This window comes from Carassius auratus, chromosome 26, assembly GCF_003368295.1.
Source record: "Carassius auratus strain Wakin chromosome 26, ASM336829v1, whole genome shotgun sequence".
Classification (NCBI taxonomy): Eukaryota; Metazoa; Chordata; class Actinopteri; order Cypriniformes; family Cyprinidae; genus Carassius; species Carassius auratus.
The window spans coordinates 14,135,282-14,264,203 of NC_039268.1; the positions used below are offsets into that span (position 1 = coordinate 14,135,282).

The 128,922-nt window shown below is 37.0% G+C and overlaps 6 protein-coding genes across 8 annotated transcripts; 2 read left to right on the forward strand and 4 right to left on the reverse strand.

Annotated features, from left to right (window-relative positions):
• Positions 1-327: 327 nt before the first annotated feature.
• On the reverse strand, positions 328-57,921 carry dachc (dachshund c). Its single transcript, XM_026204356.1, has 11 exons — positions 56,758-57,921; positions 34,028-34,143; positions 29,346-29,471; positions 21,195-21,367; positions 20,075-20,210; positions 18,781-18,915; positions 9,508-9,653; positions 9,286-9,433; positions 4,440-4,583; positions 2,079-2,147; positions 328-1,435 (listed from the first exon to the last, which is right to left on the reverse strand). The coding sequence occupies exons 1-11, from the start codon at positions 57,294-57,296 to the stop codon at positions 1,398-1,400; spliced, it is 1,770 nt and encodes a 589-aa protein (XP_026060141.1). The 5' UTR covers positions 57,297-57,921; the 3' UTR covers positions 328-1,397.
• A 15,829-nt stretch (positions 57,922-73,750) lies between these two features.
• mzt1 (mitotic spindle organizing protein 1) lies at positions 73,751-75,308 on the reverse strand. Its single transcript, XM_026204361.1, has 3 exons — positions 75,044-75,308; positions 74,710-74,855; positions 73,751-74,181 (listed from the first exon to the last, which is right to left on the reverse strand). Exons 1-3 carry the CDS (start codon positions 75,093-75,095, stop codon positions 74,152-74,154), a joined length of 228 nt encoding a protein of 75 aa, XP_026060146.1. The 5' UTR covers positions 75,096-75,308; the 3' UTR covers positions 73,751-74,151.
• Positions 75,309-75,375: 67 nt separating this feature from the next.
• Positions 75,376-80,880, forward strand: bora (bora aurora kinase A activator). 3 transcript variants are annotated; one of them, XM_026204358.1, is made up of 12 exons: positions 75,376-75,468; positions 75,677-75,856; positions 75,937-76,043; positions 76,164-76,209; positions 76,306-76,387; positions 76,485-76,538; positions 76,645-76,701; positions 77,383-77,612; positions 77,751-77,904; positions 79,145-79,713; positions 80,078-80,218; positions 80,398-80,880. In XM_026204358.1, the coding sequence occupies exons 2-12, from the start codon at positions 75,704-75,706 to the stop codon at positions 80,416-80,418; spliced, it is 1,614 nt and encodes a 537-aa protein (XP_026060143.1). In that variant the 5' UTR covers positions 75,376-75,468; positions 75,677-75,703; the 3' UTR covers positions 80,419-80,880. The 3 variants fall into 3 exon arrangements, with proteins under 3 accessions (XP_026060143.1, XP_026060145.1, XP_026060144.1); XM_026204360.1 differs by having other exon boundaries at positions 75,379-75,468; positions 75,689-75,856; XM_026204359.1 differs by lacking the exon at positions 75,376-75,468 and having other exon boundaries at positions 75,527-75,856.
• Positions 80,881-82,931: 2,051 nt separating this feature from the next.
• On the reverse strand, positions 82,932-97,671 carry dis3 (DIS3 exosome endoribonuclease and 3'-5' exoribonuclease). The gene is made up of 21 exons (XM_026204357.1): positions 97,188-97,671; positions 95,932-96,089; positions 95,610-95,803; positions 95,202-95,275; positions 94,938-95,105; positions 90,247-90,408; positions 89,973-90,089; positions 89,148-89,285; positions 88,665-88,811; positions 88,465-88,581; positions 88,284-88,385; positions 87,333-87,397; positions 87,123-87,207; positions 86,902-87,029; positions 86,718-86,804; positions 86,413-86,569; positions 85,050-85,264; positions 84,362-84,530; positions 84,097-84,255; positions 83,857-83,979; positions 82,932-83,324 (listed from the first exon to the last, which is right to left on the reverse strand). Exons 1-21 carry the CDS (start codon positions 97,404-97,406, stop codon positions 83,256-83,258), a joined length of 2,853 nt encoding a protein of 950 aa, XP_026060142.1. The 5' UTR covers positions 97,407-97,671; the 3' UTR covers positions 82,932-83,255.
• A 4,993-nt stretch (positions 97,672-102,664) lies between these two features.
• On the forward strand, positions 102,665-112,616 carry metap1d (methionyl aminopeptidase type 1D (mitochondrial)). Its single transcript, XM_026204366.1, has 10 exons — positions 102,665-102,740; positions 106,786-106,952; positions 107,070-107,219; positions 107,330-107,478; positions 108,518-108,560; positions 109,041-109,204; positions 110,598-110,695; positions 111,253-111,300; positions 111,411-111,489; positions 112,437-112,616. The coding sequence occupies exons 1-10, from the start codon at positions 102,701-102,703 to the stop codon at positions 112,513-112,515; spliced, it is 1,017 nt and encodes a 338-aa protein (XP_026060151.1). The 5' UTR covers positions 102,665-102,700; the 3' UTR covers positions 112,516-112,616.
• A 2,272-nt stretch (positions 112,617-114,888) lies between these two features.
• dlx2b (distal-less homeobox 2b) lies at positions 114,889-117,461 on the reverse strand. Its single transcript, XM_026204367.1, has 3 exons — positions 116,961-117,461; positions 116,680-116,864; positions 114,889-116,557 (listed from the first exon to the last, which is right to left on the reverse strand). Exons 1-3 carry the CDS (start codon positions 117,277-117,279, stop codon positions 116,231-116,233), a joined length of 831 nt encoding a protein of 276 aa, XP_026060152.1. The 5' UTR covers positions 117,280-117,461; the 3' UTR covers positions 114,889-116,230.
• Positions 117,462-128,922: the final 11,461 nt, after the last annotated feature.

The window sequence follows — 128,922 nt, forward strand, 5'->3', positions numbered from 1 at the left end:
GTGTCTTTCTGTCTTGCAAGTAAAATAAGAATAAAACAAAAATAATACAATACAGTAAAATTACAAAACAAAGTGATATGTCTTTATGTCTTGGAAGTAAAAAACATTTATACATTGATAAAAGGGAACAAGAGTGTCTTTCTCTGCATGTTGCAAAATAAACTAATATAAAATAATAATAAAATACAGTAAAATTACGAAATAAAGAAATATGTGGCTGTGTCTTGAAAGTAAAAAAAAAAAAAAAGAAGAGTGGCAGGGTATTTGTGTTTGATGACTTCACAAATAAGTCCCACATAACAAGTATCAGTCAATATCTCCCTTGTAAAGCATGTGGGAAAAACTTTATTGTATTCCAGATGGACAGGACAGAAGTAACGACATGCCAGCATGCTCTCCATGTCGAGCAGGATAATAAACGGCAACTGAACAAAAAATAACTTAGATACAAGAAATCTTATTAAAAATGTTGGTAAAACTTTATTTTACAGTTGTTCCTCGTGTACATACTATGTACTTATTATAGTAGTTACAATAACTATGTAATAACTAGGTACTAACCCTGAACCTACCCCTAAACCTAACCCTACCCCATGTAGTTACCTTGTATTACCAGAACTTTCTTAGATAAACACACTGTAATTACACTATAAGTACATGTTAGTACACGTGCTGTAAAATAAAGTGCAACCAAAATGTTTGTATTGATTTCCTAGGTCTACAGCATACAATGCACAGTAGCATGTCTACACTTTTACGTACATATTTGATGAATTTTGAGACAAATCTGCTATGATCCCAAATACAACAATGACAAAAAAATAAAAAAAATTAAATAAAATCTGGCCAGCTATACCTTCTTTTTCGGAAATAACAGAGAGATACACAATACGTATTTAAATGCAGTGTCTATATTTGATAAATAGCTAAATAAATTCAAACCTCTCTTCAGACACCTCCCTTCATGAAATGATGTTTTGAAATTGACGTAAAATGGGCAATAAAAGGGCATAAAATGGCAAACGTCTATTTGAATATTTAATCTGTCAGTGTAGTCAGGCAGATTGAAATGCTTTATAAAATGCTTTTAATTTCTCAGTGTTGTGAAAAGTCTCCTGGAAACCTGGTTATTCATCCAGGTGTGTGTTGTGATAGCATTTTCTTCTCGGCCATCTCATGAGGATGGGTGACTCACGCTTCATTTTACTGAATGCTGACTTTCAGTGGCCATAATAATCTTGTCAAGTCCTTGTGCTGCAACACACTGACATCAGCCTATAAAATTGCTTCATTGTCTTCCATCAGTCCTCCAGCAGAATTGCAGACGTTATTTACCAGGCAATTGACTACAGTCTCTTCTATACAGTATGAATGCATTTACTCCTCGTCTTCATTCTTCAGTACATCATTGCAGACTTTAGAAAGAGTCTTCCATCTGTGGAGAAAAATAAATGATATGAATGAAGCTTGACTGATGTCACAAGCAGCGTATAATGAAACGGACAAATCCATAATGTACTAACATGTGTGGAGATGGAGAAGATGCAGTATTTTAATAAATGTCAAAGACACAAAAAAGAGCCCTATCCTTTCTTTCCTCTCAACCAAGACGAAAAGAGAAAGCATGCTCTTTGAAAGATTAATTACTACATGTAGATTATTTAAATTATGCCCATGCAAATATTTCATGAGGACAATTAAGGGACCCATTAATTACTGTTCCCCTTTTTTGTCTTTATCCTTTCTTTCTTTCCTTCTTTTTTTATTTTTGCATCAGTGTCATTTAATTTAATTTCACTCTCAATGTTTTTAAATGTTTAATATTCTAACAAAGGCTTGTGGTACATCATAAGGGCTCTGTTTACATTATCATATACATTGTCAAACAACAGAAAATAATTGATACCATAATGGACACCATAGATAGGATAGATGGTATTCATTATGGTATCCATCTGGGATGGTCATTTCTTTCAATACTTTGAAGATTACAGGGGAAAACATATTTAAATATGGATCCGTGAAGAAACAATATGACACAATATGAAAAGATTAAATATCCATTTAGATATCAGTACCTTGTATTGTTCTGTCCGTGTCAGTTTTGCTGCTGTTATGGTTTTTTTCAATTTCCTGTTGAGGAGGGTCTGTTAACATGAAAAGAGTTATCAGCAAGGTTACGTATTATTTGTTGTTTTAACTTTATTCATGTGTCTGTTTTTACCCTTCAAATACCAATAAGACACCTTTTTAAAGTGTATAATACTGGTATCTATTTAACTATCAAAATGATTACCATAGATCACATGGCTTTCCTTGTAACTTGTGCCGTTTATGTAATTTCTAATTATTTTTTTCATATTTATCTACAAATTTAAGTTGTTTTGAAATCTGCAACTTATCCGTGAACTGTGCTCTGTTTTACAAACTTTACAAATATTATTGGGTTGAGTAACACTAATAGAAAATGTTAGAAAATATTTGTTTAAATTTTGTACATCAATTTATTCTGTTCATCAAATTGAACTGAAATCATTTTAATACAATCCTTAAACCAGCCTACATAAGTTTAAAGGGTTAGTTTACCCAAAAATGAAAATTAGCCTGTGTTTTACCCTCAAGCAGAGGTGCGAAGTAACGAGTTACATTAATTTAGTTACATTTACTTAAGTAAATTTTTTGGGTAACTAATACTTTTGGAAAAATTATCCTTGCTTTTTTTAAGCTCTATCACTACAGTAGGCGTATGCTTTTTTTCAACAATCCACAAGACGTCAAATAAAGTGTGCACATCCATATTAAGACGTGCCTCACACAGCTCCGGGGGATGAATAAAGGACTCCTGTAGCAAATTTATGTGTTTTCGTATGAAAAATATCCATATTTCAAATGTAAAAAATACTTTTGTTCTCACTTCCAGTGACTGACATACATGCAAGCAGTTTTGGAAGATAACACAAGACGTATATGTCGCTTGTGCACCCCTTAAATATTCTAGTCTCATGAGTTTGTTTACAACAGCAAAGGAAGCAAAGTTTCCTTACTTTAGCAAAGGAAACCAGTCTCCTTTTGGCTTATATCGAAATCCTCCTACATTTTTCTTTACAAGTCCTCATTTTTTGCTTCTAATTCATGACTGGAGTTTTGTTTTGTTTTCTCTCTGTGTTTGTTACTAATCATGCAACGCCGACATCCTACGTCATCCACCGGAATGGCTTGCACATATGACAATATGGATATTTAAATATGGATGGATATTTATATTTGCGTATAATTTATATTTGTCAAATATGTATATTTTTGTTTAAAAAATGCATGGATTCGCTACAGGAAGCCTGCACCCACTAGAGCGGTGTGAGGCACGTTTTATTACAGATGTGTGCACTTTATTTGACATCCTGTGGACTGTTAAAAAAAATCCCCCACCGACTGCAATGATAGAGCTTAGAAGAGCAAGAATAATTTTTTTAAATAACTTGGATTGGATTTGTCTGAAGAAAGAAAGTCATATACAGTACACCTAAGATGTCTCGAGGGTGAGTAAAACACCCTAGAGACACAGGCTAATTTTTATTTTTGGGTGAATGTGGCGAGTGGGGCGGGGCCGAGAGGTGTGGGAACGAGGAGTGAGGCCAGGTGTAGTGATTGAAGATGAGCTGCACCTGCGCCCCACCGCCAGTATCGAGTCCCACGTAGGAGATGGAAGGATATAAAACTGGAGCGACGACCGTGAAGGACGAGAGAGGACCAGGCCTGGGACATATTTTATGTTTTGGTTTTTATTTGCGTGCACCAGTCGTCCGCGAGGGGCTGGTGCGCCGTTTTGTATTTATTTTGAATATTAAAATTATGTTTTGATTGTGCGCCGGTTCCCGCCTCCTTCTTCCCGGGTTTCGGCACCACTGTAACGATAAAAACTTCCTATTCATCGGGAAGAAGGAGGCGGGAGTCCTACGTGGGACTCGATACTGGCGGTGGGGCGCAGGTGAAGCTCATCTTCAATCACTACACCTGGCCTCACTCCTCGTTCCCACGCCTCTCGGCCCCGCCCCACTCGCCACAGTGAACTAACCCTTTAAACATTTTATAAAATAAAAAATAAAAAAACGGCTAAAAGAAAACAACAAACAAATTGGAAAAATTATTAAACAAATATTTATAACATTTGACTGATCACTGTTGTAGTCCGGTAGAAACAAAAAATAGTGTTAAAAGTTGTGTTCAGCCACAATGTTTCTCACTTTTTTTTAACAAAAAGTTTCGAGTAGATTTAATATATCAGTTTAATCAAACTAAATCTACTGATTCATTACCAGTTGCATTGAACAACCACTAATCTGGTTACATATCCAATTATAACCCAGATGCTTTTAAATCCTTTATATTTCTAGACACACACTTACAGTTGAGTGTGGTGATCATGTGATGTGCTTTCTAACCGTTTTGAGTGGGTGATCTCTCACTGCAGGCCGTCCGCTGCAGGTTTTGCTCGGCCTTGTCTCTTCTCTTGGACTCGACCTCCAGAGCCTCCTGCAGTTTCCTCTTGGTCTTCTTCTCTTTCTTCAGCCGCTTCTGGATGAGTGCTGAGAAAAGCAAATATGGAAGAAAATAAATAAGAATATTAACTAATAGGAATGTACACTACTGTTAAAAATTTTGGAAATGGTTTTTAAAAGATTTTTAAAATGTTTTAAAAGAAGTCTCATATTCGGCTCTTATGAAAATGATGCATTTATTTGACCAGAAATACAGTAAAAATTTGTGATGCAAAGCTGCCATCATTCCAGTCATAAATGTAACATGATCCTTCACAAATCAGTCTAATATTGTTGTGATACATGAGAAGGGGTTGGATCCATTTGCAGCTTTATTGAGAGTAGTCAGACAATACATGGTCAAATACCGCCAAGGCAGGAAAATGAAGATCAGGCAGAGACAGAATCATAAACTAGGCAAGAGATCAGGGCAAAGTAGTTTACAAGCAGAGTGCAAGAGAACAATTTAAGTCGGGACAGGCAGAGAACTATCAGAGAATTAGAAAAACTGTCCAGGGTCAGAAACACAAGAAAGAAAACACGGGTATAACACGTGAAAATAATAGCCAGGGCAAATCAAAACTTTTACTACAAGGAGTCCGTGCAGTGGTGTGGCTTATGTGAGTCAGTAAATGAGGTGCAGGTGCAGATGTGTGATCAGGCGGGAGTTCTTATCCGGCGTTATAGTTTAACCAGTCCCAGGTATGAGGGATGAAAGGAAATGGAGTCCGAATGAGAGATTGCTAATATTCAGGGGACAGTTCCCTCTGGTGGTGCGGAGAAGGCGGTAAGGGAACTTCTTCTGTAATAGAGCCCTCCCCCTACAAGGGGCTCCTGATGCGAGGAAGCAGGTGATGCCGGGGTCTTCCACAAGGTTGCGGGGCCGGTTCTCTGGATGCATCAAGGTCAAGGCAGTGTTGGAGTGGCCACAACCTCAGACAGTGAAGGAGTTATAACATTTTCTGTGGTTTCTACCGGCGGTTTATCAGGAACTTCAGTTCGATCGCCGCCACCATGACTAAACGCCATACAACCAGTCTAAGTTGGTCCCCGGAGTCTCACCTATCCTTTGATGAACTAAAAACTCGGTTCACCACTGCTCCTATTCTCTGACATCCAGACCCAGTATGCCCATTCATTGTGGAAGTCGATGCTTCTAACACTGGGGTAGGCGCAATATTATCTTGACGTCATGGTTCACCAGCTAAGATGTACCCGTGTGCCTCCTTCTCTCATAAAGTCACCACCACCGAATAGAACTACGACATGGGCAACCATGAACTCTTGGCCATGAAACTAGCGCTGGAGGAATGGTGGCACTGGCTGGAGGGGACAACTTACCCGTTTACCGCCTTAACCGATCATAAGAACCTGGAGTACCTACATTTGTCTATACATCTCAACCCCAGACAGGCTAGGTGGGCATTATTCTTCAGAAGATTTCGATTCACTGTCACATACAGGCCAGCTACTAAGAACACTAAAGCTGACACTCTCTCTTGTCAGACCGACGAAACTGCCCAGTCCACTACCAGTGATACTATCCTTCCTAAGAGTCTTCTCGTGGCACCGGTCCAGTGGGATGTCAGGACAGAGATCGAACACCTGAACCTCCTAGATCCACCGCCTCCCGAATGTCATGTGAATCTCACTTATGTCCCAGAATCTCTACGACAACGATGGCTCTGTCAAGTACAAGTACATTCTGCTGGATCTTTCCGCTACTTTTGACACTGTCAATCATCAGATCCTTCTGACTGCCCTCTCATCACTTGGGCATCACAGGGATTCCACTTCGCTGGTTTGAATCATATCTTACTGATATGTCTTTCAGGGTGGCTTGGGGAAGGGAGGTATCCAAAGCACATCAACTTGTCACTGGAGTTCCTCAGGGATCAGTTCTTGGACCTCTCCTATTCTCCATATACACAACATCACTGGGTCCCATCATACAGGCACATGGATTCTCATACCATTGCTATGCTGATGACACACAGCTCTATCTTTCATTTCAACTAAAAATATCTTGACCCCAAATGTTTCAACAGTAGTGTGTTTCATAGTATTATATCTATATCATATTGCATTAAACTTTTACTTTATGCTACTAAATTACTTTATGCTACTGTATAACTGAAATATTCTGACATTAAATCCAACATTGCAGCAAACAATAATAATAGTAAACTATGAAATGCTGTTCCACATGCCCTTATTCAGCCTTTCACTAAATACTGTGTCTGATATACCGCTCATGTAATGTGAATCTAGCCTGGAGCCCAGTGGAATATGTTCATTTTCCAGTTTGCAGTAAGAGCTTAATTCAGATGGCACAGTCAGCAAGAAAAAAAAAAAAGCTTTCTGTCTGATAGATGTGAGTCTTTCCTCTGTGAGTGATCTAGGACAAACCACCTTTTTCTTCGTAATCTTTTCTCTAACCACTGGGTATAAAACACAGAAACCGATTCGAATCAGTTGGCTGGAGTATAAAGACATCTCTCACTAATGGAAGAGCCAATTGATTTGATGAATTATGCAGGAGATTCATTATCCTCATCAAATGTGATGCAGTGAATATTAACACGGCAATTCTGTTTATGCTGATAATAAATCATTCACATTAATATCATAATATGTACTTGTAATTACAAAGGGCAGTTCTCAGTGTCTGTGTATGTGTGTGTGTGTGTGGCTTAAGGAAAGTGCTGAATTTGCAGTAACATGACTATCTGGAGCACAATGCGGGCGACAGGAGAATATGAGATGAGGGGGCTCTCTAATTAAACAACATTTATTAATGGTGCATGTTGGCCTGTCACCTTCTTTAATGATTCCGCCGTTTTATGACGGCTGTCTTGGAGGTTTCTGATTTATGTAGACTATGATTGTATATACATTCTGGAGAATGGGAGATTAAATTTATTTGTTTGTAAACGTGATGTGAAAGCTCAGGTGATGGACAGTTAGATGTGAGAACCTGTTTTACTTGTTTTTGTGATGTGGGCCCAAAACATTACATGTAACTGAAGATGAGCTCTTTTTTCAATGCAGATACAGTTTCAAATGTGAAAGCACAGACCTATTTTTCCTGTTAAATCATTAGTTTGAGTGGAATCACTAAATTTGCAACAGCTTATCTTGCAGATATCTGTAAATCATCATTCATGTGTAGTGAACATGAAAACTGGCTGATAGCACATGTATGTTGCCAAGGCATTGTGTTCGGTTTTGCACAAACATCTAGCAAACACTGAAGAAAAAAAAATTATATATATACATTAAACTTATATATATACATAGTCCATGATAGAGAAAAGGTTAGGTTTTTAGAAATGCATTCAAAAGAAATGCAATAAATGCAAATTTTGTTTCAAGTTTCATGTGGATTGGAAAGCATTTATACAATTTTGATGAAAAGTTTATACTGTATTTTTGTGGATATATGGTGTTAAAAAATTACTTGCATTTGCCTTACACCCTGAATAAATGTGAATGCTCACTGAATCTTAATCATTGAATCATTTCCATTTGAAATATATTTTTCAAGGTACAAAAAAAAAAACATACTTTTTTATTAAAACATCATGAATTATTAGTTAATATTTTGGGAAGTTGCACCACATGACATGCTGAACTAATGCATGACAACCTGAACTAACTTTGCATTGTCATAAAAAGGTCAAATGATATGATTTATTATAGAAAAGATATGGACCTTGACAAATTGTCATGTTCTTCTCTATTTCTTGTTTTATTTATTTTTTCAGCATTTTTGTGAAAGACAAATTTTATGCAAACTTTTGCCATGTATGTATGAATTGTATCTTTCATTTAAATGAATTAATACTAATTCATTTTTACTAAATAAATAAAAAACAGGAACATGTCACTGATTTACCTACATCCTAAATGTTAAAGGAACAATAAAACAGTAAAAGCTCAGTTAATTATTTATGTATCCTCATGTTACACATATGCTGTTAAAACACAGAAGTAAAACACAGTAAAAACATTTTAGGTGAACTATTCCTTTAAACATCAAAAATAGTCAAATGTCCAACTGACTTATGAAATGGGATATGTGACAATGTATACACAGAATATACATCTTGGTGACAACTTTATTTTTGTAACACTTTATTTTAGGGACCAGTTCTCACTATCAACTACTGCAGTTGCTTATTAGAATTCATATCACTAGCATAGTGGTTGTTTATTTGTACTTATAAAGCACATATTAACGCCTTTTCTGCATGACCATATTTTACTGTAGATCACATACCTAAACTTAACAACTACCTTAACAATCTATTAATAAGCAGCGAATTAGGAGTTTATTGATGGGAAAAAATTTATTGCCTAATCTAAAGTGTTTCTAGATTTTTTTTATGTTTTTGAAAGATGTCTTTACTCCAGTCCTCAGTGTCACATGAACCATGATAAATTAATTCAGCTTAATTCATATTAATTCAGCATTTTTTTATATGTATATATATATATATATATATATATATATACATATATAAACACAAAATACAAAAGAACAGCATTTTTTAGAGAAATACTTAACTGTCACTTATGATTGAATTAAAGCATATTTGCTGAATTAAAGTCTTAATTGCTTGAAAAGAAAAAAGGCACATGTGCTCACTGGGACACTTAGATCTGACCTGATCAGGGGTCTGCAGAGAAGCCCACTTCTTAAGCAAAGCATTGTGTGCAGACTGATCTCAGATTAGCTAATAATCACCTCTGTTTTTCTGCTCGACGCAGAGCTGTCTCTCCAGCGTCTCTCGCAGCTCTCTCTCTCTGTACAGCTCCATCTTCAGCTCTGTGCGCTCCAGCTGGACCTGCTTCTCTTGTGCCCGTGCATTATCAATAGCCACCTTTAACAGACCCTGGAAAAGAGGAAATGGGCTTCAGATTTGCAGTGTGAATCTTTACGCTAAATATTTTGAAATATTTGATATACCTGTATATTGGTGAGAAGGGTTTCTATGGAGGACAGGCCCTCAGGAAAGAGCAGTGGAGCAGGGAATCCTGGGGGTAATGTTGGCCCAGAATGAGACACTCGCTCATAGCTGTTACGAGATGTTGGTGTGCACAAGACATTTTCTTCTGCCATAATAATAATAAAAAAAAAAAACACACAGAACTTTAATAACATTTAAATAACTTAAAATACCAAAACCAACAACAAAAAAATTCAATAAACAATAAAAGTAAATTGCATTACTTCTCACAATTTTGGGATTAGTAAGATTTTTGCCAATATTTTAGTATAGGGACTAATTCTAAGTACTAACTTATACTAGCTTATTAACATGCCAATTATTAACATATTGTCTGTTTATTAGTACTAAAGAAGCACAATATTCTGCATGACCATATTCTACATCCCTAATCGTACCCAATACCTAAACTTAACCACTACCTTACCAATTATTAATAAACAGCTAATTTAGAAGTGTATTGAGAAAACAGTCATTGTTCATGTTTTTTTTTATATGTATAGCGAGAATTGGACCTTAAAATAAAGTATGACCAGAAATATTTTATCACTTTCCATTTGAGTAATTTTTTATACTTTTATTCAGCAAAACGAAATTAATTGATCGTAACATATACACTGTAAAAAATTTCTTGTTGTTTTTACAAAAACTTTTTGGCAGCTGTGGTTGCCAGAATAATTTTGTAAAAATACAGAAAACTGTAAACACATTTACGTCAAAAACTGTTAATTTTACAATATAAAGCTGTAATTTACAAACAAGAAAATGTGAATATAAACCAGTAAATTCAACAACACACAAAATTAAATCTGTTTTGTACCTTGAAAATACTGACAACCACCATAATAATAAAGATGGTACTGTATAAGAGAAAGCCACATGAAGTATCAAAGCTCATCACAAGTAGCTTCACCACAAGCAGAAGTATATATTAACATATAGAAGGTGCACATTTATGGAAACACAAAACACCATCATGGTAACACACGTGATACTTAAATAATGCAAAAAACTTTCATTAAGCAACAGAAGATGTAACATAAAGCTCAAATGTACATAACTGATAACAAGAACTATTTAAAAACATGATTATTTAAACAAAATACTTTCAAACGTGGAGTGTCACGCAGGGAATTCTGGGAATATCAGTTTACAGTTTTAGACTGTAAATTATACATTGATTTGTTCTTTTTTTACTTCTAAAAGCTGTATAATTAACAGAATTTTACTGTAAATTTACATTAAATGCTTTGTTAGATCTTTTACAGTTTTTCCCTGTATATAGTACGGGAACTTACTGTTAACCTATTATCAGGTTTTTTTCCGTAGCGTTTTTACAAAATTTTACAGTTAAAATTACACTTATTTTTTACAGTGTATTTTATTATACATAAAGGCTGTTTCTTTTAACTTTCTATTTATAGAATCTTGAACATTGATTTTCAAAATTATAATGAATGTTTCTTGAGCAGAAAATCAGCAAATTAGAACTCCGCTTGGCATCACAGGAATTACCTTATATATATATATATATATATATATATATATATATATATATATATATATATATATATATATATATATATATATATATATATATATATATAATGCAGCTTTGAGTGAAAACCCTTATTTTTATTCACAAATATTCACAAATGTGTGAATATTTAGGATACTGTGATTTTTCCAAACATGTTTACAAGTTCTGCATATTCAAGTATGTTTTTAGTTCTTCTCTGAAATCAACATCCTCAGTCTTTTGTCCATGAGTCTTGAGAGCAGAACAAGGTCATTACACATCAATGCTAATTTTGTTTGTAGTGCACTTTTTTAAAATATCAGTCCATTCATCTGTGGAGAATCAGTTAAATCAGTTAACTTTCAATGAGCCATTTCACACTGGTTCTATTTCATTTTTGTGGCCTCAGATTATTTTTTATTTATTAGTTTAAGCCACAGCAGATCCTCCCACTATCTAATGGCTCTAAATCTGTTCTCAGCTTTTAGTCACAGCTGTATTAGGACATTCTATGACTGTAACATATTACTGGTGACTCAAGAGCAGCACTGTGTCTTTTGGTCAATATAGGATTCTCAAACAAACTTTCTTATGTATCCCTTTGTGACAATAACTTCTCCATTACACCAATCCCATGTCATCAGAAGGCTTAAAACGAAGAAAACCCTGAGAGCACTGACCAAAGCACTTGAAGCTCAGGAAGAGGCTGAGATACAGAGCACCAAGAAATGTTGTTTTTGATCAGGCTGAAGCCTTGATCTTGTCATTGTCACTCACTTCAAAGAGTTTGCTAATGTATGGGTCCTACTATCCAGAACTAACAGCAACACTACAGTCTGTCTCGATCGGGCAATTTCATTTTACTCCTCCTCTCATCTCTCATCTCTGCCACTTTACCAATATGATCTTAATCTTTAATTAGCCTGGATCTAATCCTTATGAATCGCACTTCATTTCATATTTTAATTTTTGATTTTTATCTTAATTTGGTGGAAAATTACAGTCTGATATTCAGTACTGAATCAATTATGTGCACTTTGCTGTTTTATTTCCGGCAGTGTATTTAAGAAATCAAACAGGCAACCATTAGCTGTAGCTGTTTTTACTAACTTTGCCTATCAGTGCTAATATCTATATCTATCTATCTATCTATCTATATATATATATATATATATATATATATATATATATATATATATAATATATATATTATATAATATATATATATATATATATATATATATATATATATATAGATATATATATATAATATCTATATATATATATATCTATATATATATATATATATATATAATATATATATATTATATAATATATATATATATATATATATATATATATATATAATATCTATATATCTATATATCTATATATATATATATATATATATATATATATATATATATATATATATATATATATATAATATCTATATATATATATCTATATATATATATATATATATCTATATATATATATATATATAATATATATATATATATATATATATATATACATTTATTTATTTATTTATTTATTATTATTTTTTTTTTTTTACTTCAGTAAAAATAGCATATTCCATTTATATATTACCAGTTAGAAATTTGAGGTCAGTGGGTTTCTCAGTGAGAGTCTGCACATGAAGGTTGCATTCATTTGATTAAAAATAGTAAATACGATTTAATACATTCAAATCAATGCTGTAACTTTTGATCAGTGTATCCTTGATGAATAAAAATTATTAATGTCCTTAAAAAATTGGTATATAAAGTATCCGCACTTTATCTAAACTAGATGCTATTTGTTGCTATACTTTATGTGGACAGTGTTTACACTGTTTACACTATTTACATGTTTTTACAACTAATATAAATAGCTGCTATTTATGAAATTTGAAATCATGAAAAGTTGACAGCAGAATTCTGTTTCATTTCACAAATAATGGACTGAAATTCTTTATCTTAAGGCCAATTCACACCACACACACAACACTTTTGTAGTATTTTTTTTATCTTCAGTGCTGTAAATATACAAGCTGGCCAAGCTTTAGTTTTTTTTTATACCTACACCTAGGGTTTCTCCATCAAAAGAAATAAAAATATTAGACTTTTTCTTTAGCCTAGGGCTCCACTATTGCACGTATCAAAGCTGTTTTAATACATTTGCACAGTGAGACCAGATGGGCTCTGTTCGTTTTGTAAGGCTGTATTAAAGCATGGGGTTTACGCAGGTATCCATAGTTCTGTAGTGGAATAACCAGCCCTGTGTATGCTAATAAAAATGTCAGCAGGGAAGCAAGAGAAAGGTGACTTTCTGTTCTAACACAGCTGATCTATTAGCATAATACAGTACAGCCATATGGTGTTGGCATTACAATTAGATACTGTAGGGTAGGGGGGCATGCAAGTTCAAAATTATTGAACTGCTATAACAAGTCTGCACCAAAAGAAAAACTTCAAAATCCTTAGGGTTGTTAAACTCCATCCAGAGATTGACTACATTTAGACAACTAGACATTTTCCACTGCAGTGATAAAAGTTTCTGTTTATATATTTGTTATATAAGGTTGTAAATAGTGTTAAAACAGGAAGCTAGGCATGTTCTCGCCATTGTTCACTTTAGCAAAGCATTTAACTGCAGGCTTCTTCAGGGGGATTGTCCCTTTAATTATTTCACTGCACCATTTATAACATTATAAAGTAAACTGACTGTGTGGGCCTGATTGTGTTACAGTAAATAGCAATTCCAGTATTTTTTCTCCGAAACAGCATTCACAAGCATAACATGACACCTCTTTTTAAAAGCCTATTTTTAAAGGATTTAATTTGCCGTTTAATTCATTGGTTTTCATGAATAAAAAAATTCATTTTGTTCAGCATGCTTTCATTTGCATTCATTCAAAACACAATATCAGAAAGTATCCCTTTCACAACACAAAATGAATTTAATCTATGTAAACATTTAATTCACAAAAAGTATAATGAATTATTGTTGCAGTATAAGCAATGTAAATAGAAAGAAAGAGATAGAAAGAGAACATAAAGCATAGAGTAAGATAGAATACAAGAGAGATGAAACTATCAATAAATATGCATCCGTCAGAGAGATCAGAGACGCATCCAAAGGAGGAAGACAGATGGCATCAAATACAGAATTTTACATTACAGTATGCCATGTGGGACTGTAAACAGAGGCCATGGTAGAGACTGGCAAACTACTGTTAGTCACCCTGAAAGGGTGTATAGATTCATATGATACAGTGACAACATTTACTCTATTGGCAGTAAATTCTGTTTTAGCATGTAACCTCATGGTAGTGTCATATCATATCTTTTGATGACACACTATGGATTTTATGTCAGTTACATAAGTTAGGTTTGTAAAAGATTGACTAGCTGTAGATTTACAAGTGTGATCAGTTTGGATTCTTGCAGGAGTTTTGAAAATTCATGTGAAGACTGCACCAAAACATAGTGGTTCTCAAACTGGGGTACACAAATAAAATTCTGAGTTTTAGCATTCATTTAATTCTACCCAAACCTAAAGTAACATAAAACATGTATTTTTGACAAACCAAATGTCATTTCTAATGTATAAATAGGAAAATGGGAATGCCATAAACTGTAAAATACATGATATCCAATCAGCTCACCTCATCTTATGCGGTCAAAACTGACTGGATCCACACAAGCAGCGAGCATGTGCTAGGATGCCTGCTAAATATGCTGTTTTAGCAAATCGCGCTGCCGTTCAATGTATCTTTAAAGTAGATCATCACCTACTGTAAATATTGTCGCGGACTAACTCTCTTTGATACAGACAGATGTGCGTGTTATTGTTTTCATGTTTAAGATACGAGCAAGAATGCAAATTTCCCTGAATATCCTAACGATGGCAAATGTGCCATTACTTTTTACAACAGTTCAACCAAAAAGGTAATAACAAGTGATCATTTTAAATAATATATAAAATAATAATAGTTCCAATAAAATCTATATCATCTGGTGTACGTCTCCAAGCAACATACAGCAGAGTTTCATTAGTGAACAAATCTACGGCTTTGAATGATTTAGAGAGTCAGTGATTGATAACCCATTCATAACTACAGCACTTTGCTTCGTTACTAAATGAATGAATGAATTAATTAATTAATTAATAAAATAATAAATGAATAAATGACTGGCTTATTAAGATAGTTACTTGCCAGTTACTTGATGGTTTTATTTTAAAATCCACAAGTATTAGATTTGCCATAATTTATTGCTTTATTTATTATATTAATAATATACTTAAAGGAATATTAAGAATATGACTTAAAACATGACATATAAATAATAAGGGTAAATCTGCCTCTATAAAAGGTAAAAAATGCACCTGTAAATCAATTTAAAGAGCAAACATTGTTCTTTAATAGAAAAGGTGTGACTGCAGTCTAAGTGGAAGAGCCCTCTCCTGCAGAAGAATGCAAAATGCCCCAAGGGTTTGCTGCTGTAAAAAGTTTGAGAACCACAATGATATGTTCACATTTTAGTTCAATTGTGGCCATGATTTAAATAAATTAAATTGATTGGAACAAATGAGTACAATGTGGCCACAATTTAACTAAATTAATAAATAGCCATAAGAACAAATTATTCATTTATGGCCATTATATTTTCCATTCGTGTCTTGTGTTTTGAAGTGCAGAACAATTAAAAATTTGGTCTGTTCACTACTCAGAGTTAGTGTTTGGATTCCATGCTTTAAAAATGCTTCCATTCTTCTCACCCAAGCTGCATTAAATAAAAAATACAGTAATATTGTGAAGCTCAGTCCACATTCTTTTGAAAAAGTTCTTCATATGTGTTCCACTGAAGACATTAGGTCACAGGTTTGGACTAACATGGGGCAGGGTATCATTAAAAGATGATACAATTTTCATTTTGGGGTGCTGAGATCATACACAGTCAGTCTGTAGATGATGTCACACACAGGTAAACTAAGGAGCCTTACAGAAGTTTATAAATCTTTCCCAGTCTTTCAGTCAGTCGATTGTTCTGTCTGTACCTATTTCTTTCTGTACATCCCATTTCCTTATATACATCCTCACCATTTAACCCCAAGCATCTCATGTCTTGTATTTTTGTTCTTGAATGTCCTTCGCTTTAAAAATGCATTAGCCCAGCTCTTTGCCCATACTGTATTTAAAGTATATATATATATATATATATATATATATATATATATATATATATATATATATTTACCTCAGGATCCATTTAAACAAGTAGGTGCTCAAAATCTCACCTTCCCTTGTGCCTGATAAACTCTGATTAGATTTACTCACCCCTCCCTTATCTCTGCAGATTCACTTAGCTGACCAAAGCATCTTAATCTCACACTATCTGATCTTCACATCTTGGCAGACGGGAGATGCCTCTGTCACATTCAAGTTGTTTCAAAGAGGAAAGCAATCGGTCTCCCACTTCGGCCGGCTCTCGCTCTTGCTCACCGTCGACTCCCCTCACTGCCGATCTCGCTCTTTCTCACCTCCCTCCCTCTCCTCTTGTTCCTAAAAGCATGGTGTCTGCTGGAATGTGATTAGTGTTGGCCGCCGGAGCACTCAGTGGGAGGAAGCTTGCGCCGTGCCGCTGAACTACGGTGCCCCGGAGGGACAATCAGTGCTGAGTTAGCACTACTCTCTTTTCTCTTCTCCATCTCTCCCTGTGCCTTCAAATCTGATTGATCCTCCATTGAATTATTAGGGTGTGTGCACTTGCTTTCCAGCAAAAAATGCTGGCAGACTGTTAGATCATAGTGTATCTCCTCAACCAAGGTCAATTTTCCCCTCTTGTTTTGGATTCCCCGGGCTAATGAACTTCTGCGTCCAACACTAAAGCCCTCCACAGTCAGCATAACAGAGCAAGCGGAGAATGAATGAAAGTTGAAAAGCTCCGAGGCAGATAAAGGACTCGTCTTTGAACTTCTCAGTTTTTGACAAGCCATAAAGAAGAGATACAACTTCTGATCTTCACACTTTCAGCGCTGCCCCTAAAGATTAATTTCAGGAACATGAAGGTGGAAGTTATCCTTCAGTCTAGCGACTGGTAAAGGTGTCCTAGCAGTGACTGAGAGTCTAGAATGATGTTCTACAAAGGGAGAGCCATTGATTTTTGAAGTTTCATCAAATCAGCATGCATAAAATTTGAGACGAAACTTCACAAGAGCTCAGCAGGCCTGGAATTGTGCCAAGGGGCCAACTTCGAAATCAAAACTAGTTAAAGGACAGGACATAGTTTTTATGACAGTAAGCTTAACTGTTCAAATTTATGCAGCCTTTTGTGAAATGTATTTTTAATCAAAAATAAAGAATATTGGTTTCAAGAAAGCATTTGGCTTGACGGACTGCATGATTTCCACATTCGAATTTAACATCATGACAGCATTTCTATGTAGTCCATTCCTCTAATAGTAAGAGCAAACCATCATTATGCTTTCTGACTGAACCTAATGTGTTAATGTTAAAAAAGAGTAAACCCTGCTGGTTGATGCATTGACAGACTTTGTGAAGTAGCTATGAATTCAGACTAAACAAAAGTCCTGCATCATTCAATCGACTGCCACTGAATTCTTTAATGAACAGAACGTTTCAAAGAACAGTATCTATTTGAAATAGAAATCTTCTGTAACATTATCAAATGACCCCACTCTTTGAACAGCAGTGTATATAATCCTCCCCGCTCATAATACAACTCATCATCCACATCACCACATCTGATGTAGTCGCATCAGTGGTAAAAAAAATATCCTTTGAAATGTGAAAAATCTGATGCAGTGTTTTAGCACCTGTGTGAGCTCCACGATTTCGCCAAATCCCGAAAGGCTGTGCTCAGTCACACAAAAGCCCCGCTTTCACGGTCTGCTCTCTACAGCACAAAGAGGAAATTGTGCTGACTGCTCGTCCTTGCAAAGTCCTCATTAGCCTAATGAACGCCTTCAAACGCAAAAACCAAACAAGGGTTCTGGGAGGTTATTAGGAAAATTACACCTCCAGGAGGCCCAGGGTAAAGAAGTTGGTGGGTTGAAGGGGGGGGGGGTGTTCTTGTTCATTACTTCTCGCTCTGCAAATCGCTAACTAATTTAGCCCCACTGCCATGCTATTTCTACTTCTATGGATCATTTTCAAAGAACTGTGAGTGAGAGTACTCACTGATTTCTCAGAATACGCATGACGTATGAATAGAAATGAAATATACTGAGTATTAGGTGACACATCAGCGAAATCAGCAATCCTTTTCTGCAGTCAATCTAAACCACTGCTGATAAATGATCTGCTAAGCTAAAGGAAAAATATCAGACACAATTTTAAATCTGTTTGGGAAAAATGCTTGCGTTTTCCATGACGCTTTTTTTTTTCCTGTTGTGTAATTCTAAACGTGTTTTTATATCATAGAAGAACACTAAAAGTGCAGTCACTGCTAAATGTTTTGACCTTGGTGAACTGTAATGTAATAAGCACCTCTGTACTGTTTAAACTGTCATAATATGGGTTGTTCACCAGTAATATTGTTTGTAAACTGTGACATCTCATAATGCTATTTAATAAAAGTTATAAAATATTATTTAATAGGATGTATTTTGTAATGATATAATTGGATTTATTTATATTTGCAAATTCTATTCAACACAGAATGCAATATTACAGGCATCATACCTTTTTCTGTAGAAGCCCTCTTTGTTTCATGGCCTGTGTCATGGGTTGCCAGATCCCCCTCTTTTGGGCCTGGTGGTGCACTTGGAGACAGGCCTAACAAGGCATGGCCAAGAGAAAGACCATTCTGATGTAAATCTAAAGGGAGAGGAGGGGCATATAAACAGATTTTACCAACAAAAGACACAGATACAAAAGCCTGACCCGTGAAGCCCAATCCTCCATTCTAGTAGGTGTAAAAAAAATTATATACAGCTTTGTTATATTACATATTTACTGTATATATTTTTGTGTAAGTGTTCATTAACATTTAAGTTTTTTTTCAATAATATTTAATTCATTAAGGATGCATTACATTTAACAACAGTGAAAGAAAACTTTTATAACGTTATAAAAGATTTCCACAAAAATATTCATTTGTTTTTAACTTAAGGAACGTTTCTTGAGCAGCAAATCAGCATATTACAAAGATTTCCGAAGGATCATGAGACAGTGAAGACTGAAAATTCAGCTTTGCATCATGAACTACAATATATTCAAATACAGTAGAAAACAGTTCAAATTATAATAATATTTCACAGTAGTATTGTTGTCAATACTAATGACGATCAAATAAATAGAGACTTGGCATGCATGTAACTTCTTTCAAAAACTTTTAAAAACTCATACCGATCCCAAACTATTGAATGGTAGTGTGTGATATTTTAATTCAATAATGAAAGCCTCACTCTGATCTCGTCCTGAGCAAGCTTTAAACAAAATACAAGTAGACAATATTATCTCAAAGCGCCTAAAAAAGATTACAAGATTTAAACTTAAGTTTTGTCAAAAATAGGATTTAAAACACATACTGCTTCCAAATGATATCATACCACCGCCATCCGATATCATGGGGGAGATTTATAATGTGTCTGATAATAGACTGAAAAATGTAGAGGGCATTATCTGTAATTGCATAGTTTTAGTTCCGGTTAAAGCAATGCACATGAACTGCTCTGATGGCTTTGCTTTTAGTAGATTCTGTGATATCACCTTATTCTTAATTCTAAAAGCACATTTGTAAGGTTATATGTGTAGTTTCACATTATCGTGAGAGCGTAGTGCTAAGTGCTCAGGGACCAAACTCTGCTGAAACAGTAAGTTTGGTTTTAGTCGTATAAGAGGATACAGACAGAAATGAAAATGTAGAAGTATACATATTATTACAGCTAACATGACTCCAATGACAACTAAAATCTTGACGTTATATGCAGCGTAGTCTTTGTAATCTTTGTAAGTCTTTGTCATGTAGACGTACGTGGCCGGTCAGAAGAGCTCTCTGTGTGGGCAGGAGAGCTGGACACGGAGCTGCTCTGTCTGGAGGATAAGTGGCTCCCGGACCTGCGGCCATCATCCAGAGACGGGACAGGTGACGGGCTGTCTGGGACTCGCTCCTGATAGTGAACACAAACATCAGTCATCATAGTCAGTCATATATTTTAGATAAAACTCTAATAAACTCTAAATAATTGCAGAAGAACTTTCTCTGCTGTGGACTTTAAATACTGTTCTAAACAGTACACTGTGTGAAGAATAATTATATTAAGAAAAACTTCACTCAAAGCATGAACAGATCTGGATAACATATTACATGTTAAAACAATTACATTAATTAACAAACTAACAATGAAAAATCTTAATCTTGACTGAGCTCAACATTTACTATAACATTATTCAAATCAAAAGTTGGATCTAATAAAGTTATTTAATGGACCTGAGCTAACATGGACTAACTACAATTAACAAAGATGACTAAATATACTTTAACAAATGTATTGCTAATTCTTTGTGAATGTTAATAAATGTATTAAATATAGTAAACAAAATTGAACTTTATTTTTTAAGTGTTAACAAAATCATTCATCATTCAGTGTGAAGCATGAAGTAGAAACATATATGGAACCCATTAGAAACCGAAACAATTCCATATATATATATATATATATATATATATATATATATATATACTCTATAGAGCCAGTAAATATGCATGTTTATGTTATGTTTAATGCATTATAGGACATATTTGTCATGTACATGTATACACATACAGTATATAACTAAAGACAAACCTATATAATCCTATATATTCACCCAAAGAACATACGCATGTGAAAATATATATGGTCTTATATGTAACATATATCAAGCTTGATATAGAGCAATACACTATATATCGCATTTCCATATAAGTGAAGGAACAGAAATCTCTGTTTCATGAAAATACCTTCATTTCTCTATCAAAGATGAACAAAAGTTTGATGAGTTTGGAACAATATGAAACTAAATAGCGTAACTGATGACAGAATGTTCATTTTTGGGCTAAAATTTCCCTTTGCATTTCTTAAGAACTGTAGGTACAGTTTGCGTCCTTGTACCTTTATAACTGACGTCACCATTCTGGACGGGACACTCTGGACCTGAGCAGCGGCTGCCATATTGGCGAAAGTGCTGAGATGGTTCATCTGGTTCATCGCCATGGCGACCGAGGCAGGAGGCAGACTGACTGGAATCAAGGGATGTGACATCATCATGAACGGAAGTTCCAGACCTGTGCAGAAACACAAATAATGATAAATTAATTAATCATCCATAACTATAACCTAATATGTATTTCTGCATAAACACTTTATTGCACAGCAGGAAACCCTGAAAAAAAATGTAGCATTCCAAACGCAAACTCATTAAAATAACACATGCTGCACCATCGGTTTGAGGATATTAACAAACACTCATCACACTGTACGGAAAAAAAGCTTGTAAATAGTTCCAAATTATGATGCTTCACTTTATGAAATTTCATCACTTTCTGCTTTGTTAGAGCTCTCTTTAAAGATGTGCCATTATGGCACAGCATGTCTACAAGTATAACAAGAGCTGCTGGAGTCTGTACCTCAAACCAATTAGCTGCTTCTCAGACTGCTGCAAACGTCTTCATACATAACAAGCCCGTGATAAATTAGACCACACACTCTATTTGTAGCACAACAAGCTACGTGACAGCGAGACTGCAGTACATACGCCTGCTGTGTGACCGGTGTTTTGCTTGTTTTAGTGTGCTGATCCAATCTCACGCAGCACTCTAACAGTGTTATGCTTTATAGGAATGTGAGACGATACTCTCCAGAGAGGAATAACGGCAGGAAAAGGAAATAGATCCTCTCACAACCGAACAGGTCAGGGCGTAAGGTTACAGTCAGCCACTCCGCGGCCGCCCGTACACCGCCGCCACTTTGAAAGCGAAGGATGAAAGAGAGACACACAGAGAGAGGACATTTCGGCAGTTTCTCTCTCACAGACTTTTTCATTTCCCATCAGTCGTTTTAAGAGAAGCTCCTGAACTGTGTCGGCCTCGAGCTAATGGATTCACTAGGGTTGATACTCGCGGCGGATGATGAGAAGGAAGGCCAGGAGATGATGAGCCCTTCGGAGGTGATAGTTTTCAAGACCTTCCATCTCCCTCTGCGTTTCAACCAAATACCAGGCAGCTCGGGGGGTCAGAGGTCTTCTCTCTGCCACGGAGACTTGAAGGGCCACTTACAAATGAAAGTTCTCCTTCCTTTCGTCATGACATTTCAAGTCAGAGACGGAGAGAGAAAGAAAGCCCCTGATTTTCATGAAATGGATGACGCGCAGATTAGTCACGGTGATCGGGCGACAGAAAGGAAGTGAAAGCAAGATCAAAGAAAGCCATTGAGTGCTGAGGAGATTGATGTATGGATGGAAAAGGGATCTGAGCCAAGCACAAGTACATGCCAAGAACATGCTCCGTCTTCTTCGCTAAGCGTCACTAATATTCTTAAAGTCAAAATTCGCCTTTTCAAGTGGAATTGAAACTGCCATATTACGCTAGAAAATGCTGATAGGAGCATTATCTGGCCTTCTAAGCGTATTCGGGAAAGGGCCAGAGTGGCAAGGAAACACTAAACCCCCTCCCCATCCAAAAAGACACTTTTGAATGAGACTGGAACTCAGCCAAATGCATCAACATTCGTCACCCTTCATCCGTATCTCAAGGGGCCTATGTCTCAGCTTCTGCTGCAAAAAGAATAACAATGCGATCCGCGAGCGTCTGTTAACGCCGCAGTACCACTGATGCCTGTTTCTCAAACACATGGTGGCCGATATCACTCACGGCGAGCTTTCAATCTATATTTACCTAAAACAAAAGAGCCCAGGGCTAAAAGAAATTGGAGGCACGCCATTTTAAAATATCCCCCCGCAGCAGTTGCCATTGTGCGCTCGAGCCCGAGCTATTGTGGAAGTGTAAATGATTTTGACAGGAAGTTGCAAATTGTATAAATATTTAGCGTTTAATAAAAAAGGAGAAACAAAACAAGCGAACGCTGAGGAAAGGAAACAAAAGAAGACTAATGACAGGGCTGGGAAGGAGCCAAGTACTCGGCTGGATAAATCCAAACACAACAGGGATCTTGGTACAAAACTGGGCACAAACTGTTGCGTAAAATGACGTGGAGAACAGCAGAACAACACAACACCTGGAAAGGATTCAAACGAGAAACAGCAACAAAAAATGTACAATGTAGCCACAAATCTGACACTGCATTGTAATAAAATGATTTTTAAATATTAAAATAAATAAACAAATAAATAAATGACACATTTTTCATGCAACCCAGTAACCCCGCAGGGTATGATTTCCCCTAATACAAAAAAGTAACATTCCTTAAACTCTGACATCAACCTGTAGAAAATCACTAATTTTCTTAATTTCTTTATAATTATAGTGTAGACTGAATTCCTTATTTTCAAAAATTTAGCTCAGCGACACATGCTTTTTAAAATTTTTAAAAAAAGTCTTCCTTGGTGTTCCTCTGGCTCAGTGATAGACCATTGCGTCAGCAGCACCAAAGGTTGTGGGTTCGATTCCCAGGGAAAACATGTTAGGTAAAAAATGTTAGCCTGAATGCACTGTAAGTTGCTTTGGCTAAAAGCGTCTGCTAAATGCGTACAATTTATTTCATTTTCACTTTTAAATGTTCAAATAACTCTCAAGCTTATCAATTACTATAAACTAACATTTGGTACTAGATATCCCCTTTTGAGTTTATTTGAAATTTGCTATCTAGTTATACTTGCAACCTTGCTACTCATTTTGCCTTATTTTATACCCTATTCTTGGAAGGTGACAAATTATGCCAAATTAAGGCATTTTGATATTTCAGTAGAATTACTGTTTGCTATAAATCCTCTCCTTTTATTTAAACATCTACATTTTTTGTGGGTTTGCCTATGCAATGGATTAAATAATAAAAACAAAAAACTTCAAAAGTTAGATTAATTATACACAGATATGAGGCTTCCAATTTTCCTAGTGCTACTGGAAACCCTTTGCTCTTTTATTGCTACTTTAATCACAGTCATAAAAGTTCCTGCTCATGTGCTATATAACCCCTGCAGGTACCGCAGCAGCTCTCTTTTCCCCAGGCCAACCTCCCCTGAGACAGAGACCACCGGCAGGTGTGTGAGAAAGGAAGAGACTGCCACATCTGAGAAGTTGCTGGCCTGACACCACTGATCCCACCTCTATTTCTCACACACTACAATATCTTCGATTAATTATTAACCTACGATAAGATTACGATTGTTTTCTCAATTTCCCCAGTAAAGGCATATAACGTGTTCCAGCCTGACAGCCGTATATAAAACAGTAGCGATAGACAAGCTTTATTTCCCAGACAAAGGTGTGGTTGCCAGTAAGCAGCTGTGGTCTAGGTGTTCAGTCTGCGTTTAGGTCTGGTCTTTGTAGTGGTTAGACACCATGGAGTAATTTCCACATTCCCGTCAGCAGGGAGTGGGGGAGGGGGTCATGGAAAACCGGAAGTCTCGTTTCTCCTTTAGATGAAATTAATGATGCCTTCATGTGCTTTCTGTCGAGTTACTTCCCTTATGGAAATAATCACAAAACAAGCAACAACAACCGCAGTGGGGACGAGAGAGGAATAAAAAAGAGAGATGGAAAAATGGCTTATGTGGTGAGGCCCTTGAAGGGTTTTGGGGCCTCGTTCGTGGAAAGTTAATGACTGCGCAGATATTTTGATACATAGATGAAAAGAACTTTTCATTCTTTGGCTGTGAGAGAAGATATGAGATGATCTATGGCTGAGAAAATAAATAAATTAAGCTCAAATTTCATTCTTAATAGAGAAGATAAGATTTGCTCAGGGCAGAATTGGAGAAGGAAGTCTTAACAGGCAGTGTGCTGAGCTACAGTGCTCTCCCACACTCCCACTGTTTGTCTGGTCAGAGGAACACACAGCAGAATGATCGAGCGCTCAAGACAGAGAACATCACACATACACACACTTTTGCCACACAGAGACTCAGAGAGGCAGTCGTCCCGACCAGCTGCTTGTGATTACTTGTGTTTACAATGAGCATCAGGCATCTGCTGCATGTAATCCAAAACACACACAACAGAGAGAGAGAGTCTGTGGAAAAAACATGAGCACAAAAACACATTACTAAAGCACAAAAATACAAATAAAATCTGTGTATGGTCATTTTGCTGAAAATACACTCATATTAGGGAGACATGTTAATGTGAGTCAATATTATTATTTGAAACAACTAATTAACTAAGACAAATATTTCATTTGTGTGTTTTTATTTACACCTGTTAATGTCTTTAAATCTTTAAATATTAAGAGCTAGAAATTGCTCAAGCATGGAGGATGACTTCTATTCAAGTAACAACACACATATCACAGGCGTTTTCATTTGTAATAATAAAAAAAGTCACTTGAGTACCAAATCAGCCTATTAGAATGGGTTCTGAGGGATCATGTGACACTGAAGACTGGAGTAATGATGCTGAAAATTCAACTTCACGATCACATGAACAATTTACAATATTTTCTTCTTAATTTAAATACTTAAAAAAAAGAGTAAAGTATAGATACCAATCATTTGATTGCCATTGTATTTGTGGGTGTGAAGGAATATGGTCACATAAACACACAAAAAATCTTACAGGGATTTGCTAACCAGCCAAAATGTGATCTCTTGGTCTTGAACCTAACAACTTAGGGTCAAGTAGAATCACTTGTACCTCTCGTAGTGCAGAAATGACACTTTCCTTTTTGTTCCAGTTGGCTGCAACCAAACATATTGCTTCTTATCAAATCTCTCATCTTTCTTCACAACCACATTTCAGCTCAATTCAACTCAACAAATTCTCCCTCTGCTTTCACACCAATCTCTATGACTCTAATTATAAAAAGCGCACACTCAGTATAGCAGAGTCTTCTCACATTTTTTCTGTCTCATGTTTCAGTCCTTTTTCCTAAAGGTCACTGTATTCCATACGACACTAACGGAAAGAAAACCTAAGTGCTCAAAATAAAGGGAAAAAAGTTGTATTTATGATAACACTGCATCCCCATTCACCTATGAGTCAAGACTACAACTAATTATGCATTTTGCTGTAATGGATGAAACGTTTGTGAAACAAATGCAGTAAAATGCACCATTCTTTTATCTCTACAGCTCAGTCTTTGTCTAAACCGGGGTTTTTGTCTTATAAGAACGTACTAGAGAGTTAATAGAGAATCAAGGGGAAAATCTGTCATCATTTGGTCACTCTCTCCAACCAACCCTTGATTGCTTTATATTTACAGATTTAATTTCTGTTTTATTCTGAGAGTGTATAGAAAATATAAACGAAGATCACATGGGCATATCTGATGCTAAAACGTGAGAAACAGAGTTTTTGAGGAAAGTCAGTGATGTCATCTTTTGTCCGGTGACTCCTCTGAAAACTTTTTTGTTCATGTTTCATTTCTATGCTGATTCTAAAATGATGTTATAGGAATTAAAAGGAAAAAGGGGGGAAATGCTCCACTTCATTAACTGTTCTTCTTTTATCATCCAATTATTCCTGATTATGTTCTGCAGGAATCCCATTTCTTTTCTATTACATTTTTGGCGAAGTTTGGCTTATCTGTCAGCTCAATCCCATGAGAGTGAGAGACAGGCTCTAATGGAGGAACTGCAGCCCTGGAGACCACAACATTCTCTTCTCTTCTCTTCTCTTCTCTTCTCTTCTCTTCTCTTCTCTTCTCTTCTCTTCTCTTCTCTTCTCTTCTCTTCTCATTATATTATATTATATTATACATGGCACAAAACTGTAGGATGGGCTAGGATACACAAGTGGTTTAAAAAATGGATGGATATTATAGATCTAACTTAAATGTGGGCGAAGACACTTTTGTGTTAATGTCAAAAGACATGTGTCCTATCACACTCAATGGCATTTTGGAATTACTTTGGAATTTTAGCTTGTTCTTTAAAATAAATAAATAAATAAATAAATAAATGACATGACTGCATTCAATTATTAGCTAATGAAAAAAAAAAATACTCTCAAGAGGCCAAATACTCATTTATGAAGACAAGCTTCTTGAGTTTTCATGGTGATGTTAATAAATTACCCTTAATAAAAGAACATGAATAAATATTGGTATTTTAAATATATTAATAAATTTCAATGTTGATTTTGAGAACATTTTTGCTTTCTCGTGTTGGCTAACCACTCAATTTCCAATGTAAAATAAATTTTATGGAGCAAAACCTATTGAGAATTTCATATCTAAAAAAGCTGTTGTGTACAATACACATAGCTTGATGCTGTCTTTTACCAACTCAACTTCAGCAAGACACATCCTCTCTAAATTCCTCTTTGACAGGACGGTGTGACTATATCCAGAGCCCTCCACTTCCTGCTCAGGGGCACAGCTGTTATAAGAACCTCTATTTAACCAGAGATGAGCTCATATCCTGGTAATCATGGCAGAGGGGGAGCTGCTAAAAACAGTGTCCCAATCACCAACTGGATCAGAGCCACTGGAGTTCCACTCTAACACTGCCGTCCGTATCTGTCTAGCCAGCCTCATACATGCCACACATCCTTTCAGATCTGTTCACTCTTCAGGGTTCAGATGCATCACATTTCATAGAGTACTATTCTGGGAACAGTTGTGTTTGTCAAATGTAAATGCTTATATGACCAGTGGATGAGGGTTCATGTTCAAAACACAGGCATGAAAGACTGACATTTTCAGATCTGTTCACCAGACAAAGCTGTCATTGTGTCAGAATTAAAATTACACACCACCGAACCTGAGAGATGGAAAGAGACAGACATTTTGAGGATGGATGTAACGATGAAGGAAAGAAAGTTGAAAAGCGCTGTTCTGCACCACTCAGCTCTCTTCAGCTGTATTAATATTCCACACCAAGAGTCCACACTCAAGGTTATTCTCACTCTAAATTGCTGAAGATAAAAAAACTCCTTCTTATTAGCATTTGTGGGTAAAACCTGGCTAATCTTATTCACACTTATCCCTCTCGCTGTGACATCCTGGCCTCTGTTTTCACTTTTTCCTCCATCGAAAGGTCACAACCTCATTTTCATGGTATTTTCTTGCTTAAATCTGCTTACAATGCACAGTTTCTGAAAAATAAGCACCGCATCAATGGACAGTTTCTGGAAAATAAGCACTGCGTCATAGAATAGGGACAATTTCTCTCTTTTATCAAAGCTGCAGTATGTAATTTTTTACCTTAAAATTATTTTTTATTTTATTTTAAATGATTCGTACTTGGTTTTAAAAAAGTAGATACAGTATAGCAAACTTTTTTTATTTATATATAAATAATACAGGACACTTATATATTTTTAAGTGTCCTGATGGGACACCCCTGGCAGAACCGATGACATTGAGTTTGGTGCATGACTTCTTGTAGTACTAACCCGTGACAGACAGGGGAGTGTTTGCTGTTATTGTAAAGGCGGGAATTCATGATTTTTGCGCCAAACTACAGACTACAGTCCAGAGACGTCGCCGATAGTTGCCAAAAGTCAAAGCCAGTTTCATAGAAAATCGTGTAGTGTAAACAGAATCAGACTTTTTAGCTTCAAACTGGATTCCATCCAGTCGGAGAATATCAAACATGTTTGATATTTTGGGCCAATTTTAGAACACATTGTTTTCATTTGTCATATGTCTCCTAGCTACAATGTGCACATTTCTGAGTTTGTTGTGATTGGAATAACTTTAAAGTCTGGTAGTGTGTGATCCTCAGTTTTTTATGTCCAGTATGATGGTCAGTTTTTCCTCTGTGACTATTACAAAGTTGGTAAGTGACTGATGTCTAGTATTTTTCAAATCTGTTCAGATTTTAAAAGTCGTAGTGTATTCCAGCCTTAAGGATAGTGTGCATCATGTTTAAAGTCTAATCCAAACACTGCTTGCAGAAGTGAAAACAATTTTCTTTTTTCTGGTGAAGGGCGGTGATTTAGGACGGGGTGCTGATGATAATCAGGGAGGAGGCAGCTGACTCATCACAATAAATACACACACATGGATGTACTGAATATATTTAAGAAAAATATTTTATGTAAATATAAAATATACTATATATATATGGACCAGGTTACATAGGGTCTGAGCATTTACGTTAGTTTGACATCTGAGCTTCAGTTTAAGAGATGAACTGACACTTACCCATGCTGGAGGTGATGTCACCATTCTCAGAATCTGTGCCGTGGTTATTATTGCCATGGTAACTATTCATCACCTCCAATTTGATCTTCTTCTTCATGGCTTCAGCAAGTGTGGCAGCTGTTAGGCCTATCAGAGTATTAAAGAGAGAGGGAGAGAGAGAAAGAAAAGGTGTTAATTCATAATCATTACGTTTTCTTAGCCTTTTCCAAAACAATTCTATCACTTCAGCTGCCTAAATCTCATGAGAATATGTGAATATGAATAACTGTTAACAGATTCACCTCACTGCTTTTCCAAAATGTGCCTCATTCAAATGCTTTTGTGAAAGCAATTATGAATATTTCACATCCCATAATTGAATTTGACAGAAGAGCACACTGACACTGTAACATTAGATGATAACAACAGGTCTATTATTACTCACAGCGTCATCTCAAAGCTACAGTCTGGCTTACATCACTGTTCTGCAGTCAGTCCATTGACTAATACCTGCGTCTATCTACCACGAGACACCAGCTCTGAAGAGCAGGCCTTGGATCAGCTGAACGAGGTGACTCTGTAAGATGAGACCTGCTCCCCCTGTCTTACGCTGATAACTCAGGCTGCCTAGCACCTGCCCATTGTCGCAAGTCTCCAATAACCCTTGTTAACTGTGTGCATGTGTGTGTACCCCCAGTGCACACATGTTATAATTCAATTAAAATTAAATTAGCTTCCCTTCATTGCACAGAGAGCTGCTTCTAGCCACGGAACTCTATGGCATGCTACTCTCTTTCCTCTTCCACTAGCTTAATAAAAAGACATCAGTAAGGCAAAATGAAGGTTGTTTTGTTAAAGTTGTTTTTAGGCTGAGATCATTCTAACATGGCCCCTGGGGAACAGTGAAAATGTTTTTGGGATGTACCTTTTTTTAATTTTATTTTTTTATTTACTAGTTGGAGCAAGAGAAACAAAAAAAGTAACTGAAAAAGAAATCTATATATTTATTAAATAATTATTTAGTAATTTACACAACTTGAAATGTTAAAATTATTTATTTATTTATTATAAATAAACTATTATTATCTTATGTTGAAATTCACTAAGCTTAATAAATGTTGTAAAAGAATAAGAATGTTCAAATAAATTTACAGAACTCCATAATACATTTTTAACAACAATATATAATTGAATGTTTACAAACATGTTTTTTTGTTGTTGTTTTTTGTATCCACAAAAGTGCACACATCAATTACCAGAGCCTGCACTGAATAAGCAGTTCATCTAAATTTGTGTTTTTAGCACATTGTTTATGAATTCCACTCATCATACATGCGCACAACCCAAGATATAAAGTTTTCAACATAACTCTTACTTATAGATTTTTTTTTACAAAATTTGTTAAAACAGGAGTAGTGTTCCTAATCTTATATATTTTGGATATACAGATTTAGGCCAGTTTGCAATACAACAAATATTGTAATAACAAGTGTATTAGCTGTAATTTATTAAATTAAGCATGTGCAATCCTAACTTCCCATTCAGTTGTGTGACAACAACCAAAATGCTGCTCTTTTAAACAAATAACATTGCATCAACTTTGGCTTGACTTATTTTTTTCATACAGACAAAAAACAAAATTATTCAGAATATGACTGTTCATCCCGAACACTGACTTTCTGAAAGTATCCATCCAGTTCCGATGTGTTTAAGATCTATCCTTTTAAAGTCTGCTCTCTAGTCTGGGCAAACTGCTCTCAAATGTAGTTCTAGAACTTTTGTACGCTGGCATTTGCCTGCAATTCACAACAGTTATGTGCAAATATGAGGCAAGCTCTGGCAGTGAGCTTTAGGAGCGGGGTGTTTTTTTTCTCACTCTCTCAGTTGCTCTCCAAATGCTTTCACTAAATGTCAAGATCAGAGCATGAAAGCCAAGGTCCCTATTCAGCCTGTGAAGAGGACAATATCAAAGCATTCCCCACTCTCAGTCTGCAATCCACTCAAAGAGGGAAAAAACTGTCCTCTCTCTCTTTCTCTCTATCTCCCTAGTGGCCTTTGAGTTCCCATCTCTGTGGCTGACACTGATAGTGTGACCTCTGCTGAAGATAAAAGAGGCCTGTGCTATTGAGCATTTTCTTTCTCCCTCTCACTCTTTCTCTCTCCATCACCTGCTCTTTCTAAACGAGTACAAATGTAGCCCTTTTCGGGCTCTCTTTGAGAAGTCGTAACGAGCAGACCATGCACGCACATACACAAAGAGAAGGGCAGCTTAGAAGTTGGTGCATTTAGCTTCAGGATGCAGGATGGACAGAAGCTGTGATGCTTTAAACAAGAGGAGAGCTGACACCACAGAGGCTGAGGTGAACATATCTCCAGGCAAAATCTAATAGGTTTTAATCATAATATCACAACACAATAAAGGGCAAATTAGAGTTGGCAAGACGGGGCAAACCTGCATTGTGAATGTGGAAACATAGCTGTGTTTTGATGGCTTTGGACTTTTCCACAGCACAGCATGAGTCAGATTGTTTATTTGCGTCACTTCAGATAAGTGCTGTTTAAAGTGACTGACACAGAAACAGGCTTTAACTGGTCTGTAAAAATAAGCACCGAATCTCAAGCAACTGAATTAAAAAGATAAAGAAAACTGAACTGAAGTTAGTTTCTTATCCCTGCTTAACACGCAGAGAAAACTGTGAGGAAGCGATTCGTAGGCTGAACACACTACCAACCCACCAACCCACCAAAGTTTAAACATTTTGGCTCTGTAAAGCTCAAAGATTTTTTCATTTGAGCTTCCTGTAGGGTCCAGCATAGCAACAATGGCTCAGCCAATAGCGTGTGTGGGTGGAGCTATCAGTTTAACCAACCAATTGCAGTAATTGGGAAACCTATTTGAAAACAGTCATTTTTTTCTCATTATTATTATTTCAGTTGCATTTTAGAATACATTTCTGCTATGAATTTTACATAAATCACCATATTTCCTGTTTCAGCCTAAAGATGCTTGTAACTCCATGGCCTAAACAAAACCACTCAATGTCATAATAAGCAAGACAGCCACAATGGTGATGAAGATTTACTTTTATTTTAAATATTCCTTTTTTTTTACGGAAAGTAAGCCATAATAAAAGCGACAACGAATAATTTAACCTCAGATATAAAAAAATTCTTAAAGGAAACAATTAAGTTCAAACAATATGATAACAAATGAGTGTTTTCCATGACAAATATTGTGTGATGCTGCATCACAGTTCGCATACTATCCGTCCTAAATATTATAAAAAATTATATAACCGGATGGTTTACGACTTATCACAGAAATTCAAAATCCAGACTAATGCAAACTCTAACGGCTAATATTGACCACAACAAATTGCACAGGAGATGAGGATTCGATTTGAGCTACAAACATGCATAAAAAGTGTTAAAAAAAACTACAAACATGGCAGATATGCAACACTAAGGGACTGGAAGAGCAAGGGGTTGGAGTGATAAATAAAAAAATATATATATGTATTTAATCCAATATGGTAGGAAATTAAATCAAACAAAATATATATAATGTTAACTTTGACAATTTGATTGACAGGGCAGTTTAAATGGTGACAGGATGCACATAACTAAGCAACAGTGTGTCTATTAAAGACGCAGTTATGACGAAGCTTGGTTAAAGGGTTAGTTCACCCAAAAACTAAAATTCTGTCATTAATTACTCACACTCATGTTGTTTCAAACCCATAAGACCTTCGTTCATCTTCGCAACACAAATTAAGATATTTCTGATGGAATCCGAGAGCTCTCTGTCCCTCCATAGACTGCAAAGCAACTGAAATGTTCCCAAGTCCATAAACGTAGCAAGGAGATCTATAAAATAATCCATGTGACATCAGTGGCTTATCCGCAATTATACAAAGCTACAATAATAAATTTGAGCTAAAGAAAAAGAAAAAAATAACGACTTTATTCAACAATTCATCCCCTCCACATCACCCTGGTGCCATGTGTAGAGAATATCCTCTGGACGTATGCTGTTCTGTGTCAGCTGCGTCACGCCAGGTCCGTTTCCTACGTTGTTGTGATCTAAACAGAAACAGCGTGAGGCAGCTGACACATAACATCATATATTTACGGATATTCTCCAGATATTCTGTTAGTCTGAGGAGACTAATTGTTGAATAACGTATTCATAAAAAGTATTCTTGTAGCTTTGTATAATTGCGGATGAGCTACTCATGTCACATGGATTATTTTACAGATCTCCTTGCTACGTTTCTGGACTAGGGAACATTTCAGTTGAGTTGCTGTCTATTCAGGTCAGACAGCTCTCAGATTCCATCAAAAATATCTTAATTTGTGTTGCAAAGATGAACTAAGGTCGTACAGGTTTGAAACGACATGAAGGTGAGTAATTAATTACAGGATTTTCATTTTTGGGTGAACTAACCCTTTAATACTAACTATTTTGTTACATGTACAAAGTATGTACTTTTTCTTCACAAAAAGATAAACTATATTGTATCATGTCTGGTTAGGACACAGTGTAATTCTTAATTTAAAACATTATCTGACTACTAACTTTTCCTATTCTCCTTTTATTTTAAATTATAAATCCTAAGTTCTGCTTTTCTCATTTGAGAAGGAATGATATTTGTTTGTTCTGGCAGTAACAGTGAGGTAGGAGCATTTCCTAATTTTCTTACCAGTGTGAGACATCATTCCTGAGGACATGAGTCCGGAGACGGAGTGGGGCAGGACGTGAGGGCTCTCGGGTGATGTCATGCTCTGGGTTCGTTTAGGAGGTCTGCCAGGTCTGGAGCTGAAAGATGGACACCAAATGTCAGACAGCTTTTTCTATTTGGTTACATGTAACAACCCATCTAGAAGCCAGTGCACTTCTTGCACATTAGAAGTTGCAGTGTAGACATCTTTGTTAATTATAATGGGAATGTTGTATTTTTGCTGCATCATGTCATTCACCTGAACTGTAGACAAGGTACAGAATGATTAGAAACTACCAAGTAGGCCTGAGGTTAGTTGTCAAATGTTCACTGCAGTAAAATGTGTGACAACTAATCCCAGTCTCCCCTAATTTTTAAAATCAAGGCATGTCTAGCACACACTCAAACACACACATTTCTGTTCAGAGTTGGACTAATCTACTATGCATACTAGCATGCGTCAGTAAATGCTCTCAAGGACAGTCTTTTCTGCCATCTCCAATACACCCTCTCTTATCCTTTTCTTTCTCTCTAATTAGATCACACAGTAGACTCATCTCCCTTTTCCATAATCAGCCGATTTTTTGCTCATGTATAATGCATGCTGCACACCTTGTTACCTGCTCCTGCGCATTCATGTGCAATTTAAATTTGTTGAGTTTACATGTGCTAAAATCAGCAATGGCTCTCAGAAAAACACACAAATAACATCTGCATTAACTCAAGTCTTTGTCAACCAAGTTCACCTAATTGAATCTGAATAGGAGTGAGAAAAGGTTATGGTCCATTTTCACCTGTTTGACTCAACATGATCCACCTATGATTGTTTTGATTCTTGTGTATCTTTCTGTGCAACTGAATAGGTGTCAGGTATTAAGAAAACATTAATGGAAAGCTTTTACTTTTAAAAAAATGTCTTCATCATTTTGCTGAGCATTCCAGAAATAAAGTTCTCTATTTCATGCAGATCCTCCGCTCACACCTCCCCCGTTGCTTGTGAGCGCCAATCATCCTTCATAAAATATTAAACTCCCCGCCGTTTGCCCTTTTAAAATCTCCCTCTCTCAATTCCCTAATTGTAGTGTTTCTTTATCTGTCCACTGCAGAGAGTAAATAAATGAACAAAATAGCTATTTTATCACAGCGCCTGACCTTTGAAACGGGAGAGGATTATCACAGGTTTATTTCTCTCCCCCACCCACATACTCACAAAATAGGAGTAGGAGTGTGTGTGTTTCTGTTTCTCTTTGACAATGATGACTGCTGTTGTACATGGATGCAATTTTTTTACTGGATCTATTTATTTATTTAAAAAATAGGATAAAATTAAATCCATACATACATTGACTTTATTGTACCTCAACTAATAACATTTGATGTTATATATATATATATATATTAAATTATATATATATATATATATATATATATATATATATATATATATATATATATATATATATATATATGTGCATCTCACTAATTTAAAATGTCTTAGAAAAGTTCATATATTTCAGTAATTCAACTCAAATTGTGAAATTTGCATATTAAATAAATTCAGTGCACACAAACTGAAGTAGTTTAAGTCTTTGGTTCTTTTAATTGTGATGATTTTGACTCACATTTAACAAAAACCCACCAATTCACTATCTCAACAAATTAGAATATGGTGACATGACAATCAGCTAATCAACTCAAAACACCTGCAAAGGTTTCCTGAGTAGTGATCGACCGATATTGGTTTTTTTATAACCGATACCGATACCGATTATTTGTATGTTTATGTACCCGATAACCGATATGCAGAACCGATATTTATTTACTGTTATACTTCTGTTTCTGACAATTATTACAACACAAATGAGCTGAAAAAAACATTTTATTTATAACAATCACTCCCCCCTTGCATACAAAAAAAACAAACATTATATTTATACACAAATAAATAGAAGGGTCTGAGTCCAAAAAATTTAAGCGCACTGTTACTAAGTGTCTTTGTTTTAAAATAAAAGCTTTGATGAGGTAAAAAAATAAAAACAGGTAAAAAAATAAAGCACAAAAATTATTCTAACATATTGGTGGGGGCGGGAGGGCTATTTAGGAGTGCATAGCTATTTACTCCCAGTTAAGCAGAACTAGGTTTTAGTGTAGAAAACAGAGTCTTTCAGCATTCTGCCCTGTAAGCCTGCTTCCTTCAAAAATGTCATGCAGTGGCCGTGCTTGAGGCTTCCTGATCATCAACCCAGTCAGGTGCTGAGCAATATGAACGAACTTTTTTTCCCGAGACTATATAAAGTTAAACAGCACTTGTCAGTTGGCATTTTATGATCTAGATTCAATCTAACTTTAGATCATGAAATGCCAACTGACAAAGTGCTGTTTGACTATAATTTAATCAACCGCGATCGCGCATGGAGATAATAAATAATTAATTTCCACAAAGCGGTAGGCTATATTTATATGTGTTATTAGCGAAATAATTGTTATGTAGTAAATGATAATATAATCTAGGGTGTTTAAACAAGATAATCTTGTCAAAAGTTTCATTCAGTCGCCGTGCTTAAGCCTCCAGATCATCTGTCAGTTGCTAAGCAATATGAACAAACTTTCTCTTCTAGACTAATGGTGAGCAAATACAACAGATAGAGAATTAAATTCAACGCTTTTATTTTCAACATGCACTCATTCATGTCTGTTTTATTTATGTCATGTAAAGATACGTCTTTATTGGGGCAGGACATGATGAATTACACTACGTGACTCAATGAGTTCATCTCAATTGTTTAGAAACAAGCTGCATAAATTAACTATATCAGGAATTTATGTCACAGATCTCATTTGTGCATGTCTGTTACGTTAAATAAAGTTGATTAATTAAAGCAAACCAAGTAGAACATATATTTACCTGTGCACTGAGTTGTTGTTGACTGATCTCCTCAGACACCCGGGCTGCAATGGCGGAAATCTCAAAACGGCCACAAGATGGCGCCGTAAATCGGCGAATCCGATATTACAAAACCGATACCCGATTATGGAGAAATGCTTAAATATCGGGAAAAATATCGGTAAACAGATACATCGGTCGATCACTATTCCTGAGCCTACAAAACGTTCTCTCACTTCGGTTCACTAGGCTACACAATCTTGGGGAAGACTGCTGGATCTGACAGTTGTCCAGAAGAAAATCATTGACACACTTCACAAGGAGGGTTAGCCACAAACATTCATTGCCAAAGAAGCTGGCTGTTTACAGAGTGCTGTATCGAAGCATGTTAACAGAAAGTTGAGTGGAAGGAAAAAGTGTGGAAAAAAAGATGCACAACCAACCAAGAGAACCGCAGCCTTATGATGATTGTCAAGTAAAATGGATTCAAGAATTTGAGTGAAATTCACAAGGAATGGACTGAGGCTGAGGTCAAGGCACCAAGAGCCTCCACACATAGATATGTCAAGGAATTTGCTGAACCACAGACAACATCAGAGGCGTCTTACCTGGGCTAAGGAGAAGAAGAACTGGACTGGTGCCCAGTGGTCCAAAGTCAATGTCATCTGCTGGTGTTGGTCCACTGTGTTTTTTGAAAACCAAAGTCACTGCACCCGTTTACTAAGAAACTTTGGAGCACTTCATCCTTCCATCTGCTGACCAGCTTTTTGAAGAAGCTGATTTCATTTTCATTTCGCACCTGCCCAAACTGCCAAAAGCACCAAAAGTTGGTTAAATGACCATGGTGTTGGTGTGCTTGACTGGCCAGCAAACTCAACAGACCTGAAGGCCATTGAGAATCAATGGGGTATTGTCAAAAGGAAGATGAGAAACAAGAGACCAAACAATGTAGATGAGCTGAAGGCCACTGTCAAAGAAACTTCGGCTTTCATATCACCTCAGCAGTGCCACAAACTGATCGCCTCCATGCCCCGCCAAAGTGAGGCAGTAATTAAATCAAAAGGATCCTCTACCAAATACTGAGTACATGTACAGTAAATTAGCATACTTTCCAGTTGAGATGAATTGGTGGGTTTTTATTAAATGTGAGCCAAAATCATCACAATTAAAAGAACCAAAGACTTAAACTACTTCAGCCTGTGTGCATAGAATTTATTTAATACACGAGTTTCACAATTTGAGTTGAATTACTGAAATAAATTAACTTTTCCACAACATTTGTTTATTAAGGTAAACTATATATATATATATATATATATATATATATATATATATATATATATATATATATATATATATATATATATATGATTTAAAAATAAAAATCACAACCGTATAAAATTAACATGAATAGAAAGAGTGCTTTTCTAAGAATCTTGCACATTTCTAAACCTGGATTCTTTAATGACTTATGAACAGAATTTTATTTCAACTCATCCTAATACATGTCTTCTCATGAACTCTCTCTCTCTCTCTCTCTCTCTCTCTCTCTCACACACACACACACACACACACACACACACATCTGTGTTTCCAGATATGAGATCCAGGTGGATTTCATTCTGTGATCTTTCCATCTCAACTTTACCAACAACCAGTTAAAACCCATGAGGTTTTGTGTTTTATATCCACACAAACATGATCATCTTCTGTCCGGCATTGCTGCCTTGATTCAGTTCACAATAACAGCAAACTCTGAGAGACGTGCTCCAACTCTAGTGCTAATGATGCAGCTCTGATGAAGGACTGTCTTCTCTCTTCCTACAGCCACGCTGAACGCCTAACAGGCTGACATTTTTAATAATTCCTAATGGGGTGATATTTTAATTAAACTGATACTGATGGAATCAGATTAAATGTGGTTAAGCCGTGCAGTGGAAATGACTCAAGAAATTCAAAGAGAGATCAGCAGATAAGACACCATTTTAACTCTCTCTCTCTCCCTGTATGATTCATTAACTATGACCCCCTTCTGTTCACAAAATGAAGAGTTTTTTTATCACTGCAATTTTTCTAGATACTTCATTTGAGAGGACAGATGTGCACAGGAAACAAGACTTAAGATTAACATGGTAGTCTATGAAAATGTGAGTCGGAGGGGGAGAGAGAGAGAACAAAAATGCACAACTCAGAGTGCCTTTGAGGACATTTAATTAAAATCTAATCCTGCATTCATTAAGGCTCACATAAATTAAGCTGTCATTCATAAGATTTATGGATTCTCATTTGCATACCACATACAATTCATCAATTACTGGGGTATGAAAGGGGCACAACCCCCTCTGGGCTGCCCACTGCCACAAACAAAAGAGGGGGGGGGGGGGGGGGGCAGAAAGAATTAGAGGATGAAGGGAGGGGGGGGGTCTAATTCTCCTCTATTCCACTGACAAACATTCAGATGTACTTTTCAATTATTATGTCCGATGCAAGCAGTAAACAGGGACTCTGGGTCCACACACAGCACAAAGAGATAAGAGAGGGCAGTCAGAGCAGGACGTACTGTATTTCACAGAGGAAACTGATTACTTTAGATTACACAAACAGAAAAAGGAACTAAGAGAGATAGATACCTCAGTCCCCTTATCTTTATAATAACTACCTGTTTCACTGTAAAGCTGTCGTTCTGGATAAGCTGGAGAAACCAAACAAATAAAAAAAAAAAACGAGAAGCCGAGATGACCATATTAATATTCAGGGTTAATGAAGCGAAGAATAAGAGAGTGTAGTGTGTGTGTGTGTGTGTGTGTTTGTCTACCCATTAGCAGAGACTCTTTCTGACAGGTGAATTTCATCATAAATAGTGAATTTGTCCACTCCTTTTGCAGTATGGAGGGTGTTTTGCTAGTTTTTGTAAGTGTCATCTTGGACTTGCTCAATTGGGGTTTAAAAGACAATAAATATTCAGTAATATTATCGATTTTATGGCACTGATGCTATCTGATGAGAACGAGACACGAACTGAATTGAGCTGAATAATGACACTACTGTCTTTTGTAGAGCTGACTTTAAAGATGTTTCATAACTGGTGACCTTTGCAGCGTTGACACTATTAGTGAACTGAATTATAACTGAATTGAGCTGAATAATAATACTATTGTGTTCTAGAGTTTGTACACTGAAAAATTTCAGAAATTGCTCAGAAATTTCACAAACAAAGAAACTACAAGCAACAAACTGAATTAAACATGAAATTATGAATTAATATTTTCTTGTGAAATGACTGCAGTCATCTTTTGCTTTATTTACAGCTTCAACAAATCATGTTTTCAATCATGTGGGCTGAATCGAAGTTGTTTCTATTGCACAGTAAAAGTTACTTTAAAGAGAAATTTCAACCCGATTTTATTCAGTTGGTGTAAAATAAAATATTTAGGTTGATACGGCATTACTGAATTGTATCTTTGACTTAAAACTAGTTAAGTTAGATATTACCATCATGTCTTCTGTAAAGCTGTTTTACAGTTGAAATTGTACTGGTTTCATAATGAATCAGTTTTGCTAAACAAATACTGTTTATTACTGTAATCTGTATTGTATAAAGTGCTATAGAAATAAATGTGACTTGAATCTTACTTTTGAAAACTTTTTACATTACCTTACATTTAATATGAATTGAAGACAGCTTGAAACAAATGGAAAAAAAAAATTAGACTGAACTGCTCTTTGATGAAAAAAGCCCAGCTGAAAGGATAAGAGCAAACATCCTTTATTCTGGGCTCAAACAGGAAGTTCCTTCATGATGGGGCGTAATCAGAGCCCTTATCGCAGTGAAAGACTAAACCCAAACAGTCCACTGTTTGTGTTTCAATCTGCGACTCTATGTGATGAATGAAATGTAAATAAGTGTTGTGGCCCCCACAGGGGAACGAAGAAAGAAGGGGAGAGAAAAAGACAGACAGAGACTTAACATCTGTCCCAAACACACACACACACTTTAACATTCTTGTTCCCAAAGCATACAAGCAAACACACAAATATCCACATGCACAGGAAATAACAGCAATGGAAAAAAGCCGTACTGTAAACATTTCACAAACAGACTGCTTCCTCAAACAGACGTACACATTCACACACAAACAGCCACACCAATAAACTTCAACAAGATCAGGATTCTGTGTCTTACTGTAATATTTTCTTTTCATACGTACTTCAGCCAGCCAGCTGGCCTTAACAAGACTGTTGACATCATAAACAAAAACTCATATTATACTAATAACAGATTATACGCAATTACAAATTAAAACAACTGATGAAATTACATTTCATTTACCTGTACATAGCTCCAGAGCTTCAGGAACTACGAAATAAATATTAATCAGAGAACCATGAAAATACTCTCAAATGTGTTGATGGGAAAGAAAAAAAAAAGACAGTCTGAAGAATCGAATAAATGTTTTAAGCTGAACTGCAGCGTGTAAACAGGCGGAAATGAACGATGAGCAAAGGATGAGTGTAACAGAGTCATTTAGTAGTTGTTGACTTGTCTTGTATGTTAGTAAATATGTACCATATGAAGTGAACCATTACACCATCTTGTCTTGCTTTTGTTTAAGATATTATACGGTCGTTTAAAAACATGTCAGGGTAAGCTGAAGTTCAACTAGTTTTGAGAGACTTCCAAATGATTGCCATCTTTTGGCTAAATAGGGTTATCGGGTTCGACATGCACATTTACAAACTGTTTGAACTGAAATGTGTGTTGGCAGTGTGTGTACACAACCACACTATGATTCTAAAAATCAACCCAGATTTTTTTTTTTTGTTGTTTGTTAAATAATTTCCCCTTTCTCAAATCGAGCCGTTCTCAGATGTCTGTGTGACGTCACAAAAACAGGCCCCTCTTACGATAGTTTGATTGACAGTAGCGTTTCGGAGCACATCAAGAAACACATCAGGAGTTCAGACTAAATATTATGAGCTTTGTTTTCTCTACTTTATATCAGGTTTTGATTTTATGAATATGGCCACCTTGTTACCAAAATGTCGAACATGTCTAAACACTTATTTGTCTGATGTAATTTATCAAAGAAGATGAAGAAGAACACATCAAAATTAAACAGAAATGCCAAAATCAGCAACAGGCTTCCATATTTAGCTCAAATTCGGTGTCGGTCAGTAAAATTTGGTACCAAATTTTGGTTTGTGTTTACTGATGAAGAATTCCTATTAAGGACAGAAAATTAAACACATTTATTTATTAGATCATTTTTCAATAATTTAGGTAATGGGGAAAATGGAAACATTATGTTTACTTAGAAAGAATCCAAATGAAGACCTACTATGTGCGTATCACAAGTTTAGAGAACACTTAATTGGTTTAGTAAATGGAAAATTTAAATATTATGCTTTAGGTAGTTAGAAGAACATATCACTCCCATCCTTGTTTCATTGAATTGGCTACCTGTAAAATACAGAATTGAGTTCAAAATGCTGGTCATGGTATTTAAGGTCCAAAATCTGTGGAATAAGCTGCCACTAGCTATCAGAACGGCACCGACTCACAATATCTTTAGATCAAAATTAAAAATTAATTTACCCTCTATGGCATTTTAAAATCAGCGTTGCTTTAGGACCTATATTATTCTGTAACATTATTCCAGTACTAATCTTTTAATTTTGATGTGCTATTTTCTATGTGTACCTTGTCAAGCACTTTGGGCAACTTTTGTTGTATTTAGATATATAAATAAAATAAAATAAATTGCTATGTAAATACAAAAAAAGAACAAAAAAAAAGAAGCAACAGTGAACTGAATGTCAGTTAAACAATATGGGCCAGTTCTACTAACAACTTAACGTCATCGCAAAAAAGTGAAAGTGAAAGTGACATTCAGCCAAGTATGGTGACCCATACTCAGAATTCGTGCTCTACATTTAACCCATCCAAAGTGCACACACACACCGCAGTGAACACACACCCAGAGCAGTGGGCAGCCATTTATGCTGCCGCAAACGGGGAGCAGTTGGGGGTTCAGTGCCTTCCTTAAGGGCAGCTAAGTCGTGGTATTGCAGCCCAAGATTCAAACCCACAACCCTAAGGTTAGGAGTCAAACTCTCCAACCACTAGGCCACTTCCCCCAACCAAACCATCTTTTGGCATTAAAATTGTACTGCAGAGATTAAATAGCACTGAAAAGGCATGGACACAGTTATTTTTGCACTTGACCTTATTGAATATGAACATTTGCGCTCGTAAAATTACTGGCATTTGCGCTATTATTTAACAGCCAAAAAAGCATGTGTATTCACACCACACCAGGAAAGTCTTTACTTACTTTGGTCCAGACCAAATACAATGTTGCTTTTTTTTTTGTTTGGTGCAGTTTGCTTTCAAACTTCCCTTTTTGTAAGTGAACCAGAAATTTCAAACAAAACAACATGTGTGCTAAGGACATCCATTCATTGGACAGAAATTCTTAAGCAGGGAAAAGCAGGAGGAAATGTCAAATGAGACAATGTCATCCGATGTTGTAACAAGGATTTTGCGAAGATTAGAAGTGCTGCAAGACAGTTCTGGCGGGGAGAGAGCCTGCTCTTATGTGCGTCTACCATGGCATACTAATAATGGCACTGTGCAGAAGATGGATTAGGTATATAGAAAGCGAAAGTGAAACTAAAAACAAACACTGCACATAGGAAAGCAATTTCGGGCTTTCGCAAGTGTCCACTTACTACACGACCACCCATAAACACATTATACAAACATACTGTTTACCAAGCCATGTTATTTTTTATTTGCTTCCGGGAATAGAAAATGACTTGGAACCCTCTAGGAGTCACGCAATACCAAGTCTATCAAAGCTTATAGCAAACCTTAATTTTTTGGCCTAAGGTTTTTTTCAAGGTACTGTGGCTTCTTCATTTCTTTATTCTATTTGCGACTATGCTAATTTTGCATTGGTCATATGTAAATGAGATGTTGCGTCTGGGTTTTTTTTATTTGCTCATTGTTAGTAAATCACCCACAGACATTTCCCTGGATCAGATACAATTTTCTGTGTTTTCGCATCCGTAGCATGCATTTTGATAGGAAAGGATGACGAATATGCATATGATAAGAAATGCATATGTTAAAAAATTTGTTGCCGTTCATATGATACGTAGGCTTCGTGTACATATGATACTCATCTACCCCACAACATATGCACACCAAAGTCCATTTTTGTGTATAAGTACCACGAGTTTTCATTTTTATTTGGCGTACTATTTATATGCTTTCATAAGATCGGGTTAGACCCTAATGATATAAAAGTGCATTTTATTTGTGGTAAGAGGCAAGTAACAAAACAAAACTTGGGAAAAGAGAGAAGGCAAGTATTTTATTAACAAAACAATAAAGCGTACATCTTATGAACCAACTGAATAATTAAACTACTTTTTTCTCTATTTGAAAAACTGCTATGCATTGCATCAGTTCACAGGTCAGTTTGATCATACTGTAACCAGGGAACAATTCAATCTCATCTCTGGCAGATGTTAAAAGGTTAATTGTAAAAGTCTATTTCTCCCGTTCAGGTTCTTGCAGCTCTTTAATTTGCTGTTATTATTGTCTCTCATTACAGAAGAAGCCAACAGGGACCTGACAGGTGACATCCTATCATCCGAGGGAGGGTTATAAAGCTGCTCCTCTGGATTACTAGAGGAATTTTAAGACCTATATAAGCCAGTATTTCCTTCATGTTAATGCTTAAAGAACTTTAGGATTTATCAAGCAGAGATAAAAGAGCATATTTCCAAAAAAATTAAAAAAGATAGCAGAGAAGCCAAATATTCATTTGAATGAACACGCTAAGTTCCTTCTCTCTCAAAAGTTACACGGGACAATTAGTAGAAAGCTATTTTTTTAAAAAGCAAATATGAAAAAATTTTAATTTCAGTGATGCATAACACTGAAAAGCAAGAACCATAGCACTAGATTAGCATAATCAATTTATTGGTGTTCTGAATGAGTGTTTTTCCATCACAGAACAACACTGTGGTCTGGAACAAGAGTAATAAAAGCCAGTAACACCTGCCATTTATAGGGACAATAGCTCGGCTGTGTACTCACCTCTATATAGGACATAATCTAAGTCGTGTCTTGTGCATATGTAGGTCATTTAACATCCCACTGCCTCTCCTCTCCTCCTTTTGTCCTTCATACAATAAAAGTCCACAACAAAAATAGTCATTTTCACATGCTGGCATATAAATCACTCGCTTTTCTCTCTCTCTGTAGCTTTTGGCAGATATGGGCCGCGTGTGTGAGTGTGTGTGTGTTAACTTTACCTTCTCACGGGGACTGTTTAAAAGCACTGCCACTTTCTTTTGACCCTCAGTAAGAAGAGTTGTGTAAAAAGATGAGGTGAAATCGACACAACCATTACACAGGTTAATCTTTTCCTCGTTCCTTAGTATCCATTCTGTCTCTTTTTTTTAGCAATGTGCTGCACTGTGATCTCTCTATCTCTATTTTCGTCTGTTCTCCACATTTTCGGGAGATGCTAAATTTCCTCCTCTGTCCTTTCTACACTAATCAGGTCACAGGCGTGAAGGAAGCTTTAGGCAAAACCTTTATGTGTTACTGCTGCATTATCCTGTTCTACTTAAAGAAGCGCTACCTCTAAGAAGACAGAAAAAGTGAGCGAGAAGAGAGCGAATAAAAGTTTATGGCATCATAGTGGTGTTCACTTTCTTTTTGCATTCCCATGCACTTTGTTTACACATGGCTTGTTAAAGGGAGTTTTCCCACAAATGGATACTTCCGTTTTGCCAGCACAGAATATTCTGAGTTCAGTACAAGTGAAGCTCATTCAACAGCATTTGTGGCATAAAGCTGATTCCCACGAAAAATATTAAGACTTTTCTTTGGTTACAAATATGCATGCACTTCAGTGTAAGTAAACACAGCAAATAATTATCTTTTAAAATGTTGATCTTATAATTTTATTATTTTGCATTGTCATGGCAAAGACAATTCAGTGTTTGTTTGGTATCACTGAGATATTAATATTTTAAACAGTTTTTTTATTTTAATATGTTCCATTTTCATTTCAATTTAAGTAAAAATTTTAGTAATTTAGATGTTTTTATTATTTTAATTCTTACAATTTGTCTGTTTTGTTTTTATTCATTATATTTCAGTTCCAGTTCATGCATTTTCCACCTTATTTCCTTCTCTCTGACTTGTCCCCTCTCTCTCCTGGACACCTAACCCACAGAGTTTAATACAGAGATTTAGTCTACTTCCCACCAATGCACTTCACAAACAGCTGCATCCTACACGCCACGTTTCCTAGATACATCACAAACAAAATGTGTTGCTTCTTGATTTTTGATTGGTTCTAAACATAGCAGTGATTGTCAAACCTAGATACAGCAATATAGCCGTGTCATGTTCTCCCCATGGTCTGGACATCTCAATTAGTTTTTGACATTTTTGACTGAAGAATCTCATTAGTTTCAAAGCCAGAGGGGTGAAACTGCTTAATCGTGAAGCTTTGTAACACTTTTCAGACCCTCACTTCTTACAGTAGATCACAAAGAATGACAATTTCTCTGATAACATTGAGATTAACCATGGAAATGTCATCTAATGTTGTTGTTTTTCTATATATAAATAAATAAATATATATATATATATGTCATTCTACACTCATAAGACTTCTGTTCATTTTTGGAACACAAATAAGATATTTTTAATAGTCTCTTTTTATTTTTGTCCATCGATTAAAAATCCACTAAACCAAAGCTATCACACATCACAAAGCAAACTGAATTATTTATAATCATATACAGTATAATATAATAGTCATACATAATATAATCCAGTTGGTGTTCTGATGTGTCAAACACTGTGTTTACCATATTTAATGCTCTCGACACATGTGGCTGGATGAATGCTTTTCAATCTTTTTTGACTTGACTCATTTAGTTTTTTAGTCATTTTTAATGCATGAACATTTTAGTTGCATGGGTTCTCAAATGATAGACAAAAATAACAAGAACATAAAAATATCTTAATGTGTGCTCCCAAAGATAAATGTAAGACTTGTGGATTTAAGCTCTGGCATATTTCATGTCATGTTGTATTTATAAACAAAGGTGAATCAGAATTTTGACCGACTCTATAATCATGATCATCACTTTAATGTCACTTTAAAAATCAATGTGAGAATCTCATGTGGGATTAAAAGTTTGGCAAGTGTTTCCAGAGGCTGAACTAATACGACATGTGTGGGCTTTTCATACTAATTGTTAACACACTGTTAATACTTTAACCTGGGTTAGTAATTAATCCTTGGGGTAACCATGAGATTTCACACTGTAGATTCGAAATCAGTGGAGAAATACAGCATGCCTGAAGCATGCAACTAATAATACTTCATACTTTAATACTTGCTTGTCCAGCAGTGGAAAGGTCCCTACTGTGAATCTGCTCTAATTTGATCTTTTCTGAAACATACTAGAATAATAATAATGTTTCTTCATTATTAAAGAGATCAATCACCCAAAAACAAAAAAGAAAAACGAAAAAAAAAAAAAAAAAAAACGGTCACCATTAACATGTCATTCCAAACCTGTAGGACTTTGCTTAAATTTCAAAACACAAATTAAGGTATTTTTCATAAAAACCTAAGTGGTATCTCTCCCTTTTGTTTCTGTCACATGTGCGTCACATGCTAGGATAAACCTTGCTTGTTCTTGTGCCTTTTCTTATCTCCTCACAAGACTTGGATCAATCCACTTGATTCATTTTTTTTTTTAGTTACCTGGACTTGGAGTGACAGAAACCTGCTGAGTTTCCATTATACTTATGTCACATGTTGAGTATTGAACAACTGAATACCAGAGATTACCTCATTAAAACGCATGTATATTTAATGAGCTAAATGCAGGGACAGTTTATAGTTGGCCGTCTGTTGTGGAAGAACTTCCTGTAACATTTTGGCTTCTCCTTTTTCTTACTCACTGTCAAGAGACTGTGTTCTTTGGACCATGTTATCATTCCAGTTAGTATGTTTGTTTTTTATTCAAAAATGTCTAAGCGTAATATATTTCTATAAGGTTTTGTTCTCAAACTGTTTGAAAAATCGACACTAAACCCTACTTTAAATCCAACCGATAGTGTTTCCAAAAGCAAACGTGAGATGAAAAAGAATATGTCGAATCAACTGTGCCATTTTAGTTTACTTCTACTAGTCTGAGCTCTTTTATTGTGACTCGTGTTACACGGGACTCGCTTTACACATCACTATTGCAATGCTGTACCAGGTGAGCTACCGAGCAAGTTTACTACATCAGAAAAGCCAAATATATGGAGATAGTGGTAAAAGTGTTTTTAGATCATAACAATTGTGAAGAGATACCCCCTGACAATGTAGAGTGCTTTGAGTGCTTAGAAGCACTACATAAATGTAAGGAATTATTATAATTTGCATAGTGTTGTGCAAGAAAATAAGCCTTTATTAAATTATAATCTACCCCTGTAATATTAAATTGTGTAAAAAGGAAATACAAAAAAAGTTGTGGTTTTACTGCCACGAGTGTTTATTTTTAAGTTGGGGAAATTGCAATGAAATGCATATACACAGAGGTATGTTTTTGTTTTGTTACATTGGTTTTAAAAGAATGCAGGCAGAGGCACATTCTTAACAATGAGCCTATCCTGATTAAATATAAAGAAAAAGTAGAGCAGCATTCTAAAGAATAAACTGAAGCTCACAGTGTTTCTATCACTTCCTGTTATTCCGTATCCAGGTGTTTTTCAGCATTAAATCATCCTAAACCTCCTGTAACTCAGTGTTGAAAATGTCCCATTATGAAGCAATCACTGGAAACTAACGAACCATTTCTGTCCTGTCCATCATCCTCTCTCATCAACGAGATCATCCGCCATGTGTGTCTGTGTGTGAGACTTCATGATCAAACAGCCAGAACAGTGTGTTAATAATCAGACCGAGTCAAAACATCACGGTGGCCACGTACAAACAGAAACACACACACACACACACTTTAGATTTCCATGTGCTTCAGAGGGAGCCGGAAGAGAGAGACTCCCTGAGGTGGAATTAATGAAAAACCCTTTCATGGAAAACTCATCAAGCTGAGAGAGAGAGAGAGGAGACTGCTAGCGTCTGTATAAGAGAGAGAAAAACGGAGAAAGTAAGAAAGAGATAGCATGTCCTTGTGTGTGTAGTGAGTGGAGGGGGGGTCAGAGCGCGTGACCTCTCATTTCATACTTTAATTAAAATCTCCCCCTGACGTCCTCCTCTCTTCCATGCTGGCTCGCCTTCCCACAGAGGCCGTCAGTGCCAGCGCGCGCACACACACACACACACACACACACACACACATTCTTTCCTCTGCCCTCCACACACCCGTACACGAACCCACACTCCATTTGAAAAGACATGTTTACTCTATCTCTAATGTCCCCCTGTGTTTCATTAGCTCTGTAACATTCTGTAAACACCAGGGGAACTTTCAGAGCATTGCTTACACCACCATTACACTGAATACACCAGAGAACTATCAGATGCTAAACGCCATCATATGCAAACAGCTAATGGATCCAAAAAACTGTCTTTTTGAGCACCGAATGAGAATTTTGTCAATTAAGGATAAAGCCCTTGGTACAATTTGTGTACAAACGGCTTTACTTACGATTTACACAGAGATCTGTTCTGTTCTGCTTGTGTTTTATGATTAAGGCCCCTTGCGTCCACAGACATCATATTTAACTTGTGCGCAACATTGTGAGAACAGCTGTTATCAGAGTAATCCATTCGTTTTACAGTGTGTTTCACCTGCTCAGCAAAAAGAGAGAGAGAAAAAAAAAGAACTAAGCAACATTATGTCCTAAAGACCAACATGAATGGGTGCACACCTACTGTATGTGGGTGGGTGTGTGTGTGTGTCTGTGTGTATGTGTGTGTGTGTGTGTGTGTGTGTGTGTGTGTGTGTGTGTGTGTGTGTGTGTGTGTGTGTGTGTGTGTGTGTGTGTGTGTGTGTGTGTGATAAACAGCAGCTGGAGTTTCCCACAGATCAAACAGATCAAGAACAATAATGAACAAAGTGGTGAAACCCCGTGATGAACTTTATGCCCAATAAAGAGGTGCTTTATGCTGATATGCATGTAACTCATCCATTCAATACCAGACCACAACCACTTCAAGATAAACTCTAAACCTCAGTTCAACATAAAAGAGATATGCAGATATCCAGACTGTTAGATTTAATCATCTCCTCTTTAGATCTCAAATATGTATCGCATATGAGATTGTCCGTGGATGAAATAAAGTGAAAAGTTATTTTTCAAAAATTCTAAATATTTACAAATTACACTTTTATAGGCATATAGTGACTTATACCTAATTTTACATATCTTCTGTGATGAACATATTTTTGACTTAATTTTTTTTTTTATTAATATTAAATTAATATTGAAAAAAAAACATGTTTAATTAGGCTGGCATGTTATTATAATTAATTATTATTATTATTATTATATTATTTGTTAATAAATAAATATAAGTAAATGTTTGATTACTAAATAATAATAAATTATATAGAGGGAGAGAGATAATTTTTTTCTTTTCTTTTTTTTTCGCTTCACTGCTTGTTTATCTCTGAAAAACGTTTATGTCAAATCAAATTCATGTGAAATGAACAACAAATATCATGTATGTATATATATAATGTCCATGGAAAATATGTTAATTTATTACTATTCACTTTATTAATTTTTAATTTTAATAAATTAATTATAATTTTTTAATTGGTATAATAAGAACACATTTGTTGACACTTGTAAACAAAATCTTTAGATTTAAAGGTTTACATTTTTATTTTTATTTATCCTGAATTATATTATCTTTATAGCTATACATATATATATATATATATATATATATATATATATATATATATATATATATATATATATATATATATATATATATATATATATATATAATATTTTTTTTTTTTTTTTTTTTTTTTTATGTCCTTGGCAAATGTAATCTAAGTGATTTACTTTGTGTCCAATTCTTAGAAGTACACAATGGGCATTTCAATAAACATTTAATTAGCCATGTTCTGTTTGACTGCATCTCTAAACAAACACCACACACACAAAGGAACCCACACACTGCATGTAAGGTGATATTTTCCAAACTCTCATCAGTCCACCTCATCTAAGAGTACACACAGTTACACTTGCACCCACAACAGCAGATGGACACTTGCAAACACAATAGCCCCATAAAGACATCAACAGTATTTTAAGCCCTAGTTCGCTAACACATTTCTTTTATGATACGCAGCATGCCACTACAAAGCTATCAGCTGTCTGAGCAGCTGCATCGGCGGTTTCCAATAGAGTCACTAAAGCTTTGAGAGATCTGAACACACACACACACAAAGGGGATCTATTTCAACCACACATGTACAGCAGCCGACCATAAACCCCACAGATGTATGTAATGATTGATATTAGAGGATTAAAAATATACTGCAGCCTTGAAAGCGTGACAATTGAAACCTTTCGTGATAATACGAGAGCAAAAAAAAATAGTGTGGATGGATTACAGATCTGGTTCTGTGTCACACATTCACACACTCTTCTATTTTCCTTCCACTAATCCCTCACTCCTCCTTAACACACTGTGGAAGGGCCGAATCAAACCTTGCTGACTGACAGAGGCTCGTGTTACTGCTGCAAAGGACCTGAAGGTCAAGGGAAGACAGAGACGTCTGTTTGAGGTTAGTGCATTTGTGTACGTGTGCAGGAGACAGAGGGAAAAACAGCGGGCGAGTACAAGATAAGGGGAATTTTTAAATGAAAGCAATCACACTGACATCAATTAATTGTCTGTGTATAATTTGCTGTCTAGGGTGCCGGCGCTTCTGCTATGGGTATTTGTTTCGAGCTGTAATCCGTGGCCTTTAAAATGTCTCCCATTTGGAGATCAGAGAAAGAGAACGCACATTGACACAATCCTCTCACACCGAGCATTCACACAACTTGAACTCTGTGGCAGGAAAATCTTCAAAGACACAAATACCCATTTTTGCAGAGTTTTCGCAAAAGGTTTGCACTAAGCTACGACTGTCATCTCACTTTCCCACAAACGCACACACTGATGAACACACAGGCCTCAATAAGCTCCAGCTTCACAGACGGAGAGTTTCTAAGAGAAAGGTTACAACACAAAGCCAACGAGTCGTGATACATCACGTCCATTTAAGACTTTCTGGAAGTGAATGTAATTCTATGAAAATAAATAATTCAGTAAATAAAGGCTGACTAAGTGCAGGCTGACTGTAAGAGAAGACATAGGCATTTTTTTTTTTTTACTCTTACGAGCAAAAACAAAAACACGCCGAGCAGGATGCCTTTTATGGACATTCAAAACTTCCATGCTAGTGAATCAGCCTTTAAATAATGGAAAACATTGTGTGCAACAGAAACCGATTACAGAGTCTGTTGAGCATTGTGAAGTGCTGCAGTAAATCAACAATTAGTTTTTATGCTGATCCAAGACGCGTTTTGTTGCTTCAAAACATTTACCGTTAGAATTTAGTCATAAAAGGAGTGATGAATGACTCTGTAAAGCAGACAGACCAAGTCAGCACCTATAGGGCATTTTTTTTTCTGTCTGCCAGAAAAAGCTCACGGATTAGATGACGGTCAGAGAAGACATATCTTTTCAGCAAAGACGAGCGCTGAGGAAGTAGACAGATTTGATGAATAACAGCAACGGAGCTCAAGAAAGGACACAGAAAGTTATTTGTGTCTCACGGCATGGGGTGGATGGGTGGTTTTGCTGTTTATTTTCTTCTCCTGTTAACTTGTGTTGTTTTATAAAACCTATTTAAAGAAACAATAACGTGCCAGTTGAGCAGAATCTCTTTATCCGGTCATGATGAGTCAAAGTGCCAAACTTTGACTCAGTATGAATCATTTCTGAGCCACCCTTTGCACTCAGGCCAAGGAAATCTATGACAAAACTATTTCACGAGGTGGCAGTTTCATATGATTAAAAAAAAATAATGATGAATTAAACAGTAAAAAAAAAATAATGTATGAATGAAATTAGCCACCAATTCGGCGAATGTATTGCATTGGCCTCAGTCGCTCAGTTTAACCTTCTCAGTTAGGTCTTTAGAGAACTCAAGGGACAGAGGTCCGAGAGTTTAGCCCACGCTGTCTGCCCTTGCTATCTGATCTCCATTCAGCTCTGCCAAATTAAAAACATTAGGACGCCAGACATCAATTAAATAGTCATTATACAGAAATAGAAACATTTAAGTTTGGTGGTTTTGAGCTAGAGGTGGTCAGAGTTTGGATTCTGAGATGCATTTTCACGACCAGTGAGAAAAAAATAGCAAATTTGAGGCCAGGAGTGATACAAATTTCAAAACACATTTGTAAATTTGCGATTAATCCTGAGGCGTAAAAAGTATTAATACGATTAGGATATAATTCAAAGTGGAGGCAAAAAGGGCGGGAGGACTGTTAGAGAGCACCCTTTTAAATCTGCCGCTCTGGGCAATATGAAAAATTAATTAATTTCTGCAGAGAATCAATTTCTATATTAGACACCGCCGGGGAGCGAGCGCTCAGGCAGGAATCAGATTCTAATCTCGTTCCAGTAACTTGTGTCACAAGCGCTTAACATCTCCTCGCCAGTGCCAATGGCTGCCGAAATGTGCTCTTTAATAAGCAAGCAGCTATGAGCTGGGGTCATAAATTTGCTAACAGACACCAAGGTTTAGATAAGCGAAGCTGTACTGTTCTTTCAAACAAGGCTCACTTAGTTCTCTTTAACTGATAAACAAGTGTAGCCTACGAAAAAACAGTCGTGAAATAACTCAATCTAATGGATCCATATTCGTATTATTTATTTATTTATTTATTGTTCTCAAATAAACATTGCTCTGGTCTGCATTTCCAAAAAGCATCATAAACTTAAGCTGATCACAATGGCAATTATGGTATGATACTTTGCAGAATTAGCTTGTATTTGGATGAGCAGGAAAATAGTAATATTCCAGTTATCCCCTAACATTGTCTATTTGTCCAATTCAATACATATTATAGGCCTACGCATTACATTTCTAGCTAAACGGTAAACAAAATCAGTGAAAAAAGGCTGAGTAACTGTATTTTTTATTTGAGTATCGATACTTTCGATACCTCAATTTATCGATACTTCTATCCCTACTCTTTAAGTGCACTCACGCACAGATGCATCAGTATGTTTCCCATCACTCTAAATGTCAGATAAATTTGCTATATTTAATAGGCTAATAAAGGTTGTTGTTTTCTAAGCGCGCAAACTTTGATGGCAACAATGTCAGCAGCAAACTATAGGCAACAGTGACAGCTCAACAGAATGTAGAGCTTTTATAACCAGTTATCTGAACTGATAATAACATTCAGTAACTACATGGGCTTATATACACACGTGATCAGAATTGTTGGTTCCCTTGATAAACATGATCAAAGAAGGATATGGAATTAAAACTGCATTGTTGTGCTCAGTGACCCATTTTTGTGTTGTTTTTAAGGTTTGATTTTAGATTATTGTCCGGTTGGAAGAACTAAACATGGCCCATTATAAGATTTCTAACAGAGTCAGTTACTTTTAGATTTTTTTTAATCTGTTAATCTGTATTTGATAGAATCAATGATGCCATGTATCTAAACAAGATGTCCAGGACCTCCAGCAGAAAAATAGGGCGACAACATTAAAAATATAGCAGTATATTTTATTGTACACATGGGGTACTTTTTATCCCTGTGTTCACCAAACCCGTCTTGAGTGTTTGCTGCTAAAAAAGCAAAAGTTCCAGTCGTGTCTGACTACTGAATGTGCTGGAGATTTTTGGTTAAAGCATTTTCTTTTCTTCCCTCCCAAATAACATGTGGTGATGTAGGTGCTGTTTGAGTAATTTTTAAAATGGTTTTCTGAAACTCAACAATTTTCTGCAGTTCTCCAGCTGTGATCCTTCTCTCTCTCAAACTCTCCTCCTCACCGTGCATTAGGACGATATAGACACACGTCCTCTTCCAGGCAGATTTATAACGTTTTCTGGTGATTGAAAATTTTTAATTATTGCCCTGGTGGTGAAAATGGGAATTTTCACTGCTCTAGCTCTTTTCTTAAAGCCACTTTGTCATTTGTGAAGCTCAATTTTCTTTTGCTGCACATCAGAAATATATTTTAGTTTTTTCACATTGTGATAGGTGATTAATTTGGAATTTGGCCTTTGTTGTCCCTCCTATTTATACTTCCTGTGAAACAGAAGGCCATGGCTGGATAAATTCATGTTCATAATCACCCTGGTCTGCTCAAATTTGTGAATATGAATGGTAGCCGCATGCAACAAATTCAAGGTACTGATGCTTGCCTACAAGATGACTACTGGCGCTGCACCAATATACCTAAACTAACTAGTTCAAACTTATGAGCCCTCCAGAAACTTGCATTCTGCAAGTGAATGGTGCCTTGTGGTGCCATCCCAAAGAGGTTCAAAATCACTCTCATGGACCTTTTCCTGGACTGTGCCCATCTGATGGAGTGACCATCCAATCTCAATTGGAACAGCTGAGTCTTTACTCATTTTCAAAAAAAACATCTAAAGACACATTTTTTCACCAGCACTTGACCAACTAATACTAGCACTTACCTTTTCCTTTCTATTCTATTCTATTCTTTAAAAAAATTATTTGTACTGCGCTTGAGTGACTTGTCATGGCACTTGTATACTGTTGTTGTTCTCTCGTTGGTCCGATTGCTTCTATTGTTTTCATTTGTAAGTCGCTTTAGATAAAAGTGTCTGCTATATGATTAAATGTAAATGTAAATGGGAATATATTTCACATATATTTTAGGCTACTCATAAGAATTTCTATTGGTTTCCAGTAATTGTGTCCAACGTGTATTCGAGAAAACAACATTTAATTCATAATGATATTTCCCCCCATTTTAAATTCTTATTCTCCAATGAAAGGTTAGATTTTATTTTGTGATTTTTTTTTACAATAAAAGATCAAAAGGATTAACAGTTTTGACCACGTGTATAATTATGCCCCGTTGTGAGTCACTGTAAATTCATTCTAGTTTTCAAATGGAAACTGCATGCGCCATAAAAAACGAAAGACATTATGAGTCCTAGAAGTGATACTTGAGATGCATCTGATATGAGACAACTGCCGATTAACCTGTGAGCTGACATTCGCTTTAACTTGTAACAAAAGAGGACTAGTCCCATTAAATATTTATATTATAAACTGATACGATCTCTCTCCCTCTCACTTTTCCATACCTATCTCCAAAAGTTTTTGTTCTCACCTGATACATTTAAAAAGAAACAAACAGCTACCTTCAGTCCAATTCTGACTGCCTGACTGATGGTGAAAGACACCTGTTCTGCCCAAAAGGTGAGTGTGGTGTAGCCTACTGCATATTCAACACATTTCAGCATAAAAGTAACCTGATATGAGCACAATTATCAATGGCTAAACTGTTCAGATATGTGCACCATTATCAAAGGTCAAACTGTTCAAACTGGATCATAAGCAGATAAATGTGCAGTGCTCAGCAAAGAACAAACAGTTTGTCTGCGCAAAATAACAGTGCTGACTGGAGCTCAATAAAGCCGCATAGTGCAAGTGCCAAGCACTTAAATTATATTTACTTTAATGCAACTTTTAAAAACTTTTCAGAGTAAGTTTAAAGTATTGAAAAGATGCCTACTCATCCCGCGTAGCTCTTACCTTGCATTGGTACAGTCGATATACAGAGCCTCGAAGTCTTTTCTCGATATAAGTTTGCAGCGATTGACTCCGGGCTGAATCGCGCCGAGTCCACGGAGGACGCGAACCTGCTCCACGTTGCACACCACAGGCGTTATCTCCAGGCGTTTGAGTTTAGTGTACACGGTGTGCAGTCCACCGACCAGGTGCTTGAGAAACAGGTCAAACGCCTGCGGGAGGCAGATGAGCTCGTTGCCGTTGACAGTGAAAGACGCGAGCTTTGCGCCTCGGACCTCGACCATCTTACACTCGTTGTTTTGAGGGGTGTTTTCCACCGGAGAAGGAGTGGAATACACGGGTTTGTGCGGGAGACTTCCGATGGAGATGCCCGGGCTCGCGGAGGAGAGCATGTCCGATCTGAAGAGGCTCGGTCCGGATGGGGTGACGGACGGTGAGGGCGAGAGGGTCGCCGGGGTCGAGGAGTTGACTGCCGCGGGGACCGACATCGGAGGCGCGTGGGCCATTGGTGTCGCGGGCAGCAGAGCAGCCGGTGTGGCCATGTTCAGCACTAAATAAATGTCTTGAAAGTGTTCGGACAAAAGTAATGGATCACGGGAGAATTAAGAAAACAACAACAACTCGCTAAGTAAAATCAGCCTGGCACGGGGGGGATCGAGATGCTGTCTGTGCGTCACGACATCGATCAAAGCGTGATAGTGACAGTGGGAATAAGTGAGGAGCTGCGCTCGGGCTCGGACAAGTTGAATCTGTCACATTGCGGTCCGGAGGAGGAGCCAAGAAACAAAGAGTTTGGAAGAGACAGAGCGCGCACGTGCGTTCCTTTCTTTCAGAGCAGGTAGATCTGAAACAATCAACTTCACAAGAACTCCTGCTATTGCTTATGCTGAGCAAGGTTTACAGTAAAGATAAACAAACAGAACAACCGACTACACGGTGATTGTGTTTTTTTTAAGCCGTTGTCTGTTATGCTGGTTATGTTATGCAACTTGGAAAGGTTAGAAAGTTTATGGAAGGACAGCTATATATTGTATGAATCCATGCTTGAAATGAAATGAACAAAAACAGCACTTCAATAGTTAATAGCGCTTTGTACATGCACATGGGCAAGTGATTAATTCGCCGCGTGAGAAATTCTGATGAAACAATATTGAAGGCAATTTAAATAAAGCTCATTTAAATGTCAATTCTCATGGTTGGGGCTTTAATATAATTGGCTATTTAATTAAAACAATTTTCACGGTCATTAATACAGCCAGAGCGTTGTAGTGCACTGACATATTTTAATTACATGGTATTAACAAAATTGATATGCCTTAGAAAGCACGGTGAAAATTTGAATAAGAAATGATTAAAGCGATTATACATTATCCCCTTATGGACATTACGAGTATATGACTGGTCAACACTGAGAAAAAGAATAAACCAATTTACTGTGCGTTTGCAACACTTTTTAAGTAATGGGGTGAAGAAGAAAAACAGGTTACTTGCTGCTTAATGAAGAAGAATTTTCCTTTTTTTTTTTGTTAAATTATGAGGTAGAGCATTCAAAGAGACAGGATATAAAGCTTATACTGCCATCTATTGTGAAGGATTTAGGAAGTGAAAATAATTAAAATGAAATGTCAATGACTATTTGTTATTTGCAAATACCCAAAAGTGCTCATGACTTCAGGTCCTATGGTTGGTAAGGGTTCTCAACATTTACAACAGCTAATCTCAGAATAAACACTTATGGTGTCTCTTGAGGCACAGAGACATTCATCTCAATTATCAAAATACACTTCTCAGAGGCATCACGATATCCCTGCCACAGCAGGAGTCACTTACATAACCGATTTCATTGACACTTACAGCCTGCCAATTGGGCTTAGTGACATTTCACAACACATTTCACAAGAAGTATAATTCTCCGGTCAGTTAGACAATCCTATAGTATACACACAGTGTTATCTGACAATATTTTAACAATTATTTTACAATAACATTTTTAAATGGCCACTCAAAATGATTTCATATGCATGGTTTAAGAGTTCACTTCTGCTTTTAATGCTGATTATGATTTCTCACATTTGCTGAAATCTGTCAGACAATCATCGGCTGTTCTCTTTTCTCATGTTACAACTTTGCATTTACCAACATATCGCCACAATAAAACTGTTGCTGTTGAATAAATGGCAACAGCTCCGTTAAAAGTAATTTCATGCATGAATTTAACACTGATGTTTTCTAGTTACTTTTAAGTAATTGGCAGTAATTTCCTGCATCCCTCAGTTCCACATTCCTTTATTGAATTCACTACAGTGATTACAGCAGTTCCTCATTGACTTCTCTATTATAGCTGCGGCCAGAGTCCATTCCCTGACCTTCTCTTCATCGATCGGGCACATTTGTCGCTCCTCTATTATAATGCAAAGAGAACATTTGTTATAATGTACATCCGATGCCTTTGCACAACTGCAATCAATATGTTCAACTAAAGACTGTACTGTATAGAGAGAGACAACTATATGTATGTAATTTAAAATCATATATCATCATATGCTTATAAAAGCCCTCATGGACATGATCCTACCTATCTACATACCCATCCACTCAAATTCATGTTTTACTTTCTCTTATCACCTGTGTCACCCTTAACACCAATGTACAGGACGTAGATTGGGAGGGAGTCAATGCCTCAGTTCACACACCAGCAGCCTATTAAGACCACGGACATCCATCAGCTAAAGCTGCCATGCTTTTAAATGTACTGTGCTGGGATGGTCCCTGCAACAGCTCTGTAATTTAATTCCCCCTGCCATGCATACACCTTGCATAGCCACGTCCCCTGATGGATTAATCATGCCATTTCCACGAAGGTCCTTCAGAAGAGAATGAAATTTGATGCAGCCACTGACGCTTGGTGTCATAACTCAAGCTACGCAAAAACACCAGTGTCCTGTTTTCCTGAAGATGGATGTGGGTTTCGGGGAATTGCTTTGAATGTGTTCTTCGTTAGATTAGAATGTATGGATTTATTCCCAGCTTCAAGGATAAAGGGAAAAATCTGACTGTATAAATTTGCCACACTGCAAAAATCCTATTCTTCACCTTCAAATTAAACATTTAAAGCAAAATACAACAAAGATTGGGTTTTAATAATGATAAATGGCCAATATTAAAATTATATTCTGTTTTGTCAAAAGAACATTAAAATACGTTTTTTCCCACCCGGATTTCCAGTTAAAGAATACATTTAAAGGTCTCATTTAATCATTAGTGTTGTTAAATATGTGAACAAAGTGATAAGTGAGTTATTTGATATTACAAGTAATCTAATTCATAGTTCTCATCCAGAGGGCCTCAGTAAATTTCCAAGAAAGCCAAAGGATGAGTTTAAAATTAAATACATTTTTATTAATATATAACCTTAGTTACATTATTATTAACATATTAATTGATCTCTAACTTCAAATGCGATATATAGTTTATTTGCATTTTCCAGATTTTTTTTTTTACTTTGTTGAATGAATGAATGAATGAATATATCAATAAAAAAGCTTGAAACCAAACAGATTTGTCATTTACAGCAGAAATATTGTAGTGTAAATGGGGGGGGGGGTGTATTTGAATATTCTGTTGGACAATGTGGGGCCTAGATTGATAACAACCAATCTAAATTATATCTAAAAATATGGGATATGAGCATGCACTGCCCAAAGCTGTGTGTGTCATATGTCAATCGATACCAAAACAATACAATTTATTGTTAAATTAAAATAAATGAATAAAAAAAAAAATACAAATATTGGTATAAAGCTGATATGGTGCATATATAATACTTGTTGCATAAAATAATACTTTTTTTTTTTTGTTCCTTTAGGAGACCTGAAAATTATTCTACAATTAATGTTATACTTTTTTTCCAACAACAGTTTTCTTGTTCCTCTTCAGGAACTCGAGCTGCATCGAAACGCTTTGGGGAACGCGTTTAGCATGAGCGACTCTGAATATGGTATCTAATCTGTTTTATAGAAGAGTGTGACGTCACAGGCGGGGTGACGTAAGCGACCAGAAAGATATAAAGGCATGAGTATTTCAGCAAGCGCTCTGTGTGTGCATGTCATTCTGTCTTGTCAGTCTTATTTATTGTTGTTTGTCACTATTAGCTCATCAAAAAGTAAGCAATAGTCATAGAGCAAAGCTAAGACGAGACATCTGAAAGGCGAATCCAGATCGCGTTTCAGATTGTGTGTTCATCACGAGTGAGAATACACGGTCTGTGCGCGGTCTGCCTGGGATTGAGGCACGCTGTTTCGGCTCTTGAGGGAGCCGACTGCCTGCACTGGTACAAGCCAGTGTGGACGATTCGATCCCGGAGGACTCTCTCGAGGGGGAGTCTTCGCCAGCATTCTTCGCAGTGTCAGTCCCGCTTTCGCCGAGGCCGAAGTGTTGCGGTCCTTCCCCCCGAGTGATGATTGAAACGGAGGGCGTCGATGAGCTCGCAGTTGCACAAACATAGGCTGCATAAACATCAGTTGCACAGACAAACAGTTACACAAGCATCAGTTTCACAAACATATTATGCCTAACTGTATAACGAGCAGCATTAATGATGCTTAATGGCAGCTCACGCAATCAGCTCTCGAAAAAAATAAAATAAGGGGGCTGACTGTGCTTCTCGCATATCTAAGGACGGGGCGAAGACGGCTCTGCCTATCTCCACCCGTATTCCCTAGATTTAGAGTTCATTCTCGAGGTTCCGAAACACGCGAAGCGGTTCCTTCCCCCTCTGTGAACTCGCAGCTGCAGCTACTTATCTCCGAGGAGATTAACATTGTTTGTGTGACTTAGCGGCTCGCGTGTTGCCAAGGCAACGTGTGTACTACATTATTTTCAGTTTGATGTAAATCTTACCAAAACCAGACCGTCTTTACTCGTCTGATTGGTTAACTGCATTAATTCTGAGGAATTAAATTCAGTATCTATCTGACTATGAGAAGTTAGATATGAATTATACCAACAAGGCAGACCATGTTTACTCGTCTGATTGTTTGTTTGCATTAAATTCTGATGAATATAATGACATTTATCTCACTCTGATCTGAGGGCCGTACTTCGGGCTGTGAGACCCTCTGTTAAGAATCCTGAATGGGTCCTGAACACAGTAGAAAAAGCTACCGTATTCAGTTCAGCTCTGCACCGCCGATATTCGCGATAGTCGGCCCCGGGCAGGGTCTGGTTATGGAACAGGAAATGAAAACCCTATTAGAGAAGCAGGCCATCGAGGTGGTCCCTCCTCAAGACAGGGAGTCCAGGTTCTACAGCCGGTATTTCACAGTTCCAAAGAAGGATGGGGGGTTACGTCCGATTATAGACTTGAGGGTCTTAAATCATTCAGTTATGAGCCCTGCTCGTATCGAGTCGATCCTCATCTCAGTCGAGAGAGTCAAAGAAGGCCAGTTACTTACTGTCAAACAATTTCAGAGATTGTTGGGTCTGATGGCAGCTGCGTCCAACGTGATATCTCTTGGCCTGCTGTACATGAAACCCCTACAGTGGTGGCTCAAGACTAATGGATTTTCCCTGAGGGGCAATCTACTTCGCACTATCAAGGTCATGCGGCGCTGCCTCCGTGCCTTAGACGTGTGGAAGAAACCTTGGTTCTTGAATCAGGGCCCGGTGCTGGGAGCTCCTTGTCACCGTGTAATACTAGCGACGGACGCGTCTCTCACCGGCTGGGGTGCGGTCATGAGTGGCCACCCTGCCCGTGGTCTGTGGAGCAGTCGCCATCTAACATGGCATATCAACTGTCTAGAAATGCTAGCAGTTTATCGTGCACTGAAGCACTTCTTCCCAGACCTAAGGGGTCACCATGTGTTGGTGCGCACCGACAACACATCGGTGGTCTCTTACATCAACCACCAGGGAGGTCTGCGTTCGCGCCCTTTGTACAAGCTGGTGCACCAGATCCTGGTGTGGTCCCAGAGCAAACTCCTCTCATTAAGAGCAGTATATATTCCTGGGAAACTAAATATGGGAGCAGACATACTGTTGAGGCAGGGGCCTAGGCCCGGGGAATGGAGACTTCACCCAGAAGTAGTGAAGCAGATATGGAGAGTATTTGGCAGTGCTCAAGTAGACTTATTTGCGACTCAAGAGACATCACAATGTCCCCTTTGGTTCTCTCTAGTTCATCCAGCTCCTCTGGGACTGGACACTATGGTACAGACCTGGCCGAGGCTTCGTCTGTACGCCTTTCCCCTTATCGCTCTGCTCCCGGGAGTTCTGGCGAGAGTACGCCAGGACAGGATCCGTCTGTTATTAGTAGCCCCATTCTGGCCGGGCCGAGTATGGTTTGCAGATCTGGTTTCGCTCCTCGACGTCTCTCCATGGGAGATACCGATCAGGACAGACCTACTCTCACAGGCGCAGGGTACGATAATTCACCCTCGCCCAAAGTTGTGGAAGCTGTGGGTGTGGCCCCTGAGGGTGCAGAGACCGCCAGTTAGACCCAGCAAACTGCCCAGTTGGTACAGTTCTGGAGTTTCTACAGGCCAGGCTCTCTGCAGGGTTGACCCACTCCAAGCTGAAGGTTTACATGGCGGCCATTGCGGCCTACCACGCCCTTCTCGATGGCCAGTCTTTGGTAAGACACCCCTTAGTTATATGTTTCCTCCGCGTGCGCTGAGGCTGAGACCTCCAGTATGGTCCCGTGTTCCCCCTGGGACTTGGGTGTGGTGTTAGAGGCTCTTTGCAAATCTCCATTCAAACCGATTCAAGATATCTCAGACAGATATCTGACTCTTAAAACCGCCTTTCTGTTGGTTATTACCTCTCTGAGGAGAGTAGGAGATTTGCAGGCCCCTACATATCTTGATTTTGCACCTGGGATGATCAAAGTGTTCATATACCCTCGAGTGGAATATGTTCCTAAGGTGCCCTCTATCACACCACAACCTGTAGTGCTGCAGGCCTTCTGTCCTCCTCACTTTCGGGAGCCCGACCAAGAGAAGCTAAATTGCGTGTGTCCAGCTCGAGCGCTGGATGCATACGTCCACAGAGCTGCCCTGTGGAGAAAAATGGACCAGTTGCTTGTATGCTGTGGTCCCCCCAAGAGGGGTTTTCCTGCTTCTAAGCAGGCTATTAGTCATTGGTTAGTTGAGACTATCAACGCCACTTTGAGTCCTCTGGTCGTCCCCCACTGTTGGGAACCAAGGCTCACTCTACATGGGGTATGGCGGCCTCCAAGGCCTTTCTAGCAGGTGCGTCCATGCTGGACATCTGCAATGCTGCGGGGTGGTCCACGCCTTCTACTTTTGCAAGATTCTATGGCTTAGACATGCCAGTCACTCCAGGCACTTCAGTCCTCTCGTCCTAAGCTGTGCTCTTCGGATACACACTAGGCAAGGGTTTGGTAGTCTGGCAGCGTTGGTACTCATTTCCCAAAGCGTTTCGACGCAACTAGAGTTCCTGAAGAGGAACGTCTCTAGGTTACGTATATAACCCTAGTTCCTTGAGGGAACGAGACGCTGTGTCTCGAGGCCATAGCCCCGGCACCCCTGAACTAGGAACTAGGGTTACATACGTAACCTAGAGACGTTTTACAGCAACCTTTGAAATGTTGAAAGATGTGAATAAAATCTAAGCAATCTGAATCATGCTAAACAATTATTGTAGGTACTAAACTTGTCCATCAATAAACTCAATTTCTTTTCACTTTATAAAAGATACTATTTGATTAAATTATATGCTTGTGTTTTGAATGACTTCACATACATGTAGCTTCAAATCTACTGCAATAGGCATCTATTCAATCAATCAAAGACTATGACCTGGCCTTCCTTCCTCACTGTGGGTGTGACTTAACATTCAAGACATCTATTCTTCTGTGAGACCTTGTTGTGGACAGTGACATGTTTTAAGATAAAATATATTTATGTGAAGGCCTGCACATGAAATTAAAGCTAAAACTTACAGCCAAGTTTCATTTGGGGGTGGGGGTTGGTGGGTTTGCACCCAGTTTTATTTAGGTATGCTAAAAAGATGCCCACCTCACATTGGAATTCACTCCAGCTTCTTCTAAAACATCACTTCCATGATCAAAGTCAGGGAGGGGAAAATATCTCTAGAGTGCCAGTCATGGAGATGAGATAGAGCAGAAAAATGCCTGACAGCACTCCTCTGTCAGCGCTTTAACACTTTTTTTCTGTTTTCTAACAAGTTTTTTTTTTTTTTTACAGACAAAATTAATTGTGGGGATGTGAGATGCCTGATTTACATTCATTAAAAGTCATCTCCAGAAGTCAAGTTCAGTTCCAATCAAATTTGGGTAATTATGCAGAACAAGATATTCCCTGAAGAGTTGAAAACTCAACTTTTTTGAACATGTCACTCTCAATGAACAAGTTTAATTTTAAATATACTGTACGTGAGGAAAGGGTGAATAGGTTATACTAAAAAACAAACTCAAAACAACAGTTTTGGACATACTTCTCATTTCACTGTTTTTCACATAAAATGTTAGGGCATATTCAGACAAAAGTGCTACTTTCCCTGCTTAAGAAGTAAATAAATAAATAACAGACTTAACAGAGCCTAAGCTGTTTGCTTGGCTTAACTGATTTAAAATAGTTTTAGCTGGATTAAGTCTTGAAGATTACCCAGCTTTAGGCTGGTTAAAGATGTTTTATCACGATTTTTACAATGACTCAATAAACAATAAGTTATGTGTTACATAAACTGCATTATAGATACAACGCTGCCATAAACTTTCTCTATTTTCACAATAGAAACATTTTTTATGAATGAATAACTTGACTGAATGATTCATTTGCCCACTCATAACAACAGTCATCACCTATACTGGCTTTATGAGAGAAAAATAGCACTTTATTTAATGAATAGATTTTTAATTTTAATTTTAGCTTTTACTGTATATAAGTATTGATCAACACATATGTTGCATAGAGCATGTCAAATATACCATAGCCTTCTAAACCTCATCGGTTTTTGCAAGCAAGCACATTTTAGATTCTATTTACCAGATATTCTCAGTATTTCCAGTATTTGTTGATTAATGTTTATATGCATGTGAATAAACACCAAAATCAAATCTGTTAATCAAGCAATTATGGCTCTTCAGAAGACTTTACGACCTCTTTATCAATTTTTTTAACCATCAGTTTGGGTAAAATGACTTTCAGTAGAAGGACAGAAATCTCTCAGGTTTCTTACTATGTTTCAAATTAAAAATGAACTAAAGTCTTATGGTTTTGGAATGACAAGAGGGTGAGTAAATTATTTTTTATTTTTTGGTAAACTTAAAAAAAAAATCAGCTTCATAAAATAAGTCAAACAGTTATTTAATTTATATAATGCCATTTACAAAACATTGCTTTAAAGCTCTTGGACAGTAAAGGTGGACACATATGACATCAAATCTTCGCTGTAGATTTCGGAATGCTCAGATTTGTCCTGTGATTTTTCATTCTTCTATTTCCTGAGGTTTATCTCCTCTTTACCATCCATTCCAGAGGTCTGTAACCTGTTGTGAGGAAGAACACTTCCTTTAAAAAGCATGGAACTGAACTTTTCCACCAACAACTTCTGTGACCTCAAAGGCAGTGTGATTTTTTATCCTTTCCTCTTGAGGCAGAGAGAGGGCGAGGGTTATTCATTTGTGCATAGCTGTGTGTTGAGTTTGATGGATAAGCCTCATAAGCATTGATGCTAACACTCAGGTGCACACTCTCATTCTCTCTTGCTCTGGTTCTTCACAGATCATAGAGCATCCTTTTCCTTACACTCACTCGCTCTCTCTTTCTCACACACACACACATTCTGCCCCTTAGACCCCCAGCTGTGTTCACTTTCTACGACATCCATCAAACCTAAACAAGAGGGGTCATTCAGCTGGCAAATAACCTTCACTCAGCTACAGCAGTGAGCAAGCTGCGGTTAAAAGACTCAGTTGCCTTGAGAAGAAGTTCTCTTTTGTAGTGATGCAGGACCAGCTTCTGAAAAAAAAGAGACATACACAGCACTGATTGCCGCTACGTGTTTTGAAATACAAAACCATAACAACCACAAAATAACACAAACCATTATATTACCCAATACAATCTTTAATTTAAATGGTGTAAAATATAATATAATATAATATATATATATATATATATATATATATATATATATATATATATATATATATATATATATATATATATATATATATATATATATGACAACTTGCTTCAGTTACAAAAATATGATTATTCTGGTCATTTAGTTTGGAGGACCCTTATGAAACAAAAATATATTGCAGTAAATTGGAAAATATCATGTCATATATTCTTATATATATTTATCTTTTCCAATATATTTCAATATATTGAAAGCGGCAATCATTTGTATATTTTGCAATATATTATATAATATATGTATCATCAATATATTATTAAATGTATTCAAATATATAAAATATTAGAAAATAAAAAGGGAAAATAATATATTACAATACATCACAATATATTTTAAGAAATTAAATTGGTAAATATATTTTCCTTTCGTAAGGGGACAACTCACAAACTTCATTCTTATTTTTGAGGTTCCCGAAACAGCTATGATTACAGTGGACTTCCTAAAAAAGATTAACCTTTTAATTAAACAAATGAAAAACAGGTGTGTGTTAACATTATTTGTTTATCTAGTTTTTGGTTTCTTTTTACCAGCGCTGTCACCAAATTGTTGTGTCAGGCCATGTTTCATTAAGCCAGAGTATTGTGAAGATACAGCCTCATACTCAAAGTTTTTGATGCATTACATATGAAATTTGGTCAGCAATGCCTGAAGATAATCTGCCCCAAATTTGGTGAAAATCACAGTCATATTTTACAGACATATTCCAACCACCAACAACCTCCATTTTAGATACTTAAAGGGTTAGTTCACCAATAATCAAAATTATATCTTTAATAACTCACACTCATGTCGTTCCAAACCCGTGAGACCTTCGTTTATCATCGGAACACAGTTTAAGATATTTTTGATTTAGTCCGAGAGCTCTCAGTCCCTCTAATTGAACCTGTGTGCACGGTATACTGTCCATGTCCAGAAAGGTAAGTAAAACATCATCAAAGTAGTCCATGTGACATCAGTTAGAATTTTTTGAAGCATCGAAAATACATTTTGGTCCAAAAATAGCAAAAACTACGACTTTATTCATCATTTTCTACTCTTCTGTGTCTGTTGTGAGAGTTCAAAAAACTTCAGTGTAGTGATATCCGGTTCACAAACTAATAATTCGATGTAACCGGATCTTCTTGAACCAGTTCGTCAAATCGATCTGAATTGTTTAAAACTGTTCACGTCTCCAGTAAGCATTAATCCGCAAATGACTTAAGCTGTTAACACTCTCTCTGATTTAAAACAAACCAATATACCGGAGTAATTCATGTGCTCAAACAGTACACTGACTGAACTGCTGTGAAGAGAGAACTGAAGATGAACACCGAGCCGAGCCAGATAACGAACAAAAGATTGACTCGTTCTTGAGTCAAGAACCATTTCTTTCAGACGCGTCCGATTTGTGAACTGAGGAGCTGATGACTCCAGGGTGCCGACCAATGGCGGTGGAGCAGGTGGTGGAGGAGCCCGAGGCGGAGATGGAGAGCCAAAGAACCAGGGTGACGGGGAAGATCTGGAGGTCCTAGGCGAAGCTGATGGTGCCGGGGGCCGATGCAGAGATTTGGATCCAGGAGGCCGTGGTGAAGCCGGCTGGACAGAGGACTGAAGTGGAGCCAAGGGGATGAAGGAGCCTGACGGAGGAATGAGGTGAAGCCAGAGGAGTGGAGGTGCAAGAGGTTCGACACCAGGCCAAGGCGGAGCCGGAGGGACGAGGAAGCCAAGTGAAGTTTGTGGACTGCCGGGCCACGAAGGAGAGGAGGGAGCTAGGAGCCATGATGGAGCTGTTGGGTCAACAGACCGAGGCAGAGTCCAGGCCTCGGAGGCTGGAGGCTGAGGTGGATGGAAGTCCCACGGGGCTCACACTGCAATGATGGTGGGCTGAGGGCAAGCAGAGGGGCTACCAGACAACTGTGGTGGAGGAGGCTGGAGTGGGTGGGAAGGCGGATATTTTCAGGGAGCGGCCATTGGAGGGCAAATTAAGAGTAGTCACTGGAGGACACATTCTAGCAGTGGGCACTGGAGGATTGGAAGCCCCCTCAGGGCTGGACGAGGAAACCAAGGATGAAGGAGGGCTGGATGGAACCAGTGGAGACGATGGAAAGAGGAGATGGGGCAGTTCGTTTTCTAGATCAGATTCTTTGCTGCTCCATTTTCAGCTCACCCTCAGCCGTGGAGCAGGGGGCGGAGCTCCTATCCACTCTCACACCATCTGTGGCTTTCTCCTTTGTTCCAGGTGGTGTTGCAGGGAAGATGGTGGGCTGGGCTCTGGGTCGGGAGTGGTACTGGCGATTAATCCCTGGGAACCGGCAGGGAACGGAGATCCATTTCTCGCCAATGTCCACTCTACGAAGGCAGCGAATTCCTCCCGAGGACCATCTTCGGACGACAGTATTATTAATATGACTTAAAGATAAGTTGCTATGACACCAACCAGACTTTTTACTTGAGAAGATGGAAAACAAATTGACTGGACAATAGTCACAAAAAAATTATCGGATTTTACCAGATTAGACTTCATACTGTCATGATCATCAGCTGGAGTGCCCATGAACTCCTATAGAGGCCAATCCACTCAGGACTCTGGCATCTTGTAATTCCATTCCGAACTCCAATTCCCATCCTGCCTCATACCTGGGACTGAATAGGCACACACACACACACACACACCTGCATCTAATTACACACACACACATAAGCAGCACACTCATACCAACTGTTTGCGAAGTCTTGTTTAGTCCTGTCTGGCATTTACGAGCGTTATCCAAGTGTTTGTTCCTTCCGTGTTTGACTTTGGATAGTTTATATCGACTGTGATTCTCTGCTGCCTGCCCCGACCTCTGCTTGTTACTGTTTCTGATTTTAGATATACCTTGACACACTTGATGCTGTTACCTGAATTCTGCCTGTCTGACCATTCTTATTAAACATACTGCATATGGATCTGAATGTCTCTGACTCCATGTTACACATTCTTACAAGATGAATTTCAGTTTTGTCACTATTAAGTTTAAGGAAATTAGATGAAAACCAGTTTTTTATTTTAGCTAAACAGCTTTACAGAGAATGAATAAAATAAGAAAAAATAATTAAGCATTAAAGATAAGTAAAAATTTGTCAGCATAGCAATGGAAATTAATTCCAATCTTTCTGAAAATTTGTCCAAGAAGCAGTACATAAATAATGAATAGGCCCCAAGACTGAGCCTTGGGGAACACCAGCAGTAACATGCAATAGTGATTTTAGGACTCATTCCTGCAGCAGATGAATTGCTTATATACTGAATATATGGATTCACAGGAAACTTCAGAGCGTATTGTAACTCCTTTAAAAATGTGTAACATTCCATCTACATGTAATAGGGTCTGAACTCAACCAAGTGCAATCTGAAACTCTCTCAATATAGGGGCAATTTTACGCTGCCAACACATTTCTGTCAGCACCACATCCTCTCAGCTGTAGCCTAATATGCCCCAAGGCAATGTATTGTTGTTGGCTGCATTTTCCAGGCCACATGGATCTTGTCACATAAAAATTATTTAAATATAGTCATGTGTTATCTAAAGCTCTGTTTGCAGTACAACAAACTGGGCCTAATAGAAAATGGCAGGTTGCTTCTGGTCTTGTCGACAACAATATATGACCCACTCAAGCCTGCAGAGAAAGAGTTCGGTAGCAGATCAAATTCATGAGGCCTAAATATCATTCCATCCACTCTAATTAGACAAATAACGATGTATTAAATGCTAAAGCCCAATTGAGAAATCCCTTGAGGGAGCAGGTCAGTGAGTCACAGCAATGGGAAGAGCACACCAAATATCATCAACATCATCATCATATTTCCTGTCTAAAGCAGTATACTTGAAGATGTCTTTTACTTTAGCAGAGCCTGTGATTCAAATGAGCAAGAGGGCAGAGAGCATTGTATGATTATTAATGGGAAAAGATTATGCTTACGGGGTTGAGGGATTAGTTTAGCGACCTTCACAACACTAATTGAAACAAGTATGAAAAAAACTCGGCGGCACTGTAATCAACTAAAACACGGCATCATTAATCATTATAAATAGTGCTGTCACAACACGAGCATTAGTATTATCAACCCCTTTTGTTTGTCTTGTGGGAAGCTCGGGCCGGACGCTCGGTGAATGTCCGGTGCGGAGGTTAATGAGAATCGAAGTGGCATTTAAACGGCGCCGCTGATCACACGGCCATTGAGGTGACGAGACTCACGTACGTTAATGTGCAGCTAATGGGAATTGATGCACTTCTGATGAAGTTAGTAACAGGCTTGACATCCGGAAGAGTTCAAGTCTGTCGGACGTAGAGTTTTTTGTGACATTCCACATGAAAGGGTATTAGCCTATTAAGAGTGAAAGAAAAGTACTCTCATAGAGGTCTTTTGACAGGTGTTCGTGAGGCGGCTGTTCAAAGATTAATCGACGCCAAAAGAAATACATGTGTTTTGAGACAAATCACTGCGACTGTCACGTTGAGCCACGTTTCATACAATATGATTTACATCTTAAAAAACAACACCACAAGGTTTTTGGGTTATAGGCTTGAGTTAAAAAGATAAAAAGAAAATTCAGATCTTACATCAGAGGAATACATTTTATTTTAAAATGTATTTAGTAAACAGTTAATTATAATAATAGCCTAGTTATAATAATCTTTCACAGTGCGATGTTTTTTACTTGATTTGAGATCAATGCATAATGAGCACAAAAGGCTTCATACAAAAACAAAAACAAATATTTTACACTGTAAAAAGGGATAACCTGCAATTAAGATATTTCCTGATTTAATCCATAAAACTTCGTTTGTATATTGATAATTAGTTCAATGATGTTAAATAATATTTTGAACCTTTGAAGTTACCATTTTTTTCAGTGCTCCAGCCCCAAACATTTATATTGTATGTTTAAGCTATTGTAGACAAGTTGTATTGTGCTTAGTTGTTTTAAATATGTTCTTGGAATTTTAGGTTTCTGCAGAGAATGAACGTCCAACTCAAAGAAGGGTCCAAGGGCAGTAATATTTGCTGAAAGTCATCAGACCCATTCTTTTTAAAGGAATTGTTTAGAAAAATAATGGGATTATAACCTACAATTATACATTTTAAACTTTCAATTAACCTTGCACAAGGGTATTGTCACTTCCACCAGCTTTAGATTAATACCAGTTGTTTATCACATAGCTACCTGTGAACAAAGAACCCTGTTGCATTGCATGCATCACTTAAAAGGTTAAAACACAATTATTAAATTTACAGCTAAACTATTGATAATTACATCCTTGAACACACAGAATTCCCATTTAATAACAAACATTTCATTAACCTACACCGAACACAAGGGAATTTACATAAACAGTTACTGAAGGTGGATGCTATTACAGAGCTAAGCATTGTTTTTTAAATTGCTTTGCTAATTAAAGCAATTAATGCATGAATTAGAGGATGGGAATATGATAATTACACATCAACCTCAGAATACTTAATTGTGTTATTTGGTTTCATCCGTTTTAGAGGTTCGATTAACCAAAGCCAGGGCAGGCTGCACTTTGCAAACTCTTGATGGTGTTCATCTTGAATAAAATCGATTATAAAACATTGACCACGAACGACATTCAAATGCTGTAGGAGTCAGATGCATATTTGTTGGAGACTGATGGGTCATTCAAATATACCCTGCAAAAATGTTTCGCTGGTACTGATGAGTGATGTCACTGTCACTGTGGCAACCTTTATGATACTAATTCACAGTGAGGAATAAACTACCCCATCGTTGCGCATCATTAGCCGGCCTCATGAAGAGACACGCCTGGTCCGCTTTAGTTGATAACACCTGTCATTCCAACAAGCGGTTGCAATCATTCTAGACATGCTGCTGCTGCTGCTTGTGTCTTTCTCAAAGGTGACTCAGTGGAGAGGCCTGAAGATGGTGCACCCTTGACCCATACTCAAACTATGAGTATAGCCTTATTTAGTGGATTCATCTACGGCCAAGTATGGTGACCCATACTCAGAATTCATGCTCTGCATTTAACCCATCCAAAGTGGGCACACACACCAGTGGGCAGCCGTTTATGCTGTGGCACCCAGGAACCAGTTGGGTTTTCAGTAACTTGCTCAAGGGCACTTCAGTCGTGGTATTGCTGGCCTGAGACTCAAACCCACAACCTTTGCATTAGAAGTCAAACTCTCTAACCACTAGGCCACAACTTAGACACAAACTCTGTTTGAACCCCGATCCATTGGTGAGAAAGAGATGTATTAATTTTTGGGATTTCTTTAAACTATAGCACATTCCGAAAACGTCTCTTTGAGAAACGACTGGACTCGGTTAATATTTAGCAATAAGAGCAGACATAAGGTTGAGGTGATTACAGACACATAAATGAGTTCTCGCTGCAGGAGTGAAACACTATGCCTCCTGTCTGCAGAAACCAAGGACACAGCCACCTCTCCCTCTCAGCACGGCTGGGTGTTAATGAAGCTCTCGCCAGGTATGATGTCTTTTTGGCTGATCTAAGATCCACAGTGTTTCTACCATTTGACCTTTATCATTCCCAGAGACTGATGTCAGATCTGTGCAAAAAAAGCACCTGTGAGTTGGAGAACAGGCCTGACGATCTGATCCAACTTTTATTGTGTTATATGCATGAGCTGCAGATAGGAATCCTGGCAATGACATTTACCATAAATGATTAAAAGAAATAAATGGTAAAGGACTGCAATTATAATGTTATGACAATACAAAGCTGAAGTAATTAACTATAAATGCACTGCTGTCGCCATCACGTGGTTAAAAGACGTAAACGCACATAAAGGTACAGATGAAGTGTTTTAATGACCAGAGGCACACATAAAAACAACAGTTAGGGTAAAAAAACAAAAACAAAAAAACCTTTTTACTGATTTACACGGAGGCAAAAATGATTCCACAGAGTAAGGTCTATTTTGAGGATGTTTTTCCTTTTAGCATTACAATGAATTATAGTTAGTATTCGTATACACAATATTTAAATAACACACAAAAAGGAAAAACAGGACACTTTTAACAGTCCAATTGTACATCCTGAGGCACTTGAAAGTAGGCCAAACACAAGGCAAAACAACTGCTTTAACAAATTAATCCTATGTACATGTTTATATACACAATGCATTGTGCAGTTTTCTTTCTTCTCAAACAGGGACCACTCCATCATCGATGACATTTTGATAGGTCATCCTTGACTAGTGCTGATTTCAGAAGCCTAAAGGATCAATAAAAGATGAAAGTTAAAGAAATGACAAAATAAAACAACAACAACAACACATTTGATTAAATAAATTAATAAAAGTAAATGGTATACTTAAGGCATATAAGCTACATCTGCATTCACGGTTTTTATTTAAATAGTTTAACAGTGACAAACGAATGCTGAAATATCCACACCAAGCCTAATATTATCTGTTTGCATTAAAATATAGCACTTGCTTCAAATTATTCCTCTGGCAGAAATTTAACAGGTTATACCTAATCAGCCAAAACCATAGTAATCATTTTACAGAAACTTAAATGTTTTCTACCAGGAAAACAAACGGAGTATCCAATATGTGATGCATGGTATGCATGGATTTGAACTTTAAAATTTTGACTCATCAGACATCACCTAATTTTTTTAGGATACTGAATATATGCATAGATATGCAAGATTTTGCATCAAAGCAAAATAAGGCAGTGGATAAAACCAATGACTGAAGATGAAATAAGGGTGTCACTGCAAATACACTGACGTTACCTTTAATGAGTCCGAGGCTCTTCGGAGCTCTTTGATAACTGATGACAGGGCTTCGGGATTGATCCCCTGCTCACATAGACGGACACATATTGACAGAGACTCCATGTCCAATCCTGTGTTTAACAGCCTGGATATCTCCAGGAGAACTGGACATGTAAGAATAAAACACAGAGATACATGAGCCACATAACTGCTCCACTGAATTAATAGTGCGATTTATAAGAATGAATCATGCAGTGTCTGCAAACCAGTAACAATACAGCTTTCAATTATGTTTCGAAAAAACAGCATTTTTAAAAAGAGTACTTCTTTTTTGTAAACATTTTAATCATACCATCCATAGTCTCCCGGACAGCGTTCATGTTCGCGCTCGCGGGACTGGCCATGATGCTACGTGCTAAAGCTATTTAAATAATTAACGACAATAACAAAGCACTAGCATTCGTTCAGAGACCTAACACGTCTACTCCTGTTAATCTCTGATGTCTTCCAACAATTTGCCAGTTAAAAACCGGACAGCGTTTCAAATCTCTCATCACACAGTCTCCAATCCATAAACAAACTAACTGACAGCGATTCTGTTCACACCTCGCGGTGTTTGTTTTGCGGCAGTCCTGTCAATAAAGTTGTAGATGTTCAAAAGGACGTTACGTCCGGACTGCTGAATTGTGATTGGCTAGCACCTCTTGAGCGAAAATTAAATCGGACGTTAGAGCCATTCAGCGATCACTGTTTGGCTTGTTTGAGTTTCGTTGCGTTGTGAGTATTATTAATTAATAACATTTATTACCAGTTTTTGTCTATTTAAACACATGTAAGTTAAAGACTGCAGACTAACAAAGGTTAAAAAAAATCCGATCAATAATCAAACGTAATCAAACTGCATGACCGATATAACGTAACGTTATATATTGATATTCTGAAGGATCTCCAGTCTTGCACTCATTTCTGTGTTGTTAAAACGTAGCCTGGTTGGCAGGACGCCGTTTCTAAGATGGGGGATACAGCTGAGATTCATATAACACCCGAGACTCCTGGAAGACCCGCTATCCGGAACCCGTTTGAGAGTCCTAACGACTATCACCGTCTGCACGAGCCCCTAATGCCCAGCCCGTCCGTGTTCAAGAGCTCCACGAGCTCCTCCGCGGTGAGTGCGTGACTCTGCATGTGAGGGAAAATCATCATCAAGGAGAGAAATGTCATTTGTGTGTGTGGTGTTTGTTGTAGACACCAGCCAAGTTCAAATGGTCGATTGATGAGATGGCAAATTTACTTCCTGTGGAAATAGACCCAGAGGACATTCACCGCCAGGCTGTGTTTTTTAGCCAGTCCAGGTATGTATTGCTGTTAGTATGTTTATTTGAAGTGTTTTAATATGATAATATTTATTTATTTTTGTAAATATTTATTAACATTTTAATGATGTTAACTCCGTTGTGTTTTAACACATCAAGGGCAGATGCTGAGATCGAGGAAAAACGGCAACATGCTATTGAACAGGTAATACTGCTTTACTTCTTATAACACAATGCCTGTTCATAAATTTTTTTTATTTTAACTAGAGAGAAAGCTGTGTCATTATTTTTGTTTGTTCAGTTTTTCACTAAAGGTGCAATTGTTCCCTCTCCATGGGGACCACCAGCGGCTAAGCCTTCAGTAAAAATGCCACATCCGAACAGTAAGTCATGGAACATAAAACAAGAGATGTTTTCATGCTACTTTATTACAACCAATGTAGTTTTTTGTAGATATTAACTAAATTGGTCTCATTTTAGGTTCTTTGTCCCCACTGGTAACAGAGACGCTTCAGTCATCAAAGAAAATAAATGGTTTGTTCAGCAGCTCTAAGACAGTTTATAAGTCATCAAGACTGTAAATATAGAAATTTATCTGTGTGGATTTAGAGTAACTGGACTTTACTTTTATGTGTTTTAGCCATCTGTCAGACGGTCTTGTCTCTACCTGTGGACTTCAATCTTGAAAAAGTTCTGGGTAACCTTTTTTTTATTTATTATTACTTTATTTTAAAATTAAGGCAAACATGTAGTTTATAATACAGTGCTGTTCAAATGTATGGGATCGATAGGTTTTGACCATTTTAATAATACATTTTTTTTTACAAAGGTTTGGACAAAAATACAGAACTGTTTTAAACATATATAATAAGCAATATATACTGAGCAGCAAATTAGCATATTAGAACATTTTCTGATCATGACACTGAAGACTGGAGTAATGATGCTGAAAATTCAGCTTTGTATCAGAGGAATAATTGATATTTTAAAATATATTAACATTCAATTTATTTATTTATTGTAATTAGGGCTGCGAAATAAAAATCCAAGGCGATTTCATGCGCATCTAACGTTAGTCAGTAAATGCGCTCCTAGTATATCTCCAGCACGTGCATTCAGATCAGGATTGCCAGGTTTTCAAAACAAAACCTGTCCAATTGATCTCAAAACTAGCCCAATCACGTTTCGTTCCGGGTGAAAAAAGAAAAAAAAAATTTTGGCAAATAGGTTGTTGACAGTTTAACCTCATTGCACTTCTTAAATTTTGGGGTGTCAGGTCTTCTCTATTTATTATTTAAATGTGGCAAATATTTGCATGATTTTTTTTGCTTGGATACATTTTGATATTAACTTGAGCATTTCCTTTCTATTGCACCAGGTGATTACTACAAGACCGAAGAGCTAACCGAACAGGTGCAGGAGAGCCTTAGCTCCTCTTCTTTGCGGCGGAAGCTGTTTCTTGATGGCCATGACAGTGGCTCTGAGTCCTCTACCCCTTCCAGCCCAGACAGATATTCCAATAATGTTCCTCCCAGCAGTCGAGAGACAGTGTCTTCTGTTATTGTCTCTCCACTTCAGTGTGGCATTCCAGCTGGGACGCCCTTGTCGGTATGTACCAGATCATAGATGATGACACTACAAGGGTGAAACTACACCCTTGTACATAGACCAATAAAATGTGGTTCAAGGGTACTTGATATCTGAGATCTTTAAAATGTAATATTGTATTTGATCCGTAATCTTCAGGGCCAATTTTCATCCAGTCCCATCCAAGGCCAGGGTCGAGCATACAGTCTGGGCAGTGACGCAAGTCCCATGTTTTCAGAAAGATCGTCGCCTGCTTTCAAGTCTCCTATTCTGTCGCCCATCAGACTTCAGCATTCTGTGACGCCTTTATCAGGTGAGAAATCTCAGATGGTGCCAGGTTTTTTTATGTTGTATGTATGCCTATATATGTTTGATTAGAGAACAGGCTTTACTGAGGAGGTGCGCATTAATGATCGGCCGATCTTTATCGGTGCACCCCTAGTAAGCGGGTGTTTGTTGTCAACTGTTCAGAAGAAGTGAAGTAAAATGCACACATCTGTAATAAAGGAAAACCTCTTGGCTTATTTTGAAATCCTCCAACATTTTTCTTTAAAAATATATTGCGATATCCGACAATACATTAAAGGCGATTATCGATAAGATATTTTTGACATCTCACCCAGCCCTACTAGGAACGGACCTGCTGGCTAATTCCTACAACTAAGTTTTAAGTTTCTAGAACTACGCAGTGCGAAAGTTCCATTGCTGTCTATAGGCAATGACACATTCAAGGCACAGAAAGGTAGTAAGTACATAGTTAAAATAGTCCATGTGACAAAAATACTTTATTTGACAGTTTCTTCTCTTCCTTTGCCTTGCGTTTACGAGAGTACCACAACGCATGCATGTGATGCTGTTGACACAGGAGCCAGCATTGTAACGTAGAACCCAGATGCGCTGGGGCTTGTTTACAAGCAGAAGATGCACACTGTACATAAAACAGTCTTCCTAAAACTGTCTTTCGACAGACGAAGATCTTAACAGAGATGATGACTTGCAATTTTCTGCCCAGCCACACTAATTTGAACCAGAATATACAGATGATGAGCTTTGAGAGCTAGACGTTCTTCATCAGAATGCAGACTCGCACATTGAAGAAAATGTTGAATTAAAACTTTATTTTTGTTTTCTTTGCGTACAAAAAGTAGCTTCATAACATTATATTTGAACCACTGTCACGTGGACTATTTAAAGGATGTGCTTATTACCTTTCTGGGCCTTGAATGTGTCAGTACCCTTGCTGTCTACGCAGGATCAGAAAGCTCTCGGATTTCATCAAAAATATCTTAATTTGTGTTCTAAATGGGTATAAAACAACAGAAGGGTAAGTATTTATTTAACTATCCCTTTAACAACACATTTGCATGTTTATGGTTCTCTGATGTTGGGTAATGGTCAGATGACAAGCAAATAAATGGCTAAAATATTTAATAATTTTTGTAATGAATCATTTGCAATATAATTTAATTATAATTATTATCTCTTCACCAAGTCATAAACCCCAGCTTAGACTTTGGATAAATGTGAAGTCACATAAAACTTTGTCTTTATAGGTGAGAGGAAAAGGCTGTCGTTTTTGTCCCGTGATGGCATTCCTACGGGCAGCTCAGTCATGGACATGAACCGATGTGGAGAGAGCCCATTGGTAGAGGGCTGTTCCCCTATTCGAAGCTGCTCCCCCTTTCAATCCCGACCCAGAAACAGAGCCTGTATGTGGGCCTCTCCTTCTCACATTTCCCCAATCCTCCAGGACAAGGAGAACAGCCATCCCAGTGAACCTTTACCACCCATGGACCTGGACACTAACTCGACAGAACCTCATGTCCAGCGAGATGGACACCCATCTGGGGAAGGTGAGTCCGAGGCCTCCGTGGCTGTTTCTGAGCAGATGGATCAAGACGAGCCGTGGAAGGACAGTGGAGGAAACAACGAGTCTGACAGAAGGGAAGATGAGAATGAGGTCATCAGCAGGAGCAGAGAGGAATCCTGTGGTTGGGTTCCTGAAGAGGACACTGCATCACCAGCTAGACTGTCCAGCTCTCAAACAGGCAGTGTGCCTAACGCTGAGAGTACGCACATGTTCGCAGAAGGAAGCATTACACCATACGACATTAGCATGCAGGTTAGTATGCATGCTGTCAGATGACCAGAATGCCAGCTGCTTCCAAGTAGCCTCCAAACACTAGACAACTAAATAAAGAGCCGTTTCATTAGTAGCCCAGCAGGTGTAGTTGACATAAAACCACTGCAAAACTGCCTGGAAGCAGCTGCTGCTGTACTGAATCTCTTTTCCTCTAAGAAACGTAGTTATTTATTTGTTTTATTATAGTAGCACTATTTAATGAGACTAAAATGTAGTAGTAATTATTGTTACTATGAATAAGTTTATGCTTTATAAATGATTTTTGCGATCTTTTAAGATGGAATTGTGGACTATGGTCTCAAAGTAATTGTAAAGCTTAATGTGTCCCTCATGTTCTCTGCAGGTGGATAGCGGTTATAACACTCACTCGGTGTGCACTACCAGCTTAATGGACACGCTCAGTTCAGACAGCCAGAGTAAGGACATGCTGGACACACACACTGCTGAAGAGGGTGTACCTTTCACTAAACACACTAAACCAAAGGTAAAGTCTCACACACTCACCAAAAAAAAAAAAAAAAATTCACTGTCACATTTTAATACTTCATTCAGCTGTTTCGTTGCTTTAGTTTTGTACACTCAAGATCCACTGTATTCACTACATTATACTTGATGGTAGAATACACTGTGAATACCCACACTAAGAAATGTTTTGTTCTGCAGCTGCTCACCCTGCCGCACTGAGCATGAGGGACAGAACAGGCACTTTACACACTCTTACCCCCAAAGCCGAGGAGGACACGCGCGGCACATTAAGCTGTATGGTGCTCATGTCATCTCATATGAACGCTGAATACCGTGGTTGGTTTCACTGTCTGAGCCTTGTGAAAGTTTTTGTACTGACTAATCTACAGTATTTATTCTTGCTCCAAAAAAGAGATGACTTTTATACTGAGAAAACTTGAATTCGATTTAAGATTATGTATGGGTTTTATTGATTGTGAAAAGTAGCTTTCCTTACTTGTGATTTGTTAAAAGAGGGTGGCAGGTGTGTAACCATTTCCTCTAGCTGTTTTTATAGGGCCTTTTACAGTCTTAAAGTTATTTATGAATTAAACAATCACTAATAAATGTGGAGATACTACAAGGAATACATATTATGATGACCTGCATCTAAATTGTAATAAAATGTCTAGATAAATATGGTGATAGTTTTATCTGCTTGCAATTTCTTCTTACAGATGATGATATCAGACTTCATCTTTGTCATCTAATGTATTAACAAAAAGGGATCACGGTAGAATGTACCATTGTTTTAGTACACAGCTGATTTAAATGAGTAAGGTCACTTGTACTGACAGCTGTGTGCTTCGCTGTTCTCAAAGGGAGCAAATATAACACATTTATAACTAAAGCACAGGTTTTTCTTGGTGGAACGCTGCACAACACAATATTTAGGGTTCCTTTGTCATGGAAAAGCAAAGAATTTAAAATGACGATTTCCAGGCCTGAAAAAGTTATGAAATAAGTCAATATAATTTTCAGTTATGGAAAAACCATGGATTATTTTGATAACCTGCTTTTATCCTAAAATAAAATAACATTTTCAGGCTAATCATGTGGTCCTGTAATATACAGTACATCCGGAAAGTATTCACAGTACTTCACTTTTTTCACATTTTATGTTTACAGCCTTAATTCATCAAGTTCTACAAACAATATCCCATAATAACAACGTGGAAGAAGTTTGTTGGAAATCTTTGCAAATTTATATAAAATAAAATAAAAATCACATGTACTCAACTCAAAATTGAGCTCAGGTGCATCCTGTTTCCACCGATCATCCTTGAGATGTTTCTACAACTTGATTGTAATCCACCTGTGGTAAATTCATTGGACATGATTTGGAAAGGCACACAGCTGTTTATATAATATTTATATTTATATGTGTTCCTGTAGCTCAACTGTTAGAGCACTGCGCAAGCAAGCACAGGGTTGGGGGTTTGATTCCCCGGGAACACATGATATGTAAAAATTGATAGCCTGAATGCACTGTAAGTTGCTTTGGAAAAAAGCGTCTGCTAAATGCATAAATTTAATTTTAATTTAATTTAAAATAAGGGCCCACAGTTAGCAGTGCATGTTAAGAGAATGAGCCAAGCCATTAAGTCCAAGGAATTGTCTGTAGACTGCCGAGACGGGATTGTATCTGCAGTATTGAAAGTGCCAGCAAGCAGTGGCCTTCATCATCTGTAAATGGAAGAAGTTTGGAACCACCAGGACTCTTCCTAATGCGATAGGAACTGAGCAACTGATGGAGAAAGGCTTTAGTTAAGAGTGGTGACCAAGAAGCTTATAGTCACTCTAGTTGAGCTCTATGATCATGTATGAAGATGGGGGAAACTTACAAAAGGACAAACATCACTGCAACACTCCACCAATCTGGGCTTTATGTCGGTATCTATCCCTTCCGTGAAGACTCATGAAAACCCACTTGGAATTAGCAAAAAGAGCACCTAAAGGACCCTTAAGATGCTGAGAAATGAGATTCTCTGGTCTGATGAACCTCCCCTGGCACTGCTGATAACCTGCAGAGTAGCGTCCCAAAGTAAAGTGTGCTGGTAGCAGACTCCTGCTGTGGGGCTTTTATCAGCAGCGAGGACTGAGGGACTCATCAGAGTAGAAGAAAAGCTCAGTGCACTAAAATATTGAGATAGCCTTAATGTAAACCTAGTCCAGAGTGTTCAGAAGCTTAGACTGGACTGAAGGTTCACCTGTCAACAGGACAATGACCCTAAACATAGCAAGAGTGGGTTATAGACATCTGTGAATGTCCTTTAGTGGCCCAGCCAGAGCCTGAGCTTGAACCCTATCAAATATTTCTGGAAAAAGAGCATCTGCCCCTTTCCAACCTGGCAGAGCTTGAGAGGTGAAGAGATGAGGAGAAGAATGGCAGATCATTCCCAAATGATGATGAGCAAAGCTTGTAGCATCACACCCAAAAAGACTTGAGGCTTGGGTGTTCATGTGGATTGTATTAAAAATAGTTTTTAGCCAAATGTTTTTTGAACATCAACAAAGTTAAAATCACACTGGTGTCAACTTCAAAATTAAATGTTGGGGTTTGGCACTTTGGTTTTAAGTAATGGAAATTCATTGATCAGAGTGAGTGACAACCCTGAATATAACAGAATATTAGCTCTGTGAAAGCCCAGTTCAAATTGTTGTATTCAAATGACAAAAAATGTAACTGAAAACCAGAATTTAAATCATTTTAATATGCTGTGTTTTCAATGAATCTCAGATTTGAAGGATGGCAACACAACACTATTGCTCAAATGGAATGTATAATAATTCCACCGTTTGTGTAAGACTATAAAAACCAGTACATTAACAAGTTAAAATGTAGACAAAAGCAAAAACAGGTGTAAATTGATAAAAAAACAACAACAAAACACACTCCATTAATTTCAATATTTTCCACTTATGCATTCACACAAGTTTCCCTTGTAGATGAACCGGAAGGCTTTTCCTGTGATGTTTGCTTTCGAGTAATTCTGTTGGCTCTTGGTGCTCAGGTGTCAGCAGTCAAGCTTGGCTTTTTTGGCCACTGGTTCAGACTCGGGTACAGGTACACTAACCCCAGGGATCTGGAAAAAAAACAAAATGATACTAGTGGTTTAAAAAAAAAAAAAAAAAAAGTTATTTCTATATAGTTTCAACTGTTTGATCCTGATCATCTAACATCTAGAGTAGTATTTAATAACAATAAACAAGTTTTGAAACTGAGGGGAGATATCACCACAAATAAGCCATAAACTATGGGGATATAAAGGATAAATAAAAATGTACACTCATGGTTACTGTAAAAAAGAAATATATATATTTTTGTGCATTTATTATTATACTTATTGGCAAGATGTTGTGTAATGCGTAAATCCCTTAATTATCGTAAATGATGCTCATCAAGAGGATATAAAACACCTTCATGTCAGAGTCCTGATCAGCCTAGAGATTTAGTTTGTGAAAAGGGGCTTATTAAACAGCTTTTTACCTTGTAAATCATACAAACGAGTTCAAAATATTTTACTGTAAGAAATGTGAATGGATTCAAAAGACTTGAAACTTGCGCAGTGTTGGAGACGCTAATCATCATTTAGAAGTTAGAAAACAAAAACCTACCACAGGTTCAATGAGAGCCATCCTGATCCTTTGATGCTGGATGTTGGAAGCGTCCACGCTGATCGTTACTTTAACTTTGTCAAACATGTGGAACGTGTGTTCCTCCACTTCGAGTGTAGGACCCTGAGGAGAAAAAAAATGGTTCTATCATGTATACATAAGCATGTATCATCTTATGAACGTGACCTGTAAGGCTAATAACTCCTGGCCTCACACACCGATATCAACGTTTATCCATACCTCAGAATCAAATTTGAGACGAGGGCTGGGTTTGTCCTTGTTTTCAAAGAACACAGTGCCTTCCATTCCAAACTTAGGGATGAGGATGATAATGGCATTTTTTCTTACAAAAAGAATGAAGCCTTCCTCATTTATGATTCCCTTGTTCTTGAAGAATAGCTAAAGGGTAAAGATTAAAGACAACATATATATATATATATATTTTCTAACTGCGACAGTTAATCCAAAAACCATTGAAGTCAGGATTTTTTGGTTTGCACTTTACCTGAGTGTGGAACGCCACTGAGGCTCTCTGTGCATACTGGGCCATTTTGTGTCTGTAGTTGAGGTTGTTGCATAAGGATGACTGCTTATGTTTGTCCATCAATTCTGGGTATGTACTGTCTGCATTAATAGCCACTGCTAACAGACGGTGAACTATGATATCAGCATATCTACAAAAGAAAAAAACATTATTGGACACATTGGAATGATCTCTCTACAATGTCGGACAAGTAACGGTTGTTAGATTGATTTTCAACAATTTCAAAACACCAGATAAACAATGTTAAAAACCTTTAACTGACTCTTTAAACTAACTATTAACAATTGATTCACAAAACTGCCATATGCAACGCTCTTATGAATGCACATTCAACAGTATCTCGAGAAGTAACGCCTTGTATTTCAAATAGGTTTTTTTAATATTAGTATCTTTTCCCTGTTTTTAATCCACTAGGGTTGCATGGATTCCCGTCACAATGGCAGTGTGGGTTTTTGAAGCATCAATGTTTGGGCCCCCATTTAGTTAGCATTATATGGACTCAAGAGTATTTTTCTATAAACCTTTGTTTGTGTTCATCTGAAGAAAGGCATACACATGTGGGTTGGCATGAGAAGCAAATCATGAGAAAAGGTTCATGTTTAGGTCAACTGTTCCTTTAAATGGACTCCAGTGGTCCAGTGCGTCTCACCTCCTGATGGGGGATGTGAAGTGTGTGTAAATGGGTGATGCCAGGCCATAATGGTGGAAATCACTGTCCATGCCAGAGCAGAAATACACAGCCTGCATCATGCAGCGGGTGGCCAGAATCCTCAGCAGGGTGTTGAAGTACGGAAAGTTCCTCACTGTCGCATTGTTCAGGGAATCAGCCAGAGCTTTGGCTGAATCTGTGTGGATGTCAAGGTCCTGGAAAAAAAAGGGAATAAGGCAAAAATCGAAGGAAATTACCAAAATTCGGACAAACATTTAAAATGTGGGGATGATTATACCCATCTAGATGGGTTGCATTATGAAAAATGTGTGGGTTTCTCTCTGGCTTCCACAATAGAGAAGACACTCACTGCTCGCCACCTACTGGTGTAAAAACCCAGATACACTCAAGGTGAAGTTTCCTTTGAAATAGGTCTGAAACGGTATCAATCATTCTGACACTACCCATGATGCTGAGATTGTGTGTGTGAATATACGCCAGAACCTGCCCAAAAATCCCTTTATAAATCCCAGTCAGGGGAAGATTGTGTGTTCACTGCTCTGTGTGTGTGCACTTCGGATGGGTTAAATGCAGAGCACAAATTCTGAGTATGGGTCACCAAACTTGGCTGAATGTCACTTCACTAGATTGTGCGTAAGTGCATCTCCATCTCGTCTCCTCCCCAAAATCACCAAACATGGAGCTTACAACGCCTCGTTTTACTATGCATAACCTCATCTGCACATTATTTCTATGCATATTCCCATCCACGTGAAACCATATTTAACTCCGTTTAAGGTTCAAGACATTAAGGAAATATGAGATACAGACTATAAATGCTATTTGTACCATACACAATTTTTATTGCTTAAAATCATCAGTATCCGTTATTGTTTTTGCATATATATATATATATATATATATATATATATATATATATATATATATATATATATATATATATATACACTATATAAAGTTCTCAGATAAATACTTTAGAATATAGTTGGTAGTTAAATTGTTTTAAACAATTAAAATCAAACTTAATTTATGCAATTTTGCTGATAAGGTGAACATCTAGATTTAAGATCTATAGCACTCCTCACTGTTATTAAAACAGCGTGCAACAGAAAAAAAGTGATCAAGCGCAAAATTCTTATGCCAAGTTTATTTTTTTATAAATCCCGATATGAGAGTACAAAATTGTGTGCGCAATTTCTATGCCCAATTTGTGTGTATGCAACGTTTATAAATGTTTGTGCTGTGATTTCCACAGCCAAAACCCATCAGGAATCTGTTCAGTGTAGTGTTCAGCATCATAAGACAAAGCCTCTTTGGTGTGGGTTCTATAAAAATGACCCACCTTTGATTTTGCAGCCTTAATGAGGATGTCGTAGTTTGATGGCGGTGGTGAGGGGTGTTTCCTCAGTAGGGCACATTCGGAGAACTCATCATAGATCTTCTGCGCTACAGAGATATTCGCCAGCAACATGAACTCCTCCACCATAGAATTTGTCTCCCTGGAGAAAAATGTTTGTCAAATGTTCGAACTTCCAGAATCCAGACACAGACAGTTTGGGAACGATATTATATTTCGCCATACAATCGAGTAAAATCAAAACATGACCGTTTTAACAACTCTGTCAGAAAGATGTATATAGCACTCACTTGAGTTCTTTTGTCTGCAGATCTATGGGGTCATGCGTCTCACTGTCTATATGGAAACGCACTTCAGGAGAGGAGAGGGTCAGTGCTCTGAAAACGAGTCAAACAAGCAACTCTTACAATCTGGATCAACTGCTTCATGCATAAAGCTGTGTTTAAAAAATATATTTTATTCAAATGTAAATACCCTTTTTCAGTCCTCCGACCCTTTAAGATCTTGGCCAGTCTGTTGAGGCCCCGCAGGCTCTTCGTGATGTCATCATTCATGGTGGTGTCGTCGATCTTCATCTGAGCTTCGGCGTATGTAAGGGAGGCCTTAGGTGAAAAAACAACACCAGTTCCTTACAGTGCACATTCAATCATAACCCATCATTTTAAACCCATTTTTGAAAATTAGACGCAGCAAACCTTGGAGTTAATGACACTCTTTGTGAAGCGAGTTTTGATGATTTCAGCATTGTGGTTCATCTCCCAAATACAAGAGAATGCTAACCTGAGGGAGGAAGTGTTCATCAGACAGTGAAGGTTTCAAATTATGTTTACTATGTAAATATATAATAAGAAGAGTAGACAAAAAGGTATCCACTTGAGTACTGGTAGTTATGCTAGAAAGCACACCTCTCAACATTGGATCGAAGAGAACACAAGTTGGAACTTAGAAGTTCAGGAACCATGTCAATTCTCTGTGAAAAGAAATGGTTCTATTTACTAATTCAGTTAAAAGTATATTCACAAAGACTCTACAAGATTAAAGGTTGCATATAAAATTACTAATCCATAGATCATAAATTCAGCCATTAAAATGCCTAAATAAATGAAATTCCATTTTCATTTTTCTCCTGAAAGGAAAAATTAGCCAAAGTCTGAATCTTAAGAACTACACTAAAATATATATTTTTCCCCAACACAGCAAATTATCAAATTTTCATTTAACTGTTCAACTGAATAGTTTTATTAACATGTTTGGGGTTGGTAAGATTTTATAATTTCTTTAATGAAAAATACAGTAAAAACAGTAATATTTTGAAATATTAAAATTTTAAAACTCTTCTATTGTAATATACTGTAAAGTGCAATTACCGTATTTTTCGGACTATAAGTCGCACCTGAGTATAAGTCGCATCACTCCAAAAATACGTCATGAGGAAAAAAACATAAGTCCCATTTATTTAGAACCAAGAGAAAACATTACCGTCTACAGCCGCGAGAGGGCGCTCGATGTTTAGTAGTGGTAGACTACAGGAGCAGTGAGCAACATAGAGCGCCCTCTCGCGGCTGTTGACGGTAATGTTTTCTCTTGGTTCATGTCAAAATAATTTTGTTAAATAAGTCGCACCTAACTATAAGTCGCAAGAAAGTGCGATTTATAGTCCGGAAAATACAGTATTTATGTTTATTCCTGTGATTACAAAGCTGAATGATCCTTCAGAAATCTTTCTAATATGTTGATTTGTTTATATTTCCAGGCTTTTGGCCCTGCAAATCCAGAACTTTCAATTTGGGACACTATTTTTCATTTTAGAGTGCATTTCTATTTGTTATTACAGCCCATTATTATTCCATACGTACCTTTCCACAAAGGTAGACTGTAGTGCCTCTGCTTGCTGCCTCTTGATCTAGAGCATTTCCTGGCCGAATAAAATGGCTGACATCTGCAATGTGAACACCAACCTAAAACAAAAGCATACCACCCTCAATACAAAAACCCGACGGAATTACCACCTGTGATCATTTCCACAAGCTGCTATACCTCCAAGTTTCCATTCTCTAGTTCCCGACAATGAAGCGCATCATCAATATCCGTACAGCCAGGAGGATCCACACTACACACACAGAGGTGTCTGAGATCTGCTCTGACCTTCATATCCTGCAGGAAAGCACAGATAAAGATCAAGCTTTGAGCATTTGAACAGTTTTCATGAAACATTCGGACACGCAGGACTACACTACCTCCTCAGTGATGCTCCAGGGCATCTTGGGTAGGAAGCTCAGAACAGCCGGAGAGAAGGGCAGGTGAGGAACATCATGCTCCAGGAGAAGCACCTCGGTCTCAGTCTCTTTATCTCCAGCGGTGCCAAGGTTTTTCACAAAGTGACCCTGAGAGACATTGAGAAAAGAAATATAATCTCAGCATCCAAGCCTCCACACGCAGGCTAAATAAAAATTCAGAAAAGGTGGCAATTAATACACAATTAGCATGATTAATAATCCTCAATGCAAGTTTGCATCACGCCTTTCTAAGGACTCGAGAACCAAACTAGCATATGCTATACTCTATGTACAATGCATATTTTTCTGGATAAAATGATTTTTTACCATCCCTATATAAACAAACTAATAAAATTAAAAATAACCTACTGCAAAAACAAGCATCTCTGAGGAAGTCTGTATAAAAGTCTGAATAAAATGAGACCGTAAATCACGAACACTTACGTTTGGGTATCTGGAGTTTTTAGGCCAGCCATCGATAGCAACCATAATCCTCTGTCCAGCCAGATTGGCGGCTTGTCTGGTCTCAATACGGATCCGTGGGATGCGGCGGTCTGCTGGGGTGAAGAGGTGCCTTGTTGCCTGGTGTGAAATTCAAAAGTTAATTAACGGAATGCATCCGATTTTTCAAGAAACATAGATTCTTAAAATGACTTAACAGTCATCAAAATACAGTGGTTATATTAACAAAAACTGCATTTTATTATTATATTGTTTGTTGATCTCGGTCTCTTATGCTTATTTTTTTTTTTTTAAACGTTGATATACACTGTCTGTCCAAAAAAAAAAAACCCATTTGGATAGAATTGGATTATTACTGCAGTGATTAACATTCTGGCATGTTACATGTTTGGCAACAATTATTTTAACCCTAAATGAAGCAGTGTGTAGTGTAGTCATTTTCTTTTATGAACTGGCCGCCGCTGTGCTGAATAAAAGTTGTTTTCTTTTAATTTAAGAAATGAATAATAAATGTAATATGAAGTAATAAATAAATAAATGAATAAACTTACTGAGCCCAGACTTCTAAATAAATAAACACTTATACAATCACCATGTATAACAATCACCCTTTGCACAATTTTTTTATTTATTTTTAATGTACCAAGGGCTCAATTCACCATCACGACAGTAATTTTAAGCAAGTTGATAGTTGTCTTTAAAATCGACTGAACTCAGTGAGTGAAAATTGTCTAGTGGGAATGCAGATATCCCAGCTCTACAAATAAAACTGGTTTATATTATTGTCTAGTGGTGAAGCACTGTTACCTCTTTGATCATTGACTGTGAGAGCATTCCACAGTAAGGCCTCCAGTTCCTCTTTATAACGCCCACCACTCGTCCCGTGGGTTTGAGAACGCTAGAGTCAGGTGGCACACCCTTCAGCTACAACACAACATACAGGTCATAAAGATATTCCAACATTCAGTACACTGTTATAGTTATGGGTTCTACACTACACAGCTTCCAAAACAGAACCTTTGGGATTCAACGACACGGTGACCTTGAAGCAATTCTTTTAAAGTCAAATGACTTATTCAACCTTATTTTCAGTCTCATCTTCCTCAGCATCTTCATCATTTGGACTATCATCCTGCAGCACAACAGACGATGGAGCAACCCAGCGTTCTTTGGGAAACAGTTCAACAGCCACTACATCCTGATGAACGGCCCGGTTTAAATTCTGAAGGCCTTGAAGTAGAACCTGCCAGAACACGTGATGTTAAAATAATTTCCTGCTCGCAAATGTTTTTAAAGGAATAGTTCACCCAAAAATGATCATTTGCTTAAAATCTACTCAGGCCATCCAAGACGTAGATGAGTTTCATGGGAACAGATTTGGGGAAATTTAGCTTTACATCTCTTCCTCACCAGCGGATCCTCTGCAGTGGATGGGTGCCGCCAGAATGAGAGTTCAGACAGCTGATAAAAACATCACAACACTACACACGACTAAAATCCATCAATTAACAGCCACCGAATCGCAAAGCTGCACGTTTCTAAGACAGTTTTAAACTTTAAACCATTACTTCCAGCTCAAATACGAGTCCTCTATCCATAATATTACGTTCTCCTGTGAATACACAGAACATTATGGATCATGGACTTGTAATTTCAGTGGAATCTACAGTCTGAAGTTAAAAATGTTCTAATGATGGATTTGTTTCTTACAAACACAGCTTTTCACTTCACAAGACGTTATCTGGTGGACCGGAGTCACGTGGATTACTTGTTGTGCATTATGCCAAGCCAACATACTGTTATGCTATTTAAACTTCTTCTTCTTCTTTTTCTTATTATTATTTTTCTGACAGAAATTCTGTACGCTACTCCTCCTAGGGCTTTAAAGCCACAAGCCCCAAACTCGGCAGACACCTGCGGGATAGAGCGGTGGTGTGTGCTATATCTTTTCAGACTGATCAGACTTAAAGTTTTATTTTTATTAATTTTTAAATGTCAAAATTCATTACCCATAGACTTACATTGTCTGAGAAAAATTGCGCCCCTACAGTTGCAATGAGATTTAGGGGCGGAGTCGGGTTTCGTTTCACTTTTAAACCGGTTAAAAATACAAGTAAATAATACAATTTCCCTCAAACTGACAAGCTAAACCAACGTATCTGATTATTACAGGGGTTAGGGCTCATTAATAATTTATTTCTGGGCAGAGATCAATCAGAAAGACGAGAGAAGAATCAGCTGCTGCTCAGCTCAGGCTGTCTCCACGGAGCTCACAACGAGCGAATTTATTCTTATTTAAGACCTTTTATTATTAAATTATATCGGCGATTGCACGCAATCTACCCGTTAGAACACACCAAGAGCTAAATTCAGATGTTTCTGAACTGTTTAAAGTAATAACATGATATTTTCGCGGCAGCCAAATGTCCGGGAGCTCGCGATGTATGAACACTTGAAGTCCACATTTACAGCCTTCACATGAAAACACTGCAGCGAAACGGCACAAAACAATTAGAAGAATATATTATACACATAAAAATGAGTGTTTATATGTGCTTGTGAGATTTCTCTGTCAGACTGAAAGTCTGCGATGCTCAGCGTTGGATAACATGGTAAAGCAGAGCTACACTGCGACAAAAATGTTTTTTTGCATCATTGCAAAAATGCATCAGCATTTGCATCACTGATTATTTTTGTACCTACTTATGTGTTATGCTATGATTTAATATGAGCATTTATTAAAACAGAAATTTGTATTTTAAGAATACGTTTTATAACGTGCTCCGAGCATTCAACACATCGAGTTGGCTTCAGCCCCGCGCTGCGGGAAAGCTGAACTGAGCAGCTGGTGACTCGCGCTGTGTTCGGTGCGAGAGAGAGCCGCGTCTCACGGACATTAACACTGAACAGAGCTCTCGTTCAGGACGTTCACGTCCTCCTGCACCTGAACGAACAAATACGAATCGCAGTTTAAATAAACAGAAAAAAAGAGCGAAAAGCGAAAGAGCTCAATTCAGCAGCGCGGTGTTCTGGTGTTCAGGGAGCAAGCAGAGACTCGTCTCAAAGTCTTCTTGCTTTTGTACCGACAACAAGTACATACAAAATATGTCGAAATACCCGTGTTGGAAAATGTGTTCGAAAGATTATGTGTTTATGTCTTAAGTCAAAGTAAAGAGTTGCAAAAAAACCGGATGTGTATCATTATAATGGATGCGTTTGTCTCTTAAGGCGACCGCGCCTAATTCACTAGCTCTGCTGTCAGTGTCTTTAATGTATGAAAATGAAAGTAAATCACTCACTGCTCTTGATTGAATTACCTTGTAGTACAAGAATTTATCCAAAGTCAATCCAAAAATCAGATAGAATTATTTTACTAGTGGGTGCAGGCCACTAGTTCATTTATGTAAGTGAGTATGGCAAAATAGTGCGTGAAATCTGTGAAATATTATACCCAAAAATTCTTTATACTGTAGGCTACCAGTGAAATTTATTAAAAAAAATAATAATAATTAGGGACCTGACCATGTTTTGATTAAGTGTTTCTTTCTTTACAAGTATACTTTCTTTCTGTACAACTCTAACCCCAGCTACAAGACAGAGCAATGCACTGTGTCTACTGTAAGAAATAGAACAAGGCATGTGGTTTAAAAGATGGCAAGTAAAACAAAAAGCACATCTGTATGCAATACAGTTTCATTATTGTTCATTTTTATCCAGTAATTACTATAAATAATTTGGGCGACCAAATCATGTTTTGTGCCAGTAACTGAAAAAGTGGTGACTGATAAGAGCCACCAGTGGAAAAAGTTAGTGTAGTTCCCTGTGGTAAAGTCATTTATATATATTTTTTAAGAGCATCTTAAAATAAAATATATATTCAGAATGCACACAATCCACCCTTTAGAACACAACGAGAGCAAAATCCAGGGGTTTTTGAGCCGTGTATGTGTGCAAAACGCAATATTTGACATTGTGAAGGGAAAAAAAGTTACATGACAGCCGTGTTTTGGGGCGAGATCGGACAAATAAATACACATTTCATTCACACTGACAAGCTAAACCAACATATGTTATTATTATCGGGTCAGATCTCATTAATAAATTATGTCTCACACAATCCACCCATTAGAACACAAGAAGAGCAGAATTCAGGTGTTTTTGAGCTGTGTATGTGTGCAAAATAGGTATTGATGCTGGATTGAATATTAAAAGAGATTGCATTCACCAGCTGCTTTCAGTATGTTGTCCACACGATGGCGCCACAGGATAAATACTAAATACTTCAAGATATATTTAGAGACAAAGCAGTTCTTACAAATAAATACATAAATATCCTATTTTCAAGTAAATTATGATTCCTTCTATGAGTACTATTATATGCACAACGTGAAAATAGAGTCAAATTGAATGGTATTTAGGAGATTATAGTTTTAGCATTATTACTATATTGGGCCTTATTGAAGTTTATAAAAAATTATAATGAATATTTATAAATGTTTTATTTATGCACATAAATAAATTTGAAATATTACACGAGTTTGAATGAGTTTAAATTGATTAGAAATAGTTCATAGAAGCTAACTTTGATTGAGTCTAATGGGATTTGGAGCTTGGCTCATCTGAACATCCTGACAATTAAAGTCTATGGGATTTTTATGATTTTTAATATTTATTTTTATTAAAACCGTAAGTCCAATAAGTTAGAAAAAATATAGCACACCTCATCTGTTCAAAGACTTGAACATCATCTCCTAGATATCATTAAATTTTAACATATTTTAATAGTATTGCCAATATTTTTATCAAGTTATCACACATTACTGAAAAAGTGAAGAAGGGACACTGATAGTTATCTATTTTCATGTTGTGCATATAATAGTACTAACAAAAGGACTCATAATTTACTTGAAAAGATACATGTCCATTGTGTAACTGCATCATCTATACACACCATTGTGCTTGGACCCCTTTTGATCTCCTTGATTTAAAATGCATTGTTTCAGTTATCGAGTGTGTCGTTGCCCACAACGCGACGGTGACAGGACTGTGAAATACATACACGAGAAAAATAGGCATGACTTATTTCACATCCAGCTAGACAACCCTGTCGTAGCTGTTATCATAGCCCAGGCTTTTTATTAAAAAAGAAAACAGCAAGGGACCATGGAAAAAGACTGTTGCAGGTGTATTTTTTAAGGTATTATTTTTTTAATTTTTTGCAGCAGGGCAACTCAAGAATGTAGGGCACACAAGTACTGTGGCTCTTTTGCTCCATGGCCAAGATGGCCAAGCCAACATCAAAGTTAGTTCACTAACTTTTAATTCTAGTTGTTTTTATCAGAGGTAAAACTGATATGTGGTTTTTATTATTTTTATCTTTTGTATTCTATATATGTTAATTGCTTTGTATGTTTTGAGTCTTTTGTGCAGCCCTTTGGAAACTTTGTGTTTGTAAAATGTGCTATAGAAATAAAATGGATTGGATTTAAAACAATTCTCATTTTGACGGCACCCATTTACTGCAGAGGATCCATTTGTGCGCAAGTTTAGTAATGCTCAATTTCTCCAAATGACTGAAATAAACCCATGAAGAAACAAACTCTGGTCTGAGGGGGGAGTACATTTTCATCTTTGGGTGAACTAACTTTTTTTTTTTTTTTTTTTTTTTTTTTTTAAGTACAACAACAAAAAAATCCTAGGAAAACAATAATCATTTAATTTATTAAACTAAAATAATCAATGTCTTTTGTTTCTACGTGATAGCCTCCTTACCTCATTGATATCCTCCCCCTCTCTATTTATAAAGACCGTGCCCTCCAGATAGTTATCTCTGTTGGCATGGAACGTGCCTTGAAGCAGTCCTCCGTTCTTAATGCCACTCTGAATCCTGGATAAGGGCAGATGTTCTGGAAACAGCAACTTACTGCCAATGATTTCGTTCTATAATGAATCATAAAAGACAAATCATAACATAATGTAATATAAGATAAAACAATAAAAACCAGCTTTTTTGATCATCCATCACAGTGTACGCACTTGGTCATCAGGTTTCAATGCGAGTCTGTCCACAAGCTCAGGGTTGCCAATCAAGCTCTTGATATACTCCTCACCTACGCGAAAAAAGAACATACAAAAAAAAAAAAAGTGTCACATTTATTTATATATATATATATATACACACACACACTCACAGTATATACACACATATACATATGAGTGTGTGTGTACTCTTTTCTATATATGTTTTAAGCATTTGGGCTGCTTCATTCATTCATCACATTTATTTAAAATTTTTAGTAACATTATAAATGTATTCAGTGTTTTAGTTTGAAGAGAAAAATAACATGCTCAAGCTTTGAATGGAAGAATATAAAGGGGAAAAAAACAACAGTATTATACCATCGAGTACAACGAAAAAAGAACACACAAAAAAGTGTCTCTTACATCTGTACACAGTCAGACCATACTGCTCTGCCTTCTCTTTATTGGCCCGGTCATCAGTCAGCAGAACCACCTTCAGTGAACCACCGTTGGTGTTTTTAGTGAGGTGATCTGCGTACCATTTAGCAGCGACACGGATGGCTCGATCATTACGATCATTAGCACTTTCCCCTGGCTCTCGTTCAATGAATGTCTCCCTTAAAACAAAAATAAAAATGAGACACTGACATGCACAGCCCTAACATCAAGAACTGTCTGTGAACTTGTATTCAAGCCAAATCAAAAACTAGTGTTAGGATGAATCCAGCCTCTTAGGATGCGTTACCGGTGATGCTCATTAGTGAACGTGTAGAAGTGCTTTTCCTTCTCATGAATAGCATCCTTGATTCTCTTGTAGACTGGGGCACTCCTGTGCCTGACCTCTTGTAAAACTGTCTGGAGAATGATGACGTTCCTGATCAGAGTGTGCTCAAGGATGTCAATCTGTCAGAAGAGAATACCAAATCAGTTTAGGCTCATTTAAGGCAAGACTATTGTGCTATTCATGCACTGGACTGGTCAATTATGAAATGTGGCTTTTCAGACCAGTGGAGAGAAAATATCCAAAATACACATTTAAGCGTATATTTTTTTTAAACTTTATTTGCGACTGTTTATTGTAATTCAATATTTGTGACCCTGGACCATAAAACCATATGTCATGTGTAGCACGGGTATATATGTAGCAATAGCCAACAATACATTGTATGGGTCAAAATTATTTATTTTTCTTTTATGTCAAAAACATTAGGATATTAAGATCATGTTCCATGAAGATAATGTAAATTTTTTTTCCTTAAATATATCCAAACCTAATTTTTGATTAGTAATATGCATTGCTAAGGACTTTGTTTTGATAACTTTCAAGGCAATTTTCTCAATATTTCTCAATATTTTTTTGCACCCTCAGATTCTAGATTTTAAAATAGATGCATCTTGGCCAATTATTGTCCTATCTTAACTAACCATAAATCTCTTATTCCTAAAAATATGGATATAATTTATTAATTTATTTTGTCTTATTTATGGAGTGATGAAAAGGAAAATGTTAAATTCCATGTTATAACCTTAAACACCAACAATACAACAAAATAACTTATATTCTGTAATATATGCAAATTGGCGCATGTTTCATTATAAAATGTCTTATTTACATATTAAGAACATTTGAAATTCCACAAATTGTGTTACTGTTGACATGTAACAGTTTTTATGATAAAGAATGAATTATGACGCAGTGTTCTAAGATTCGCGCTTTTGGGCCACCCACTTAGAAATGAAACCTTTAACGCCGAACGAATGAATGAATGAATGTTATATAAAATAACCGGAAACCCTGCCTCTTTTATGTGTAATAGATTTATTTGGTTTGTAGTTTAGCTATATAACGTTACATTGACTAAATAAGACGTCCTCAAATTCTTATACAAATACTTTGATGACAGTTAATTGTTTACAAAAGTTGTTCACAACAAATACGCTTATTTTAATAAGATTATATCAATAAAAAAAGAAATATTGAACTAAATAAAAAGTAGATACCTGATGTAAAAGTACATTGGTGTCTGGGATTAGATAGTGCGGATATGAGCACAGGTTGCTCTCTATGCACGCGTCCTCCTGCAGCACAGGCGCTTCATCTTTACACTCCTTACAAACTTCACTTCCGCACCAGATGTCATCTCTCAGGTAATGTTCGCGCACTATTTTCAACACTCCACCAGCGCGGGTCTTCTTCACAAATGTCTTGGATTTCAGCATGGTCCAAATTACCGGATCGACGGTGGTTTTCGAGGAGCTTTTCCACCAAAACACACCACGCAGTTAACCCACGTGTGTACCGGTGCGCCAACCAAATATTATCCCGGAGTGAGTCAGAGACGGAGAGGTTCTGTATCGTATTTTAAACAGCACAACAGATAAAACGCACATATAAAACGACACACCGTGTATTTGTTTGAATTACAAACTATCGGGATGCTCCAAACAGCCACAGTATATTCTGTTTATAAACTAGCTGGTCCCTTACTGTTCTAAACACTTCGAATGCTATTGACTGGCCATTTTAATGTTTAATGGGGAGGGGCTAAAACTGAGTTGGTTTACTTTCTGACACCGCTAGAGGGCAACAGAGACCTTTTATCCGAGATGAGGCACGCCACTGTGTGTGGAAAGTCATGCAAAGCTAATGTCATTTTATTAATCTAAATGTATTTCTGGGTATATATTTATGTTCGCATATTGATTTAATTCTCTCAGGTTCAATTTACAATTTAGTTCTTAGAAGGCCTTAATTTGCAATTGAGCACTGCTGAAAGCTTTTTGTGATGCCTATTAAAAAACGTGAAAAAATATTTAATGGAATTTAAATTATGTATTGACATAAGTGTTTAAAATACATTTTAGTTTTTGTTTATTTTATTACCATTTGAATTCTTTATAACCCTAACATGTTTTAGGATATCAAGGATATCATGATATCCTTTATTTCATTTATAGATTTAGAAAAGGCACAATCACAGTATTTCCAAGCTTCCCCTGGCACCTGCTTAATACCCCTTTGAATACAAAAGCTTTTTATCTCAGATAAATATTGCGCATAATGTTAAAAACAGTTAATTCAAATTAAAATCTGTTCATGAACAATCTAAGAAATTCAGAATTTAAATAAATATGATTACTTTTTATAAATGTTAAAATTAATGCTAATACAATATTGTATTTATAAACATTTTCCATATATAAGAGCTTTTATAGTGCATTTCAGTCCTTAGATGTTTGTTTTCAGAGCAGCGTAACTTGAAGGTGACTGGAAATGTTAAAAGTTTAAGAGCTTAGTTTTAAAGTTGTAACGTGTTCACATCATCAGCATTCATATAATTATATTCTGATATACACATGAGTCAGAGCCCTAGATCAGAGGGCAGAATACATTGTTAAATGATGAACCAAAAGACTCGAACACAAATACCTAATAACCAAAATATCAGTAATCATTCGTATGAATGTTACTTGGCTGAAGCTTAGCTGTAGTAATGCCATGTTTCAATTCAAATGTTGCAGACTGCAGGCTCTATAAGTGTGAGAGAAAATGTGTGAGGGTGTGCTTGATGTGTTTCCTCAGATCCCAGACAGATAGGTCAGAAATTACAGTCTTGCGCATACAGTCTTACCTAGCCAGCTCCAAAACTGTTTTCCTCTAATAACTCAACAGAGCAAACAACTGCACTGCTGCCTTTATTCATGACTCACACAAAAGCCATACTTTGAAATATGAAGAGTGTTTTACAGTGAACCACATGCTATGAGAAGAAGAGGAATTATTATGCTACTTTTCACTGTGCAATCATACAACACTAGAAAATATGCCGGCAATTCAATTCATTTCAGTGATTAGGAAAATAAATTTTACAGGAATCGGAAATGACCCATTATCTATGTAACTTATGATTTTTAGCATGCAATCATATTGAAATATATTGCCCTATGGCAATTGTGATATTGCCATATATTTTAGCTATAAAGCTATAATTTTCATACATGTACATTCTGGGAGAAGAAGATTTAAGTGTAAAATCAGTAAAATTTGTATTTGTACATTAGTAATTAATATCTATGTGATGATTTTTTTTTTATTTGATATAATATGTATCAACCACATATGTCAACAAAATATATTTTATTTATGAATCCAACTTCACTGAAACAATATACACACAAAAACCTATATGATGCAGTCACACTCGTAGCAATATTTGTTAGTTCTGTTTGTTGTTTCAGGGTTAGCTTCATCTGAGGTCCTCTAAGGGTCAGCATCATCTCTTCTCAGGTTTTCTGGATTCAGACTGAAGCTTGTGTAAATCCAAGTTACCACGGGACGTAAACCCCGTGGCAAAACATAGAAACAAATAGAGACTTCATTAGCGTAGCTGCTGTTCCAACAAAGTAAAATTAATAAGTTTAACCCAAACAAGAATAAGAATGCACATTTGATCAGATGCAACTGCAGTCACAATTTAAGAGATGCTTTATTCGAAAGCTTGGCGAAATAGATGTGTTTTTAATCTAGATTTAAACAGAGAGAGTGTGTCTGAACCCCGAACATTATCAGGAAGGCTTTTCCAGAGTTTGGGAGCCAAAATAAATCTGAAAAAAAGCTCTACCTCCTTTAGTGGACTTTGCCATCCTAGGAACTACCAAATATCCAGTGTTTTGAGACCTTAGGGAGCGTGATGGATTGTAAAGTGGTATAAGGCTAGTTAGGTACGCAGGAGCTAAACCATTTAGGGCCTTATAGGTAAGTAATAATATTTTGTAACTGATACAGAGCTTAATTGGTAGCCAGTGCAGAGACTGTAAAATCATGAATGCATGAACTAGCTTTTCTGCATCAGAAACAGATAACATGTTTCGTAGCTTTGCAATGTTTCTCAGATGGAAGAATGCAGTTTTTGTAACATGGGAAATATGGTTTTCAAAAGACAAGTTGCTGTCTAATATAACACCCAGATTTCTGACTGTAGAGGAAGTAACAGTACATCCGTCTAGCTGCAAATTGTAATCTACAAGATTCTGTGTAGTGTTTTTGGTCCAATAATTAATATCTCTGTCTTATCTGAATTTAATAGGAGAACATTATTGGTCATACAATATTTTTAATTTTTTACACACTCTGTTAGCTTAGATAATTTAGAAGTTTCATTTTGTCTCGATGAGATATATAGCTGAGTATCATCAACATAACAGTGGAAACGAATCCCTTATTTTTTAATAATATTACCAAGGGGCAACATGTATACTGAAAATAGTAGGGGACCTAGGACGAATCCTTGTGGCACTCCATATTTTACTGGTGATAAATGAGATGACTTCCCATTTAAATAAACAAAATGGTAGTGATCGGACAGGTAGGATACAAACCATCTTAGATCCTACCCTTGAATACCTGTATAGTTTTGTAATCGATCTATGAGTATGTCATGGTCTAGGAAGGTGCTCAATTGAGCAGATATTGAGAAGCGGTTCTTCGGCAACAGATAACAAATCTTTCAGTAATTTAGTGGGTACAGGATCTAATAAACATGTTGTTGGTTTAGATACAGTGAAAAGTTTATTTAGCTCTTCCTGTCCTATAGTTGTGAAGCACTGCAGTTTATCTTTGGGTGCGATGGATGAAACTGAAGTATTAAACGCTGTAGAATCTACATTCGTTATTGTATTTCTAATGTTATCTATTTTATCAGTGAAGAAATTCATGAAGTCACTACTATTAAATGTTGATGGAATATTAGAATCAGGTGGCGTCTGGTTATTTGTTAATCTAGCCACTGTGCTAAATAAAAAACCTTGGATTGTTTTAGTTATTTTCAGTGAGTGTTTGTGGATATGCTCAGCCCTGGCAGTTTTTAGAGCCTGTCTATAGCTCGACATTCTGTTTTTCCACACAATTCTAATTTTCTCCATTTGCGTTCAAGACTACGAGTTACTTTCTTGAGAGATTGAGTATTACTGTTACACCATGGCACAGTACGTTTTTCTCTAACCTTTTTCAATTTAATGGGGGCAACAGCTTCTAATGTAGTAGAGAAAATAGTACGCATGTTGCCATTCATTTCGTTTAGTTCATGTGTATTTTTGGTTACAAATAGCAGTTGAGCTTCACATATAGAAACATGTTGAAATGAACTTGCTCTTACTGATTTAAAGTTTAAAAACAGGACAGATTTGACAGTATATTGCATTATCATATCATTCAGAGTGAGATTCCTTATAGTTCACGTTTGGCAGGGAAAATATCATTCAACCATGACATTATGTAACCACAAATTTCCTTCTGTCTTCTGAATTCCAAAAAACGACTATTATGTTTGGGCTCAGTCTCTGCAGAAAAGCTGGTCGGAGGTCTGGGGGGTCTTTGCCACCAGCAGGTGCAGAGCTGCTTTGACCGCACACCCCTCATTTATGTTCCCTGGCCTTGGAGAATCAGATCCCCTTTGTATCTTTGACTCTTTTCACTCAGCCTATACACAATGTACAAGCTCTCCAGATAAAATTGAAGGTCATTATGTATGGAAATAAGGCAAAAATTCCAGCTTAACACGTTAATACTAAGAGTTTTTTTTTTTTTTTTTGTTAATGCTCGGTACTATTGGATTGTGTTTACTGCAACATTATATGTGGCTTTCTTTAAAAAAAAAAAAAAAAAAAAATCAATATTTCACCTAAATATAGAGATTTTCCATGTTTTTTCTTTAGATATTTTTTTTTTAAGATAATTTGATTAGACAGAAGGCATAATGCACACAGATATTTAGAAGAAGTCAATACAAATGCACTGTTTAAATAAATAAAGAAATAAATGCCTTTAGTGCATTGCATTTTGAATAATGTTTCACTTAATCAAAATCTGTTTTATTGGCAAAAGAATCAGCACTTCTTTTTATTACATTTACATTTACATTACATTTACATTTATTCATTTAGCAGACACTTTTAATCCAGCTGCTCGGATTGAGTTGGGGAGTTAGGAGGGAACATTTAATTTAAAAGTCTGTAAAAGTGACTTTGGGCTTCTTTGGGATGGCACAATCAAGTGACGTTCACTTGCGGAATGCAAGCTTCTAGAGGGCACATAAGTCTGAAGTAACACATTTTGGTAAATCGGATGCAAATTTTCGGATCATCAGGATGGAATGAGAGGTAGAGTTGAGTGTCATAAAATAAAAAAGAAAAGGAAAAATAAATAACAAATAGGTATGTTGAACTGTAAGTTGTGTACGTTAATTATGCTAGGTAAAATGTAAAATAATAAAATTAAATTAAGTAAATAATGATATGAGTGACGTAATTTTCTAGCATTTATGGGCACAATTATTATTTTTATTTTTTTGCCGAGCCCACGCTAGAGTTTTACATTGAAGTCAGTTTTGCATCAATAATAGTAAAATTAAAAATTTAAATAAAAAAAATTATAGTAAAATAGTAAAAACAGGTTTCGACTAAAACACGCGCAATTGTTTGTTTGGAAGAGCACGTGACTCTCCTCTGCGGAAATCATGGCTGCGCCCTGTGCCGCTCAATGCTTTTACAGAACAGGTATGTTTACAGTTTACTTCAGGAACAGTTAGACTTATTTACATGATAGAGTATAAAGACTCAGACTCTGGCAAATCAGTGACCCAAACGAGACAGCATTCGCTCATATCTAATCTTAATAATCGCATAACTGCAGTCTTCCGTGAATATCAAGCTTTAATGAAACCCAAACCTTCCAGCCAAAATAAGAGCAGGTTTTCAAGCTGTGCGTTACTCGGTGACATGGTCGCTATGTATCAATGTAACGTTAGACAGAGCCGAATTCAGACAGAATTAACGTTACTTTCAACCCTTTTCACACATAACGTTACAAACAATAAAACACTTGATAGAAAGTTACAGAACCATTTGCATTAATGATTCGACACGAACACACCTCTTTAATTATATTTAACAGTATTACTGTTTTTATTTATCTATCCATTTGTGAAGATGATAGATGGATACTAGATCGATTAACTTTTGTTTAGACTTCTCCAATTTTGACCATTTGCACTGTGTCCCAATTCGTCTCCCTTTTAATGTCCTCTATTGTGGAGTTTTGTAGAGGACATGAAGGAGACTGCAGGGAGGCTGGACTCATGGCACTGTCTTGGAGTTCTTTATTGTTTGCTGGTTTGGCAGAGTCTTTGTGGGTCCAGTAGAAGTAAATAGAGAAAGAAGCATACAACTTTCCCCTCTGCTCAACCACTTTTGTTTCTTTTACATTTAAGTGAATTATAAGAACAGGCAAATATATTTAGCTGCTTCATATTTCAGTTTTGTTTTGTTTTTTTTAGTTAATGTGACTTAATCATGTTAACACCTTTCTTTCCGGGATTTCAAAGACTTTTTTTTTAAAGATTATTTTCAAGGAACATTTTTGGACAAACAGGAGCATCATAATAAACAATACAGTAGATGCACAAAAATGTATACCCAGTTGACATATCAATGGTTATTTATGAACCGAAAAAAGTTTAGCTGGTTCAACATTTAGTAAACCAATTAGGTAAACTCAAACAAAGATGCATTATAGATTTACTGCATTATTAATGAAACTTTTATAGCATTTACATTAAGAAACAATGAAGCTATTTTTTCTACACAGCAATAATGCACTCTTTAAAAATAAAGGTGCTTCACAATGCCATAGAAGAACCCTTTTTTTTCTAAACGGTTTCATAAATAATCTTTAACATCTGAAGAAACTTTCTGTTTCACAAAAGCTTCTTTGTGGTTAAAGAAGATTCTCCAGATTATAAAAAGGTAAGAGAGAGAGTGTTCTTTAAAGAACCTTTGACTGAGTGGTTCTTTGTGGAACCAAAAATGGTTCTTCTATCGCATCATTGTAAAGAACCCTTTAAGCACTTTTATTTTTAAGAGTGTGATAATAAACCAAATATTAAACTTTTAAGAGCATACTCTTTTCAGCATACTGTGAGGTGGAGCACACCGATTCCAGTCTCATATATTGTTTATAATAAATAATATATGATCTGGGAATGATATCTTTGGGGATATAAAGCATTTAATAATAATGAACTGATATTAAGGTTGACACGTGTGATGTACTGCAGTCCTGAAGTAAGGAGGATATATAACAGCTAAAGCACAAGACTCAGTCTAAAGTCGACCACACACATACGCACAAAGGGAATTCAGTTCAGTCCACATCCTTGGCCACATCCTTTGCTGTCTACCACCCAAATTGTTGTCACTACACACAGCCGCTACCCCACCCTGGGTTAACCCATACTGTCTTTATTCTAACCCCCCAGCCGCCCCCTCGCTGCTCCAGAGCTACTCCCTTCATCACTGCTATTTTCATCTTTGTAACTCAAGCCCTCTCTTGTGTATAACTGCACTTATTTTGGGGCTTTTGACCACTGTTTTTATTTTTTATTTTTTTAAGACAAAACTCTGCAGTCCTCGTCGGCTTGAGTTACAACATAGTTGTTGATGTGTGGTGGTGGATCTCAGATTATTTTTAATTTGTGGCTCAGATTCAAACTGAAGCATATTATGCGAGCATCACTGCATTGTGTAATTCTATTCACTATTTGTTTACAATGTAGCTGTGTTATTCTTTTGGGAGAAGGAATGAGTTTTTGGCACATGATTCACTCTCTGAGAATAGATGTTAACTTGACAACATTTGACTTAAATGCCCTGCAACATGATGAAACACAGACTTTTGAGTTATGCATGTGTAGTTTAGAATATAATGATGTGATATTTTAGTATAATTTATTTCAATGTAAATATTATGTTCCTATAAGTATTTATAGGCTAAATGATCTAAATCATCAATATGGATTTCATGGATTTATATTAGTGCTACAAAAGAATCTGTTCAAAATTATCCAATTAACTGCACAAGTTCCTTGCTGTGACCAAATGGCTTAAACATGCCTGACATTGTAATTATGACATACCAACTCATGAATACGAACTTCCATGCATCAAGGATTTGAATGAACCATATTTATAAGTCAGGAAGTCAGAATTATGATGTCAAGTGTGTTAAGGTCACTTTGGTTTGATTTTTTTTTTTTTTACCTCTGCTTCTACAGCATGATTAATGAAAGTATGTTCATTAAGTGGGTTTTTGTGTTTTTATTCAGTTTATGGTGTTGTAAAATGTATAATGTTCTATTGTAGTTGTACAAAAATATAGCATTTTGTACATACAACTTTATTATTGTAAATGGAAAAAATGAATTAATGAATTTAAACAAATTTACAGTCAATATGGATGCTGAAGTTTCAGCATATCATTCAAAAAAAAAATTTTTTTAGGTAAGACATTATAGAAATTCATACTTTTATTTATCGAGGATGCTTAAAACTAATCAAAAGTGATAACAAAGACATTCATAATGTAACAAAAGATTTCTACTTCAGATAAATGCTGTTCTGTCCATCAAAGAAACCTGAAAAACATTTATACTCAGCTGTTTAAAACATAATAATAAAATAAAAAAAATTTTGAGCAGCAAATCAGAATATTAGAATGATTTCTGAAGGACCATGTGACTAGAGTAACGATTCTAAAAATTCAGCTTTGAAATCGCAGGAATAAATTACATTTTAAAATGTATTCATATAGAAAACTGTTATTTTAAATAGAAATTTTACTGTTCATACTGTACTTTGGATCAAATAAATCCAGGCTTGGTGAGCAAAACAGACTTGCTTAAAAACATTAAAAGGCGTACCTTTGACTGGTAGTGTACATTCGCCATGATTTCATTGTCATGTGACCCACGGCATCAGAAATAGCCCAGATGCCAACATGTGCTGAGTCCCAATTCGCCTACTTATACTACGACCTAAAAGTATGTACTTTTTTTGTGAGGGAAAAGTACATACCTTTGAGTGTGTAGCAAAAGAGTATGCACGCTCTGGGACATACTTCGATGACGTCATGCAACATGAACGACAACGTGGTTGACTAGTTACGCACACCACAACTGTTAACGTTTCATTCATTCTTTATGTCCAATAAAATTTTATTTACTATTCCCATCATTTTTTCTCATTGTTTTTTTTCACAATACATTTTACTATGTGTGCTTCTACCAAGTTGAGGAGTGAGGAAGCAGGGCTGCGTCGTCGTAGAACCAAACGCAGGTCGTTTGTGAGGCGGCTGGTTCTGACGTTCATGTGCAATGTGTGTAACGAAATAAAATATAACTTTAATTAGGATTAAACATTTGAATTCTTACACTTAAAAGCTGAGGGGCATCTCCGCTGCTGCATCCGGCTGCCATGTTTACATCACCGCAAAGCCATCGCAAAGCTCCTCCCTCCCGTATGCAATGGGTTGTGGGCAATATTAGCACTTAGAGTGTGCATTGATCTGCACTTCGAATTCTAACCGGAAATAGTAGACCATCCGGGTATCTTTGGAATACTCTTTTCAACATACTACGATTTGGGACGTACTAATTCTAGTTTCGCATACTATTTAGGACGGATAGTATGGGAATTGGGACTCAGCAATGGTGTTAAAAATGAGTGCATAATCACATGATTTGTTCTTCTCTTTGGCTGTGTATAGGTGGTACAAGGCTGCTACAGAGAGTAGCACAGCTGCCCATCTGCCATAGAAGCTCATCTGCTGCCCTCCAATACCTGCCTCACCGAAGTTTCTTCTGGAAGAAATCAAACAGTTCTCACAGTGTGGTCCGTCCCGCTGTAGTGCGCCCCTCTTATGCTGTACCCAAGGTAATTACAGCCTCAACAAGTGACACTAACAATTTAATGTTCATTACATTGGAAAAAGTATAGATTTTTGAGCTTTATGCATCACCAATGTTCTTTATATATACTCTCTTCTCTCAGCACATCCAGAAGCCGGACTATGTGTCATCCAGCAAGGTGCCGGAGTGGCCAGATTACATCGAGATTAAAGATGAGGAGCAGATCCAGGGATTGAGACGAGCTTGTCAACTAGCCAGACACATACTGCTCCTGGCAGGAAAGAGCTTGAAGGTACAGTATCACTTACCTGAAATTTGAGAACGTAACGGTGAATAAGCTTGATGTGACACGTCCTTGAATTGTCTTTTGCAGACGCTGTCACTATATTGTTTGTTTTCTAGGTTGGTATGACGACAGATGAAATAGACTTTATAGTCCATCGGGAAGCCATTCGTCACAATGCCTACCCGTCTCCTTTACATTACGGGGGCTTTCCGAAGTCAGTCTGTACCTCTGTTAACAATGTAGTATGCCATGGCATTCCAGACAGGTAACTCAGTGCTATCAAACACAAGTGCTTTGTTATGACTGCATGTCTATACTTTAGTTTGTTAGTAAATGTGTCAATGGCATGAAACAGTCCAACATCCTGCAGAGTTTAGCTCTGACCTGCTCCAACACACATGCCTAGATGTTCCCAGCAGATATTGTCTTATCACGGTACTGGTAGATACCAACCTCTGTGGTTACCACTTGAGAGAGCGAGAAAGCATGCGGAATTTCTGTCATTGTCAATCACTTGTTTCAGATTCCATGGAAATTAATGAGAAGTGTCTTGCCTGATTCCTACCTCTTTCAAAATTGTCTGTGACTTCTCAAAATAAATGTTTAATGGCAAACAGGTTGAAGATTAGTGGACAGGTTGTCGGTTCATTAATTGATAAGCTGCTTTATCAAAAAAGCATATCGCTCAGCATATTGAAGCCTCTCCATTGACATCCATTCTTTTAGTGTGCTGCAGCATTACCCAATTTTCGGTTAACTTTAGAGACTTGATTTAAGTCTGCTGTGTTTCTACAACTTGGAGCTAAACTTTTCAGGATATCTGCTGTCTAGTAGCATGATTGTAATGTACTCTTTGTCTTTGTGCTGTATTCATTGTTTAAAAAACTTTCATACCATTTTCAAGAAAGGTCCGAATTCATTGACTCAAAAAGTCAAAAGGGTTAACCAAGTTTATAACTTATCACAACATCAGGGTTTTTTTCTGGATGTTATAGCTGCACCACATGATTTTAATGGTTGCACCTCATGACTACAATTTTTTTTTCTTCAAATATTAAAGATTTTAAACAAGAAAATACCAGCTACTTAATTTTTTCAAAATGTAAATTGTATTCTGCTCTACTGAGACTTCTGTTCTTATGGCGTCAGGACACTGCATTTCGTACTTTATGCACCCCAAAATATATAGAAGTTAATTTTAATTCAAAAGTTAAAAGCATGTATGTATGAATTGCATTTTTATTTTTTGTATTTATGACTTTTTAAAACCTTCCATGCTGTCAGTATTGTATTTTGTTTTCTAGTCGGCCATTGCAGGATGGAGATATCATCAATATAGATGTCACAGTGAGTCCTCTTTTTAAATTCAAAGCTAATAAATTGCTGTTAGATTTCAAATGAACAACATTTTGGTTTATGCATCTCAGAATCCGTGAATAGTTTGAAACATCTCTTCCATCTACACTTGACCATTTACCTCTAAAACATTCTATTCAATTTCTATTCTATTTATCTTTCTTTAAAATAAAAACTTGCTCTTTTTAACTCTAGTGTTCTCTATTCTTTTTCTATTCTATCTACTTGTTTTTTTATTATAAAGTAATAATAACGTAATAATAACCCTCTAACTATGGCTTTTTATTTTTTTCATTTATTCTAAGAAAATTAAAACTTTGCTATGTATACTGTGTTAGACTAACTGGGAAAACACACATATTGTTACTATTTTGTTGTTTGATACCCTCATTTGTAAGTCGCTATGTATAAAAGCGTCTGCTAAATCATAAAATGTAAATGTAAATAGTGGATGCTATATGTGTTCTGTAGGTTTATCTAGAAGGTTACCACGGAGACACCTCAGAAACATTTCTGATTGGCTCAGTGAATGAACAGGGCAGGAAGTTAGTGGATGTGGCTCGACGGTGCAGAGATCAGGCCATCGCCGCCTGTGGACCAGGTCAACCTCTGTGCGTCATTGGCAACACTATCAGGTGTGTGCTCATTCCCACCATCATCCCAGATTGCATCACAATTCCTGACAGCATCTCGCACCTTCAGGGGTGATGTCTGTGGGAAATGTTCTTTTATTCATTGCGTTTTCCAACTTGCTCTTGTTAAAAATAGCACATCTAACCCCTAAACATCTTGTGTGCAAAAGTAAAAAAAAAGACCTCAATCTTGCCTCGTCAGTCCTTATTTGATAGTGTAGAGTCTGAAGAAGGACTGCACAGAGTTAATGTATTTCTCAGTGAGCTCCGAGCAAGCAATTACCCAGAGTGCAATGGGGTTTTTTCCTGCAATGGGGTGTAAATTACAGGTTAGTTTGTCTTGTTGGATGTGTACATGTGTGCAAGTATCCGTGTGTGTGTGTGTGTGTGTGAGGGGGAGAGAGAGAGCGATGTAAATTACAGGCTTGCTCCTGCTGTCTTTGAGAATGGTAGACTCTGCCAGGGTGGATTCAGCTCCCCACAGAGACACCAAAAGATCCGCAGGAGCCTTTTCACAGAGAGAGGACATACTCAATCACTCACACACAGTACAGAAACATCTTCAACAACATCCTATTGAACTTCCACTTCTAATACAAAGACTTAAATGTGCACAAAATCAATTGTGAAGATGCTGAAATGGGTTCAAGGTCAAGATGTGTAGCTAAAAAAAAATTGTGAATATTAGATTTTTACTTTCATGATATAAATGTGTATTTTACTTGTGTCTTTAAAATAATTCAATTAAGTGATTAAATGAGCTTTTTGTGCATATTGTGCAGTGTAGCAATAGAATTTCCGCTGTGTCTGAGGAAGCAATGCGTTTGTTTCTCTCTCTCTCTCCCTGCGTAGGATTGTGAGCTTCTGCAGGGACATACACTGTTATTATATACACACAGAGGGAACAATTACCTCTCCTCAGGAAAAGCACTTAGACCTCTCTTTCACTCCTTCTCTCCATCTCTTGCTTTTATTTTTATTTTTTTTATCATGCTGGCACCCTAGCATCCTCTCTGCTGCTCTCTCTTTGCATTTCTTTGTCTTTGTCTTTTATTATTTCGCTTTCATCTTTTTCTTTTTGTCTGTGTTGTACACCTTTGTCCTCTACCTTTTCCCTCCGGGAATACAAAAAACAACTATGTGAGAACATTTCAAGCATGCCTTATTCATTTTTATACATGTCGGCAACATGGTTAAATTTGACATCTCATAGGCAATGCCCTAATTGGGTGTAGGCTCGTGGGTAAAACAGAAAATTTTATTTCACACTTCTAATCATTTATCAGACACTTTTATGCAAAAGAGGAAAATATACAAGCAATTTATCATACATCAACCAGAATAAACCCGGCCTAAACATACGTTTGAGGATTTCTGTTTTCTTTCTGAATTACAGCAAAGTAGCAAATTCAAATGGATTCCGTGTGTGTCCATATTTTATCGGTCATGGGATCGGAACAAATTTCCATGGTTATCCAGAGATATGGCATCATGGTGAGTTTAGACATCAATATTTGATGTATTATTAATTTATTTGACTTAATATTGTATCTCAGTTAGCCGTTATTGACTTATAGTTTAAACTTCACTTAAATATGAAAGTTCTGCATTATTCACTCCTTTTTAATTTTATGTAAAAAAAAAAAACCTGTATAACTGAATTTCTTCTGTGGAACAAAAAAGAAGACATTTAAAAAAATGTCTCAGAGGTTTTTGTCGTTGTTTTTTGTTTGTCCTTACAATGAAAATAAATAATCTAATTTCATTGTCATTACAATGAAAGTCAAATATCTTATTTAGTTTGGACTAATATCTTTTTTAGTGCCGGTTTAGATTTATATGAAGGTTTGTAAATTGTCATAATTTTTAGTTAGGGGTGAATTAAATTAAATGTATTTTAATTTTTATGAATACATAGGATTTTTAGTAGGACTGGTTGTTAAAACATGTTATTTATGAATACAGTTCATTAATGTGATCATCTGTTATGTTTTACTATTAATTAGAGACCAAGGTCCAATGGTGGTTCATGCTTCCTTTCTCTTTTACAGCCAATGACAATGACCTACAGATGGAAGAGGGCATGTCCTTCACTATAGGTCTGTATCATTGTTTCAGATGACCGACCGATTGAATGTTATTAAGAACATCAGCGGATGCATGAATGTGTACGTTTTCAGGAAGTTAAACTCTTCGTCCATTTTTCCAGAACCCATTCTTATGGAAGGATCCTCAGAATTCAAGATCCTGAAGGACAAGTGGACTGCTGTATCTGTGGATGACAAAAGGTGCATGTTGTGTTCAGTTTCTCCTCCCACACTTCTAATGAGAGCCCAGTGCAGCCAGTTAAATGTAGCCTATATTAATTATATCGTTCATTACTTCAAGCAAGAATAAGTGGCCAATTTCTATCGAGAATCTTCAAGAATTTTATTTCGATTGGCTGTTGACATTTAACTTTGAAAGACTAAGTACCCTCAGAATTTGAAGCACATACAGAGCTAAGTGCTCTGGGATAAACTTTCCTTTAACTGCATATATTTCACTGGAGAGCACTTCAGTGTTAATTGCAAATGAGCTGATTGCCCTGTTGGCAGGTGAGAGCAGAGCGTTATATTTGGTCAGTGGTTGATTACAGCTCTGATTTTTAAGGTTGACTGGAATATGCAATATAAGAAAATGGATAAATGGATTCCTTATGTTAATTTTACTTCCAATGCAGTTGTTCTCAACTGTTTGACTCCAAGGCCCTCACTGTGATTTACTTAAAAAGGAAAAACTGATTAAAAAAAAAAAATAATCATCATTTTTACCTGACAAAATATTTTAGAGCTTGGTGTAACTAGATAATTCGTCAACTTGGATTAATATGGTTCTATCTGACATATTTTGTCAAAATTTGAGTTATTCACATATTCATATTCTGTGACATTTGCATTATGTGATGGTTCTTTTTTAAATCATTATTGTGTATACATGTATAAAAATGCTAAAGATGTAAGATCTTTTTATTAATATTTCTGAAATTCTCCAGGTATAGAAATCACACATTTATATCTTTTAGTTGTTAATGCATGTTTCGTTTTATTTTAAATTACTTTGTCATCTTGCGGCACCCATAGAAGTTTGCTGAGGCCCTTGTAGGCCCCGGTTGAAAACCACTGATTTGAGATAAATGACTAAATCTCAGCATGTTCACCAGTGTGTTTGTGTTTTCTTGTGTGTTAATACTCAGATCGGCCCAGTTTGAACACACGGTTGTAATCACCAGCGATGGTGTAGAGATTCTGACAAAACTACCAGATGAAGATTGACCGGACAAGAATTATGGGACATCTTGAAGTGTGACCTGTCTGCGTTTTAAAAAACAAAAATAACAGAATCTGTTATTTAAATAAACGTTTCTTAACATTTAGCCAGTGTTTCATCTTATTTTGTTAGCCTGACCCAATGGCTTCCTGAAACAGCTGTGCATGCTCCAGCCCTATTAATAGGGATAATTGTTTAATGCATGTAGATTATTATGTAATGAGTTTCAAAAATCTCTTCACTATTCCAAACTCTTTGGTTTCTGATGTCATCTCTGACTGAGCTCATTGAAAGCACAGGGAATGAAATGTCATTAGGTCTTATTATTATGGCGGGGTTTCTCCGTACATCATAATATTACTCCGCAGTAATGTAGTTAGCGCTGTGCATCTCTCGAGAGGTGATTATATTTATGGGCCATGGGTTTCCGTATGAGCCATGTTTAGCGTATCAAGAAAACCCTATAATCATATCTGTTTCCCGGCGTCATTGGCAAACTGCTTATGCTGTCTGACATTTGACAGAGTTTGAATTCTGCTGTCTGAAATGCGCATGTATTTGGAATAGCAGTATGTTCATAGCTTTCAGTCTTACAGTTGACGTTTTGAAGTGAGTGGATGAAAAAGAAATCAGTCTGATTTTGCAAATATTAAATCGCTAAAAACACACACTGAATGAAATAGCCAACGTCAAATGGGTGATCAGAAAGTGCGCTTACATGAGCACGAGCTCTCTCCACAAACCGGCTTCAGTTCTGCATCTGTGTAATGGCTGTGCCTCTATGATGTGTACAATTAAAGTTAATTACATTGTGACCCTTACTAGTTAATCCGTAGCTTTCGGTGGCTGTGCCATCTGGGAAGTTTCCTTCTGCTTTTGCTCGAAACAGTCCGTAGCTCTAGCTATATTTAGACTAAAGAAACGCGCACAAATTTACGTTTGTATGTATGTTTGTTTTTAACTAAGAATCGATAGCCTATTAAAAAGAAAACGTATAAAGCAGACGATGTGTAGTATAAAACGAGATGTAAACGACACCACATAACATGTAAACCGCGCATTGTTTATTTAATTATTTTTAATCCTAAAGAACTAAAGTCCTTAGATTATGAAGATGATGGACTATGTAAATACCAATGAATTGTATAGATACATTATTATTATTAAGCCCAAAAGGAATAGTTTATACAATATGAATATTATTATTAAGCATATAATCTGTTTGGGCCTTATTTAATAGGTCTAGTTTATGTGATTTGTTTGCAATTTCTGACTGCACTGTGCCTGTCTTTCTAAGCTATGCTCATTAAATCGAAACATAATTGCAGCCATTTGGTTTTTGTGCATCCTCACGCATTTTCATCTGTCTGTCGCAATTACGAGCAATTTCTGGCTCGTCGGGAATCTTTTCAGTCGGACAAAAGAAAAAGGCTTAGGCTGGGAATCAATAGGCGTTTTTCTCATGTATACACAGCGCTGAACCGTTTGCAGGTGCTGTATTCTGTCATGAAGGATGTTCCTGCTCATTATATTGACTTGAAACTAATTGATTTTAAACTTAAAATCTCGCATTTTCGCTCACTTTTCGTTGCATCTGTCCATATTTATTTTGCTGTTTTATTTCGGCTGCAACATTTCGTGATCTGTTCCTATCTGAAGTGGCTATAGTTTTTTATTATGTTGTTCGTTTCATTTGGGCTTTGGTTTGGCTGCGTGAATGCTCGAGCATTTGTTTTCTCCTTAATCGTACAATACATCTGTCGTCATAGCAAAGAGAGAGAGAGAGAGAGAGAGAAAATATTCCTGAGATCCAGTAAAATATTGGTTATGCAGGTTAACTTTTGACAGGACAGTCCACCTCTGCGCAGAAACTTTTTTTCTGCTATAAGCTATTCCCGAAATTTACCCAAGAAGGAAAAACGTTTCAGGGGCTGTTGTTACTAATCGTTTATCTTATATGATTCGTTACTTTTGAGGTTCATTCGAGCTTCCGCGGTTTTTCTAAATATGGACATAGTGGTTTGGGCCCGGAGCCTTTGATTCTTATTGAAAAAGATGTGTATTTTTATTCTGAGTTTGGGAATCTGATTCTCAAACCCACCAGGTCACCGTGGCATATCTTTGCAGGTACAGCAAATGCTACTAAGATTGTAGCACATTTTAACGTTCTGCTTCATTCCTTACATCAACATTCCCAGCTGGCAGTAATTGAAATGCCGGGGCTTATTTGCAACCGCACCACCACGAGCCCAAATGACTGCTTCCGTTTGGATTCAAAGCTATATACATCTGCATGAAGCAGAGCAGAGGGTCTCTCCTAATATATAGGCTATAGAATAGAAAATAAATGATACATTTTGCAGTTTAATCTGCAATAATATTTTTTAGTGAACTGGCATTAGCCTACTAATGATTCTGATATGATGCTGTTTATTTATTTATTTATTTTATTTGCTGCTTTTGTTTGTTTGTTCGGCCAGGCTGAATGATTTGATATATTTTGTTCATTTCTCCCCTTTTAATAATGCCTACAATTGAATATGTTAAGGTAGAACAATTGTTTATTTGTTTATTTTAGCGATTATTAATCATTCAAGAAATGTATACAAAAATATTCACACGATTTGAGGGCCTATGCAATCCATGTGTAATATGGATTTGCCTTAATTAGAGTTAGGTAAAGCAACTTTTAATCCCAATTATACAATGACAAATAAACATGCATGGACTAGATTACATGTGCTATAATATGAAACATGAGCAAAAGCATCATATTAATTTTTAAAATTGGTGCAAGTGATATTTTGCCCCTTTGGGTCTCCCACCTATTCCGCTATTTTAGTTCCAGAAATTTTGACCTTGACCCTGTAAAGACGTGAGGCTTTGAGAAACTGTGTGTCCCCGTGCAAGAATAGCTCAAGGCTGTGCTGGAGCTGGAAGCGAGGACTCGAGGAGAATGTTTCCAGGGCGGTCTGCTTGAGGCGGTTTCATGTATTTTTTCTCTGGTTGAGTGGCGTTCATAAAACGTCTGGAAGAGGAGCGAGCTGACTCCAGAGAGTCTGGAGTGGGAAGAGCCCTCGCCGCACGCGGAACGCCCTCGCATCTCCTTCTGCGCATGCCAAGACGCGTCCGAGTGCCAGGCGTCCCCCTCATGACCAGAGGTGCAGGATACCTCCTCACCAACAATATTTACAAAGGATTAAATAGGATCGGATTCGTTCTACCGAATAATCACAGACGCATTACGTGTGCAAAAGAAACTGAGATATGCACAGAATTAGTCTGCATGGGTATATAGACTTAGATGAAGAAAAACAACTTGAAACGACAATCAAAGAACCAAACGTTAAACTCATAGTAAAACGCACATTTAATTATGACTGCAGGCTATAAGCATTTTAACATTTTTTTTATTACACTAAATCTAATATATTCTGTACAACACGTAAAAAGCTACCCGTTTGTTCTTAGAATGTGAAATAAACATCTGCTTCCCCCTCTCATTTTGACTATAACGAAAACAAATAAATAAATAGAAAAATAATTTAATGTGCATTGCCTGCGCGCATTAGTGGCGCCAAAGAAATCCACGGCAAACATCTTTAGCAAACCCAGCCTGAAAATAGATTTTAGAGTTAATGTTTTCCTAAGACAGAAGTCCAGTGACAGAATAGGCCTATATCCTCCTACAACAGGTGTATTCGGCCATTTGAGTCTCTGTTAGAATATGGTCCCAGCACTCATGGCAGAGCTGTGATGGGGCTGTATTAAGGTACTTGGCTGTAGATGTGTGACCGTATTCGTGGATGAGTACCATGAATAGTTTGTCAAAAACGATGGGGCGGTGGTGTTTGGTGGCCCGGTGGTCTGCTCTGAAACGGTGTCCCCGTCGCTCGGTGTCTGGTTCGGTGGGAAATCCCATCCTGCCTGTGGTGGAGGACTGCTAGAGGGAGAGTCACCGGCGGCAACCTGCTGGTCTGGCGGAATCTCGCCGTTTTTCCACAACTTTTTGAATTTTGAGCGTCGGTTCTGAAACCATATCTTCACCTGTGGCGCAAAACAAAGCGCGTCTAAGTTAAACATGAAACAACACAACTCTGCGTTAAGATAAATAAAACCACAGCTTCAAACTTATAGCCACAGTCTGTGGTAAATGAGCCGCGTTTGACCTGGGTCTGTGTGAGGCCCAAAGACGCCGCCAGCTCGGCGCGTTCAGGGAGCGCGAGGTACTGGGTCTTCTGGAATCGGCGCTGGAGAGCCGCCAGCTGGAAACTGGAGTAGATGGTTCGCGGTTTCCGGACTTTCTTTGGCTTTCCATTCACCATACGCACCTCTGGCTCACTCTCTTCTTTCTCTATCAAAATTAACCACAAAAGTTGTCATTATAAAATATCACAAGCCGACCACAGGCAACAGGAAACGACGTTTGGGAATACTGAGGGGGTCTTACCTGGTTCGGTTGGAGTTGGTGAAGAACTGGGTCCATACGTTCCATAAGCGCCATAGGACGAAGCGTAGCCTAAATCGTAAGCCTTTGGGCTGTAGTGAACATTACCCACTGTACCAGGATGATAGGAATAAGATGCCAGTTGTGCGTACGCTGTCCCCGCGCAGTGACCCGTCTGTGAACTGCTGTAGAAGCTGCTGTCGGTCACACTGGACACCGGCAATGTTGGGGAATCCTGCGACTTGTGAACTGTACTGAAGCTGCTCGAGGTAATATGGTTTGAATGCATATCCGAGCCAAGGCTATCCAGAACAGCGGTCATTTTTTGAGAGAAAAAAACAGTGAACTGAATTGACTTATAACAGCCTATTCAGAATCTGCACCTCTAACAATTAACCGGTGATACAAAAATCACACAACTTCTGGAGGTAGTTTGATTCGCCTTAAGTTACATATCCATAGTTGATAGAGGGTTTGAGCTCCGCGGCGGTCTCTGGCTTGGAGATGCTGACGGGCGGGCCATATACTGGGCGTCATGTGCTACAGAGAACCAATCGGTTAGCAGGCAGTCCTGGGAAGTCCTGCCAGCTGAAGGAAGACATCTGACAAGTCGAAATAACAAAATATCTCGCAGCCTTGGTCTTAAGGGATTTAGCTGTTCTTTACAAAGGGTTGAAAAATATAGCCATTCACTTAATATATCAAAATAGCAGAATTGGTGAATTTGAAAAATATATATTTTTTTGAAAGAAGACACAGGACGAACCAGGGAGAATGAAATATATTATATAAAGGAGCATTGTCTTTTTGTGTAGTAGGATTTTTTTATTCTAATTGAATTATATGTAATTCTTGTTTAGATGAACCATGAACCAAATTGAGCAGTACGCATGTGAATGACTAGATCCTACATTTAGACCAACTAATAGTCTAAAAGTGTCAAATGAAGCTTACAGTCTTGATTAAAGGGATATATTTCCTTATTGGAAAGATGGAATGCCATCTATCGCTGAAATGTTGTCAGTGTATTTTACGGAAGCAGTCTGCATTCCTCTGACTAATCACAGACGGCGCCAGTCTCCTCACACCCACAGGTGCGCAAAACAGCAATTATTCCCCGGTAAACAGCAGGATAAAGCGCGGAACCAGCCCTATATGATGCTCTGTCGCGCCAAACGCCTCGTGCACAGACCTACATAGAAAACTACCTCAGTCACGAGAACTGCCAATTTACTAAATATTCTGTCAACTCAACAAACTTTGTGGCCTGAGCTCTGCCAGCTGTAATCTCTGGTGACTTGTCTCTGCTGTAGAGAGATTTCCATTACAATGTTGTTATTTTATAAAATAAATAAATATATCGAATTAAAATATGTGCTATTATGTGATCCTTATTTAAAGTCGCAATAAAATTAATATTGTTAATGTTGATAGTCGATTGGGTTAGTTGGAAGGATGAATTGGATCAAAACATGGTTGGTCATTACTAGGCTACAGTATGCACAAAATTACTATACAGTTATATAGATATATATTCAAAGTTAAAGTAGGTCTGGCTCCTTTTCTGTTCAGGTCAGGTGTTCAGGAGACAAGTCTTCGAGAGGACCTCTGGCGCCCTCCTGCGTCCACTAATATAAAACTACCTTTTTCGAGATCTTGTCTCAACCCAATGCACTCCAAATTCACCCCACCTGCAGCTACACCGATTCAGATTTGTTTGGTGGCTTATTACATTCTGTTTAACAATATAAAATTAAAATCAAAGAATATTTCTGCGAAAGAATCAAATAAAATAATAATAATAATAATGATAATAATAATAATGATGATAACATTTTCTGTATTTATTTATATTTTTACTAGCATATACGCCACCAAACATATATATATATATATATATATATATATATATATATATATATATATAATGGAATAAAGTTGGACTTTACATTTAGAAGAATTAGAAGGTGTTTTTGAGATGGTGGGTGAATACAACACAAAAGGAATGCAAAGTGTCAATTTTATTTAAACTGTAGCTGTTTTAAAACTTAAGATACTTTATATTTTATGACATTTACCGAAAGTATACAGTATATTGTAAAATGATACAAGTTACTCTTGCACCGCTGAACTACATTAGCAAACAAGAGATGGCACTGTTTGCTTAAATACAAATTCAGGCTATTTTGTGTGTGTCAGACTCGGAGCAAGGAGGCCATTTAAGGGTAGCTGTAAAAAGGATTGATTTAGATTTATGCACACATTAAATACAGATATTTACTCTATACTATTATATCACAACAAATATTTGTGGTTTTAGTTTGAGTAAAAACTTAATTATTCCTTTAATGGCAAAGTTGAATTTTTAAACAGCCTTTAATTCAGTCTTCAGTGACACGATTCTTCAAGATATCATTCAGTGAGTATGCTGATATGCTGCTTATGAAGCATTTATTCTTATTATTATGATGAAATTATAAAAACAGTTGTGCTGCTTAATATTTTTTTTCACTAGGACTAATATAAACTAAATGCATGTTGTTTTATCCGAATAAAATGCAGAACAGAATTATTTTTAACAGGTATCATAAACTAGGCAATATCCAACATCCATTAGATATGGAGGTCACTTGAAAACGAAAAGCAAACATAAAATCTATCTTTGGTCCAATAATAGATACACCTAGATTTCATAAAATTAAATATCTGCTTTCTTTAGAGAAGACCACATCAGCAGTAGACAAATATCTACATGTACAAGAAAACAAGTTTTTACGCAAACAAGGCTTCTTTTGATACAGTTTTCTTTGTTGGTTTATACTTTTACTGGGTTCTTACTGTAATGTTTAGATTTAGGTTAAATTAGTTTGGGGCACATTTCTCTAAAGTCAGTAAATGATTCATAACATCCAGTTACATGCACAATATTAAATGCAGTGCCCTACATACATCATATATTTCAAGAATATGACTTATAAACCCTAAACTATCAAAAAGACTCTCTAAATGGGTTGCTACTTAATCATGAATTTGTTGTGTTGCCCTAGGTGGCTGATTCTTAGTAATCATTTTCTCTCATATTGTTCAGAGAAGAGTGAACTTCCTGTAGGTGTGTACTTTGTACTCTGAGGAAAGATGCATCAGCCACACTTGACAAATTAATTTGTGGATTCATAATCCAGATTTCCGGTGCTTGCAGGCCCAGAGGAGATTTTCTTCTGCAGCAAATAAGAAAAGAATGTGTTGTGCCAAAGGGTATAATATAAACACACAAACAAGGCAAGTAGGATTTGCCTCTGAAGGAAACATTCCAGTATTCTTTCTTTCCCCCACCCCAATCCCTCTTTTCCGTGATGTGACCTGCACACCTGTCAGCTTTGCTTTTGTGAATATCACTTCCAGATGAAGCTGATAGATCTGCTCCTCTCATGTTCTCCTCTCAAGGGTCTCTGTCTGTCTTAGGTGTGCTTGAGGTTGATTTACGAATGTCATTAATATTAATCTCAGTCAGTGTTTGTTTAGCACACACACAGACACATTAATGCTGTTGGATCAGTAAATATGAGTGCACATTTTCAAGGCACTGAGGACATTTTGTTATGGCACAGCATGTTCAGCCGTTTTTTGAAAATCACTGGTAAGCAGCCAAAGTTTCAATCATGAGTCGGTTGCGTAAAATGTTCGCTGTTTTTGCTGATCCTTCATCAGCAGCTCAAATGCATTCTGAGAACAGGACGACCTGCAGGAACATGTAAAAAACTGAGCTGGAGGGCTGGGAGGTGAGGTGTGTTTGAAAGTGTGGAGGGGCCGGGTGGGGCAGCCACGTGTGTGTGTGTGTGTGCGTGTGCATGTGAGCTTTTACCATCACTGTGAATTTCCTCACAATCTTGAGAAAACTATAACATTGTTTGCAGTACTGTTTAAAAGTTTAAAAAGGGGCCATTAGATTTTTTTTCTTTTTCTTTTCTTTTTTTTAAATGATACTTTGATCAAAAGTGACAGTGGACTTTCTATTAATCAAAGAATACTGAAAAATGTCACACACAAAAATATTAAGCAGCACAATTGTTTTTAAACTTTAAAAACATCCAAGGTAGTTTGAACAATAACATGCAGGTATGGTACATAATCAACCAATCGTGGCATGTGAGAAGGTGAGATCTACAGAGAACGATCAAAGCAATGCAAATACACGTATATGGATGGTAAATGGACTGCATTTAGCGCTTTCAACAGACCCCATGGCCATCCAAAGTGCTTTACAAGTTGCCTCACATTCACCCATTCACACACTCATTCATACACCGACGGCGACATGTCAGCCATGCAAGGCGCCATCCAGCTCGTCGGGAGCAGCTGGGGTTAGGTGTCTTGCTCAGGGACACCTCGACACTTGGTCAGGTGGAGCCGGGGATTGAACCACCAACCTTCCGGTTTGTAGACAACCTACATGTTAGGTGTTTGTTCATTCATTCATCTTGAAGCGTTGCTGCGCACTGATCATTGTATGACACCAAAGTACCAAGAGAGGGATTTGAATGCATAAGGTCTCGCTCTGCTCTCTATAGCTCTTATGAATGTCATACAATGATCGATCTGCACAGCACAAACAGCCAAAATCTGGATATTTTAGGCAATATAAAAATCCTGGCAAGGACGCGTCCTGGGAAAATGGCTCATATGGTCACCCTAAATATAACAAGAAACTATCACTTTATCAGCAAGTACCAAAATTACTTGACTTACTTAGAAAAGTGTAGAGAGTCTTAAGAACTTTTGGGCCTTCCTTGATGAAACCACACTTTTAACCACACTTTTGGCTTTCTTTAGCACAAAGATGAGCTCCAAAAATGCACACACACAACAGAAAACCCTTTACAACCTAATTAAACAATAAAGGAATTTAATTGAAAAAACAACAACAACAAAAACACATTAAACAACATATAATTTACTCTCCTTACAGTATCTGAAGCGAAGCACGCTGTGAAACACGTTCAGTTTAAGTTCTGCTCATTTTAATCAGTTATTGTGTTCAATAATAACTATAAGTCCAATGAACATTAAAGGGGGGGTGAAATGCTATTTGATGCATACTGAGTTTTTTACACTGTTAAAGAGTTGGATTCCCATGCTAAACATGGACAAAGTTTCAAAAATTAAGTTGTACGTTTGAAGGAGTATTTTTGTTCCCAAAATACTCCTTCCGGTTTGTCACAAGTTTCGGAAAGTTTTTTTCGAGTATGGCTCTGTGTGACGTTAGATGGAGCGGAATTTCCTTATATGGGTCCTGAGGGCACGTCTGCCTGAAGAGCGCGCGCTCCCATATAGCGAGTCTGAGCAGCACAGACATTTCACTGATCAGAGAGAGAGCGTCGCGAAAAGTCACAAAAGAAGTGTGTTTTTGGTTGCCAGGGCAAGACAACCCTGCACAGATTACCAAAAAAAAACAGCATTAAGGGACCAGTGGATGGAGTTTATTTTTACAGAGCATCAACGAAGTTGTGCAAGTGTTTTTGTTTGTTCCCTGCATTTCGAAGATGCTTGTTCACAAGGCCCAGTTTGACGACGGATTTGCGTATCGTTTATTTCTTAAGGATGATGCAATCCCAACGAAAAAGGGCCACGATCGTGTGTTGGAACCGCAGGCGGTGAGTAAAACTGCTTCAAATATCTCTGCCTCCTTGTTAGTGCGTCCCCTCCCATGCCTGAGACCCGGGTTCGAGCCCCGGTCGGAGCGAGTCGTTGCTGCTGCTGCTTTCGTTCAGTTTCAGCCTCTGGATCTGATTCTGGATCATAAATAAACGGCTGAATCTGACTGTAAGCCATGGTTTGTTTTGGATGATGGGTTTTCCCTCACGGTAATGTCAGAGCCTTTAATATGTTTTTCAACGGCTCTGGGTAATGTCACAGCTTCCAAACGCTCTCAACGCAAAAGCCTATTCGCGCTCGTGATTCTTTAGCTCCGCCCACACGTCACGCCTCCAGCCGGTCGTGTTTTTCCGGGAAAAATCGGTACAGACTATCTTTCTCTTATGAATATAATAAAACTAAAGACTTTTTGGATTTATGAAGGATGCAGTACTACTCTAAATGTACTCAAGATTAACAGGATATTGAGTGAAAACGAGCATTTCACCCCCCCTTTAATTAATTAATTAAATTTTTTTTATGTTTTACAGTGTGCAACAAGGAGCAGAGACATTACTACAACATATTCTGTTTCAGTTTGAATCTTAACATAAAGAGATTTGCTCAGGAAATATGAATTTTGAATTATGAGAAAATATTTGGGGCTCAGAAAAAGAATTTCTTAGAAACACAACATCACAACACAACAGCATATTTTGCAGTGATTTAAATTTGAAGGTTTCCACAATCCAGGAAGCATGCTGTGCTTGATCTGCTTTTCTGAAAATATGTTTATGACTTCAAACTTTTTCATTGCACTTGCAAGCTCACATAAATTTGAAGAGAAATGCTGAAAATGAAAACCTGGTGTGCAACACAAATGAATATGCCTCACACTTTTGTAAAGAGTACCACATACAAATCTTGCCATGTGCAATCAGCCAAAAAGTCTTTGGAGGGTTTAACAACATTATTTGAGGGAAGATATCTCAATTCCTCACTAAATAAATACTGTATGCAATGCATTTTGGCAGCTGTAATTTCTGGAGCTTCCACACTTGTACCAACCAAAAAAGTAAGCTTTGCTACTGCTGCAGAAAAAAGTACACACAGCACACTCAACACAAGAAAATGTTTTATGGTGTATCCCACTCAGTGCATGCTAATTTACTCTAGCCCTATAGTTCAAATTTAACAGCCTTCCCAAACAGCTGCTACCTTACTGTTTAACACTATGTTTGATATAAGTAACTTTGGGAACTATACATGTCATCTATCAGTCATTAAAGTAGACTGTCTGCTTATATCTGTTTATATACTTTATTATGGCTGTTTCCCAACAGACATACTGACTATAAGTAACTTGCCAGTTAAGCAATTGGCTGTTTTTTTAATATTTATATGTAGGAAAGAATCCCATAGGCTTCAACCATATAGCACTCTTGTATCTGACTGAGAAAGAGTTAGGCAATGAGAGAAGCTAAAGCCCACAAAATTAGGTGTTAAAATTGAGAGAAACAGCACATATAAAAATGTGCCCTTGATATAAATATTTAGAAGTCGCACACTGACTTAAATGTTAGATAATAAAATTTTAAATACATTACAAATACAGTAAAGGTCTTTTAAGGTAACCTTTGTGGTCTTCTCACTACAGGTTCAATGATAAACCTTAGTGAGTGTTCATGGATGAAAGCTGGTAGTCATGAAAGAAGTAATATCCTCCAGCAGATTTCACTTTTCACATCTTTAGGGAGTAGAGGGAAAAACAGAAAATATCATTCTCCCTTTAAAATCTACACATTTCTGGTTGAAAGGAGGAAAAGGAGGACAGGGGTATAACTGCAATAATATGCTACAGGAGAAATTAAATATCTTTTAAATAAAGAAGACAGATGAATTGTGTCCTGTTAAGATGTAATGAGACCTGGGATGATAAAAAGCAGCTGTTAAATGAATGTGTGGGTTTTTAGATAGGTCTGAAGGTGATTATTCGGTAAATCTCAATATATTATTTGTATAACATCAGAGTAACATCAGAAACTACGAACAATCGTAATATAAGAGAGGTTAAATTATGCATTTTTAAATATTACTGTACAAAGAGTTTACACAGTACTTGATTCCATGACACACAATGAATTATAAAAAGAGCCGGTTCAAACAGGTTATGGCTTTAAAACATGTTTAATCTTTCCAGGAGATGTAATGGACTGATTCTGTCATTCGGCAAGAGTTCGTGATTGGTTTAGAACTCTCTTCTCCTCACTGCCGTCGATGAGGATGTGTGTGTACATGTGTCTTTCGTAACTGCGGGTGTGTTATATTCTCCATGGGAACAAAGCAATTTCATTGCAAATAAAATACCATCTTTCACCTTCATCCTCGCCTGAAGTCAAACACTCATGCAATGAAGTGTGTTACACAGTGAGTAAGGTGTGAATCAGTGTGTGTATGTCCTAATCATCTCCCTCATCCTCTTCCTCATCTCTCCCTCCTCATTCCTTTATCACAGTGGTTTCTGAAGCCTCTGGGTGTGGTTCAGGCATTCGGAGCTCAGACAGTAAAAGTTTCTCAGCGCATCTGTTTAAGATTAGAGCCTTGGTGAGATTGAATTTGCATATCCACACAGGAAAGTAAATAGGCTATGCAGCAAACTTTCAGAAACATCAGGTGACTTTCCTTCTTCAGTACAACAAAGCTGATTTAGCTGAACCTTGGTGATTCATGTTGTATTGAATGAATATAGCAAGTAATGATCCAACGCTATCTCAGGACCAATTTGGACGTATTTTACAAGGTGGCTAATTCTTACGAATCCGTACGACCTCGCTCGTACAATTTTGTACGAATGTCTAGACCCCAGTGACGGGGTTTAGGGGCGGGGTTAGGTGTAGGTCATTCGTACAAATTCATACGAATTGTGCAACTCGTAAAATACGTACGACTTAGCATAAATCGTATTGTACGAATGAGGTCATAAAAAATTATTCCGAATTAGCCACCTCGTGAAATATGTATGAATTGCTGTGAGATCAGGCTGAATGATCAATTTCTTGCAAAAATGGATTGTTTGCCTTCATAATTTTCAATTTTGAAAAATTAAACAATATTCATATATGCGACACCTGAAAACTCATCTCTTCCGTCATCATTTGACTTCATCTGAAAAAACAAAACACTTTGCTTTCTCTTTCCTTAACCTCTTCCTGTCTACATGCATTATTCAGAACAATGACTGAAATTTTGTATTGCAAGTTCTTCCTGTGTTTATTTGCCTCTTTATGATGAACTGCTTATTGTATTCCTCAATTGTAAGTCGCTTTGGATAAAAAGCGTCAGCTAAATGAATAAATGTAAACATAAATGTAAATGTCATAAGACCTCTATATCGTCAGGAGCTGCGGGTATTCATTTTGTGTTTCCTGTACCCTTGTTTTTAACTCTCAAAGTGATGGCACCCATTGACTTGGATATTTTGAATCACCATGGTTTCAGCTTAAAAGAGTCTTTAGCGTTCTACTGAAGAAATAAAGTCACTTATATCTTGAGTGGCCTGAGTGTCAGTAAATTAACAACAAATCTACACTTTTGGGTTAATGATTGCTTTAAAGATTAAAAAGTCATTTGCATCATTTTATAAAGTCAGTGAAAACATGTGGGATAATGTCTGAGCAGTGAAATAAATAGTAAAATAAATATTTATTTCTTCCGCCCCTTTATTATCTTTAGAACATGTAGTTTGGCAGACAAAGTTATGGATCTTCTTTTACAGTGAGTTTGGACCAATGATGATCAATCAACAAATCAGCGTTGTCATGTTGCCATTGTTCCAAAGTTATTATTCACATGGCATTTATGGCTCAGACAATTGGCTGAAATATAATTATGACCATAAGAAAAGGTGTCAGATATCAAATTATGTTCCACCACTTAATGGGTCCTGCACCAGCCAAGCAACTGCCATTAAGATGAATGGAAATGTTAATAGATACAGTAGCTTTCTCCAGGTAGACCTGCTTAGTTAGAAACTCTATAAACCATCATAAAGAGAAAGAAATCATGGTTTTTAAATAACTACAAAAAAGGAATTGGGCACTGTAGTAAAACATCTAAATGCTATCAATAAAGGTTTCTGTAAAACCAAAAGATTATTTCATCTGAATACACAGCTCATTTTAAATGGCTGTCAGCTGAAAATGTCTATATCTGTGTTGTTAAATGCTTGTAAATTAGATTATAATTGGTAATTATGATATAAATGTTTTAATAATATTTTTTTTTGTCTAGAAAATGACTTTTAGACCGTGAACTTGGTGAAGGTCTTCATATTCTCACAGTAAATCAGTCTGTAGTGGTATCACATGATCATTAATTATGGCTAAGCCACGAGACTGCATTACATATCACCTGACCCTGAAAACAGTGTGGAAGATGAAAAGAAAGAAGGCTGATAAAGATGCACATGTAAAACTGTCTGAAAGTTTGTTAGTCTCCCTCTTCATTTTAAAAGCCCGGTCCTTAACACCCAAAATAGTGAGAGCTTTCTGAGTTTATTAGCTGTAACTCTGGAACAAACGTCCCCCTTTGTACTGTTAATGTTAATGCGACACCAAAGCTTCTACCCAGCAGGCACAGGACTTTAATATAACCTCAGATTGACGTTGGCTAATTGACGTCAGTATTTGATTCCAATTTAATGTTGACTTTACATTGGATTTTGGTCATACAACCAACATCCAACAAATATCAACATCAGCTGACATCGGTATTGGACATCAAACTAACATTGACATTAGACGTTGAACTGACATTGAATTTTGGTCACTTGACATCGCAACTGAAATTTGACCAAATATCAATGTCTTATGATGTTGTGTGCCTGCTGAGTGAATGGTTGAGAGAGGCTGAAAATAAGCATAAAATTAAATCGGCAGGTTTGTGATAGAGACACAAAATAGGTGAGGGTTAAAGACAGACTACTCTGAAATTTATAAATCAATAACAATCTAAGTTTAATTTTTATAAAAAATATCAGACTATCACATCTTGAGAGCACCAGCCATAGAGTTCAATTATTTTGTCTCTGGCGGGATACCTGCCTAAATGAAATTATGTTCTTCTTAAGGTAAAATTACTTAATTACTTAAAACTTAATAAAATGCCCTTCACGAGTCCAAGTTAGTGAAGCTGACCTGTATCTGAACTTTTTCTTCAAATGTTCATTGGTGAAGAGCTGCCACATAAACAAAAATACAATTCTGTTATGTCACTCACCATATATATATATATAAAAAAAGGGAAAAATGCCAATATAGTGCTGCTAAGAAATGTCTAAACACTGTAAGAATATATATATATATATATATATATATATATATATATATATATATATATATATATATATATATATATATATTTTTTTTTTTTTTTTTTTTAATATTTTATTGCTATAACAAAGATTTTTTTACGTAAACTAAACCAATTCATTTACACATTATGAAGCTAACAAGGTTAACAGTTTTTCTCAGTATTGCATAAAATGTAGCTGTTCTGTGGATTTTAAAGAGGGAAAAATAAGTGGCTTTGTATGCGAGTGACTGTGTGAGACGCAACAGATACAATCTGCTTGTACTTGCTCTTAAAGGACAGGGCTGAACACTGGCATGTGTGCCCTGAGGGTGCTTTTTGCGTGTGTGTGTGCGTGAATGTATTGAATCTTTTTTTTCTCAGCATTGGAGAAAACCGGTTCAACAGTTTCACTCTTAAAGATCCTTGTGGGGCCTATTTTCATTCCACCTGAAAAGGAGGTAGAATGAATGACAGAGTTCACACACAAACGCATGGTTTTAAAAAAGTGCAAGGAAAAACTGACAGAGCTGCATCAGTTTTATTTCTCTTTCCCCTCTTCCTCCCTATCTATCCCCCTCTCTTCTCCACACCCAACATGAACATAAAGAATGCACTGTGAAATTAGCATGGAGAAAATGAATAGAGTACAGTATGAGCAGACAGTAACAGATAGTATGGAACAACATACAAAACAGCATCCGTCTGCACATTTGATTCAGATTTATAACAGTCTGTTAGTAACAAATTCCAGAGTGTATAATGACAGAGGCAGATCTAGACCCACCCAGTAGCTGCAGTTGAACTTTTCAGTGTGAAACCATTGACACAGATGGCTGTTTCTGCTCTGACTACCAGTCATGTTTCCCAACCTAAAGTGTTATTTTTATCAACAATGGCTTAATGGCTGTTGGACTTAACAAAAACAACTGGAAGGAAGTCTTGAGCAGAGGGAAGAGGACAGGGAATGCAATGATAATGTCAA

Bases quoted from the DNA above. Each gene is read 5' to 3' on its own strand.
- bora (XM_026204358.1), top strand. From the start codon at position 75,704: ATGGGGGATACAGCTGAGATTCATATAACACCCGAGACTCCTGGAAGA. The intron at 77,613-77,750 runs GTATGTACCAGA...CGTAATCTTCAG, and splicing joins CAGCTGGGACGCCCTTGTCG to GGCCAATTTTCATCCAGTCC. The intron at 77,905-79,144 runs GTGAGAAATCTC...TTGTCTTTATAG, and splicing joins TTCTGTGACGCCTTTATCAG to GTGAGAGGAAAAGGCTGTCG.
- metap1d (XM_026204366.1), top strand. From the start codon at position 102,701: ATGGCTGCGCCCTGTGCCGCTCAATGCTTTTACAGAACAG. The intron at 107,479-108,517 runs GTAACTCAGTGC...TTTGTTTTCTAG, and splicing joins TGCCATGGCATTCCAGACAG to TCGGCCATTGCAGGATGGAG. The intron at 109,205-110,597 runs GTGTGTGCTCAT...TCTGAATTACAG, and splicing joins GTCATTGGCAACACTATCAG to CAAAGTAGCAAATTCAAATG.
- dis3 (XM_026204357.1), bottom strand. From the start codon at position 97,406: ATGCTGAAATCCAAGACATTTGTGAAGAAGACCCGCGCTGGTGGAGTG. The intron at 95,276-95,609 runs GTAAGAGACACT...TTTTTCGCGTAG, and splicing joins TGGTCTGACTGTGTACAGAT to GTGAGGAGTATATCAAGAGC. The intron at 87,398-88,283 runs GTACGTATGGAA...TTCTTTTCACAG, and splicing joins CAGTCTACCTTTGTGGAAAG to AGAATTGACATGGTTCCTGA.
- dachc (XM_026204356.1), bottom strand. From the start codon at position 57,296: ATGGCCACACCGGCTGCTCTGCTGCCCGCGACACCAATGGCCCACGCG. The intron at 34,144-56,757 runs GTAAGAGCTACG...TCCATCTTTCAG, and splicing joins ATCGACTGTACCAATGCAAG to CTCCAGACCTGGCAGACCTC. The intron at 18,916-20,074 runs GTACGTCTACAT...CTCTCCCTTTAG, and splicing joins GAGCTCTTCTGACCGGCCAC to ATTTACATCAGAATGGTCTT.
- mzt1 (XM_026204361.1), bottom strand. From the start codon at position 75,095: ATGGCCAGTCCCGCGAGCGCGAACATGAACGCTGTCCGGGAGACTATG. The intron at 74,856-75,043 runs GTATGATTAAAA...TTACATGTCCAG, and splicing joins TGTCCGGGAGACTATGGATG to TTCTCCTGGAGATATCCAGG. The intron at 74,182-74,709 runs GTAACGTCAGTG...TTGATCCTTTAG, and splicing joins GAGCCTCGGACTCATTAAAG to GCTTCTGAAATCAGCACTAG.
- dlx2b (XM_026204367.1), bottom strand. From the start codon at position 117,279: ATGACCGCTGTTCTGGATAGCCTTGGCTCGGATATGCATTCAAACCAT. The intron at 116,865-116,960 runs GTAAGACCCCCT...TAATTTTGATAG, and splicing joins ACCAACTCCAACCGAACCAG to AGAAAGAAGAGAGTGAGCCA. The intron at 116,558-116,679 runs GTCAAACGCGGC...TTTGCGCCACAG, and splicing joins TGGGCCTCACACAGACCCAG to GTGAAGATATGGTTTCAGAA.